Source organism: Rhinolophus sinicus, chromosome 15 (assembly GCF_057876585.1).
Source record: "Rhinolophus sinicus isolate RSI-liver-muscle chromosome 15, RSI-T2T, whole genome shotgun sequence".
NCBI lineage: Eukaryota > Metazoa > Chordata > Mammalia > Chiroptera > Rhinolophidae > Rhinolophus > Rhinolophus sinicus.
In genome coordinates, this window is record NC_142515.1 from 130,004,157 (window position 1) to 130,145,325 (window position 141,169).

Consider the following 141,169-nt stretch of genomic DNA (forward strand, 5'->3'; position numbering starts at 1 on the left):
TGCTGTCATGGAGGGCATCAGTTTTACGTTATCTCTTCCTCTTGGCATGTTCGTTCTGTTACACACACATGCACACCCCTGTTCTAATTTTCATAATTACTTAAACCTGAATCTAAACAACTCTTGAGATCAGTCACAAAAGAATTACCTGAACAGCGTCGGTTCCAGGAGCAGGTAGCCAGAGACCATGCATGCGCTTCACGGCTCAAGCTATGCTTTGGTGACTTATAACAAAAGAACACATCTGCAGGTGACACAGTTGATGGTGAGTGACGGGGGGCTTCAGAGAACAGGGAGATGATGTTTGCAGCAAACATCAGCTTTCTGTTATGACTCACTGGGTCCTCAGGGGTGAGAAAGGCACAAGGTCTGCTCCCTTAGCTTTAGGACCCTGGAAGCACTGTCCCCACAGGGCAACACGGAAGGGTCGGCTGGCTTAGCAGGAAGAGCTGAAAGCAGCCCGATCTTCTGAGTACATTCAGATGATCTCCGGTTACTATCATATACATATTTAGTTTGCCCTATTTTTCTCTGATGGCGCTTAGTTTAAAACCACCAATATTTGGTCCCTTTCCTATGTCAGGCACTGTGTGAGGCTCTTGGGTTACCATCCTGCCCAGTACGACAGAAATCTTGCATCTAGCGGAGAAACAGACACAGCTAGGTATGGCAATTTCGTACAGAGTGAGCTTCCATGCAGAGGCCCGTGTGCTCCCGAGGGCAGGTGCCACGCCAGTTTGAGGAGGGCTGGTTCCAGGAGGACTTTCTGGAGAATGTGAGATCCGAGTCCAACCCTGAAGGCAAAATAGACAGGGAAGGACCGATGGCTGGGGTATGTGCACGTGTTGGGTGCAGTGTGGGCTAGGGGCAGGCCAGCGGGGCCACCGTGTGTCCAGATGACCAGACGCAAGACATTACAGCACCGTCGGCACGAAAGGCCTATGTTTCGTCGTTGTTCTGGTCGGTCGGCTTCTCTCAGACAACAGAATGAGGAGGCGTGCTGAGGGATGAGGCTGGAGCTGCGAGCCCCTGTCTGAGCACGAAGCACTAAGGAGTTTTCATTTGGAGGCCAGAGTAGGAAGCTGAACCAGGGGTTAATATAATGGCATTTGTGCTTCGGGAAAAACCCGCTCTGGTTGCACCATGGAGACCAGGTTGGAAGGGGCTGGATTCAGATGGAGAGGTACTGGTCTTGTGCGCGCTGCCGAGGAGGGTCCTGGAGTGAGGGTCATGGTGGCTTGTGTGTCAGTGTACTCAGAGCTCTCCCCTGCATGTGCCCAGGGGCCTCATGTACCTGGCTGACTTCGGAATACTTTTTAGGGCTCTTGTCTCCAAATGAATCTGTGCACAGCCTTCTGACGATGTGCAGCCAAGGTCAGAAACAGAGAGAACTGTGTTTCTACCAGGAAACCACCCAGTACGTTTGTTCACACCCAGGACACTGTATCTTGTGCTGATTTCACAACAGGCGAGTGTTTGGGGTAAGTTAGTCAGGCTCTCCCAAATCCATACCATGGTTGGATGTTCATGATTTGGGACATGAGGCTAAACTAGATGAATGTGTTTCCAGGAGACAGGGCTAACTCTGACTCTGTCATGACAAGTGAATTGTGGACCTCTAACCTTTCAAAATGCCTTGCAATGAAGAGCTGTAATAAACTAGAAACATAGACATGGAGAGGTTTAGTTTTCTTAGCCAAACAATGAAAGCAGAGCCATCTTTCCTCCACTTGACTTTCTATTTAGACTGCAGCCCTTCACCTTCATCTTCTGGTGGGCCAAACAGACCCCCAGCTCACAGGAAAATCGAGTACCAGTGTCAGAATCAACTACCCCTTCCATCCCTTGGCCACTTACTGATATAATAGGGTCTATCTTTTGAAGTCACAGAGAATGGAGGCCAAAGCTTTCACTTCTGAAATGTCGAGGATAATTAAAATCAGAACACAATGACACCAAAGGAAACTCGTGACGTTCTGGATATCCTAGGAGAACTTCAGCTTATATCTCAGCTTTAAACGTTGATTTGTGCTGAAAATACAGAGCAGTGAAATTGTGATTTGGAAAGTCCAAATCAAATAACCTTTGAAGGGAAATGGTTTTTTAATAATTTTCATGCCATTTTGATTGGTTCCATTACATAGAGGCAGAATTAATGCTGCTTTGAACCACTGAAAGGAAAAGGTGACCTTGGAGAGAATATTTTTCACTGTTGAGTAAGAATAAAGTAAACCGAATGTGATTGTTGTTGAATTACTTTTAAGGGACAAAAGTTGCTATTGCAAAATACCTATTTCGAATCACTTTACAATTTACAAAGTCTGTTCATAAACATGAATTTCTTTTATCAGTACCTATTTGGTAAGTAGGTCACAGGTTGTTGCTGCAGTTCACATGAGGAAGCTGAGAATCTGTGATGTCAAGTTCACCTACAAAAGATCGCACAGCTAGTAAGAAGTGAAGCTTAGACTAAAAGCCAGGCTTCTGTCGTTTGGGCCAACAACCTGCTACAGCAACACCACATTGCCCTGGGACAGCGTTAGCCTTGCCCGCTGTTCCTGCACATGAGGTGGGGACACGCGTTTCTGGGGCCTCCACGGAGCTCCTTTTGAGGTGTGCAGGCTGAATTTTTTATTTGGTTGTTTGAAAATATAATTACATTTTCTTATATTAAAAAACACAACTCTAGAGTTCAATGTTCAGCTAGCTGCCAATGTAAAATGTGAGCATTGAATTCCACACATGGATATGAATTGTTCAACATTGTGAAATGTTACTCCCCAGTCAGGCTGAGAACATCAAGCTCATTTGTAAATACCTCCAGAAGCACAAACTAGAACACAAAGAGTTGAAAGAAAATGGACCCCGGGCACTGCTAAGCAACCATGTTAGTGTCTGACACGTGCCATGTGCAGTGTCTGACACGTGGTTGGGGCATAATACATTGTGATTATCAGTAGTATTAGTAGTAGTTACTGGAAGTTTTTGTAGTAGCGATACAGTTTATTTTTTTATGTTGTGGCTCGCTGGTTATTCCTTTACTCTCTTTCACAGAATTACTTGGGAGCTACTTTAAATAAAGAGAGCCTATTCAATTCGTCCTAGAGTTTGACCAAATTAAGCCTTATTAAAGTAGTCGTGACATCTGGAAATGTTATCTTTTAGTACTATGACAAAGACCACTACCAACAATGTAACGTATCGTGAAACTGCCGAAAGTATCACCTGACTTCTGCACATAAGAGCGCCTTGTAGCGTTAAGGAGGCACGATTGACAGATGCAGTGATGACTAAGAACGTTGGGTGATTTCCTGCTCTTCCCAGCTGCTTCAATTCCTCTTTCCTCCGCCCTAAATCCTTCTCCGTCCTCACTAGTGGGAGAGCCTTCTCTGGCAGAATTCCCTAAAATCTCCCAACACATTCTGGCCTGACAACAAAGAAAGGCCCACAGTCAGACAAAGAACCTAAATTGTTTCCCAGCTGAGTGTAGATTATTTGAGGCCTCTTTCTGTTTGCAGAAAATATTTCCAAACATCCATACAAATGGACAAGTCTCTGAAAAACGGGGCAATGAATGCCTAAGTTGGGGCAGATTTTGGCATCCCAGACATGGCTGATGAATATTATTGAGCATTTTTATTATCCGTGGCCAGATGCTGAGAGCTCTGATGTAAAAATAAAGTGAAGTTAAATAATGTTGGGACTGGACTGGCTTTCAGAATTCTTTGAGTATCTCCTTTTTCAGAAGATCGATGGCACAGAGAGGTAGTGACCTGGCCCATGCCACAGCCCTGGGCCTCGGCCAAGGCAAAGGTTGCAAAGACTTAGAGGAAGACTGGTGTGGTGGAAAATCGTGGGTCACGTGGTCGGGCCGACCCTAGCTCTGATTCCAGCTGGCCACCTCCAAGTCGACAGTGGAGAAGTGTCTTAATACAACTAAGCCCTTGTTACCATTTCCACATTTCTCCGAGTGAAGCATAATACATGTTTGTGGATTACATAAAGTACTGTATATGATGCCTAACACATAGCAGGTGCATTGTGAACGCAGATCAAGTTGGTCTTTCCCCAGGCAAGCATTCTCTGAACTATGTACACTTAGAGATGGTTTCACTAATGGCACTGAATAAGAGGGGATGCATAGTGATATTTAAAAGAACAACCTCTGACCTAGCAAGTCCTTACTTTCAAAGCAGCAGGTGGCAGTGACTCATTACTACAGCACCCAGAAGAACGGAGGGTGGGGACACAGAACACAGGTGAAAAACACACACATACATGTTCTACACACACATACCAAAGTTTCTGCATAGAGGGGTAACTAGATAAGAGAGTTCCATGCTAACCGATTCTGCTCCCTCTGACTCACACCAGCTAAGGCACTTCCTGTGTTCTCCTGAAATGAGTTCTCGCCCTGCGCCCCGGCCCCGCAGCCTGAGAACCTGGTTCTACTTCCGAAGTTGACTCATTGCCTTTATTGCAGAGGCTGTTTTTGCCAACAGGCTTCTCCATCCAATTTCAGAAAAGAAAGAGTCACAAAGGCAGGTTGCCCTATCTGAGCTGCATCTTTTTTTTTTTTTTAAGTCATATAATCAAAGAAAAGTATAAAATTCAAACGAAAAGAAAAATACCATATTTCAACATCACTCACAGATGAATTTAGCTGCAATTTCTGATGTGCACAAGGAAGGGGTGGTTCATCTGAGCTCATAAAGGGCCCACAAAGTGGTCAATTTCTTTGCTTTATTGAATCAGACTCCAAAGGGATGTGGGAGACGTGGATTAACAATGTGCAGATGTGAAATTCCTTCTGGTCATCAGTTAGAATGTACAACCCTTTATTAATTTGATGGATTAGAAATTACAAGGAAAGATAATTTTCTTAGTTAAAAATAATTAGTTTATAAATTCACGTGGATTTAGGCATAGGCACATTACCAATAAAACCCTGACATCACATGAAGTAAAAAGTGAATTGTGGTGGACGTATTCAGTCTCAGTATTTAAAACAGCACCATTGAAGAATTTCTGTGTTAAAATGGGACACGCAGCATGGATGTATGGAAGGGAAAGCCTTGAGACGTGCATGGCTGTACCAGACACCCCTTGTCCACTCCTCGAGCTAATGCTCTGAAGCCTGACGTCCAGAGCAAGCCTCAGCCATATTTGCACAGGCTCAACCTCCCAGTCTGGGTTTGAACCATGACATGTGCCTCACCATGTGGCATGGGGAGCCCCTGGGGACCCAGCTGCCATTCAGCGTGTGTATCCTGGAAGCGCTGGAGGGGTAACAGCCATGAAGCATGCCTGCCCAGTGAGGATGGGGCTGATGGAAATGGAAAGGCTTCCCCTTGACCCACAGTTCAGAAGTCTCCTCAGGAGGTTCTGCTAGTACAGGGAACATCCGCTGACTAGAGCAGCAACCAGCAAACACACCCTTGTGTTGACTTTCCCTCCCTCCCTGACCGACTTTCTGTACCAGCGATCTATGGCTGTGTAACAAATTACGTCAACCCTCAGTGGCCTAAAACAACAAATATTTATTCTCACAGTTTCTGTGGTCAGCAAATCCGAGGCAACTTCAGCTGGTGGTTCTGGGTGAGGGTCCCTCACGAAGAGGCAGCTCGAATGTGAGCCGGGGCTGCAGTCATCCGAAGGCTAGACTGTGGCTGGAGGACCCACCTGTACACTTGCTCATGTGCTTGTGACCAGGAAGACTCAGCCCTCATCACAGGGACTGCCGCTCCCCAGAGTGAGGGACCCAAGGGACAGCACAGGCAGCAAGCCACAGAGTTTTTTACGACCGAGTTGTGGAAGGGCAATGCCGTCACCACTGTATGCTCCCCGTGGCACCAACCAACCCTGGTGCCTGTGGAGCCTGCACAGGAGTGTGAGTACCAAGAGGTGGGGCCGCAGGGCCACCTGGGAGGCTGGCTACACACCTCCTCCACCCTCATTCGCTGTCTCTGGAGTCACTTCCAGTGGCCACTTAAACAAAAGCCTCTATCCATTGCAGGCTCTGCTCCTGGGCGGGAACTCTGCTAAGACAATGAATGATTTTCTCTACATCATTGATTTTTAATGAGGTGGATCTCTGCGAGCACGTATTGATACGGAAAAATTTGCAGAATAAGTGAAGTGCAAAAAGCAAAATGCAGAACCGTTCTGGGAGATGCATACAACTCAAAGAGTATATGTAAAGGAAGCTTAATGGTTAATAGTGGTTATTTGTGGTGGGGCGAGAAGGTAAGGAAAGGAAAGCTTATTGATTTGTCTTTTTATTAGTCTCAGTACTATTTGAATTTTGGAAATGCATTTATGTGTTTGTTTAAAAATAATGATGTTTTGGGGTGGTGAACTTGTGGGTGACTTTAAATTTTTCTATAATTTATTTGTTTATGTATTTATTGCCCCCGCCCCCCCATCCCCCTGTTTTTAAGCCGTTGTTTCTCAGTCTAGTTTTAGGGTGCAGCTCCCTGGCCCATGCTGCTATCATGAGCCTTGTGTGCCCCTCAGCTGAGGCAGTCAGTCGCCGGTCGTCGGTCGGCAGCTCACAGTAGCCCACACAGATCTCCCACAGGTCACGGCAGCCCAGCTCCAGGGACAGCCGTTCTTCACAGTCTTAGCTGTGGAGGGCGCAGCTCACTGGCCCATTTGAGAATCGAACCGGCAGCCTTTGGCAACGACCTGAGCCACCGGGCCGCCCTATAATTTTCTGTATTAAAAGTAGCAGTGATTTCAAAAACAGTAACTGTAACAGTAAGAGAAACGCTTTTCTGTCAGGAACTATAGAAAGTGTTCAAGAGAAGGCTCAGTTCACACAGTACAAGGGGCTCCGTGCTCAGTCTCTAGTCAGTGAGCTGCGGTGTTACCCAAATTATTTCACACAAAAAGAGAAGTAGAGAGGCTTCCACTTGGGTGACGAGTCCGCGCCCAAGGGCACAACACGCTTTCCTGCTGAGCGGGTGTCTAGTCTCTTAACATAATGAAACCGAGAATCCATGGAAGAGTCATCTGGAACCGTGCCCCAGAATCTAGCTCTTATCCTTTTACTTTTCAAACATTTCACATTAGAGCAAACTCTTTTAACAGTACCACACCAAGATAATGCAAATTCCTATACAAAGCAATTGAGAATTGCTTCCTATTATTTTCTCAAAGAACAGTTGTAAAAGTTCTTACCTTGGAAGTGACAGGACACAATGTCTGGCCAAGCAGGTGGTAAAGTGAAGGGTGGCTCCCTGCATCCTCAGTGTATTCCTGGGTCTGTCTCCCCCAGTTACAGCCACTGAAACCAGAGCCAAAGAAGATTCCTGGAATCCTGGGTCTCTTCTGGTAACCCCACCACCTGTAGTTAAACTGTTACAGATAGCTGCCACCAGGTGGTGCCACACTAACGTTGGGACCCCATGGTTTTGGATTTCCGCCTCCAGAACCCTCTTGCCCACTGCATGCAAGTCAGAGGTCTCACATGATGTGACTCCATATTGTCATCTTGACTCTTTAACCCCCTACCTACCTACTTATAGCAAGATTTTACGATCCTAAGTAAAAGATGGGTTTTATAGCCCAGGTGTTCCCTTAATAATGGTAACTTTTGTTAAGACCAGAAAATAATTTACATTAATATATTAAAGAATTTGAGTCATCCACTTCATTTGACTACAGTTGTAAGGAAAGGAGACAGACCCGAAAGCCGACAGTACTTTCCAAAAGCTTTTTTTTTCCTAAAGAAAGAGAAAAACCAAATTTCAGAAACATCTTTCCGAATTATAGGAACACTTCTCAGTAAGCAAGTTAATTTCTGACTCTTTTAATTGCCAGTCCAAGGGTCCGTGCCACGTTTTCCATGTTGTCAGTGGGGACAGCAACGTCTGTGGCTGTGGCATTGTGTCCTGTGGGTGCCCTGGGCCGTGACCACAGCACTATTTCCGCTCTGACACACAAGGACAGTAGCAAGACTCAGCAGATTAGCCAGTACTGGAGCCGGCTAATATTTGGATGCTAACTTCAGTCAGTAGTGTGGTGGGTGCCTATTATATGGAATCACTTTCCACTCTTCCAGTACAAATCTTAGTAAAATGATAAAGTTCAAAATACAATGCAAATACAGAAGAAAAAAAAAGTTGAAAGATTTTTTTTCATAAACTGCTTAACCTCCCCTACAAATTTGATCCTCTTAAAAAATCATGGGGTGGGGTGGGGGGGGGCTGAAGGAAATGAGTGAAAGTGGTCAAAAGGTACAAACTTCCAGTTATAAGATTAATTAGTTCTGGGGATGTCATGGGCAGCATGGTAGGTAGCATACGTAACAATACTGTGTTGTATATTTGAGGTCTTGAAAGTTCTCATCAAAAGAAACAACATCGTAACTATGTGAAGGCATGCGTCTTAACTAAACTTGTGGTTATCATTGCCCAGTATACACATATACCAAATCACTGTGTTAAATGCCTTAAATTGATATAATGTCATATGTCAATTACATCTCGATAACACTGGGAAAAAATCGTGAGTCCACCATATTCCCCTGAATGAAAAGCTATATCTACTCAGACATGTATCTTGCTTGGATTTTCACTTTTGCTTTCTTATGGCAACCTCAACTAGACAGTGTGTCCATTTAAGGAGGCCTGGGACGCAGTGAGTGGCCTGAATAAGGCTGCGTGCCAGCTGCAGGAAGACCAGTAACTACAAATTTAGACTGTATAGACATCCAATTCCTTCTGCTCATTTACTCTTACCTCCTTTGAATTAAATTGGACAGGGAGGTCAATGACCCAATTAATTATTTTCATAATCGCCATAAAATATAATAATAAAACTCCTCTCCACTACTTCAAGATTTTTGTTCTGGAAGTAAAAGTAGAAAGAAATTGCTTGTGAGTTCCTTACATTGCTCATGATTTAGAGTTGCTCTTCAGAGAAGCTTCGCAAAGATGCTTGTATCTTCAAGGAGGTGGTAGCCCATTGACTGTAGACACCAGTCTTAACTGACGGTTTTTTCTTAGACGTGGAGAGTGATTATTCACACCCTGGTTTTATCTAGAGAAATTTAGAAAACATGTTTTTTGCACATTGACTTCAGGACATCAATATAAAGGTAAACAAGCAACAAAGAAAACATTATTTTCTTAGCTGCATTTCAAAGAGTTCCCCTGGGGGGAGATTCAGTTTTGGACTTAGCACCTTGACACGTCTGTTTGGCGTTTCCAGGGCTGTAGGCTGGCCAGCACCGGAGATGGATAGAGAGGGATATCAGCAGAAGCTCTACTGTTCTGCTTAGAAGAGTCAGGGGAGAGATTTGAGACTTTATGCGGGGACAGTGGCTAGAGGGAGACCCAAAGGCTGGTAATTGAGAAGAGAGATTTGAGAAAAATTGAATGTGATTCTGGCATGAAATACCATGTGTTGTATAGTGTCAGTTCTCCTGTGATCTCGTCTACAAAATCATTAGCAAACTTACATTGCTCACTCGCTCTTTCTAGAGAAGAATTCCTGTGGGGACACTGACAAAGTACTGAGTCCAGCTTGGTGTGAGGTGACAACCTGTCCACAGAAGAGGTTACCTATGAGATCAGAAAGGATTCCAATGATATGATTTTCAACTTAGAACATCACTTTCTTATCTAAGACCCTGCGTCACTCATAATTTGTAGGCATAACACAGAATCTTAGTTTTCTTAAAAAATAAATCTGTATAGTATTTTAGAAACTGTATAGTATTTTAAAAACGGAGTGTGTCTCACCCTGGGCTTGTCAGGCGACAAGGACTTGAAGACAGGAACATATAAGCACGGTGTGGGGAGTGCCTTAAACCCCTGGGATTGTAAATGACATAAACCAGTGGTTTCTGTCTAGGTTCGTTTGGTTTGGATTTCTGCCACTTGCAATGAAAATTTTGCCTTTGATGCACACAGCAGTTCTAGTTACCATCATCATCATCAGGTCAGCCAGGGCAAGGAGGGTCACCGGGACAAGAGATCCAGAACAGATACAGTTGGCAGGACAGAGTCTGGTAGCTGGGCCTTTCCTGTTCTATCTGCCTGGGGCTGGTCAGCATCCAGGCTCTAGTCTCAGCACTCGTCTTGGCCCCACGGGAAGAAATCCAGGGGCGTCTCAATGAGACACACTTCCAGCTCACTTCAGCTGTGCCTTGTGGGACTGAGGAGCTGGCCAGCAGCGGTCTTGGATGTGGGGGAAAAGAGTGAGGATTGTGCATACAGTGCACAGTACACTGCCAAGGTCTCTCGTGGTCTAGAGACCTGGGCCTGGCCCCTGAACTAGCGCTGACCCCCTCCTTGGCCACGCTACAGCCAGTTTCCCACTGAGCCGCACATGCTTCTCGTTCACGACCCTGGCTGAGGCCACTCCTGCGTCCTTACCCTGCTAGCCCGATTATGATCATTCCTCCCGTGTCACACGTCCCCTGGGATGGCCTGAGTCTGTCCCCATTGGCTGAGCACGCCTCCCTCTCCAGCTTGTGTGTGGTTGTAGGTCTGGACGTCTGCCATCTGCAGCTTTGTCACACAGGCCCATCGGCCCTCTCGTTTTGTTCTGTTCTTCATGTTTCATCAGGGCCCCGACTTTGGCTGTTCGGGGCATTTGATCCCATTTGCTGCTGTGAACAGCACAGATGGAGGCGGTGGGTGGCAGCCACCGAGGGGAAAGCATGAGGGCGGAAAGAAGACACAGCTGGGAAGAGAGCGGGAAACCAGAACTAAAGGCGATTGATGATACTGATTTCCCTTTCTCTCCATTTAAAACAAAATCTCTGTTGTACTTTATTCTATGTCCCAATTTAGTGGAAGAGCTCTCGTCATGCTTCACTGGTGGTTCAGGATGAGCTGCAATACTGGTTTCTGCTTTTTGTCATCTGGGCTCTCAGGGTCTGAGTCCGAGGAGGTCACCTGAGCCACAGAAGGCCAGGCGAGGCTAAAACTTCCTTCGCCTCCCAGTCTCCTCTGTTTGCTGCCCAGATAGCCCTGTGCTCACCGGTCTTGCTCCAGATTTGACTGGAACCTCACCTTGTCAGTGGGGTCTTCTCTCCCTGCCCCATCCCACCCCATCCCTCTAGGTTTTATGCTTCTGCCAATCACTCATCACCATCTGACACAGGGTATGTCTGACTTGCCGGTGAGTGTTTCGTCTCTCTCTAGGTAACCTTATGCTTCACCAGGGTGTGGAATTTTGTTTCGTTTACTTCTGGACCCCACCTGGGGCTGTGCCTGACGCATAGTAGGTAATCAACAGATACTGACCTAAAGAATGAATGAATAACAAAAAGTAAATTGATATTTCTATTACCTAACTTTCCCCTTTCCCCCAAAAGAAAGAAATTTAGTTAATAGTGCTACTCTCTGTAGGCAGTTAAAGACAGTTTCCCCCACTCATTTGTATGCATCATGGTTTCATCTTACATGTTTCCAGACATTTAAGTATTAGAATAAGCAAAGGTGATAAAGAAAAAAAAAATCTGATGAAGGCTAAGGTTTCCAGAAAGCTAAATGTGAGCAAAAAATTTTAAAATACACAATGGTTATACAAGATTTTGGGAAAATCACATTTGGGGGATGTAAAAGTCAAAGCAAACATTAATTAAAAAAAAACACACAAATAGATATAAACATGTTTTTAAACACTGAAGCCAGATGACAAATTTTTATTCCTGTTACTGTCTGCTATGAAATCTTTAGATTATAGGTAATATAGTAATTTGAAGCAAGACAGGCTTTACTTTGGTCAAGAAATGCATTACGTTACCCACTTAATGCCAAGTGGAACTGTTCTGGGACAATTCCAGTGACATTCGGCAGCCTCTGACCCACCTTAACAGTGTGAGACACTCACCATTTTTCGGATAAAACATTCATGATACAGATAGACGCCAAGGCACTGAGCAAAGGGAAAATCAGCAACAAACGGGGAAATTCCATTAAAGGATCATTTTAATCAATGGAGGCATGAAACTTTGTTACATTAAAATTAGTTTAGGGATGTATTTCGTTAACAACTTACTATAAATGAATTAAATCAATTTGAGATTTTCCAATATGATTTTGTGAAATGTGTCCTAGAGACTTTCTTCTTTCACAAAAGTACTGTTTAAAATTACCCTGACAGGATTCGTTTTCGAAAATTTCAGGGTGATACTGAGACTCTCAGCAGTGGAGATGGTTGAATGGAGGTGTAGTTTTGCTAGTAACGAGGAGCAGCAGACGGCAGATAAACCTGAGGGGCACGTCCACAGAAACCTGCCTCCTTTCTGCTGCCACGTCTGTCGCTCAGTCTGGCTACCAGCCTGGAGACTCCTGAGAATTCAATCCCCAGATGCGTGAGGCAGAGTCCTTCTTCCCCAGTTGACTTCCTTTATCCCAACCTTGGCCGACGTTCCTACCACCTTCTCCTCCCCTATCTCGCCAGATCATATCCTTCCAGAAGGACTTGGAGTTAGACAGACACAAGCATTGTATGCACACACATGCACACACACATACACACAGGTGCATGTCACGTCCTATCTTATGCGTGTATATATGTACATTTTATACGACATTTATATATGTTGCTGCCAGGCACATCAGTAGCAATAAACTGGCTTATACACCCTGAGACCAACATTGTCAGAAGCTGAAAAATGAAATATCAAATCAACACATATTATAATTTTGTCAACTATACCTCAATAAAGCTGAAAAATAAACTAAAATACATATTTTTTTTCAGCTTGAAAAATCATTCATTCAAGTCAACACAGGATTTTAAATTATGTACAATTTGCTGGTGCCAAATCATTGAACCAATGTTACTATATGCTAGGACATAAAAATAAGTAATAGACTATCATTTACTTGAGAATATTTTTTGTTAATTTGTTTTTTTCTGGAGGGTTTAAATTTCCTTTCTCTTATTAATTTGTCTAATGTGATTTCCTCCCTTGATTTCCTTTGACTGCTTCCTATGCCTCCTGAAAACTGTAGAAATTGGTTTTACTCAAGCCACTTGTACGCATTCTAAGAATATTTAGCATATAGTTTGTGAAAACAGAGCCCCTCAGGGGGATGTTTCCATGAGGGTGTTTGTTTTCCAAGGGCCACATTCAGGGCGGGTTCTAAGCTCAGCACAGGCCGCTCGGCACTGCTTGTGTCGCTGGCACGATGCTGTGAGGACCAGATCCGGATGGACCGCCTTACCCTGCAAAGGGACTGTCCACACATATTCTCATCTCTAACTATCTTGCTCATTTTTCCTGTCAAGGTTTTATAAAATTGCCTGCATTTTAATTGCCCAAATTAAAGGGTTAGAAAAGCAGTCATATTAAAAAGTTTCCCACAAAATTATCATCTATTCTTAACTTTTCCATGCATGAGAATGGGAGTTTGGCAGCACTGTCTACGTCTACAAAGTTTTAGAACTGTCCTTGGTATATCACCTAGTTTATATGGAGCTGAAGGGGACTGTGTGTGTTCATGTCTGTCAGCTGAACGCCTTCTTTCTGTTACTTTGAAAATCTTTATAAACTCTTTTGAGTGTTTTGCACACAGTGGCCAGTTTTGAAAGACCTTTTCTTTTTAAATACTTTTTTTAGAGGGGGCATAAAGGAAATAGTGTCGAAATTCTCTAGGTCTCTGCAGAGGGTTGAATTTTGGGAGTTAAGTGATTACTTCATCCAGAAAATGCCGCTATGATGTGGATGAAATGAAATGAAAGCAATCTTGATACAGTAAAAAAAAAAAAAAAAGCCAGCCCCAAAGAAATCTTATAAATGCTTACTAGTTAAGTCAACTATGACTCATGACCCATGAGTATTCCTCCGCAGCTTTCAGTAACCATGAAGGTAGTTTTTATAAAAGTAGTTTTTACCCTACCCATAGTGATAGCTAGAAAAGATACACTCCTACACGGGGCAGTAGCGGGGGCAGCGAGGAGGAGGTTACGATCTGTGTGGGAAGCTGTAGGTTGTCGGGACACTACAGAGTCCAAAGTGGGCTCCTGCACATGTAGCTTCAGCAGTCACCAGTCACCAGCTACTTCTTAGTTGTTCAGTTGGTCTTTCTCTCTCTCTCTTCCCCGCACCCTGCCCCTCCCTCCCTCAAATCCAACACAGATGTTCAAAAAACAGCTTTCAGTTCTTATTAAATGACACTTGAGTTTGTATCAATTTGCATCAGCAAATGGAATAAATTATTAAGATCTTATTCTCACACATTTTATCATTCAAGCCATGTGTTTCTGTAAATACCTTATTGAGTTGTTCCATTGAAAAATAAAGATGCTGTGTCATTCAATATACTAAACTCAGCATTTCATTTGAAATTCTTCAAGGCCTTGGGTCATATTGTTCTTAGTTTTCCTCAAAGGAATAATTTCTATCTTTGCCTCATTCAATTTAAGATTGTGGCTGAAAATCACCTCAGTAGGGAATGCACCCCCCACAGAAGCACTCACCAAACAGGAATGGATACTTGAATTTCTTTCTTTCTCTTAAAACTGAATGAATTAGCTTTTAAATCTTTATTTAAAAATTTTAGTTAGTTTGGTATGCTATCGAACACCAAACAATCTCAAACTTCCATGTTACACACATTTTGTGTAACTATATTTGTATGGATATTTATGTCTTTATACACAGCAGCAGCACATCACATTTTCACAAGCTTTCTGTTACTTTTACAATCCTCCCACTACCTGAAAAGGTGTCTCATGGGAAGTGCTAATCTGAAATCCGGCAGATCTGTGGTTTCCCTAAAGACCTCTGAAATGAAGATGAAGCCGTGCCTTTCTGTCACCTGGGAGCCCCATTTGTTTCTCATTAATGCAGCCAGTTCCACTGAGTGCAATGCTTCCTTCCCCGTCTCAACTGCCTGTCACCACAAGGCGAGGAGGTACTTCCTCTTTATTCACAGTTTTGGTACAAGCATCTTTGGCCTAATTTCCACAAATGAGCGCCTCTCAAATTATCGCCTGTTATTTCTGACAGCCCAAGGGAAGCTTATCACAGTTCTTCCAGGATAAAGGCCTCAGGTTTCCAGCTTCTGACGGACTTGTCCTGCGGTCACTCAGCTGCTGTGGTTCACACGTCTGTGGTCCTCTGAGGACACCAGCCTTCCTGTGGGACTCGGCTGGTGCCCCCTCCTTTGGGACTGTCACTGTTCTCCTAATTGCCATCTCACAACTAAGACCAGGATGTAATTTTATCAAGAAATGTCCTGAAGAGTTGAAGGTAATAGACACCTAAGTCAGAAAGCAGCTTACAACTGCTACTCAGACCCAAAGATGGCCTTTTCTAACTCTGGGTCGCCTGCACTCAGTGACTCCCAGGATACTTCAGACTTCCACCCTCAGGGTCCAGGCTCCATTCTCTCTGCCCAAGAGGACTGACTGAATGCCTGCTATGTTCTAGCTACTTCATATGCACGCTCTTCAATCCCCACAGCAACACTGTAATAATGATAAGATAGTAATAACAAACACCATAGCAATCCTTTTTGCAGATGAGGAAAATAAGGCCCAAAGAAGCTGAAAGGTATCTCACTCAAGATCACAAAGCCAGGATTGGAAAACCAGACGTGTCTGACTCTCTCACTTCAGGAATCCAGAGGCGACTAAAACCCTGGTGGCGTTCAGAGCACTAACCTCAGACACACGATCCACTGCAAGTCTGACAGATTCTTGGGTGAAGAGGATGAGCGGCCTTTCCATGAGGAAGGAGCCAGGCAGGAAAAGCAGCACCACATCTTCTGGGGGGCTTGGGGGAACGGCTGCCTTAAACAGCACCTACTATGGGGGGCATCACTCTTCAGCAGTGTTCCGGTTTATGCACTCCAAGTCCAGGGGGCAACAGCTGACACAGCGGCCTCCCCTCATGGTGGAATCCCAACAGACCCTAATATGGCAACCCCAGCGTCATATGCAGGAGGGAGGAAAAGAGACAGTGCTTCTGTTGTCCTTTAGAAAGGGTCCTTCCTGTGCGAAAGAAAGTCTAGTCTTATAGGTAGGTATCAGTTAAGCCACAGTTCATTGGATAACTTGGACTCTGAAGGTGAATATATGTAGCATTATATATAAAAATAGCGCTGTAACTCCAACTTCATATATGCATACATGTAACACATGATGGTTGTATATACACATACAACAATATGCAGCTCTTCAACTACATACAGCATATAGCAGCCTTATGTAATTATTCAACTATATAAATAGCTGTATATGAAGTTAGAAGAGACAGTGTAATTCTGAACATATGCGGAGAGTGATCTGGACACCACAGAGCCTAACCAGAAGCTGGGGACGCCAAGCCCAAGGCCAGCCATATGGCGAGCTCCGTAAGAGGACAGAAGCCAGAGGTGAAGGAGGAACAGTGGTTCTCCACCTGGTGGGCCGTCAGCAGTCAAGCAAAACGTTCAGGGGCAAGTTCCTCACCAGTGAGACAAGCAAGATGCAAGTTCTCCTTCTTGAAGATGGCAATCTGTAGTCACTCCCACCTGACCTAACTGGACGCACTGCAGATGGTGTAATTCTGTGCAGTGGCATGTAGATTTTACAAGCAGTTGAAAAATGTGGCAATTTTAATGGTCTGTTACTTCATTTTATTTGCTCTCTCAAATTATTTGATGCAATGGCTTTATCTTCAAGTCACTGCACTTTTACCTTCAAGATTCTGCAAACGCTAACCAGAAATTCTAGTGACAGTGATTCCTGTAAGACTCGCTGATGTGTACGCTCAGCTGAAGTGAGCGGAGCAAGTGGAATGACGTGGGGAGATTTTACTGCAGAAATCTGTAGTCTCACAACATACTATCTTTAACATGATTTAATACAGGATTAAGCACACTTCTTTCCCAGCCAGGGTATAAACATGATTACTAAAGATGTACAGATGTTCCTAAATGACTTCATAATCCTAAATTCTCGAACCAGCAGCCAGACAATGCCTGTGACACATAGGACAATGCCTGTGACACACACCCAGCTGCCCCCGCATCACCAGCCAAGCGCTCTTCTGTCTAAAAAACAGTGTTCGTGTGATACCATAGACCCTGCTTCATCGAAAACAACCTTCCCCGGAAATTATGTTTTACCGACCTTTTTGGACTCTGACCCAGTACCATTCAGTGCTTTTGTTGGACTGGACGTCGTGCATAATCTCAAGTCATCCTCCATTGGTCCACCTTACTAACAAATGACAAATGGATGAAATGGTAGTCATTGAGGGAATTTCGCCAGGTTGCAGATTGACTGTGATTCTCAATCCGTTCCCCTCCCTTAAAAGAAAGAATTTCCAGTAAGTACACAATTATTTCATTGATCCTTTCCAAATCTTCTCAAGTCTGCTTTATTGTAACTGCCACAGCCATGTTGACTTTGATTCCTTTTCTTTGTGGCCAGCTCAGTTTTGCTGTCTGCCTGTAACTATCACAGCAAGGAGTAGGGAGAATTTCCAGTCCAGGCAGAGAGCTGTGGTCTCCAATGTGTCTGACTGTGAGGGTGAGGATCCAAAGAAAGGCCCTGGGAGCCGGACGGCGACCCTCTGGCCTTGGACCTTTTCCACCTTCTGCTGCTCAGACACAGCAAGCCCGAGCCTCACCTTCCTCCCCACCTGGGGTTCTCCTGACAGTGGGGCAGGGACATACTGTGCGCATCTATACAACCTTCCACTCGTACACACAGACCCTTTAGGAAGGAGAGAAACAAGTAAGAAATGTTAGTGTCTCACCTCAAGGGCTCTGGGTACAATCGTTTTTCTTACTCCTGACCTTCATGGCTGATTCCCAGATGTGATAACTGCCTCTGACCCAGCAACCTGTCTGAATACATTGGCCTGTTTACTCCATCCTCTTCCTGAATTTCTCCAGTAACCTACTATCTCGATTCATTGTTGTGACAGAGTTTTCTGTACTAACTGGCTAGTCAGAACTCCTGGCCTCCCATGATGCCCAGAGTTCACCCACACGCACCCTAGGTGTACCGCCAGCTGCAGCTAAACTTGTGCTGAGACATTTCCCAGGAAGCTTCGAGTGACTACTAGAACAACAGTTGCTTTCTGATTTCCACCTGCTTTGGAACTGCTTGCCACCTTGAGGAAGTTACATATATTTATAAAAAGTTGTCTTCTAATTGTAAACTTTGATTGTACAAAGCCTCACCTTGCTGTGTTTTTCTCCATCCAAGCTCCCAGTCTGGGTTCATTCTTCAGGGAAGACTTGGGCAGCATGTCCAGAGGAGAGCGTAGACAGGACTCCAGGGGAGGCGAGAATGGTTCTCACACTCCGGGGATCCTTTACTGCCTGGGTCATCCCCAGAAGGACTTGTTTAGGTTTTTCTTTGGAAGGTTTTTCAGAGGTCTCCTTGTAAAAAAAAAAAGCAAAACAAACAAACAAACAAACAAACAGAAAAACAACACAAAGCAATCTAAGTGACAAGCGAGTCCAGCTTTCCCAGAAGCACGGGCTGTGGTTCTTAGTTAGTGAGTGAGGAGGAGACAGCAGGCAACTGTTGGGCGCTCTGGATGAGCCTGAAGGGCAGGGACAGGTCCCCGAATCCCTCCCTCAGGGGGCACCGAAGCATGGCCTGGGGGACATGGGGTTGAGGAGCCTGGATGGGCAGAGTGTTTGGTAGAATTCTGAGCAGTGGCTTCAGAATGAAGCACCAAGACTCCAGAGCTGCTGGAAGGATTACAGAGCAAATGATCGGGGATTTATTTTCTCAGCAGTGGGGTTGTGGGCTGTGAATTGCTTACCCTTTAATGTTTTCCAAAAGACAAAACTAAAACTAGAATTAAATTTGTCGACAGAAGGTCATGGCCACCAATCCAATGCCAACAGGAGTCCCCCATCTGGGGTGTGGCAAAAGGAGAGACTGTTCTAATGAGTGATCTGCAAAGTAGGGAAGCACAGCCTCCAGAAGAAACGGAAAGTGTGCTCCCTGGAGACAAGAAGAGGCCCACTTACACAGAAAAAGTGGGCTGTAGGATTTGGGCTTATCTGTGTAGCAGTCAGTGACCACCGCCTGGGGCAGTCGGGGAAGAATGTGTTTCTGAGGCTCAAACACGGGTCTGAGCCTCCGCTGCGCTACCTGCAGGCTGAGGTGATGGCTTGGATGGGTGGCGACTTCAGGTCTTGGCAGGGTGACAGTGGACACTCACACCTGCTCTTGTTCAGGTCTCCCTCTTATTGGCTGATGCCTGTGTTGAACCAGTCGTCAAATATGTTGAATATCAGGTCTGCCTCTGCGAGCTTCATTTCCCGCATGGGTAACAGGGGGTTTAGTGATACCTCATTTGCTCGTTACTGTGAAGAACAAATGAGATAATACAGTGCTTCTCCAACTTTAATGCTCATTCATGAGTTTCCCTCTCATACCTAGAGATCTTGGTAAGATTCAGATTTTGATTCAGTAAGTCTGGGGTGGGGCCTGAGATTCTGTCTTTCTAACAAGCTTCCTGCTTGTCCAATGACCTCACTTTAAGTAGCGAGGAGATGATGTTTCTAAAGTATCTGGTACATCACAGATGATCAGAAATTACTGCGAGTCATTATTCCCAATCATCGTTATCTTAAAAGTCATGCATGTGAATTGTTTTCATTTATGGTTCATTATCATACAACACAACTACAATATGTTATTATATCATCCAAGCTAACTTTTATTATAAACTTGGCTTAATTTCAGCAATGGTCTCTGTCCATATGTGTTTATTCGTTATGTTACATGGCTCATTTATTCACAGTTTAAAACCAGAGGGAATGACCATGAAAGCCTCTTGAATTTATGATATTACTTTTTGTTCTCTCTCTCCATTTTAGTAGATAGAGACTATAACTTATTGGACTGCAAGAAGTAGTCTTAGTTTCACCCAATCAGAAACACTATTGCCAAGAGTAATACTTGCTAGCTTCATCCAGTAACAAAACACAGTACGCCTAATAATGATACTACTTATTATGTGTGTAGAGAAGAAAACAAGCGGAGGGACATATGCCGAATTTTCTGAAAATGGTGTTATCTTTGGAAATCACAGCCTAATGTCAGCAGTTGCTTCTCCATTTTCCCCTTTCCTCATAGGTTTAGACTCTTAAACTTTACATGATTCCTATGTTTGACATTTGCAGTTGAAGGGAAACTAACTATTATTTTGGGTCCTTGGCTACTCTTGATTTTCTGGGACCTTAATCTCTTTGTAAAATGGAGATAGTTTTCTGAAGTGAAGTACTTCTTACTGCCGAATGTTTTTCCAGAACAGGGAAGGACATGGTGAGAACAGTCTCTCCGAAGTCCTAGTGAGTCCTTGGCAGTGAATCAGGCATTCAAGGATATAACTGTTTAATTGTGCTGGATGTCCAACTCTTTGATACTTTGGTTTCAGAGCTGAACGAGGTAATACCCAGAGTAGACACACTGCAGAACAATGGGAGTCATACTTTTGAGATATTTTTTCTTAACTATACAAGGGTCCTTAAAAACCATAAAAACATCCAAAATGGAAATGTGCTATTTGGGGTGATACCCAATCCTAGAATCTTTGACCTCGACAGGAATTTTAGGCATGATCTGTCCCAATCTCATTTTTAGGTAAAGGGATGGAGACTCAGTGGTCAAATGAATCCGATTTGTAGTGAGGCTGTCGGAATGAACACCACTGGAGAGTCATGCATTGGTTTAAATTAAACTTCTATAAATGGATCTCAGCATTTTTCTCCTTGGTGTATAAAATAATTTCCAATGCAAGCTTTAAAACTACTTTGTGAGTTTCAAAGTGCTGGAGGTAAAGTTTTACATTTGTTATATAATCTTCGGAGTCCTTTGGGATGAAATAGTGAGGGCCCCTCCCAAACTTTAGCACGGTAAATGACTTTTTCTTAAAATATCCATAAAGCAAATCACTTTAGGAACTGGCTTTACGGTTTAAAAGTTCCTGTCTATTCCCGCGAGTCTATTCTTTGACCCCCCACAATCGTATAGATTTGGAGCTAAGATCTGAAGCTCACAGGAAGACAGTTGCCTGTAGTAAGGCTCAAAGAGGGTGGAAATCACAGCTTAAGATCAGAAGTTATTTTTCTGTCTTAGATTTTCAATTGAAAACAAGAATCTGCTAAAAAAAAAAAAAAAAAAAAAAAAAGAACAAACAAAAAAACATGTCCCTTCAAATGAGCTGCGGAGGGCTTCCTGAACTCAATTTTCTCATGGATGGAGAACGTGCGAATAACTCAGTGTTGCTCTTAGCGAATTTGCTCCAAAATGCCTGACTTCTAAGTTAATGCTCTCTGGGTGGTAATTCCTGTAAGAGTGAAATCATCAAAAGCAGACTTAATGTTGGAAACAGGTATGGCTCCTGAATTTGGATGAGAACATATATTCATGTGCTGAAAACAGGAAGGGACACAGTCGAGTTGAGGGTGCAAGTCAAAGGGGCTGAGTGTCAAAGCGCTCCCCCTGGGACATCTGTTCTCTGTCAACACCTGGGCTGCCTTTTGAAGGTCGCTACATCCTTGGGCCTGGCCTACAGCAATAACTGGACTTTGGTCCCAAAGAGCTGCATTTCTGATTTCTCTACATCCGTGATTCAGACCAATCCTTTCATCCTCTTTAGAAACGAGATGTGTGCTCCTTCTCTGTCTGAATTATTTGCCTGACATATCCTCTTTCTGGCAGAAATTTTCAAAAGTCTGGTCTAGTCCTTAGGAAAAAGCAGAACTGTGATATTTTAATGGTTTAAATCATATGCTGTTTAGCCCTTGGTAATCTATGCTAGAGTTAAAAAAAAAAAAAAATTAGGTGTGCTTATCACACGTGGCAATGAAGGAGAACTCAGCAAAAATGCATAGAACTATTTAATTCCTTAAAACAATAGTTCTATTAGGAAAAATGGACAATACAATCATAGCCATTATATCATGGGTATAACTATTCCCAGAGTTTGACGAATGGATATTCAATTTTGCAAAATGCTGACACATTGTCCATTCTCCATGTCGATGTTCATCCGGACACAATTTCATCAGACAGTGAAATCAGCTGTGCGCCTGGTTGGTAAGGGAGTTTGAATTTGAGAGGAAAAGCAAATGCCATTTTTCTATGAAGTAGAAAGCCCAAATTAACACGAAGGTTTGCTCCTGTAAACTGGGCTAGGAGACAGAAGAGCACAACTGGTAATGTTACCTTTCGCCTTTAATATCCATCCAGCTGAAGCTCCTGGCACAAACATCTCCGTCCCGTAAGTAATATCACAGGTGATATTCTGACATTGTAATGGAAATATACTCTCTGGTTTGAATGTCTCGTGGAAACAATAAGGAGTGGAGTTTGGCAGGAGACCACGGCCTCCCTCTCGGAGGACTCTGGAGGGCCACTGAATGTCCCTAACCCTCGGAAAGCTCTCACCAAACAGACAGAATCTAAGGTGAACAACTCCCGAGGAAGCTGTCCTTTACTGGGACAAACACTGCCAGGTTGGCTTTCCCACATTGCCTAGGAAACCTTCGGTGGTGAAGCCTCTGAAAGGAAGTCCCTCCGCTGTGGTATCGCCATTATCGTGTCGAGCTGACCCCCAGTCTTGCCCATGGTTTGGAATCTGGGGTGTTGACTGGCTGAGAAGGAAAAGAGCCTGAGCCTGTGGCAGGGACGGGAGGGCAGGCCTGGACCCGTGCCAGGAAGTGCGCCTGTAGAAGCACTTGTCTGTCTCCCCCAGGACGCCCTGATGCCTGCACTTGGGGGCAGCTGAGGTCCCTGGGAGCTCAGATCCCACGTCAGCTCATCTTAGAGATGGGTGGATTTGCCCTTTCCCAAGTCTAAAGCTTGGAAATTTCCTGACTATAGCCTCCTTAATACTGTCAATATTACTTCTGGATGTAAAGAAATATTGACTATGACCTTTTTCACACAGTCAACTCGCAAGGGCCTTGTCTTACTTCACCAGGCTCATTTTCTCCCCCTTTCCATTCAGACACTTGTACCCCCAAGCCATGTGAAATTAGTTTGGGATCAATCACGTTAGGCACTAGTCTTTCAGTTTTATTAAACTTTTTTCAACTCATTTCCTTATTTTTTCCCTGAAGGGAAATCACTAAACAAAATGCTCTTTGTGAACAGTAAAGATCATTTGGTGGGCAGATAGCCAGCTGCTTGCAGTTGGTCGTAAGAGGCTTAGACGTATATTAGAAGCAACACAGCGCTTTCCGGACCAGTGATGCCTTTATTTCATGATGCTCTTCTAGGGGTCCAGCTTCCCTTTTACCATTAGCATGGTGGGAGGTAGAGATAACAGCATCTGTCCTTGTGTTATACAGACTCTCCCTTCTCCACCATTGTCATGGGGTAAATGAAAATGATGTCTTATTCCATTTTCCATCGACGAGCATACCGTCTTACTGTCCACCCATAGCTTTCAATGGAGATCACCTTCCTGCTTAACCTTCAGTGGACTCTGAAACTAACATCTACGCTTTCTCACTCCGTTTAATTTATGTGATCACCAACTAAAGAGGCACAAGGCTTGAGACAAGATCGGTGCTTAGACACGTCCTGGGAACACTGCGAAATTTTAGTAGCAACAACTGCATCGTGTATTTGTGTAGCACTCTGTGATTTTAAAAGAAATTTCAGAAAAGGGAGACATTAGTTAGTTCTACAGAGTCCAGTCTGTGAGAATGGCTTAACTTTCCACCTCACTATTGTTGGCTGATAAATTTCTCCTTGCCCTTTTGCTATCACACTAATGTGGCATATTCTTGTAAAACACTAAGCCATTATTTTCCTCACATGGAAAGAACTAACAGAGTAAATGTCATTTTTGTGTGTGTGTGTGTGTGTGTGTGAATTCAAAAGACTTTTTAAAAAGACACATTCAAAAGACTTTAGGAGATCTTGAAACAATGGTATTTTCATATCAAATATGTTTACTTGGATTAATAACTCAGATTAAGGAGATTGTTTACTTCCTAGTTTCCATGTAGAATTTTTTTTTAGGTTGATTGCATGTACAAGCTATGTTGTTTTATGGATTCTTTTTTCTCCTGAAATATTTTTGACAATACAGAAAGGCGTAAAGAAAAGCATCACAAACACTCATGATTTCACCACCCAGGACTGGTATTTGTATCGTTTCGTCATGAAAAAGAGAATGTGGAGGAAGTTCGCTGTGCGATCCCGACTTCCCACAGCGTGGCTCCAACAGCGAAACTGTGGGAAAGGACTCGTTGTTAACTCACCGTGCTGCTCTGCTCTGCTGAAGTACTATGCCCGCTGTGGGGACAGCTGAAGTGGCCAAACTCTCACGCAGCCTGTTTTCTCCAGCCTGTTGCCAACATGCTCTGGGCTCTTTACTCAATCTCAACAGCCCACTTGAAAAATGAAGGCTCCAATATAAACGGAGGGTGTAAATAACCATTCATGGTTCCTGCTGGGGACGTCACCAGCAATGATTTCATTCCTGAACGGGTGCAAATTTCTTAATTCCTTTGGAGAGGTTTTCCACTGCTATAATTATACAGGCTATTTTCTAGCACAATGAGAAAAATATGCATTGATTCCTGTCCTATAATGCCAGTGAAGCAACCAAGACTATAAATATAATTTCCCCTCTAAGTAAGAAAACATGCACCAACTCCTTTTTCAAAGGTAATGGGTTTATTTCTAAATTACTTTAAAGGATGAGTGTTTAAATGTTAACCTGGTGCTAGTTCTCTCAGGGAAAAAAAATAGGAAGATGAACAGAGGAACATTCCTAGAAATGAGTGTGTGACCTCTGTGGTCCTTACAGTAAATTATACCAATTCTACATTGATCTTTTTGTGTTGTGCCCTATTAGGCTGATAGAACTTTTCCATTAAGTGGGCAGGTGGATTTCCTGTAGTGCCCCGATTGCCTGAGGAGGTACATTGTTTTCTCATGTTTCCATTACAACATAGAGCCCAAGAGGGAATCCTCTGTGGTCTTTTCACATAGGTTGTGAATCTTCAATCTGGAGGTTGTATTTGTATCTGAGAGGTGAATATTAATAGCCTGTTGGCACCAGAGTAGGGATTTCCCTGTGCATGGGTGGATTAACCTTTCAAAATATGTTTCTACTTAAACCACTGAGTTACTGTTTGATTCAAAGAGTCATAAAGACAACCTCTCCACGTCCCTCTTTGACCCGGCAGGACACTTGCCTAGGTCTGAGAGGGACTGCCAGTGTGTGGGGCCGGTAAGTAACACGACACGTCTGTGCCTTTGCTTTCATTTTGCTTACTTACCAGAGTTGGCTGTTACTCAGTTTCTCTTTAAAGAGCCTGAAGTTTTCATAGTAAAATGGCAAGTGTGATTGACAGTGAATTTGATAATATTAGCAATTAAGAAATGGTTTCACGTATTCCAGGTGGGCAGTGAACTAGAACTTATAAAATGTAACAATGTGTGATGTTCTCCTTTAAAGTTTTTATAGCTTCTGCCAGTTAGTTAGCTCCTTGGTGCACGACAGATAAGTGAGCTTTTGAAATGACATGTTTAACTGTATGAATGTTATCCTGCTGACTTCATTATTTCCAACTATTCTGTAAATAACAACTAAATGGAAGTAGTCATATGAATAATTTTACTATGCTCGCCCTCGTAGCTTATCACGGGCTTCAGCAATGTGGGTGAAACAGATAAGTGCAAGGATGAGGCGGTGTGTGTCACTGTAGGGGCATCTTCCTCTTGTGTTCATGGGAAAATGTAACCATGTTCATGGGAAGTAGAAAAAGCTAGAAAAGAATGTGTTTTTGAATATAAAATCACTGGACTGTTTTATTTAAATAGTCACATTTCCCACAACTTCCTTAGGTTGTGGAATGGTCCAAGGTAGGCCATTTTAAAAGCCAGCAGTGGACAAAGGTGGACTCGAAGCTTCTGAGCAGTTAGGATGTCTCCTTAATCTAGCAACATTCAGTTTCTAGCTGAGCCGTAAAATTCCTGCTGTGACATGCTAAGGACCTCCATTCTTAGTGGGAATCTCGGGCAATGCCCCTTTGCAGAAACCCAGAAAGCCATCTTTTAAGTGTCACAGCCTCCTCCGGGGCCTGGCCCCTCGGTGGGAGGCTGCACATGGCCATAAGTGAGTCTCTGTGGTATGGGTCTCGGTTAACAGAGTGTGTTCAGATATGCTCTCCTCAATTTTTTGAAGCTATTTTTTTTAACTCAGAATTGTAATATATTGTTAAAGTCTGAAAAGTAAGGGGAAACATGCCCCCTCATTTTCTCCTTTCCTTTTCTCTCTCCCAACCCCCCCCCCCGCTTGGAGGCCCCCCCACTTGCTTCTGCTCCCTCTCTTCACCTGTGTCTTCATCTTAATTAGTATGCTATCGGCTTCCAGTACAACGTTTCCCTTGAAATTTGCAGCCACTGTACTATTTCCCAATTTTAATGAGATCAATGAGGTATGACTGAGGAAGAAATAGTTTTTAACAGGTGTCAAAGGGACTGTGCACCAGGTAGAAGAGACGGCCATCAGCCTCAAATGCCAAACCAGTCAAGGTCAAGGTCCCTGCTCCCTGACCATCCTCCTCCACTGAGATTAGGCCTCTTTATTTGGGGGGTGGGGTGGGGGGTCGCACAAGGGCTGAGATGCTTACTAAGTTCTCTGTCAACTGAACACTTCCTGCTGAGGATAAAACCATAGGCCTCCTTTTAACTGTTATCTTTTAAAAAATGTTCTTTAATGCTTTATTCTTTAGCACATTAATGATCAATTTCTAAACTTCGCTCATTAAGATCAGATAATGAAGACCTCTCAGGCAAAGCTATTCCTCACAGTGGGTTTTCCATCTGTTGGGAGTTGTAACAGTTTGACTCTTTCAACTATTGTTTCCATGAAGGATGAAGGACTTAGAATAAAAGAAATGTACTTTCCACACATATGTCCTCAAGTCTTTAAGAAAGAGGCAAGAATAAAAAATGTCTCTTTACTGAAATTGTGCAGAGCATGAGTAAAAAATTAATTTTATTTGAAAACACTGCCAAGATTAAATGTCCCCATGGTTTTAAAATAAAAACAACATATGGGTGAAAATTATTCTAGTGGCTGCAAAGCACAGCCCCAACAAGCAGATCCCTTAATTGATCTAAGGATGTAAACAACCTTGGATGACAGAGAACTAGTCATAGGGGGGCAGTGAGTACACAGTTAATAGATTTTGATGGTAAGTAATCAGTTAATTATTCTATGCTTTTGCTAATCTGGCATGTATAAATTCTGCAAGAAGAAACATATTAAGGAGTGTAATTCAAAAAATGTATTGGAAGGTAAATTACCCATTTCAATTTTAAATTACATCTTAAATTACAAACATGGTGCAATGTTCCTTCTGATGTGAATAAATACTGCTAAACAGAATATGTTATGTCCATGTGACTCTAAGGCAGATGGTGTACTTATAAGGTACATCACCAGTGTATTTTTCAGTAGGTTGCCATATTCACTCTTTTCCTTCATTTTAGAGAATACATTATCATTTTCCACAAACTGTTTGCTAGGAGAAGCTGTTTAAAAGTTTCTGGGAAGATAAATTAAATTATGAATATTAAAATAAGCAAAGAAATTGTTCAGCTTAAACAAGAACAAATGCTTCTCTTTTTAATTTTCCTTAAAGGGGACCATAAAATATTGGAATCATTGCAAAACAATCAAATGTGCTTTATAATTGAAAAAAATGAGTAGGAAGTTTCTCGGCTTTGAAGGATTTAATGTAGACAAATTTAATCCTACCTAAATATGTGTCAAAAATAAGATGAATTTCTAATTAGAGATTGTTTTAGTGCTTATTTAAAAACAAGAAAATATATTAAAAACTGTAAACAATAACTTAAGGTAAGACTGAGGCAGAGACTATAAAATTAATCTGAGAGGATCTTGAATTTCACAAGTTAAAAGCAAAGGATGGATTTTGTATCTGAAATTTAGTGTCCAGGGGTCAAGTCTCGTCTCAAATTTTCATTATCAACAAAAAGCATTTATTAAAATCCCAGGGCTGAGCTCAGTCATTATTAACTATTATTATAATGAAACATCCTTCATTTGAGTCCTACTGAGAGAGTGTAGTTATATATGTGTGTGTGTGTGTGTGTGTGTGTGTGTGTGTGTATCTGGGAATAGCCACCTAATGTTAAAATTCCAAGGTAATTTCTATGTAGTAATTGCTTGATTTTAATAATAATTAGAATGCTGTTATTATATATATTATTTGCTATTTATTTCTTCTTCTTCTTCTTCTTCTTCTTCTTCTTCTTCTTCTTCTTCTTCTTCTTCTTCTTCTTCTTCTTCTTCTCATTATTACTTTGAAAGTATAGTCTCTGCTATGACTTCTATTGCTAGAATTTTGTTGTAAATCAGAATATACTCACCTGAAGCATAATCCCATAAAACAAGCAACACATCCTTATTCTCACATTTTCATGATTATCAGCCAAACAATCGACATCCACACTCAGATGCCATGACAATCATTTTCTCTATAGGCTTTCCAGTGAGTTTTGAATGGTAAAGATTTCAATTCCACCGTATTTATTTAGAGCCTGCTACTCACCAGGCAACTCTGGGCAAATCTCGTAGTGCACGTGAACTGGAAGGGCTTTCAAATGCAATCTCTTATTTCATCCTTATGTTGTTCCCTTTGAAGACAGAAAGTATTATTCTTATCACAGATGAGGAGATTGGGGTTCAGAGAGTTGAAATAATTTGCCAAAAGTCACAAGCTTGTTGAGAGTCAGGGACAGACTGGGGCCCACATCTTCGACTCTTAATCCATTTATCTTTTCAGTGCACACACGTTAAGAAAGGTGAATTTATAAATAGAGGAACCTCGAGACAGTTCTTCAGTAGAAATCCAAGGTCCAAGAATAGCTCCCAGAGGAGAGCTACAGAAAGACCCAGAGCAAGCCCATGCTTATCTGGATGCAGAACGAGCCACCATGCTGTGGTCAAGACCCCCTCTTCAGGGGAAGAACTGGCCACGGGTCCTACTTCACTGAGCCTGTAAGACACTCGTGTCACGAGCCATGCTGCGCTCTACGTACACCCTAGCATGACCAATTTCACAGCACCCACATGTTGGAAGGGCCCTTAGCCATTATATTGTCCAGTCTCCTCTCATTTCAGAGATGGGGGAAAACACCTTCTCCAGGGACTAGCAAGTTCAGTGACAGCCTTGGTAACAGAATCTTGGTCTGCTCACTCCTGGTTCAGGAACTTTTCTAACTTCAGTCTCCAGATGTCAGTTTTTCACGCAGAAATAGTGCAGGTGCCCTGATGTGGTTGAGCAATAGAGGACCTGTGGTGGCAGAGAATTTTACTTTATTGCTATAAAAGAAAAATACTTCTTAGAAGGAAATAGATGATAAAAGTCCCCTAATTTGACACCTTTCTCAGAAATATGAGATGGAAAAAGAAAAAAAAAGAAAAAGAAAAGAAAAACAGCAGTTCTTTTGGGTATTTCTTTCTTTTGGTTTAGCCAAACAATGTGTAGCCAAAAATCTCTTTCTTATTCTCAATTTCCCTCGAGCCATTACAGTAAATGAGAGTGGTATGTAATTTTCCTCTTCTCCGGTTTCTTCCACACTGTGGTTAAAGGGCCTAAGTACCTGTTAGATATAGGAATCTTATTTACTAGATGAAATAAAGGAATGAAAACCAGGAACATATGCTTCATTTTTAAAAACCACATCATATTCTTAAAAAACCTTAAGCATTCGCCAAATTCTGCATAGAAATTCTCTGAAATGATTTAATGGATTCTTAGATTTGTGCTTATAAATTTTGGTTGGTTTTACCATTACCTAATATACTTTATAGTCCCTGTTTCTAGGCTAAGTGAATTCCTTTTTTTCTTTTTAATTTTTTTTGGCGATACAATGACTTTAATAGGGAGCTCTGGGAGTAAAGCTTCTTGAACATGCAAACTGGTACGAAGAGTGACTTAGACCAAACTAAGGCGTTATTGGAAAACCATAGTTAAGATTGTGTATTGCAAGTGTCACAGATTCATGTGAAGTGACTGCTGGCCTAGCTACTACCCTTCAGCGTGCGTGAAGCGTCTGGCCCATTGCAGGCGCCACACGAGGTGACAGCAATCAGCTGTGAACTGAATAGACGTAAAATCACAAGCATACAGACCAGTGAGAAGAACAGCCTTAAGCAAATAGCAGCGCACACAGCAGATCAGTGAAATTGCAATGGTGATCCATGCTACAGAGCGGCGGTACAGACTGTTGTAGGAGTGTACATTACAGAAATTGGTACAATATGAGAAGTCAGGAAAGATTTATTTTGAGGGGAAGGACAAGCTAGGGAGAAGGAACAGCAGTTTCAAAGATCATAGCAGGAGGGAGACTAGCACCTTCAAGGCCGATGTGTGATAGAGAAGAGGCTGGAAGTCACTTCTGGCTCAGTGGGGGAAGAGGGGAGCATTTTGGGTTACCATTATGATTGGGGTTGATGATTTTAAGCATCTCTCAAAACCAGAAGTGTTCCCACATAACAAAGAACACCACTTCCTATATCCAAGAGTGACCCATTTGAGACTGGCGAGGGCGCTTGCTCTAGTGGTCCCGGTGAAAGGCACACTGTTGTCCCTGATTTAAACGCACTGGACAGAACTTATACAATGATTGGAGTTACTTCTTTCCAGCCAACATAATAGAATATTAAGCATAAAGAAAAGTTTGTTTGACCCTTTTGCTCCCCAATTTATTTTCCAGTTTTGTACAAGTCACTTCATTCTACTTTAAGGAGAGCCAAACATGGAGGGTAATAGCACTGTGTCACCTTTCTGCCTGAAGCATTAACCTGAGAGAGATACTGGTCACCGTCCCCCATGCTGACAGTCAATACCTGTCAGTGATAGTCACAGCATTTTAGAATTCAAAGGACGTTAGAGATAATCCAGGCAGGCCTTCATTCTTCAGAAGAGGACTCTAGCGAAAATAACTAATAATGCTTAAGATCACACAACTAGTTCATCAAGGAATTGGGACCAGAAGAATAAAATAAAAAAAATAAAAAATCTTCTGGTTTCTAATCTAGTGTAGTTTTTTCTTCCTGTTTCTTACTTACTAATAATAGCAAGGATCTCGAAACTGTCATGCACTATTATCTGCATATTAGCAACGTAAGTCATGCTTTGGAAGTTACAAAAGGCTATGACAAATAAACTCTTGATAGTTGCTGAAAGCAAACAGAACTCTTTTTTAAACACTGTAGTTTGTCCAGTTTACTTTTTTTAAATTGAATTTTAAAGACTTTAGGTGGGTCATCCATTCGCTTGTTCACCACAGGCCTTACCAACACCTAATGTCACCAATTTCTGTTCGCTTCTGACCCTGCAGGCACTTTCCTTCTTCTGATTAAAATACGGCTCTTTTTCCAACCTCCACTTAACCCGTGCAGCAGGGACTGATCCTGCTTGGTTGACCCACAACGTGCAGACTGGCACTCGGGACACTTGCAGCCCAGGAGAGTCCCTTATTCTGTCTCCAAAAGCTGAGTGACATGTTTCCCAAGAATCAGTCTTGTTTGTTCCCCCAAACTATTGATGACAATCTTATTTTTCTTTTTGGCCATTACATAATTTAAATAAAATTGATATAAGCTGATGTTACATAAGTACAGAAAAGGTAGAAGAATTGTAGTTTCTATGTAGCTAATTGGAATAACACAGGTGAGTTGCCAAATTTAAATTGTATGTGGGTGAGGCAAATATAAAAGACTGGAAAAATATCATGAAGCTCTAAAGGAATTCTGTCTTCAGACAGCTTTGTAAATGTCTTAAAATTCAAATTCTCTTGTAAAGAAACTAAAACTAGGATTCCCAGAAGCCTCATGGTGGGCCAGAAAACCCATGTGGGGCACCATCAGTAGATGCCCACTTGGAAAAGAGGGCTTGGCAACTGTGGTGTGCTTCTGTGTTTTCAGATGCAACAAATTAGCCTAAAATTCAGGTTTTATAATTCATGAATCTCAATTTTAACTAATTGTTTGATCAGCTGACTCCTTGCTCATCTCTTATGTGATGCACAAGAAAGCTCTTTATATGTTAGACACCATAATACCGTTTCTAAAAAATATCAGTGTACGTGCCATTATCCATGTAAGTATATATGAATATGTTTTTCAGCACATTATCTTATAAAAATGTTATGGTTACATACAGATGCATGTGACCGTACAGGATGACACTTTTCACAATGGTTTAGTACTTACCTAAGACATTTCATCCTCACTGTATCAAACATGGCTGACATTGGCTTTTGAATTCCCTACACGTAGATACTGACATGAAACAGAGTTTCTGGGTGAATGCTATGAGTTCTAAATTGTATGTCCCAGAGGGAAGAGCATTTTATATAAAAAGCACTTGTCAGCTTCAGGTATTTTGTCTTCAGTGAAGCTTTCATGCCTTCGATTGCACACGTATTTTGATATATTCCAACGCTGTGGCATAACCTTGACCAACATGACAAACTTACAAATGGCAGAAGAATTCTTTGGCAGTTTTGAACATGACACTCTCAAGATCTGTAAAACCTATTTTTTCAGAGTTGACTATGACTAGTAACACATCCTCGCCCTTGAGCTTGACTTTAGAAATCCAAGTGTATGAAAAGCTGTCACCACGAATGGTGGGAAGCTCATAAAACTTGGTTTACTTCCAAAAGTAAGTTTATCCTCTAAAGTTGAGTTATTTTGGAACTGTGGACTGTGTAAACTTCTGCTTAAATAATCAAACAGCTTATGATCTTCACTGATGTACTGAAATTCATCCAAAAATCCAGGACAGCTCTTGGTTAAGTTAAACATAAAGCAACAGCTGCTTCTTGAGCAGTAAGAAACTCCTTAAAAAGAGGAGAATGAGACAGGGAGAAGAAGAGGAAGAAAGTGACCAAATGATGGAAACAGAGAAATGTGTTGGCTTCCCGCTTAGAGGATGCTGTCAGCCAGTTAGGTACTCTAACTTCTGTAATCTTTGGTTCCCAGAAATTTTCTATGTGGTTTATACTAATCTTCCCCCAGGAAAATGAAAGTATGAAACAATTTTAAGTAAAAATTTACGCCCTCTCGATTTCAATTTTCTTACATACATAAAAAAGGCAAAAATAAACAATATCTGAGCATTGGTGTATGGGGGATTTGATATACGTATTACTTCTAAGACTCCTTTTGACTCGGAAATTCTGTGATTCTAAGATTTCAAGTAAAGAAACAGGTACATGCCTTCAAGCTGTTGGCCATGGGAAGTTCAATTATCCTCAGACTCTTAATTGTCAATACCATTTATTTTTCATTTTGACATCTTTTCTGTCTACAGTTAGGAATCATTCCTTCCTTCTACTCTTAGAATAGTAGGTCCTTCCTGTGAGCCAGGTACCATGCTGGGTCCCCGGGATGTGAACATAAAGAACTCCTGGATTTGGGCCTCTAAGTCATCCTGTTTTCTCAACAGGACGATGACTCTTTGAAGGCAGACACCTATTTCTTTACTTGGACTCTCAGAATCACAGGTTTAGAATCAAAAGGAGCCTTAGAAGAAATATCCCTATAAACCCCCCATACTCCAAGCTCTCCCAATGTGAGCTTCCCCCACCTACCATTACTCAAGACGGTGAAATGACCACAATTATTTACCTCCTTCCTCCTGAGACTCTGTTAAAAGACCCCATGAGCAAGTATAGTATACCAACTACGTGCCAGGCACTACTGTACATATTTAACATACGTGACATAGAACATATGTGCCTCATTACAGCCCTAAAGAGGCAGGTGATATTATCCCCTTCTTACCAAAGAGGGAACAGAAAAGTTCTCCTGATTTACCAAACTTGAACCTGATAAATTAGGTCTTTCCAAAATTTTTCGAAAGTATGTGCCATATATTCTAGAAGTAATTTTGGAAGATCTCAGTATTTAATTCACAGTATCTTTGTTGGAAGAGAGTAGTTGTATTATAGTCACACACGTATCAACGATGACAGTATGTAAATGTTGTGTGTCCCATTGACCACATACGTGAACATTTCTGGGTGAAATAATGGCTTCTCAGCTGACTCAGTAGGCTAGATGATAAATGCCACAAACACGACAGAGCTGTTGATTTTTACCCCAAATTAACAGAAATGGGAATATAGCAGGCAGACACTATAGTCAAGCAGTAAAAACTCAACTACTTATAAATTAAGTACTTCGGGATGAAACATCTAAGAAATTCACCTTGAATGGGCACGGGTGGGAAGGGTCAGGTACCCTGTCTTCCCTTTATCTTTCTACTGTTCAGTATTCAGATACAATATGCTTTAATGAAAGTCCACTGTGTCCTCTGTCCATCTTGGTTGGTTCCATTTAGGATCTGTTTTAAGTATTTGGGATCTGTTTCAAATTTTTAAAATGTTTAGCAAGATAAAAATGTTTGAATTGCGTTTTATAAGGAATTAGTGAACCACAGTCAAAGGTGACTGACTGCCACGTGCTGCTCAGACTGGGAGTTCCGGCTCCAGCATCGTCCGGTTTGTTGTAGTAGGTGCTTTGTCTATTTTCATGTCTCCACACTAGCCAATAAAAATTCAGGCAGTCCGTGCCTCCCATCCAGCCTGATTTTGTGCTTTTGCTCAGTGAAAAACCACGGGAGACAGAACTTCCGGAGAATTCCTTTTCTTACCGTTTAATGTCACCCTGACTTGTAATTAGTGAAGATAAAGTTAAGAGGCACCTAATGTGTCCTAAGTCTCCTGAGACTTCTGAAGTTGTTCATTTCTCTAATATTCTCTTTAAAAAGGAAGGAAGGAAGGAAAGAAGGAAGTCACTGACATTGAGAAAAGTCCTGTGTCCTCAGTTGGCTTGATTTTATTTGCTTCCACTTCAAAGACAAGCCTTTTGATAGCTGAGTGTCTTTTTCTGATCGTCTTTGTTACTGTTCTGTTGGAAAATATCTGTATTGGTAGAAACAGATAAACTATTGGAAATTATAATTATGCCTGGGATATTGAGTTTTCTGATTATCATTAGTTGATATTTTGACTTCCTGGATAGAATAATAACAAGTATAAAATTCCAGCCTGTGAAAGGACATTCAGAAAGGAAATGTAATGCTCAGTGAACTTTGGGGCAATACTTGTCTATTTGCAGTGTCTCAGAGGGATTATCTGTGAATCTTACAGTATAAAATTTTAAGACTGGAAATTTCTCTTTTCACATGCTATTTTGGGGGTTGTTTACCACCAGTGTTCAAATAATACAATGTCATTTCCCAAGAAATATATTTTTATGAGATTTCATTTACAATGTAATGATTTTATATATTACTTTAAAAATATTTGAATATTAAAATTAGAACTCACCTTGTTTCAAACTTGGAATTTACTCTGTATAATGTTCAGTTATGAAATAATAGTAGCAAACCATGGGCTGGGAGTTAAATGGCTTGACATCAAACCCTCCATTGGCCAATAATTGACCAAATGACTTGTCCTCTTTGGGCTTCTGTTTCCTCTCTGGTAAAATGATGGTGCCATAATTCTCAGAGTATTCTTTAAGGTTTCAAAATTCTGTGACTCTGTGACACTCCGGGACTCTATGTGTCCTTTCAGGTCTGCTGGGAAATCAGCATTCTTTAAAAAGTAATTTTAGGAACAATGAAACCATCAGAGATATTTTTTAAAAAGTCTACTATACATTTATTTGAGTTAGTTAATTGAATTTTAAACACCTCATCTTCTAAAAATTACAGTCTGGGCACTTATTGCAAGTCACTCTCTGTCATGTGGCACCTCACCCTGCCTGCCTCTTCGATGCATTTGCAGAACTGGGTAATACTTCCAGAGTGCCATGTGCAGAAACTCGGCTCTTCTGTAATTTTCCCGAGTAAAATGAGAGCTGTAGTAGATGGTGGTCCAGTTCCTACAACAGTCCTGAAAAGCGTTTGCTTTCATCTAGTAACTGGCTACCATGGTGGTAACAGATGACTTTTAAACAGCTGTCACAAGCGGAAAACAAAACAAAATGAAAAAGCCACCCTCCCACACTATATACAGAAATCTTGCCAATAGCTGAAGCAAATCCTTCTGGGAGCATTTTAACAAGCAAACTTTTTTTTATTTTTATTTTTTTTATTGTTGTTACAATTCAATAGAAACTCATAAAACTCAGACAAGCTAGCTTCATGTTTCCCACAGACCTGAAGTGCCTAAATTTTCTAATGGGATCATAGCAATTAGTGGTTTCCAGATACATTTAAAATGTGTTAAGTGCCTGTAGGAATTGGCTTTTAAAACATACACAGGTCCTCAAATGCTTCAATCTACTATAAGCCCCGTGAGGTACTATGATGTCTGTGTAATATCTGATCATAATTTGGTGCTTAAGTTGCAATTAATATTAAATAGAAAAAAATGGGAAATGAAAAAATTCTGTCCAACAGTTGTTTTTTGTTTTTGTTTTAAATGGTCACATTACATTCACTTGTTATCTTGGGAATCATGGAAATAATCACAAACTCCTATTGGACACAAAGTAGGAATGAAAGGTCCAGGTGTCCTGGAGAACTCATTCCTGGACTCTGGCTAATTGAATTGCAAACATGTCAGTCTGACAGCATTAACAGTTTATAACTTGTATGTTGGAATGTCCCCGTTTCTTTCCCTCGCTCCTGGACAATTTCTCCCTGTCACGAGACGCTTCCTAAATTGAAAGACTGAGTCTCTATGTTTACACCCAGGGTTTTACTTTTGATTGAAACTAGGCAGAAGGCAAGTTTATGGTCTATCTTTTCATAACCGGCAAGTGCTGAAGACAAGACATGAGGATAAAAACATGGCTTTTGACGAAAATGCATTGAACAGGTGGTTTTCTCTTCCAGTGACTGACATAGTTATCTTCCCTGGAGACACATCCAAGCCTCATGTCCTTTATATTTTTTTCTTTTAGATTCCACGTGAATGACTCATAAACAAACACGAAAACACGAAAAGAAACTGGTAATGTTCACCAACCAGCCTGAAGACTCTGAAAGGTAATAATGACGTTTTATTTAGAGGACGTAGGTCTCTAATAGTAATTCGAGTGCTTCTGCTTTCAGACAAAGACGATGAGTCTATTCAGAGTAGATGAGAACGTGTCTGATAGCACCATACAGAAAGATAAGACAAAGACACTGGCTAACAGTGTGATTGTTGGAACACATTTTCTTTCAGTGCTTTCATTGCTATTGCTAGTTGAACAGTTTTTCACTGCCATCCAAGGGGCAAGGATTATGGTGGGTTATGAAGGGTATTTGATTTTTAAGGTATTTGGTAAGTTTCCCTTGACAAATTTGGCCCTTAAGATAATTTATCTTGAATAGCACAAATTTTCTCCTAGGAAATAACTCTATTTCATTAATAAGGTGAAGAGGTAACTATATCTTCTCTCCTGACTTACTTACTCCTTAGCTCAGGTATAGGGTGAGAAATTCACTAAGTCCCTTATCAAAGAATCCCTTCCTTGGCCACTCTCCATATTCTTTCAGCTTTTTATGGCTTTTTCTCAATCCTCGCTCTATTCATTGACCCATATAGTTATTTCTTTGACTTCTTATTTCTCACCTGTTATGTGCAAGCTGCTTACAGAACATGAATCCAGTATGTCCTAGCTGCTTGCAGTTGAGAAGTGACACACACGCAGACACCTAAGTATAATATATGTTGAATGATTTGCCTCATCAAAGAGCTACTGAAGAAAGTGAAACTCTGAGCTATGAGCATAAAGACATACATGAAGAAGGAGTCATTTGATTTAATTTCTGGCAATAAAGCGGGGAGGACATGAAAAAAACAGAAGGAAAGAGAATTCTAGGCTGAAGGCAGAGGGTGTACAAAAACGTCAAGCTAGGAAAGGTGAGGACTTGTGCTGGGGCCAGTGAGAAGTCCAGTGTGGCCTCCACATCTGGCACGTAATATGAACACATCTCGAGTGAGAGACGAAGTAGCCGAGAACTTATTCGATAGGCCAATGTTCTCTGTCTAAGACAAAACTTTTTTTAGGCAAATGATAATTTAAAGAAAATAAGACTCAGGTTCTTAAGTCAGTGTTTCTCAAACTAGGGTTCTCCTAACCTGTGGGTCTGGAAATGTGTTCTCAGGGTTCTTGGTCTGTCAAAATCTTCATTAAAAGGGGCCTATGTGTACTTCCAAATATGAGAATCGTGACTGGGCACAGGGCAGCCACTGAGACCTGTGAACAAGGGACTGACAGTAGGCTAAGCCGGAAACAGTGTTTCCATGAGAAGGAGGAAGCCTAGAAGCTTGAATAAACATGGAGACGCTGATTTCTCCCAGGCCTCCCAACCAGCAACTGTCAGTATCTATAACATACATTTTAGTCTTTAGTTATATAAATTTAGCATTTTATTGTGCATTTATTTTTTTACAATTCTATAATTGTGCTGGTGTGTATAAGTCTTGTCTCTCTGATAAGATTTTATCTACTTCAAAGGAAAGAACTCAGCACACAACATATAACCCACTTTAACGGTAGGTTTACAATAAGAATTGGTGTATTCCATATACATTTTTATAACATGTAAGTAATATATAGATTGACATCACAGGAGTAGTCTGAAGATTAGCTGACTCTGTTGACAACCTCTAAGGTACTATGGATGTGACAGTAGAAGCCTAGAAGACAACATACGATGTTGAATAATTTCTAGGAAAGATGATACCTCATTCTCAGAGGTCCATATTGGGCAAATGTATGCAGTTTAAAAAGGAAACAATGAAAGAGGAGAAAGGAAGGAAAGAGAAGGGGGGAGGAAGGCAGGCAAACCCTTTGTTTCTGTGTTTTGAAGATACGTATATCCTTAGCTTTTTCTTAAGTATGGTCACTCTGCCAAGAGGTAGGGGTTCCCCTCACTCCCACCCCTTCCACACACACCATTTTTGTTCCATGCGGAGAACTATAAGGACTGTGGGCTCCCAAGTCCTCCGTTCTCTGGCCTTCCCTTCTCAGCAATGCATGTCCATGTTTAGATTCTCTCCTTTTACCAATGATGACAATTACACAGAATTTAGTGGTTAATTTATTTTTCCCATAGTACTAAAATTTTTGTATTTCTGAGAGAATGAAAGAAAGAAAGGTAGGTCATTTGACAGTAATTTAAAATGCTCAGGAGATGGTTTTCAGGACAACTTTTAAGGGGTATGTAACGTGGGGTCCAGAAAGATAGTGGATAGAGAGATACTGCAGTTCATGTCTTTGTCCCAAAGAAGTTGAGAAAGAAAGAAGAAGGAAGTGAGAGGCAATTGGGCAGGAACAAGAGAGTGAGTGTTGTCACCCCTCTTTCTCTCTTGACCGCGATCCCTTTTAATTTAGGTTCTGCAGAGATAAAAATCGATTGCCATCACTAGTAGATTTATATATTGGTATTATGGTTGTCATCCCAAGCTTCTTTTCAAAGTAAAAGAGTAAAGCAAACAACATTGATTCCAGTGGGGCATTATCAAAGTAAATATGGTATTTTTGTGGCTTTCATATTCCCCTTTAACAGGATCACACAGCATCTTGTTTTCAAAGCAGCCCCACTCCACATATCATGATGTGGGGTCCTCCTTGTCTAGAAGTACTCTTCTACTGCCAGCTCTCATTTTAATTTTTTTAAAGCACACGTCTCCCTGCCCTAACATTTTAAGACACATAAGTATTTTTCAGAAATGAATTATATATTCAGAAAGTTATAATGATAAGCTAGCAAGAAAAACGATGGTGATTTATTATAGCCTCAAGTAGAGGGAATCTCAGAAGCATCAAATGAATGTTAAATTCTCATGCAGTGCCCCTTTTACCTGGCATCGAACTCATGCACGTTAACATTCATTCAACCTGGGTACTGAACACGGTCGCTACAATCTTCATTATTCATTGTCTTCTGGGAACAGTGTACTGGTTGCAATGCACGTAAGGCGCTCCTGTGTCTTTCCCCATATTCAAAGCATTCAAATGTGTTTATGTAAAACATTGGTGTACTTTAAGAAAATTAAACAATAGTTTTTTTGGTTTGTTTTTTATCCCCATGTGAATACCACACTCTCCTCCAGATGCAGTATTTGGCAGCCAAACAGCTGCTGGCTATTAAATGTCCCATAAAGCTCCTTTTTTTTCTTTTCTTTTCCTTTTTCTTTTTGCTCATAAAGGGATGAGAAGTATAGGGATGTTTATGGGGTGACAGGCAGATGTTTTCGTTGAAGGAGAGTATGTATGTGGTAAGCAAAAGCTAAAATCATCTCTTTTGTGATATCATCAGCATTTGTACAATTTTTTTGCCTGCATTATTCTTAACCTCCTTCTTACCTGACCCTAAACGAAACTATTCTGGAAAGCCAGGAGAAAATCCATTTACGTAGTTGATGTCCACACTGCAGAGCAGTTAATGGTACCATCTACTGCCTCAGACAGATTATTTTCTGTCCATTCATATCGTTTTGTTGGGTAGAAGAGAAATTGATTTTTAAGTACTAAATAAGGGTTTTTTAATGACTCACAGAACATCATAAATCATAATGTTTTTCTCATAAGTTTTACTAACTCTTAGTCATGCTTTAAATAGTTTCAATATTAAAGGTCACAAAACAAATTTGTCAGTTTTTCAGAAATTACAGTTCTTCAAACTAATAAACATCAAAATCGTGTTGGGTTTGTGAACAATAGTCTAATTAAGTCTCTTTTCTTTCAAAGTAAGAAAGTAGCATCTCAACCATGTGTCTATGTGTAATATATTAAATAAAATTAACTTTTAGTGGATGGATAAATTCATAGAGATTTAGGACAAGGGGCTCTTTGCAGCCAGACTCTCTAAAGCGCATTTCAGAAAATGTGCTCTTCCATGCATGCCATGCCCCTGGGAAGAACACAGACTTTCCATCTGCCGAGGCCTAGCTCATATATAATGCCCGAGAAAGTATCTGTAGTACACCTTTTTCCTGTCTGTTTTCCAGGCTTTATGCTTACTTTAACCCTTTATTCGATTCAATGCATCACTTATAAAGCTCCTACTATGTGCTAGAAAGTATTTGGGGAGATACTGTTGGAAAGAATACCAAATTAGAATTCTCCAAACAATCTCCTCATCCCTTTTCTGGGAAGGGCTGGTACTGCCTCTCTCAGCATGAAATCTGTGTATCTGCAGATGGGATCTGACAGCTTTAACGTGAACTGGGGAGCGTGGGCTTGCTTGGAGGCCTACAGGAGGCCCCAGGCAGACTAGACATCCTGTGGCCAGCTGAGTGACTTGCTGTTTTTGCAGAAGTCTTCAGATCAAACTAAAGGCATCTCCTCCAACATGGTAATTAAATACCACGCTGAGCCTTCTGAAGCAGTGCATTCATTTTCCGTGGCTTGAACTCGACACGGTTCAAAGCCAATTAACATGATGGAAGATGTTGCATTAGCAAAATTCGGTTTTCACGGCAATTTAGAAATAACAAATTTGTGACTCTTCATGCTGCTCTGACAGGAAGTCATATAAATACACTAAGTGAGGAAATTATGGGGTAAAAAATGAAGGGACTCAAGTTTGGAAACTTCAATTTGTTTTGGTTTGGCTCTTTCTCTTTTATGCCTTCATATAAACTGAAAAATTTAATTTTGTGCCCTCAGTGAATTGGTTTTCTCATCTCTGATAAATTTCTGCTTTGAACACTATGTATGTCTATGTGCAAATACAGGTTTACTTTAGAGAGCAGGCAGGTTATGTTCAGCATTTGTTTGAAATACATTTTTATTCCTCACTTTCAGTCATTTTAGTATTTGCTAATTTTTATGTTGACACAGCACTCTAGCCGCTACTTTATATTTTGAATATACTGCTCTGTTAGATAGAATTATAATTACTTACCTCACACATGATCTCGCTTTCTGAAGCAACTGGACTGGGGAACCACTTCTCTCTCACGTCCAGGGAATGGTTCTACGCCAGAGACAGCTGCTCTCCAAACGCAGTTCCTTTCGTCGCACTAACCATGGAGGTTCCATTATTCTCTTTATATTCCCAGATTGGTGTTTTCAATTGTTGAAGAAACTACCAGCACATTAAAAAGTAAAATAAAATTTGAGATTCAATGCATTTGGGTGGGTGATTTGCCTTTTTCAAAATTTTTGTTTTACTCTGCACTACATTACACTTGACTTTAGAACACAAACACGAAGGGAAGTGTAAATTAATAGCAGCAAAACTCAGATACCCTGGACTGTCATTATTATGAATACTGACTGTGACGCTTGGGGCGCTGTCATCCACAATCAGACTTACATTTGTTTACTATTTTACACAGCTTGGAAAGTCTTTTTCACATTTGCATCTAAATTTAGAGTAGGTTCCAAGCTACACAGAAAAGTAAACTTCTGTATGTGGTTCTTGGTTATTTCCAATTGCTTCTGTGTCTTATCTGCTGAATGGTTAGGTGCTCTTTATAGCAAAAAGCTGATCACAGAGAGTAGCACGTGGTAAGTGCTCTGAAAATGTTTGCCGAGTGAGTGGTAAGTGGAGACTAATTTTGCCTGTAAGGCTGCTCTGTTCCTATGCAGAGCACAACACTTTCTGCTCAATACACATTAGCTGCCACCATGCCATCTTCCTATCCTTCTTGTCTTTCTTTCTCTTTCTTTTGGAAAGTAGTTTTTCTTTTCTAATTATAACATTAAAACATGAGTTATAAATCAGTTCTTTCTGTGTGTGGCAACTATAAGAGGTGCTAAATTTATGCAAAGGCTTTACTGTTTGCAAAATACAGCCAAAAAGAAAGGAAACTCACATTTAATCCCACCATCCCAAATAACTACTGATAGACTTCAAATCTCTCTCTACCTCTTTATCTTTTTCTGTAAATATAGGACCTTAACGTGAAGGTTGTTTTTGAAACGTTTTTGTAGGTGAGTTATAAATATTTTTCCAAGTAAATATTTATCTCTCTCATACTCAGTTATACAGTTGTATCAATATTTATTTAACTGATTCCCTGTTTGAGACATTTAGGTTGAATTCACTCTTTTACTATTAGGAACAATGCTACAACAAGCAAACTTGTATTTAAACCTTTGTGCATATTCACTTTTGTTTTTTTAGGATAAATTCCTAAAAGTGCAATTGCTGAGTGAAAGCATAGAAAACTGAAGGCTTTGGATAGGTACTTCACAGTACTCTCACACAAAGTAAGACCAGTTTGCTCATCTGTGTGTGTGTGTGTGTGTGTGTGTGTGTGTGTGTGTGTGTGTGATGCTCTCAGCCTCTGGTAATTGGCTAGATCCATCATTGCATTATTATTATAATAAAATAGCAGCATTCTACCATTTCTTCTTTATTACGTGGAATACTTCTATAAAAAGAAATTACCTCCCAAACTAGATGGCGATCCTGAGATGCAGACTGCACAGGAAAGGCAGTATAAATACTCGCTTCTTGCATGTACCCATTTCTGAAATAATGAGGACTTTTCTTTCTGGGGAGACTTCATTAATGTTCATCTTCACTAGACCCCCTCGCTTCTGTTCTCTTTTCAACCTCGTCATCACTAGACCTGCTCTGCCATGCTTTCCAAAGCTGGCTCTGCTGGCTTGGGATCGAAATGTGTAGTAGTATTACTATCTGTCTCTTATTGCTATGGACTGAATTACGTCCCCCCAAACTCTTATGTTGAAGCCCTAAACCAGGGTGACATTTGGAGATGGGCCTTAAGGAGAGAATTAGGATTAAATGAGGTCCTCAGAGTAGGGGGTGATACTATAGGACTAGTGTCCCTTTAAGAAGAGACACCAGAGAATTGGTTCCCTTCCCGCACATGCCAAACAGAAGAGGTAACATGAGTACATAGCAAGATGTCACAATCTGAAAGCCAAGAAAGAGGCCTCAGAATGAAACTGACTTTGCCAGCACCTTGATCTTGGACTTCCAGCCTCCATAACTGTGAGAACTACATTTCTGTGTTTAAGCCCCCAGTCTGTGGCATTTTGTTACGGCAGCCTGAGCAGGCTAAGACACTTGTTTATGCTATGTGTGTCATTTACGAATTCTATTTGCTCTTCCTGTTGATCTGTTAGGATTTTGGAGAATGTACGGAGGAACTTGGATCAGGCAGCTGCTAATATCTAACAGCATCTCGAAGCCCAGGCAATAGATTGGAAAGTGTCCCCTTCATAAAAGTACCACGAGTGCTTTTATTATCAAAGATGTGATTGCCAAACCTGGTTCAATTTAAGGCTATTAGAAATGTTCCAGAGCAAAGGATTTATTTCATCCTATATAGTGGCATTTTTCCTTTCTTTATTATAGTGTGTATTTATTAGAGGACAGTGGAGCCCCTTCTCATCAGTAACTGACACCTGCCCTTCGGAGCAAACCTGATAGCAGGAGTCCTTATTTATTGACAAGAGCAGCCACCAGCTCAGTGACACTCTTAAAACAACAGTATTGTGGTTGAGTGTGGTTTCTTGAGTCAGATTGCCTGAATTCAAATCATACATTTTAGGTAAATTACTTAATCTCTCCAAAACCTCCATTTTCTCATCTTCCTGATGGGGTTACAAATAATTGTAAGTATTAAATAACATAACATATAGAAGAGTTCCTGAAACATACGTAGTAAGCATTCAATCATTATACAGATGTGTTCAAAACAACCAACTTAGATTATGGTATAAAAAATGGTTTGCCTTAAAAATATTTCAAATTTCAATCATTTTCTCTTAGAAGCAGTCATCTAAAATTTGGTATGATTATATACATTACTTGAAAATGTGCCGCTAACTTCTTTCTTACAATAAGAGAAAGGGACATCTAGGACAGCTCTGAGCCCATAGTAAACTTCCATAAGTACTTGTTGAGTGAGTGAATAAAAATCACGTAATAAAATGATGTCACTGATTTTATTTCACCTCACCTGGGAGCAGACATAGAGGCTCTTGATTCTTCTGCAATTATTTTATCAAGCTTCAGAGCAGCAAATAAGCCCAGCAGGCCCTAAAATGGCATCATTTTTAACTCTAGTTTCTATCCATTAGCGTAGGGAAACATTGATTTCATTATTCGTAGTTTCATTTAAAGTCAGAGCACCTACCAACAACTCTGAGTGAGGACGTACTGTACGCGTGAGACTTGCCGTAACTCTACTGCTCTGCAGTTACAAGGCTAGTCTGCAGCCTTGCTGTCTCCGCGGGACTCACTCTTCTTTTTATGTATAATGCTGCTTGGGTTCATACAAGCATCACGTCTATCCATTGTGACATCTTCTTGCTGACAAAAAATGAGTGGTTTTTCCCCACACCCATTCTCCAACACAAAATGGGTGTCCAGCAATTCAATCCAGTTCCGACACTAGCTACCCTGAGGTAGCACAGATCCCACAGGTGAAGGCGCCAGGACCGCAAGACGGCCCCCATTTTGAATCCCAGTCACAAGTCTCAGGGGCCACCTATACTTCTGACTGACCCGTTATAAATTTGAGGGGTCTCGTAAACGCTCCTCAGGTTCAATAATTCACTAGAACGACTCACAAAACCCCAGAAAACATTTTACTCACATGGATAAGTTTATTATAAGGGATACAACTCAGGAACAGCCACATGGAAGCGATGTAGAGAGCAAGGTGGGGGGTGGCAGGGAGCTGGTGCCCAGCTTCCTGGCCCTCTCTGGGCACACTAGCCTGAAGCAATCTAGGGGACCCACCCTGGGTCACCTCATTAGCACAAACTTAGGTATGGTCAGAAAGAGCTCCTTCTGAATAACAGTTCCTACCACTCAGGAAATTCCAAGGGTTTCAGGAGCTCTGCCAAGAACAAGGGATCAAGACAAAGAGTATGTTTTTATTATACCACACCCAGTTTTTGCCCCACTAGTCCACACTGCCCTGCTCCTCTGGCTGGCCAGCTATGCCCCAAATATGCAGGTTTGTTGTTGTTTGCATTCACTAATACCTGAGCTCAGTGTCAGAGCAGTTAAATAGGACGTGTCAAAATCACCAGACACGAAATAGTGTAGAGTGAGATTTAAAGAAATATCGCACCTACATAGAATCAGTTGCTTAATTCACTGACATTGAACTATTATAAATCACGTAGTGGTGCATCCTGTTTCTCCCAAGTTTGCGTAGATTTAACTTCAATGGAATTTTCTTTGATTTTCCTGAGACTTGTTAATTTCTCTTTGTGATTTAGAAGTTCCTGCTTTACAACTGTCAAAGCTTAATGTCTGTGTTATATTCTGAGTTAAAATATATCACTGATCGTTGTTTTTTACTCATCTAGAGGCTGTTTTCCTAAACAAGTCTCTGAACATTCAGCATCCCTTCATTTGTTCTCTTCAATTGTTAGTAGTTAGCTGCACCAACAAAAGAACAACAAAAGACAGAACAAAACAAAAACCCCAGGCCACACTCAGGGTAGGTTCACTAATGCGACCCTAGGTGACTGTTCTTTTCCAGTGAGATTTTCCTCTACCTGACCACATCTTTTTGCTTGGGGCTCTTTGCCCTTTTGGATTCAATACTTAAATTTATTTCTACCTTGAGTCAAAATGTCAAAGGCAACCCCCATAAATATAACATTAGACAGCTGCATACCCTCCAGGGCTTAGTACAAGAGAAAGCCCAAGATATAGCCACATCTAATATTTCAAGATTGTTAAATACATTTGTATTTAAAAAGTCAGAACCTTAACTAATGTGTCTATGATAAAATGTCTCTGACAATCATGAATAATTTGTAGATTATTTTTAAGAACTGAGTTGATCACCATTATATTCAAGTTCCCTGTGAATCAGGCAATAACCACAGCTCCCTTACTGTGTTGAGGACTAACTGAGGCAACACGAGTGGTGCTTAGCAAAAAGCTTAGTTGGATCAAGTCTTATGTATCACCTGCCTACCCCACATGTCTACAGGATGTCTTTATGCGGATGTCTAAAAGACATCCCAAATAGGAGCTCAAAAACCACTTGTCGCTCCTCTAATTCCCCCAGTTAGCTCTTCCCTTGGATTTCCCTGTCTCAATAAAGGGCAACTCCATTTTCTTCCAGCTGCTTAGCCTAAAGGAACTTGGAGGCATCCTTGAACTAACTCTTTCTCTCTCTCTTGCCCTCTCTACTGGCTAAATTCAAATCATACGTTTTCTCTCCCTCTCCGCCACTACCTACAGCTCTCTCCAAACCTCTAGCCTCTCTACCTGGATTACTGCCATAGCTTTCTGAGTAGTCCTGGTGCCTTCACTCTTGCCTCCCTACAAGATACTCTAAACCCAGCAACCAAAGTGATCGTGCCAAAATACAAGTCACATCACATTACTCCTCTGCTCAACACCCTCATTGCCTCAAGAGTGAAAGCCAAGATTTTCTTAATGCGCACAAGCCCCCCTTGAGCTGGCTCCCTTTTACTGCTAGTATTACTGGCCACAACTCGCCTTCAAGCTCCCTCTCCCCAGTCACAGCTTCCTCCTTGCTGTTGAACACACTGTAGAGTGTGGGCACTGGCGACCTTGACAGGGAACTGTTTCCCCAGGAAGCCGCCCGGCTCACTCCTGCTCCTCACTCCTAGACCTGTCCAATGTCACCTTCTCAACCTTTGATCACCCTCTAGTGAAACACGGCAACCCCCATCTCCCGAGGCCAACACCCCACAGCCCCGATCCCACTTAACCCTGCTTTGTAATTTTGCTAGAGAGCTTATCGTTGTTAAAATGCTAACTAGACAAAGAAAAGAACTGCTGCAAATGGGAACGGGAAAAGACATCCATAAGTAAAAGTCAGTCGAGAACCAGAACTAATAGTTATAGAAGAGAACGAGCAAATGAATAACAAACGTTGAAATGTGATCAATGTCACTGATAATTAGGAAAATAGAAAGTAAAACAACAATGGAATACTCATTGTCAGCTAAGATATGAATACATCTAGAGCTGACTTTGGTTGTAGGAAAATAAGAATTTTTACACAAAGCTGATAGAAATGAAATTCGCTATACAAATTTGGAAAGTAATCTAGAAGCATAATTAAAAGTTTATATGCTTGTATCCTTTGACCTGACAATCTAACTTTGGTAAATCTATTCTATGTAAATAAAGCACCAGTATGTGAAAAAATATCTAGACAAATATTTCTATTATAGCGTTGATTATAACGACATTAAAAAGAAAAAATAATTTTAAAAACTGATATTCCATCATAGGGAAATAATTAAATAAATTTGGTCTATTCATAATTTTCAAATATTATTTGGTCATTAAAAATCATTGGTGAGAGCTTTATGTATGAACCTGGAAGAAGGTTTAGAGAAATGAAAAATAAACAATTAGCAGATTAATATATAATGTGACTATATTTTTATTTCAGAAAAAGAAAAGAAGGAAATAAATATCATATATACTTACTTTTTTTGAGCATAGATAAAAATATGGAATACTGGTGTTAATACTAATTATCATAGTCAGGTGGAACTGAGGGAAGAGTATTAACTTTTGCTTTTTATCTTTGTTGTTTGCTTGTAAAAATGGGCATACTTTTATAGCGTAAAAATATAAAGAAAAAATATATAGGCTATTATTTGAAAATACATAGCCCAGTGCTTTGATAAATACATAAGTTTATGTATCACGTCAGAGGACCTTGATTTTTATCTCAATTCTCAAAAAAAAAAAAAAAAAAAAGGTGACATTTAAAATGAATTATATGGCTTTAACATTGAGTTGACCTAGGGTAGTTCCTTTCATTTACACATGAGGAAGATGAGATCCTCATGCACATAGCAGGGTCTTGGTATATGGCCACCTGAATAAATGAATGGATGCTTAACTATGAGGCAAGGAATCAGCTAAGTACTTGCTCAAATCACAGCCAGTTCGAGGCAGAGGCACATCTAGAATCCAGATCTTCAGATTCCAGGTCCAGGGTTCTTTCCATGAGGACACAGGGTTGGGAGAGCAGAGCGGAGACAGATGTGTGTATCGCCTGAAGCAATGACAGGTTCATCTGGAAAACTCTTGTAAAAGCGTTCCCGCTCTAAATTTACTTAAGGCAAAAATCATGACCTCACAGTAGGAACCATAATGTTTCCTTTCCTCTTAGAAAGCTTATTATTTTTAGTTCTGGAGGTTTTGAAGCATACACAGTAATGCTTAGGAACTAATTTTAAGCACATGAGACAAAAAACAATGCGTACTAACCAGATGTCCTGCTCTGGAGCCTGTTGTCAGAAGCAGGCCTGTGACCACACACCATTTTGCATGGGGCGGCCTTGTGGTTTCTGTGGCAAGTCTTCTTATGGTCCTTTCAAGCACTAAAGAAAGCATCAGTATGGCTACCCAGTTGTCCCCTTTTGTGGAACATTTGATGAGCATGTTTTCTGGACTTTCCTCACACCCCAAAACTTCCTCTCTTGCCCCCTACTCATCCAAGCTTGTCAGAAGCATCCACTGACGTGGCTTAGAGTCCATTCACAAATTAACCAGTTATTGCAGCCACGAAATTTCCCCCTTGACCTTCAACTCCTACACTCTCCCCTACATACATTTCCACTTTTACTAATAGTCCGTCTCTTACCAAAAAATGACCTTTACTTTCACTCTCACCTAGCAGATCCAAAGAGCCAGTTTCACTTTGGGACGCTTCCCTCCTGGTTTAGTTCCACCTAAGATACGTTATTTTCCAGCACAGTTTTGGTTTTGTTTTCTTAATAGAGCCTGAGCAGAGGACTCGAAATGGCCAGTTGGGCTGGGGTTCCAGAAATCTGCTGGATGAAAAGCACCAAATAGCTCTCTGAGGGAATAAAAACCAAAACAAACAAAACGTGTTGAGGAAAGGGCAGCCAACAGCCTCCTTGCTGGCAGGCATTCCCTATCACTCAATCAATCGCGCAGTAAGTGTCAGCCACATTCTCTTTGCAGGAGACTGTGCTGTCATAGGGAAAGAATGTTTTCTAATCAGCAGTTCCTTGGTGGTTACGAAGCGCGTGGGGAGCTGCGAGCGCGCTGGTCAGGGCATGACGGGCATAGGGGTCTCTGCATGCAGAGACTGCCAGCGGCCTGCCAGCTGCTCAGACTCTGTGTAAAGATGAAAAACGTTGCCAGAGAGTGTGGAAAACCCCTGAGCCTGACAAGTTCTAACGAGGTACAGTTTTGAGAAATTGGGTCTAAATAAAGACTACTATGAAGTTTTTGAGAAAGCTTGGACTTGTGTAAAGAGTCCTCTTCTTACTTGCAGATTATGCCGAGGGCATTTGCAGTTTTTATAGTGTCTTCTTGGTGAAAACCCTCTGGGTTTCAGCGGTCCTGATAAACCCATTGTGTAGCGTTCTCAGGTCTGGTTGCTGTTACCTCTTGGGGTGAGAACAAAGCAAGAGGAAGTTCCTTTAGCGTGTGTGTGCCCGTTGGGGGCAGCAAAGTGGCTGCGATGTCTCAACCTACTCATAGAAGCAGTGCCAAGCGCCACCCCAGTGTTGCCAGGTAAGGGTTCTGCCATAACGGTGGTTTTTGAGGGGACACCTGGGTACCGCTGGCCCCTGGAGTGCCTTTGTGTGCCTGAGAAACAGGAGCAGCCCACAAGACAGCTGCTGGCTTAGAGGGGAGAATGGGTGACACCCAGCCTTCCCTTGTCTCCTCAGTGAGGTGCTTCACACAGCAACTCAGGCAGCTCCCCTGACAAGTGACCTGCTCTGATGCCACCTCGGAAAGATTAAGCTTCTTTCGTTTCTTATCTTACCTGAGGGTGTCGGAGGGACACTTCTGCTGTGGACATTGTAGTTTGGGTTGACGTGACCTGTTTGCTCTCCTCCGAGACATTCTTTTCCAGCCACCCAGTCTGCTCCCGCTGAGTGCCGGGGAATTTGGGAGATAAAAATCAGGTCAGGTATAAATTTTATCTCACATCTCTCAGCTTGTTACGGGTTGAAATCTTTAATCACTGGTTCCCAGTTGCCTTGCTTTTCTATTCCACTGACCCCAATTCACGGCCAGGACGTGTGGGGTCCTCGTCTTCTCTGCCTATTTCCCTCTGCCAGGTAGGGGTATTTCTAAGCTTAGAGCCCCCTGCCCCAGTTCTTTTACTTCTAAATGAAAAGTGCTGTCAATTTCACAGCGAGCCTTACTGATGTATCTATAAGCTCAATAGCCTATCGAGAGTACAAATATTTTACTAAACTTTTCTTAGCTTGTGCATTCACCTCCTACTGGTGCTCCCAGGCTGTGCCGCTCCCCATTTCCATGAGCACTTCTAGGTTTCCTTTCCTCTAGATCTTCGTTTTCTGACTTTGTTTCTTTGGTTCGAACTAGCCCTCTCCTCTTATCCTTGCATAATGCTTCCAGGTGGGCCCGCCAGAATGTTGCATCTGCATTCTCTCAAGTCTTTTTGTTTGTTTGGTTCTAAAGTTGATAAACTTCTTAATTTATTTTACAACTTTGTATCTCTAGCTGTCACAGAGGCTCTACATGCTTTATGAAGGATCTCTTTAAGAGTTTCACATATTAAGATAATGTCCTTCGTAGTATTCTTCCCAATTCTTCATTTTTATTTAAAAAACTGAAAATACCTCAGAGCTATGCGTGTATTTAATGACGTAAAACGTTAGGGTCACATTGCAGACCAGAGTCACTTTTCAGAGGAGTTGTTCTCATAACATATCCATGATTTTGTGAACACTCTCTTTGAACCTACTTATATTTTCCAGTTATACTACATTTTTAGTTACCTGAAGGCAATTAATGGTCTTGATCAGCATAGCTGGCCCTTGTAGGTCTTCTGAGACGTGATTAGTAGTTGACTTGACAGCAAATTCGGTGTAAGTTTGTTCAGAGGCAGGATAATATTATAGTTGTCATTGTTTTCAAGAAGTCCTAGAATGTCAGCTGCACGGGAGCAGAGCTTTCTTTTTTTCCTGCCTTGTTCATTCACTTAATGTGCCCACCACCAAGAAGAGTGTCTGAAACTACCAGATGTTTAATATCTATTTGTTGAATGGTAAAATGTAGTCATTTTTTGTTTTGCTTTTTTACCTCCATAGCGCTGGGAGAATGAATTCCTAAGCAAACACTGCAGTGTCTGGTAAACTTCTTTGTAGCTGAAAGTTGAGGCCATAGTATCAGATGTGTATGTTTTGGGTTATGTTTTCTCTGAATACAATTATTCACCATGAAGGTCATGTACTACTTTTCAGCCTATTCCCATAAGTTTGTGTATCTTCCCTATGTTTCATTTCTTTTGATTTAGCATTTTGGTTTGAAAGGCTTTAAAAATGTCATTGTTTACATTCTCTATCCTGCAATTTATAAAAAAACAAAAAAACAAAATGAGATATTTCCCAGCCCAGGTCTCTGAGACAAACCAAGTATTTATACTCACCCAGAAATATGTCTATTATCCATACCTTTCAGTTCTTTCCTGGAATCTATTTTTAAAAGCGTGACACAACATTTTTATATGTACTCAGTTTTAAAAATTGCCTTTGCCAATAATCTTAGTGAAGTTTTCACATGCATCTTTTTCAGCCAAGCAAGATTTGTCCTTATAGAAACTTTTCTTTCCATAGTTTACTTTCATATTAGTGAATCTATATCATGAAATGCCACTGCTCACTGATAAGCCTTTTGACTTTCTTATATGGCTCTTCTTATTAATTAAAATAATGTTAGCAATCCTCTTTCTCTTTCATGGTAGTTAACTTTATTTTGAGGAAGATTCCTAAATTTTCTCTCAAATTCCTTCAGAATTCTTGGGTGAGTCCCAATTTTTTGTTTGGTTCTCTTCACAGCTAGACTTAGAATCAATCCTATGTGTACTTGAGCTTGGCCTTAGGTGTTAAGGAATACTCCAAATCTTCAACAATAAGTGGAAAATCAAGTGTCCTAACAGTGAACACCTCTGCTTGTCCTTTGTGAGTCCAACTTGTACGTTCCCCAAGAGCCTCACTGCCTTCTAGCTGGTTTTTGCCTGTCTTTGGTGCACTTAAATGTTCTATTTTATTAAAGTTCATTAAGCATTAAGCTGCATACTTGGAGACAAGTCTGTTTGTGTTTGTTCTTGAGTGCTTTCAGTTGAATTCCTATTCTACCCATGGCTCTCTTTACTAAAGGAAAGGCCGTTAATACTATGACAATACTTTCATCTGAAAAAGTAAAACTTTATATTTATATTTTACTAAAGATACCCCTAATCCCAATTAACAAAAATACATATGTGCATATAAAGAAAATAGAGTATATCCACTATGACTGTATTCTAAATAGTCTACATTGAAGTTGTATTATAAAAATTATTATACAAGTCTTTGTTACAAAAGACTAAAATACTTGTTGTCCCTATTAATTGATTCAGTATTTGCTGAGACTTGACTTTGCCAGGTATTCATATTTATAGTTGATATGAATGTATATATTTTCAAGCAATTATTCATTTTTTTCATCGTCAAAACTAAATACTTTCCCCTGGGTATTTTATAATTTCATTTTTCTACAAATAAGTCTGACCGATTCTTTGGTTTTGCAAACCTCAATGGAATTCTGAATTTGTGTTAAGTTCTCCATTACAATCACCTACACATAGTTACTCCTTGTACTATTTCCTGAGTTTTAGGTCTTCAAGACCAAATCGTGTATATGGCTCTTACTTTGCGTACTGTTTTTTTTTTTTTTTTAAACCATCCTTGTTATGGAATAAATAATTATTTATTAAATCTACCTCTACTAGTATCACTAGTTGACCTGTTCTAATCATTTACCTTTGGCAATCGATACAAATGCTACTGGGGAGAGCTGCCAGGTGTGTCATCTCTGAGCCTCCGTCTTCTCACTCTGCCAGGGCAGGCGGTTCCCACCTCAGGAAGGCCTTCTATGGACTGACAGGCACAGCACAGACAGCAGCTGGTGCAGTGCCCAGGTCAGTCAGTGAGTTCTGCCATCTCTGGGAATAGCCTGGCCCAGTGGACGTGTGTTTGTACCCATTTCAACAAGCGACAGATGAGTGTAGGTGAATGTCATTTCTTTAGTAGAATGCCACTGGTTCCCATCCAACCTGTCAGCACTTATGAAAACACTGTCACCTCACCCACCAGCCAGTCCCTGTTTTTGCTCGGAATGCTACCCCCCTTCATTGGACGTCATTTGTTCCCCACCTGATCTCTGGAATGCCAGTTCTCTGTGACATTTGCTTCTGGTGCCAGGTATCTGACTTACCAGCTTTAGGAATTCCTCTTCTAATCTTGCATAGTTGCGTTTATACAAATTCTAAAGTTGTTTTTATGTTAATTCTGCAAAGATAGATGAAGAACAAAAAACAATTTTATACCAAGTAACATTCACTTTTCTGGTTTTCACATGACCCTGGATAATTCCCATCTGAATTAAATGGTTTAGCATTTTAAAACAAACAAAAAGCAGCCAGTAATTTTTTCCATTTCACTTAGGAATAAATGATCCATTCTCCATAGTCAGAAATAAATAGACAAGGTCCATAGTTTTCTTGTATAGCTTTTGTCAAATAAATAATACTGTGATAAAAGTCCACTTTAAATATCAGCAGTGTTCTCTGATGTCAAAGGTCGTATAATTGCGTAAAAAAGTAACTAATTAAGGAGAAAATATCCCCTTTTATGCACATTTCTTTCTTTTGGAATCTCACCCTAAATCATGAGGATACAGGCTTGTTTGGTTCTGAAGGTTAGTGGGCATTCCACCAAAAAGTTTTAAAGAATTATTTATTGAATTAATTGATAAAAAGTCTTTCTGGGTTTTAGTTTCTTTCTACTGTGCATGGCTTTGGGTGCTAACCCATGTTTCCAAAGGCAGGCTCCCACAATCTGAAGATTTCATCTGAGTTTGTATGTTTATTCTACATCCATGGGTGGGTGGGTGGGAGTGAGGGTAGGGGGTGGGGGAGAGTAAAATGCCAGCCACTATAGAGCAAAAGTTTTCTCTAGGTTTTGGGGTTTTGTTTGTTTATTCTATGTTTTCATTTTTTTCCTATTTGGGCTTTGAATGTCATGTGGAAATAGCTCATTTTATTTTCTGGAATCCTTGGGCTAGAACAGAGAACATCAGAGTAAATTGATTCACACAAATGCTCTTCTTCCACATTCTTTTAGAAAAGCAAAACAATACACTAAATTATCTTTTCTTTGTTTTGATTCACCCTAATTTCACAAATCTCAAAGAAGATTTATTGGTTTCCATTTATTAGTTTCTGCTACATAATGGAATGTTAATTTCATTTTTTATAAAATGATTGCTACGTTGAGCATAAGATAATTTAAATGTCAAATCAAATTTTATTTTTAAGGTTTAGTATTTAAGTACATTTTAAGTTTTAAAATAATTCCAAACTTACCAAAAATTTCTAAGAAGTGTACAAAGATCTTTTTTTTCCCCAGAGCCATTCAGAAGTAAGTTACCATTGAATGATTTAATGTGCTTTTCCTACAACCAAGAACATTCTGCCAAGTAACCATAAGATAACCATCAATCAGGGAGGAAAAACTTTTCCTCTAACCTTAGGTTCAGGGTCAGGGGCTTGCTAATCTAGTGACAAAGACTGACTCACAGGAAAAAGGGAACACACATTTATTAACATGTTTATTTGCAGGGCTGTTCACAGGAAAGAAATGAAACTCAAAGAAGCAGACTTGGGAGCTCATATAACCTTCTTAACAAAAGAAAGCGGGTTTGGGCTCCGAGGGACAATGAACCGTAGGGAAGTGACTAGGAGATGCATGGAGGAACTGATGGAAGATGAGAGACTTTAGAAAGCGTCACTCATGCAGATTCATCTTGGTGCTAGGGTCGCTCTTCTCATCCTGGGACAGGAGAGGGGCAGTATCCATGCCACTTCCTCAAAGGACAGTTTATGTCATGCCATAGGGTGATCAGGGGATGCATTTGTTGAGTCTTACTTGCCTTCAGCTCAAAATAATCCTTATGTCAAAGTCCCCTGGTAGAGGGTGGCATATCCTGACCCCTTCACATCAAAATCACAAAATGAACACTGATGCAAGATACCATCTAACCTCAAACCCATTCAGTTTTTTCCCAATTATCCTGTTTGTGGCGTTCGTAGGGAAAAAAGGTCCATTTCAGAATAATAAATTGACTTTCGTTTTCATGGTGTTTGGGCTCTTTCAAGCTTGTACAGCTCCCCAGTCTTTGCTTGACCTTCATGACCTGATACTTTAGAAAATTATAGGCCTGATGTTCAGTAGAATGTCTCTCAATTTGCTTTTGTTAATATTTCCTCATAATTGGATTCAGATTATGCATTTTTTGGCAGGAATATCACAGATGTAAAGCTATGTTTTTTTAATGCATCCTATCAGATGGTCAATTTGGATTTTTCTCATTACAGATTATTTTATCATTTGATTATTGTCTGCCAAGATAATCCAATATAAAGTTGTTTTTAATATTTCCTTTACTATTCACTAAGTATTGGGGGAGGGAGATCCCATGAAATTGTGTAAATACCTTCTCCTCATCATACTTTCAGCCAGTAGTTTTAGCACCCATTGATATTTCTTATTTGAATTATTACTATGATGGCTGCCAAGTAGTGATTTCTTAATACCATAATTTTTTCTCCATTTATTAGTAGGCATTCCAATATAAAGAAAGGATGTTTCCTGTCCCCATTGGTATTTATTTAAAATTTTTATAAGCATAGTTTAACAAATTCCTATTTCATTTAACAAGTTATAATGCATTCTTATTATTTATCTTGATTTAATTTGTCCCATTTTTAACAAATTCTTTGAGTACTTCCTAATTTCTGGCACAAAAAGAAATTCTAAGCTCATCAATTTCACATTCATACGAACACCGCAAAAAAAAAAAAAAAAAGAATGAATATGGACTACTGAAATCTTTAACAAAATCAACTTGCCACCTCCAATAGGAAGAAAACTATTTAGTGTAAATATGTTACATTAATATTAAACAATGAGTACAACATAAAAAAAGATTAAAAAGAAATGTAATGTTTATCAAAAGTTTTAAAATAAGTAACACAAAATAACTTAACTACAATTACTACACATGTGTACACCACACAATTGTCCCCTTTCTCCCCTGAACTCAAAATTCAAAATGAAAACCTTTGCAATGATCAGAAACCAGTGTTCACCGGAACTGAATGCAGAGTGCCCTCTAGAGGCATCATTCAATAATGCAACATTTCCACCTGTAAATGAACCTGTTGAAGTCTCTGTAGAAGGTTTTCAGAAGCCTTCGCCTTAAATACATAGGAGTACTCTACACATTATAATAACTGATCATGATTTGATTCAGCATGTTAACCTCTGACAAAGCTAATGCAAGGGATCTGGCAAAAGGTGACACGCACTTTATCAGCTGGGAGAAAGAACTGGGAATATGCCATCAGAAGATTTAAAAAGACATTAAGTTGCCATATGTTAGTTTGTGACTTTTGGTGAAGCTGTTTTGAAATCTCTCAAAAAACTCACGCAGAGGGCATATCTTCACCGTTCATTCCATTATTTCCTCAACACCCATAGACGAATTAGGTGTAGATTGAGACTGGCAAGCATGTCACTTGTCAGTCTTCTCTTGGCTCTGTACCTTTGTACGTGCTGCTGGGGACCCAACCCTGCAAACCTGCTGGTAGATTAAATCAAGACTTATCAAAGCTAGAAATGAAACTCCAAAACATATGTGAAAAACTCACATTTAAACTGATAGTTTAGGTAAACAGTATTTAATGATCAATTGAACACAAAGGTAAACTATTTCTACTATTATAAAAATATTATACAGCTCCCAAGTATATGGTATCTAAATTACTTAATACCTCACACAGTTATTAAAAGCCTGTCTTCCTCCTCATTTTTGCTATAATTTAAAAGCATTTCAATAAAATTATTTTATCAATTCTGTTCCTTAAAAAAAAGTCCTTTCAAATATATGTCCCAAAGAAATTTAGCTTCAACAATATTGATTTAAGAGAATAGTGTTAAGATGATATTGTTTTATTTGTGGTAATTTTTACCTAAATTCATAGTCAATAAATATCACTGTGATACTAGGGAAAATATTATAATTACTAGACATGACTCAAAATTTGGTCTTCCAATCTTCCTAGATGATGTCACAACTCGGTATTGTGTAGAGATTTGAGAGATACAGTTTGATAAATTTAAAAAAAAATACTATAGTTGACACAAGAATATGGATCTATCAGATGAGTATATCAGACCTAACTTATTCCCTTGCTTTTTTGATATAGACATAACTGTAAAATATATTATTAATGTTCCTGTTGAAATGCTTATTGCCAAGAACATTATAAGGGAGAAAATTTCTTTTCTCTAGCAGTATGCTCATGGCTCATTGTGCCTGCACACACAAAATTGCGATCCTTTCTTTTTGGGGAATAAATCCTTTTTAGTGACAGGAAAAGCAATTATTTTCCCTACTCATCTTAGGTCTTGGCTGGGGCTCTGTAACCAAAGACAGTTTCATAAGAGAAAAGCATATAAATTTAAGTTTTCTGTGACACGGGAATCTTCCTATGGAAATGAAGACCCCCCTAAAAAAACAAACAACCAAAAAAAAACCTCAGTGCTCTTATACTAGGTTGAACAAAGAGAAGCTTTTGTGGAAAAGTAAAACATATATGGGTGACGCTAAAGGAAGATAAGAATTATTGTAACCAGGTCTATTTGCGCAGAATTCTCGCGTGCTTGATGACTAGAATGTTCCTTTGCTCCTGGTACAGGAGACGCATCTTTCACACTGACGTTTTATCTCCCATTGGCAGGAAGAAAAGATCAGAACACTCCTCCTTCATCTGCTCTTTTCCAAGTGCTATTAGCTCAGGATAATCCGTATGTTGGAGTGGCACGATTGGGGCTGGCATATTTTGCCACCCTTCAACAGTAGCAATAAAATATATGATTTTCTGTGCATGTTTAGCTAGTTTAATTCTGTTCTCCATATGTTCATCACTAAATCAATGAGTTGATTTGCACTGCAGAGAAATGGTGCAAAAGTATTAACTGGCTGATACAGATGTTAGAGTCAGTGGTGAGGTTTCCCCGACTTGAAAAAGCGATGACTTGTTTCTAATTCTAGCTCTGAAGTGTTTCCTATCACCGCCATCTGTAAGATTATTGACTTTTTTATAGTCTTCGAGAGAGAATGAAATTTTAAATAAACAACATTGATGATATATTAAAACAATAATAACAACAAAAACACCCTACTGGCCCATGAAACTATCAAGCTGTGCTGTTTGTGTATCCCTGCCAAGCGTGCACTTGGTGTCATTTGAATGGCAGGGAGAGGAGCAATGTTTGCGTGATTTCTTCACTTTCCTCCCTTTTCCATACAAGAGTCCCCGCTCCCCAGTGTAAAGAAACACCTCTTCACCCACCTTGATCTTGAGGCTCAGCCCAGCCATGAGGTCTAAAAGGATGTCATTTTTCTCTTATTAAAAACTCAGAGAGCTTGTTAGGAGAGAATAGTGCTTAATTCTTGCCTTTGGATAAGGTTTTAGCCTTATTATGTTTCCTTCCGGGTATCAACCTGACTGTGGGTGTAATTCCAGGAGATTGACTGCAAAGGACTTCTCAATTCCCACAGGCCTCCACCCCCTGCTTCCTGTGCAGCTCAATGGCTGGTCGCAGAGGGGTGTGTCCTGTTCCAGTTCTCATCACCCGTCAGCCTTTGTCAGCTCCTTTTCCCAGAGGCAGCTGCATTGAGCAGAGGACGATGAAACCCCGTGGGTCCCCTGGACAGCTGCGTCTGCAGAGGCGCAGCAGCCCACGCGTAGCTTCTTAGGAGCGTCTCCTGCTTCAGGGCACGGCTGTCCTTGCTGACCTCAGATCTAGTCGTTCTCAACTACTTGTTCCCTTGGCAGATGTTTCAAATAACCCTGAGGCTCTGGAGATACAAGAATAAGCATCCTGCCCCTGTCTCCAGGGCTTTGTAATCTAATAGAGGACACATGTGCATGAACACGCCATCACAATAAAGTGGGACAAGCTTCGTCATGGGGGAACGCAGGTTGCTATGGAAACGCATAGTTGGAGCATCCCATGCAATAGGGTTCAGTGTCCCTCCCACAGTTAAGGTGAGAACTATAGAATGGTTAACATTTAGCCAGGCAAAACGCATGTCTTGGAATATCTTCTGTCAAAACTGTGTATTTGCAGATACAATACCTGTCTGGGTCTGTCGCTGTGCCCTTGGGATGGGCGGGTTGTACCCGTGCAGCGCGTTCCAGGAGGAGGCCAAAGCTGTCCCAGTGGACAGCTGTAGAAGTGCTTTCTAGAACTTCGCTCACCATCCACGGCCTGAACAGCACCTACAGCTGCTCCCGTTCTCTGTTCTCTGCTCCAGCCGGCTCCAGCCCATGTTCCTCCCGGGGGAGCCACAGAGGTTTGGCTGGGGCACTGTCAACAGCTCAGCGACCTGGCACATCACAACAGCAGAGAGGAAATAAACGGGGATCCAGCCGAGAATGCAGATCGAGGGAAACAGAGTCCATGTTTATAAGAAATGTCCCCATCCTCCCAGTTTTCGTTTCAGACAGGCAAAGACCGCTTTAGACACTTACCTAAATTATTAAACCACATAGTCTTGGGTGAAACTCTAGAAATATTTATTGTTGCTAAAGGCTAGCACTACATTAACAATTCTCTGAGCGAACCTTTTCTCTCCTACTACCTTCTGAAACCACAAACTTCCTCTTTACTAAAATAATCAAGACCCCAGGACTTGTTCATCTAAAAGACACACAGAGTGCTTCCTTTCCTGAGTAATTTGTTCCTCCCCCGAGTAGCCAGGAGCATACTCAGGGCACTAATCCTAACAGCCAAAGGAAAACCTAAACATTGCTGCCTGGTGGTGGTGTTTCAGGCAACACTTCTCATTCTGAGTCACCAAAGGCTGCAATTTCTGGTCTTTGAACATCTGGAAGCATTGCCATTCTGGAAGAACCGGCTATCGATTTTTCCTTGACTTATACTTGAAAATGTGCTTTGTTCCCTAGCATCTCCCCTGAAGAGGCTTGGCTTATAACGTACAATCAAAGCCTCAAATGTGACATTGGCAGCAGCAGGCTGGGAGGAAACATGGACACTTGAGGTGGGCAAGTGTCTGCAGAAAGCACATGAAAGACCCCAATACTTGCCCGGGCTTTGCTCTCTCATGTAATCCCTCCAGGCCTCATTTCTCTGTCTTCTAAATACAGGACACAAACAAAATCATCTTCAGTTATTTCCAAGATTGTGGTTATCTGTTTGTCTATTGAGTGTGATTATTTCTTCAGGAAATTATACTTCTTGTCAGTAGTAATGAGCTAACCATCGCATGTAACCATCCAAAATGAGTTTGGTGGATTTGGGGTGTATGCTCACAACCAAATCCAGTCACTACCAACAACGGGAAATTCAAGGGTCTTAAAGTATAGACCTCCAGCAGGGTTAACACGCGATGCACGAAAAGTTAAAAACATAACTATCAAACAAATATAAAACGCACATATGTCCACGGTTTTAATTCAACTCATTAATTAATGAGGTATCCAGAAAGATAAGAAGTCTCATTCAAAGAGCATTTGAAGAGTTGGGTATTTGCAGGCAATTTAAGAAAGAAATGTTAGAATAAGATGGTTAGAGTAGATACAAAACTGGTTAATGCCCTTACAAGGCAGTAAACAATAACCTGGGAGATGATCTATTTTTCTCTTGTTTTGTTTTTTGTTTTTTTACCAGACAGAAGTCTACAAATTAACAATGTCTAAGCTCTAATCAAATAATAACATTTACATAACTAAATAATCCTTGGATGAGCCTACCAAACAATGACATTCAAAGACAAGCTGTATTCTGTGCGTTACTGGGTAATTGTTTAGAAGACGCTGTACTGGAGCCCCCTGCGTGTGTAATAAAAGTCTGAGGGCCCCGGATAATCCTGCAGCCTGGTCACCTCTTCCCGTTCTCTCTGGTTCCTGCCTGGGGTACTGGGCCGATCATGACTTCCCAATGGTATTTTAAGGGGAAACAGCTCACACATCATACATAACTTTGGGGAAATATTAAAAAAAAAATGTTTCAGTGTCACATTGGCTGAACCTACTATCCTATTGATAAAATCTAATTCGTACTAACAGCATTTCTACTTATTTTCCATGTGGATTTGTTCTTGTGAGTGAAGGGTAGGAAGGATGGATGGTAACCAGGAGATTGATATCCACGTAAGTTAAACTAAGCGATGGATCAGCCAAGAGTCCAATAGGAATTTACTGGACTTCACTGAATTCTCTCAACCTCATCGCGAATCACCCTTAGCCTAATAATATTGCCTCTAAATTCTCTGTTCACTTGCAATTTAGTAAGGAGGCCACCAAAAATTAAGATTTTAGTAATAGTGTTTGATTCAAAGAGTCATTTCTGGATTTTCATAGTTCCTCCATGGTAAAAAAAAAATAAAGTATATATTTAGACAAAAAAGCCACAGTGAGATGTGATTTTAAAGTGGTCACTCATGACAATAACCTAAGTTGGGTCAATGAGTTTTAGCTTTTGGGGGGAAGTCAAGAATTTGATAAAAACTATAGACCCTTTCTTGAGAAAGAGTCAAGGAGCATATAACACATATGTTACTTTGTATTTAATTTGATTTGGAATGATTCATGGACCCCTGAATCCCATCCATGGATCTTTGTCAAGAACTCACAACCTAGAAAAAAGAAGGAGCCTCATAAAAGACAGGTGTGGGTGAAACATCTGATCCTCATAGCCTGTCTCCCCAGCCTGACCTAACCTCTGACGGGAAGGGAAGTCATCTACATTTCAATTGTGGGCAATAGTAAGTTGTTTTCTTTGGAATTAAAGCAGAAATGTCCCTCAAAATAGAAAATCTAAACCCAATTATTTGTGAACTACACAGCCCTCGATGGTCCTGCTGTATCGACCACTCCTAAAATCACCAACAGCCCAGTGGTAAAAAGTCATGGGCTTCAGAGTACATCCTTACTCTGCCCCTCATAAGCCAAATGACCTGAAGAAAAGGGACTTCACCTCACTGAGGCTCAATTTTCTTATCTGAAAAATAAGGTTGATTAAGGGGCAGGCCCAGAGCATAGGTCGCTGGAGCCATAACCCTCGCCTAGTAGCTGCGTAGACTCAGGGACTGGGTCCCAAGGTGGGGGTAATATGTACCCAGGAAAACTAAGGCAAGATTATTTAGAATTTGTTCTACTCATGTTGACAAGTTTGCTTGAGTGGTTTTCTTTTTATGTACTCTACACCAAAACTTGGGTCATAAAGTTATACATATTAGGAATATAACTATGCTATATGCAATTTTTTAGTGTTTTAAAAAAGAAGCAGAGTTTACCAACTTTAATTCTGCCACACAATGTCAGAATTTTGAGGCCTCCAAAAATTAAGATTTTAGTAATAGTGTAGGAAACAAATAAACCTTGATAAACACCATTTTCTTCTGTAAAATAAATCTAAGACCAATTGACACTAATGAAATGTAATGAATTTCACTAATTAGAAACAATATGTAAAACTATTTTCAGCTACTAAATTCTTACATTGAAGGATAATCTCAAAGATTTACTAAGATATTATAAACCCAAGTGAGTGACAAGGCTGGCTTTTGCCCTAGGTGTGACTAAACTTTTTGATTATCTTTTGAACCAAATTGAAATGTTTTTGTGCTTTTTGAGTTGTTTTGTTTTGTTTTGGTTTCAGCAACACACTAAATTTTGGGGGCCTACTTTCCAAACTCACTTGTTAGAATGTGTGGTAACTATGCCAGGTTCTCAGGATAGTAACGGTGGCCCCAATGTTGAGAACCTACAACATTTCTGGCCCTGAACTAACCATCGTACCTATGTGATCACTAGTCCTACTCACAGCCCCACAATGGAACATTATTTTCTTCTTGTTATAAACCAGGCCGATAGGGTTCATAGAAGTTAAGGGACTTACCCTCAGTCCTGTTGTTGTGTTCAACTCGAAAGCGTCGTGTAACTTAATGAGGCGGTGAATTTCCTAAGCCCGAGTTTGCTCATCTGTAAGATGCAGGGAATACTGATGCTTCAGTAGATGGTTGTGCCCGCTGAGTGAGAAAATGTGTGAAACACCGGCTCCCTGTAAGTGCTCAGTCCTGGTCATTGTTATAGACTGTGAGAATCCCTAAACTTGCCTGCATCTTACTCTATCACTTTGTATAAATGTGCAGGTAAGTGAAAACTAAGCTCCAGTATTCTTTCAAGTGCTCTTAGGACCTGGACTAAATGAATCCAAAATGAGAGGAGAGATGGCGGATGCTAGAGCTTACCAACCATACACAAATAACACTTCCACGCAATTCACAAGCTCATTGTCCTCTTGAAGAATTCCTCATTACCTTTGTAAAATGTGACTTTCCCATGTCCCCCTGGGCAGATGTGAAAGCATGGAGCTGGACAATCAAATCCTGGATCTGATTGAGAGGAGTGCTTCTCCTGATCCCAGAGGGGTCTCCGCAAGGGCCATGCTGAGTCACAGAAGTTCACATTCTCTACAGGTAAGAAAACACCTTCTTTCTAGTTTGTCTCAAAGCACCCTTCAGCAGTGTGTTCACCGAGGAGAACTGATGGGGACAGTCCCCCAATCACTTACAGTAATGTTCTTCCTTGATGCTGAGACGATAAAGCTAACCAGCGTAAAGTTCTCTTACACAGTCACTTCCTGTTACTAAAGAAACCCTTGGCAGAAGCACTTTGCAGTTTACAGGGTGACACCAGGCAATTGTCACTACAGGAAAGTGAGGAGGCGCTCATGCAATTAGAATGTTTAATACAGTCACTACTCCTTTTTCGGGAGGAAGTAACCCAATTTATGGAAACCTACTTACACTGGGTTACTAAAATCAGCACAGCTCGTGTCCATTTTAAAAAGAACAAACAAGGTTTTCCTGATTCAAAGTGTTGTTTGAATTTCCTCTTGTTTCAAGATATTTGTCTGAGGTGCTTTATGTAAGCAAATTACATTTAAGGGTAAGCTCAAGGTAGGGATTTTGTGGATGACTTTAGAGAAATGCATCATAAATGACATAACTGACAACATAAAGTCTTAAGCTCTGTAGCCCTCCCAAGTGAAAACTGTCTATAATGATTTCAAAAAAAATTAATGTAAGTACACTTGAGAGCATATCTGACATTTAAAAAATCTGCATAACTTACACTTCTACTTTGGTTCATTATAATTCGTGCTCATTGTGGAAAAGTTAGCACAGAAAACTATAAAAATCATGTAGAGACAGATTTACTGTGGAGCGAATGAACAAGGATTTACTATTGTACCTAATTTGCATTCACAATTCTATATCTTTTTCTATAAAAGGAGGCCCTGGAATTGTATAAGCCTCAGGCCTCACTAAATGTAGATGTGCCTCTGAAATCTCTGAAATCTCCACCACTCCTAAAGAGCCTCCTAGCATTTCAAGTCTGTGTTTCTCTCTCTCTCTCTCTCTCTCTCTCTCTCTCTCTCTCTCTCTCTCTCTCTCTTTCCCTCTCTCTCTCTCTCTCACACGCACACACACACACACACCCTGTTTGTTAAACTTATCCCTTTTCACTTAATATGTTGTGTCTACCCCTGTACCTCTTCTTTCATTAATTTTTAAAATTTTTCTTTTGGCAAGTTCCTAATACTTTCAATTCTTCACAAGCTAATATTCAAAGAGTTTCTGCCATAGACTTTGCTGAATAATAAATAAATGCCTTACATTTAGCCCTGGTAACAATAAAAGGGAAAAGGCTTTCCAAATCTGAACCTTTTCCCTCCAGTAATTTCAAAGAGAAACTTAAGGAACTAGTGCCTTCCACATGTATTGTTCTACTGAAATTAGACCTCTAGGTTATACTCATTAAACTGTCTCCGTATTTCCAAATGTCTTCCGTCTTTGATTACTGCATGGGACAGAAAGCCGCATGGAATCATTAAATACCATTAGACCTATGTGTGTAGTCTCTTCACACTGGCAACCTGAGTGCAATCACTGGCGAGGGGCCTGCCCACAGACCCACACGTGAGGACGATACCTCCCAGCGGGCTCAGTGCCAGGCGGGAGCATCCTGCCCAGCGGCTTGGCCGTCTCCACAGGGTCCTAGGATGGACACCGTCAAAGGCACTGCCGCTTGTCAGATCCACTTACAGAGGCCTAGGCAGATGGAGACTGTTTCAGAAATGTACAAAAATTCTCCTTTTGATTCAGTGCAAATGCAGAGCCATCCAGGCATATGAAATGTGACTTCCCAAATGTGCTTCAAATTCTCCAGTGGCCACTGGGGCTTCTCCTTTCTTGGGCCACTATAACTTTCACTCGTGTTGGGTGCAGGGCCTTCCACCGGCAAGTCCCACGGAGCCCCTGGTTAGCAAAGTCCTCATGGGCACACAGCTAACTGTGAAGTCAAGGACGGGGGCCTCGTCAAGCTGGCTAGTGATGGCTGCAGGAAGAGGCTACAACTTGTCCAATTCATGGAACTCAACATTTTCTTTTCTCTGGTGGGAGCCAGCAGCATCTCAGGATTTCTCCTTTCTCAAGGCTTGTAAACCAGAAACAAAATTTGAGTCCCGGGCTTTACTCTTCAGTGTGCTTTCCATGCCCCACAAGCTTTTTTATAGGTGCTGTTAAATGTACACTATAGTTTGAAGACAATCCAGATAAGCGTCTTCACTAAAATACACACCACCACACTCACCTCAGGGACAGAGCTCCGATTTAACATCGTGGGGCTCTCCCCCCCTTCTTCCTCATTTATTGGCCAGTATTTCCTTGTTACGAGGATCCCCCAAGGGACTCTGCCTGGTAGTCACAGCTGTGCGGCCTACTGTGTTCCCCTTTGACTACCAATAACCCCAGTTCCTAAAAAAGGCAGATACCTCCAGGTAGAAGGGAAGCCTCGCTGTGGGCTGGATTCCTGGTCTGTCTCATTCATTTAATGAACAGATAGTACTGTGTGTATTCTGTACGCATTCGTTTTTTCCAATTTAGAAACACTTCTCCCGGAAAAAGTCATCTTCCTTTTCAGAGTTAGAAACATCTCTCTGCTAATGGCTGGGCCACAGAGGGCTTCTCTCTCCCCTTCCTTCCTTCTCGTCACACGCCCACTCCCAACCTTCGTACACATCCCTTTAACTCCAGTTACGACTTCCTTCTGTCATGGAAATGGGCGCTTTTCTCTAGACCTCGTCTAATCCCAGAAAGAAACTTAACTGTGAGAATTCCAGTCCCCTCCAGCGCCCTGATCCAGAGTCTCTGGTCTGCTCTTGCTCATGGCTGACATCCCTGCCAATTCTGTGTTCTGTCTGGGCTCCTTCTTACGTGGTGAAGACCTCGTCAGCATCCGCTTTGCCATCCTCTCGGTCATTAGTTCCCTCTGTTTGGGGGATTTAATCGAAACCTGTATCTCTCTTTAGGATACTGTTCCCCGGATCACTTCCTTGATGAAATTTGCTCATTTTCCTATACTCCACACATCCAGGCAAAGGACAGCAGGATCCTCGCTGATGTTTTTTTTTTATTTTCCTTATGAAGTGCAAGGAAAAGACATCTACAGAGAGTGAGAGGCTGCAAGACGAGGTCCAGTGTTTACTGAAATTAGGGAAGATACAAAGTGGCCATTGGGAAACAGAGACACTGAAGAGGTGTAGCACTGAAGTGAGCTGAGTGGGGTGAGGGCCGAGCTGGGTGGGAAAGCCTCCACGCCGTAAGGCCATCACTACACAGGGTTTGGGCTCGGCTCCTGTGTCCTCAATATCTCATCACCTCTCCCCAGCTCACCATATGCTCAACTCTCCTCGACTTTTCCACATGTGTAAGGCCCCATATTATTTTACGGGTAATGTTCTGACTCACTCTTACTCATCATAGCCAAGGTTATTGATCACGGTGTCCAAGACTTTCCAGCCCCTTATTCTACCATTGACAAGCTCTATTTTGATAAATCCAATGGTCATTTTCATCAGATCTTTCACGTGTCCTGTCACTTGCATTTGACACTATGTACTTATTCAAATGCCTGACTCCCCTGGCATCTGTACTATTAACCCCTCGACGCCTCCCTTCTCTCTTGGATATTTCCTTGTCATGTAGCCGGCCTGTGCTATATCAGTGTTACCCAGGGATCTGTACATAGCCCTTGGCTCATTAAACACACAATGTATGCTGATGACTCCAGACACATATACTTCCTTCTACGTGCACATGAATTTCATTCAGCACTTTCTAAAGTGAATTCATTATCTTTCCTGCTAAATCAGCTTGTTTTCCCTCTCTACCCCTCCTACATTGGTGAATGAATTATTACCCCCCGTCATCCAAATGCGGGCATAATCCTGGATTCTTCCAGGGCCACATGCTGCACAAATAACTCCAGGGGACGCCATTCATAGAATGGCACTACCTCTCCTTCCCCCTGGACTCTCAGGCTAGTGCCTGTTCTACCTTCATACTGTCTTTGGACTTCACTCCTTTCCCTTCATCCTTACTACTATGCCATGGTTCAGATTTTCATCATCTCTTGCCTAGACTAGCCCCAAGACAGGCCTAACTGGCTGCCCTTCCTCAGATTTGCTTCACACTAACTCACAATTACCAACATGGATCTTGCTAATGTGCAAGTGCCTAAACATTAAAAGTGGGTTCCTTTTACCTACAGCGTAAAGTCCAGATACCTTGTTTTGATCTATAAAGTGCTCCATGATCTAGCCCCTACTTACGTTTAAAACAAAACATTAGAAAGAAGATCTAATAATTGTTGGGTACCTACCATAACAGGTATGGGGGTAAATATTTTATGTTTCGTTGAAATCGACAACTCTTAAATATGGCTCTCTTTATCCTCATTTTTCAGGTGAGGAAAACAAGGTTCATAGAGATTGGAAAATATTGCCTAAATTCACAAAGTTGTAAAGTTCTAGTGTCAGGAGAGGAAGTGAAGCTTTGTGTGAAATCTGCCACTTCGCACAATGCACCTTATGTCCTAGCCACTCATAATCCTTTCAAAGACCACGCAGTTGCGTGTGCTGTGACTTTTCACCACATGCTGTTCAGTCTTGATGGAAACCCTCGCCTCGCTTGGACCATGTGGTGACTGGGCCAGAGGTCACCTGGTATCAGGAATGACACTGTTGTCCGAGCAACCCCTCCTTTCTGGGCTTGAAGCATCAGCCTTGGATCAAGCCATTGCGCCTTTACCTGTCTCCTAGAGTAAGGTCTCCCAGGAACAGCCCCTGGGTGTCTCTCTTCATCCTAACAGACTTCTGGCACACCCTCCTCAACCGTCATCTGAAAGAAACTTCAAATACCGGTATTTGATTCCTTACGTAAATATAGCAATATAGCGTCGTTTCCAGCTGGAATCGCTGCTGAATTACTGTTGACACAGTGGCACTCTGCAGAAGGAAATCCTGCATTCAGAACAAAACAAAAACTCTACATTCTCACTAAGATACTGACAGAACCGGAAACACTGCAAGAAAATTTCTTTTTGAGGAGACAAGGGTGAGCCAATGTCAGGGATGGTAGAGGTCATCTTCTGTTTCCCACTGAGTGAAGTGAATAGTAAGGTGACTCCCTTTCCAGAAACAGGAAATGAATGTCTTTATGACTTTGTGACATGGGAAGAGTGTTGCTGAATAAAAGAACTATGAGTTAATGAACGGGCCTGAGACATATGTCAAGTTCCCATCTTGCTCAACCATCTTTGCCGAGAATAAGTAAAGAGGGAGAATTACTACAAGAGAAAATGAACAGACTGACTCATTGCTTTGAGGAAATAGAAAACATTATTGATGAACATGGAGAATCTACCAGTCTATTGCAATATTTAGGGAGCATTGAAGTAGAAAGTTGGAGAACAAAGGGCAGGGAAAGTCTTGTAGGAAAAGGAAAAATAGCTTAAGTGAGAATAGTATAAAGATTCCACACTGAGTGTTAAATGGAAGTTACACTAAACCAAGCCATGGTCCTAATAGGTACTGTGAGAAAATTAATATGTTAACATTAATTTATGACCCCATAATTGTATGTCTTCAAATACAAAAGAAAGTGATAGGAGGCTTGAAATGTATTTCGGAGACAAACAAGTCCATTTCCAGTAACGCCTGGAAACAAGGATGTAGATTGGGAGAGGGAACAAAGTGCCCAAACTGTAAGAAGGTCTCCGCTAATTAAACTGGTAGGAACTCTGTCTTGTCTTTGGATTCCACTTTGCTTTTCTGATTTTAAGAGACAGCGCCAGAACTAGGCTTTTAATAACGTTGGTGCAAATTGAGGGAGGATTTTCCAGTGACTGGGGACACATTCTAGAGCTGGACACTCTTCTCAAGGGAAAAAGCCTTGGGAAAATGCTTTGGAAGTTTCAGAGAATAATGTGAACTTATGACATGGTGAAAGATTATGAGGGAAAAACTTCTTGCAAACTACAGTAAGTTGACACACGTTTTCTGTAACCACATTGTTGAAAAAAAAAAAAGGTCCAGTTTCCATTTTCTTATTTCCCTTTTTATGAAAGTTAAACTCGCTATTCTTTATCAAAATGAAATTATGATCAAAATCTTGTTTTCTCGTCTGTAAAATGGGTTTTGACAAGAATGTAAAGTGAGTGAAAATAGGAAAGCACTCTGTAAGTATGAAAAGCTAAACAAATACATTATTATTATTATTATTATTATTATTATTATTATTACTATTGTAGGATTAGCTGAGCCTCAAAATTTTCTTAGTTTTTTTCATACAATGACTGGCCTCCTCTTTGAATCCCATTATCTAATTTCAATGGTGGTAGCTGTGGAATGTTTTGATCCTTTTTTGTTGTTAGAAAAAAAAAGTGCTGTTGTTATGTGAGAATCGTTTTCCTTTTCACTGGGAATGTTTGAATAGTTGGCTAGAAAAACTGCCTGCCTGTTCCCTGGAAAGGAGAAGGCTGGTCTCAGCTCAGCTGCTGCGACTCGTGATATCTGAAACGCAGTGGCAGCGTGAGTGGTCATTTCTTTGAGCTATGTTTCCTTCTCTTAACTATGAGTTCAGCTGTTAGTTTTCAGTTTTCTAGTTCTAAATGTATATTCACACAGCAAAACTAAGTGGATAAGTGCACGAAGAGGCCAGGTTGTATTTCCCAAAATATCCCCATAGAGTTCGGTTAATCCCATGGCTAATGTGTGACACATTCCTCCTTCCAATCATTATGAAGCTGTTGAAGGCTTCCACTACGCGTGGCTATCAGGAGTATGTCCACGGGAGGCGACCTTGCTGTGTATGCCCACCTTGAACCCTAGTTGATAGTAAAGCATATCAGCAGGCACCACAGGAGATGAGACACAGTCTGTAAGCTAAAATCGGACTCTAAGACACAAGAATTAAAACTCTGAAAACAGAAAGGAGACAAAAGCTCTTCCTAACTTTGGAGAGGCATCCTTTTGTTGGACAGAAGTTTCTACAGGACTGGATAAGTGAGGCAATAAACAGGCTCCCTCTTGGTAGATAAATAGGACACACTTTTGAGCAGGACTTCCTTTCTTACTCAGAAGTTGTCTGTTGCACCCCTGGATTTGCCCCAGGTTCCACCCGAGATGAAAGATGCAGGTTGTTCTTTGGAAGATGTAAGCAGTAGGTGGCAGACGGTTCCTCCACCTCAGTGAAGGTCAGAATCCTGGCAGCTCCAGGTCAGGTCACTTGGATGGCCAGGGGAGCAGCACAACACCACTGAGGGTGGAGGAGGGAGCCACCAAGCCTGGAAGTGAAGAGTGACATCCGGGTGGAAATTATAATAGATTTATAATTTTTAACTGATTTGAAGAACACAAGGCACCCTGGAGCCTGCCAAGAGAAGAAAGCGAAGAAAGAGAATTCGGGAGTCTCAGGGTTTCTACTCAACAGGCTCTTGCAGCAAAAGTACTATCCTTACTGTTAGAATTATGACTCTGCTTTAGGTTGTCTTCTCCAAGACTTGTATGACTTCAGCAAGTAAATTTGGGGAAAAAAAACCCAAAAAACTTTAGGTATGTCTTCCTTGTTATGCAAAAAGAAGAATAACGTAGGCTCTGTGTTAAGAAATGTGTAAACTCGTGACCATATTAAGGAAGCAAGATGTTTGGCTTGGGAGATGCAGTGAATAGCACATTCGTAAGAAATATTTAGCAAGTGTGTTCTTAGGTTCTTGATCTGCTTAGCTTTGTGGCAGGACTTGGGCCTCTCATAGCGACTTCCAAATCCAAGCTGGATTTTGAAATCTAATAATTTTACAAGTCTTTGTCAAGCAAGCCTTCTCATTTCTAGTTTGGTTAGAAACAATTTCTCTAGTGGGTGTGGGAAGAGTGTTAGCAAAATGGGCACTGTCAGTTCTCACAGGAGGATGCTCATGTTATCCCGGCATCTACCTTCTAGATGCAATGTCGTGCCGGACTCTTTTCACCTTATTTTGTATTTGTGGGGAGAGTGAGGCTTGACCTACAAAGTATGTAAATATGTTTTCCTATGGGATTCTGGGATAAGCAGAGAAAACGTGAGATCGATTATTTTCTTTTTTTCTCCAGCAAGGAAGATTTAATTTTTAGAGTATTTTTTTTTTAATCACTAAAGATCAGTTAGCAATGTTGGCAATTTTTCAGGCTAGCATATTGAGAAATTTTCTCTTGAGCCAGGCTCATTTTTAGACAACACACGGTATTTGTATCATTTGTGTTTCCACTGCGTCGTCTCCACAGGCTCCCACTGTTTCTAAACCATCTTCATCTGCATCTGCTCTTTCTTCATTATTATACATAATTACAGTTTTTGGTTGTTTAAAAGTAGTATCTAAATCTAAGGACACGATGTTGAAATGTACCGTCTCAGGAAGAAAGCAGTGTCTCTCACCTGAGGTGCCCAAACTACTCACTTAACGGTTATGAAATGCAGAAAGGACTTTATCATCAGTGGGGAGGTCCCTCTACTCTTCAGATTCGATATTCAAAAAACAGAAACTACATGAAAGACATGTCTGTTTGCTCATTTTTTATACCCCAGTACCTAGCACAGTACCCAGTCCACAGTCCCTAATTGATATTTACTGTAAGAAGCGCCCATGAATGAAGGTGAGGGCAACACGCACGCAAAGTACAAGAGAAAAACCAGGGAACTGTGCTGATATTGAGTGATCAGTGATTGGTGTCCTCACAGGAAAGAAGACAAAGTTTAAATCAACACAGAGGATTACACTTTTTCGAGGCTACGCTTCTCTTTTCTGACCACTAGTCACTGGCAGTAGAATTTAGTGTCTAGGTAAGCAGTGGTGGCAGTTGGTTAAGAGTTTGTCTCAAAAGGCCCTCAGCCATACCAAGCGAGTCACATCCAGTCCTTAAGAAAGCTCAGTGTGCTTGAACCTTGCCTGAGTTATATTCCTCAATGGCTCAGGCTGCTGTGTCAGACAAGTACATGATGTTTGTCCAATGATTTTCAGCTACGTTATTTATATCTCGCCACATAGGTAGAAGGTTCTTTGGGGTCAATAAGCCAGGGGGACTGAGTTCTGGAGCGGGTTCAGTCACCCACTTGTCACTCAATGTCTGTGAACTTCAGCTTCATCCTGTTGGCACCAAAGCTCCTTCCCCTGACGCCCTCACAGGGCGGTCCAGCTGAAGCAGAGCGAATGTGCCAACCACAGAACTCGCGCACAAAACTGTCATTTTCTTTGGTTTTTAAGATGAGTTTAAATCTAGGACCCCAGTCCTGCCTTTTAGAAGATAATTTACTTCAGCTGAGTGTAGGGACTCTCAGCCACTCTATGTTTTCTCAGGCAATTTGTATTGTCAGTGCAGCCTATGCAGGCGCGCTCTCCTCTCCTCCTCACCTACGGTCTGTGAAGCAGGTTTTGTGGAGAAAGCCAGGTAGGGTAGGGAGGTCCGATGTGGCAAATCAAAACACAGGATGCTCCGTTAAATATAAATTTCAGACGAACAACAAAATATTGCATGGGACACACTTAAAAAATTCACTGTGTATCTAAAATTCAAATGTATTCGGACAGCCTGTGTTTTTCTGGTATCTTTAGGGTGAAGGTGTCTGGGCTCCAATCATCTTCATCTTACCCTGCCTTTAGCACCGACGTAATCTGCTGCTTCTGTCTTTCGCTGGCCTGCATCATCCCTGGCAGTCACTGAAGCTTCCAGTTCATTCATCTTGTCTCCTTTCCTCAGGTCCACGTGGCACACACTGCATCCTGCTCATTTGGACAGTGATGCCTCCTTAAATCCATGAAACCTTACCTAACCATTTGCGCATCCTCCTCAGGAGCATAGGAAATTCCTGGCTCTGCTTCCACACCTCTCTGGGCTTGGGCTGTCTGTCAGGGCCTCTCTGCCTAGACATGCCACAAAGTTTCCACTTTGTGCCAGGGAGATGCAGAGAGATTCTCTTAGGACTTGCCCCTTCTCCAGTTTAACCCAGGGGTAAGGCTGCAGCTCTCTCTGCTCTCTGATGGCCAATCTGCCGTTCGATAGATGAGGGGTTAGTCTCTGGACACAGTGGAGGAGGGCTCCGTTTCCTCAGGAGGACTCACCACAATCAGGTACTTGCTCCCTGATTTTTTTCTCACTTTCCCTCTGACCATGAAACCTTTATCTACGTTTTGGTGGGGAGGGCAGGGTGGTGAAGACGTAAGGAATAGGTCATATTGTCTCTTTATCTGCCCTCTTTTCCATCAGTTGTTTATGGCCTATGATTTTATGCCTTGAATCTGATATTTTTCTCAAACATTTTCAAACAGACAGCAAAATTGAAAGGATTTTATGATGTATAATCCATACACCCACCACCTAGATTTTGCGTTTAACATTTTACTCTACTTGTTTACCACATACATATCCATCTACCCACCTTCTTTCATCTGTCAATCCATGTTACTTTTTGAGGCATTTCAAAATAAATTGCACAGAAAGAATTACTTTTTTAAAAATATTCAAATATATTATTTTCAGAAACACTAGCTCTTGCAATTCAAAGCTTTTGTTTTCAAGATGATCTCTAGAGTTTGGAAGGTCTATTTTGAAATTCAAATGCTGAACAGCGGCTGTTTTTCCCTTTGCACTCTGACACATTTAGTCAGCCTTGAGGCAAAAATATCTCTTATTGAGCAAGGAAAGGATTAGTTACATGAAACAAACAGCAGTGTGTGTTGGGACTTTTAGAGTTAAAACTTCCAGATGTTAACTTATTTCTTAAGATGCAGAAAAGCACTGTACAAATTTAGGCAGTGTTATTGAAGACCACATTTATGCCTTTGAGAAATTCCCCCACAACATGTATAATCATTTATATTGGTTATTTATTGCATATTAACCAAGATTAGGAGAAAAAAATTTAAAGGGGATTTATATAGAGGCAACATAACAGTGATCACACCACCAAAATAGGACAGGGTAAAATATTTACCTATAAAATAAATAAAAAGAAACAACACGGAAACAGAACAGCTTTTAAAAATTGGATTGAAACTCCTACTTGATCCTTTCTGATTGGGTGACAACACAGAAGTTGGTGTACCGCTCTGGTCACTGTCCTGGGGGTTGTGTTCTGAGAAGCGCGGTGTCCCGTGATTTCCTACTGAACAGTCATACGTGAAGAGATTCATCCCATAAAACCGTGTTCTATCACTGCTCTGTACTCTGAGGGCACTGTGCTGAGTTCCAAGGCTCTGGCCTCTCAGGACAGAAAGGGGTGTGAACTGTATGGCTGTTTTACTGTATGTGCCGGAGTTCTTGCTTCAAAAGCCACCCTGGGATGACAGAGGAGGAAGTGACTGACTGCCCTGGAGAAGCAGGGGAGCCTGCAAAGAGGAGCTGCACGTCAAGCTGGGGTAGACTGTTCACGGCTTTGTGCAGGGCTGAGGAGTCTTTCGATATGGAAGGTTCATCGAGTTTTCAGTTTCATAAAGAATATAGAGTAGTCAGCAAAAGCCAGTTTGCCCTCTAATGTACGATATACACAACAAACTAAAAGCGTACAGTGGTGGAAGGAAAGAGACTGCAGAAAACATTGCTCTATGGCCCTGGAGGATGGCTGAGTTCCACCCCAGGGGACAAGCACATATGCCCAGGAAGCTATGGAATTTGGGATACGCCTCTCACCTGACTCTCCTAGTCCAGGCCCAGCTTTGGGGTATGAAAAAGAGGTGATTTTATAGTTTGGAGGTCAGGAAGTTAACATTTCTGATCTTTAGCTCTTTTATAACCTCTTGAGAGGGTATCCGACTCAGCAACATTACAGATTTTGTTTGGGGTGGGGAGGGGCTTTGTGTGTGTCTGAGCACTGTCTGTACTTGCACAGAAATCATTGGCACTATTGTAGGTTCAAGAAACATGGAATGAACAAAACAGACAAAAATTGCTGTCATGGACCTGACATTCTAATGGTGGGAATGAACAAGGAAGAAAAGTAAATTTTATATATATGTATCTATGCATACAGATACATATATATACACACATATATGTATATATATGTATCTCTATGCATATATATACATATATATCTATATACATATATATGTATATATCTATCTATCTATAGAGAGAGAGCGCTATGGGCAATATAGCAGAAGAGGTGGAGAAAAAATGCTGGGATGGAGAGCAATGTCTAAAGGGAAGGCCGCGTAAGGTCTCAATAAAGAGAAGACATTTCAGCCATCACCCACTGAAGGTGAGGGCATCGGGGGCAGGAGTGGAAAGCAGAAAGAACAGGGAGTGTGCAGCACAGGGTCAGGACTGTGAGGAGCCAGGAATGGGACAATGCTGAGAAAGAAGTGGAGAAGCCTGGGCTGGTGTGTGTAGGGCCTTGTGGGTCACGGAGAGGACTTCTGCTTTCACTCTGAGTGGGGTGGGAAGCCACTGAAAGGTTCTGAGCAGGGGAGTGACATGAGATGACATATTTGATAGACTCACAGTGGCTGCAGTATTGATCCTAGATGGGGGAGGAGCAAGAGGGGAAGCAAGGATGCTTTTAGGTTCTTGCAATCACCCAGTTAAGACATGCTGGCAGCTGGGTCAGTCCAGAGATGCTAAGCACCGTGCCCAAGGTCACCTAGTGAATAAGGGACGGAACTAGGATTTGACACAGAGACTGATATCAGCCATTACTGCGATGCTCTCTTAAGAATTTCCATGTGAATACAAGCAGGAAGCAAACAGTAGAGTTCCCATTTTGAAAAAGTTACAAAAAGGCATGTGGATTTCACGTTGCTCCTCTCTCATTAAACTGGAAGGTCTCTGGGCTCTGTGCAATGTGCTGCTCTACTGTCTGGATATATTTTCAAAGAGCCTAGAAAATGTTCAGATACATTGGGTGTAGACTGAGAAAGAAAACGTGCAGCCAACGATGGCTCCAAGGTTTTTAGTCTGCAGCATGAAAGTCTTCATGGACTGACGGGCAGGACCCAGTCTGTGGGGAAGATCAGGAAGGAGGTTTTATGCCAGTGGAGAAGGAGGTGCCTATGAAGCCTCCAAATGGTGATGATGAGGAGGCAGTCCATGGAGGAGTCTGGAGTTCAGAGGCGTGGTCCGTTCTGGATGCCCCAGGCGAACTGATTGCCACAAGTTGTTAAATATTCAGAGGACATCTATTAAGTCATATTGCAATTGTCCATCTCATCCATTGAGTACATAATGCACATATCCAGGTCTGTTTGGACTAAAAAGCCACTTTGATCAGATGCCTTTGCTCAAGGGTCTTCAGTAGCTCCCCCATCCTACTCAATAAAGTCAAACTTTCTTAAATTTAAAGCTTCCACAGTTTGACCCAAATCAGCTTTACATGGATGATGTGAGCCCTACTCTAGTTATATTGGGCTTGCTAGATCCTTCCTGCTTGGGCTTGTCCATGTCTGTTCCATGAACGTTGCTCTCCTTCAGAAATGTGTCTCATCTTTCACTCTCTCTCAAAATCCCGTCCGCCCTTCAAGACCCAGCAGAAACTTCAACTCCTGCCATAATGATTAAAGCTGAGAATGACCTCACCCTCCTCTGAATTCTCACAGGCAGGCACACACACACATGCACACATCCATGTGCGTGTGTGCGTGTGTATAAATTTCATTGGAAGCAGATTTTCATTTGGAGCACACTCAGTGCCAGATGCATAGTAAATGATGCATACATGATTAATGCCTCCTTCCTTTCCCTATTTGTTGCATAAATAATTGACCGATGGCCCTATCTTCACAGTCACATTATTATTAATATCTAAGCTCTTATATGTAGTATCACAGATGGCAATCCTGTTGGAAAAAGAAGAGGGCACTATTCCTTTTCCCATCTTACAAACGTGGAACTGGCCCCTCAGGGGCCTTAAGCATCGTGCCCAAAGTTATGAGTAGTGAATGCTCAAGCTGAGGTGTGAGGCCAGGTAACCTGACTCCAGAGTCAGATCTTTTTGTCGTCACTGGATGCTGTCTCCTACCTAAATAGTGCATTCACTTAGACATTCATGCAGAGAGAGTCAGGAAGCAAAGGAGGTTTGTCAACTCCCATTCTAAAAGGAAGTTAAAGGAAAGGCCATGCTTATTTTACCTGCCAAAGAACGCCTCCAAGCATGTACAGCAACGTGATGATGACTCTTGGACTGATGTTGAGAAAATTGTCATCAACTTGAATGATAGTTACAGACCAAGAACTGGTAGTTCCTTGGTCCTTTCCTTCACCATATTTCTCTTTGTTAGTTATTTTCATTTATATAATATTGTAGTCACTTGAGAAATGAAGACTCTTCAAATCACCTTGGAAACATGGAATGACATGTCTGTTTTCTGAAAGTTACTCTGTTAAGACTTCTCATGAAACAAAGCTCGACTAGAAGTCAGATTCAGAGTATACAGCCCACAAGAGAGGGGTGGAGATGAGAGAGGGCATATGTCACAGAAAATATCCAGTTTATTCCCAGGACTGGCCTGGTGCAAGTTCCTTTTGTCTCAAACCAAACTTGGGGCTCTCCAGAAGTTATTGTTTACTCATAAATCACCACGTGGCTCTGGAGCTCACAGAAAATCTGTTTGTTGTTAAACTGTACAGAGACGAGGCAAAGGAATTGTAATGAAAAAGGCAAAGGTATAGGATTTCTGTTCAATAGAAGCAACCACTGTGCAACAGAGAGTGTGAGGGTGCACGGGACACCTGGACAGAAGACACCCAAAGTCAACGGTGCCAAGGGCAGTGCTTCCTGGCCAGAAAATATGCTACCACTTTCCCAGGTCAATGTTATCACATCCACTGGCGTTCTATTATCAAACACACAGATGAGGCTGAAGGGAACCTTGGAAACTTGAACTGTATATAACAGGTGTGTGTGTTTGTGTGTGTCTGTTCGAAGAAAAATAGTTTTACATCTTTGTCTTTTTTTCTTTTCTGACGAGCAGTTTTCATGTTAATGAAGTGTCAGTTTCCAGAAAAATCTCAGCTTATGTCCCCTAAAATCAGATGATATGTGAGTCATAACTTTGAATTTTAGATCTCTGAACAATTTGATTCTCACTTGTATTTTTGGATATTGCTTTAAGGAAATGTCACACAATTTCACTCAACTGTCCACCCCCCCACCCCCGCCCCAAACAGACCAAGAAACCAGCAGAAAGTAAGTACATGAGCACATACAGCAAAAAGTCTATAAATTTGATCAGTAGATATTCATCCATTATTCATTCAGCAAAATGTGCTGAAGGCCTGCTCTAAGCCCCAGAACTGTGGATACAGAGCTGAGCACACAAACACGTAAATAACCTGTTCTAAATGCTTATTTAGAATAAGAGGTAAAGCGCTCTGCTTGGCTGGTTAGAGGAGATCAGACAAGGTCAGGGTGCAAGGTAGACATTAGCAAGGTTTCCAGGTCACCAGGTTGGAGGGGGCCCCAAAGAGGGGAATGTTCTGGATGGAGACAGCAGCATGAATTATAGCACATGACTCATTTCAGGAAAAAGAAGGAATTCGGTATGGCTGGAGCACAGGCAGAGTGAGTGGTGGAAGATGTGAAGGAGAAACGGGAGGGCCAAAGCTTGCATACCCATTCATTCCCTTTTAAAGAGTTTACATTTCAGAAGTTTTAAGATTTACCCTACATACGAAGAAATCTCCTGGGGAGGTCTAAACAAAAATGTAAATTATGTGATTGACTGTAAATTCTTTCTTCTTTCCTTTCAGCAACATAGTTTCCGTTTTGTATTCTTGCCTTTTCTTTTCCTCTCTTTCTCCAAGTCTAGAATGAGGTCTGCTCATCACTGCCCACCTGCACCGCTCCCAGCATTCAACTTTCCAGGCTGTTTGTACTACCTAGCACTCCATATCTCAATGCCCTGTACAATAGTAAGTCAACTAATTAGAGCTAAAGTGTTAGTGCAGTAAAATATTTTATTTCCAATGACCTATGGAAAAGACAGTCTGAAACTTGAGCTTAAGTTTAAACTTTGTGCCATATAGAAGAGTGGCTTTGCAAACAATACCCATTGTCTTTATAATGACCTATTTTCTTTTTAGTTCCATAAATTCGGTAGCACTTATGGAATTACATATGACTCATTAAGTTCCACACAGCTTAACTCACATTTATGAGACACTGCCAGAAAATCTTGCCTTTAGGGAAGCAAGTAACAGAGTTGTCAAATACTCAACAGTTACCAAATTGCTCTGGGAAATACAATGAAATTATGGCAGTTGGGCTACTGAAGGAACAGTTGGTTGCCTCGGCTTTCTGCGGTGACTTCCTCCTCCACTGGAAGAAACTGCCAGTAAAGGAAGAATGACAATTTACATACCATAGTAAGGCTGATCTGCCTGTCTTCTTAGTCACAGCCTGACTACTTGAGACATCCTGGGAAATCCCTAGTTGGAAGAGAAGAAAAGTCAAAATCACGGTTGCTGTGCTTATAACCTTATTCTGTGTGCTTGACATGCAGAGTCACTTCTGTTCATGTTTCGTGAAAAACTATTGCTGTTATTTTCTATCCTGAGCTAACTGTTTTTGTGGTCACTTTAACATTTTGTATAGTTGGTGTCACTTTAAAAGACATCTTAAAAAATTTTTTCTTTCTTTTTTTTCATTCTGCTTTCCAAGACTCCAGGAAAAACAGCTTCCACGGCACATTTTGTACAGGGCACCACTAGAATGAGTGCTGCAGAAAGTTCTACGGAGCACATGGAGGTAAGAACACACTTTTAGGGGGTAAATTGGCCATAACTGCCATAGACATAATTTCTAATGGCTAATTATGCAATGATTAATGGTTAAGAGGAGAAATGGCTGCTTCGCTTTCTTGAGCTAAGATCTGCTCTGTATTTTTAAACAATGTTATTCAATAAACAATACTGGGTGACCGTATTATTTTCTTGGACACCGCTGAGCTGCATTTCTTCTTTTATAATGTGAAAGATTAATTCCTGTCCTTTCAGCTTCCCAATTCTATGTGTTTCATATTTTGCTCTTGATTTAGAGGAATTTGATTCAATATAAAATTTAAAAGGAGTATTATATTGGTGTGGTTAGAAATAAAATGTATTATAGCAATAGGGTATATCCATAGTAAAATATTTATATATACACTATTTGGAATTAATACCATGGTCTTTGGTTAGTGGTTACTGCAGCAGATAATGAATGAATGAATGAATGAATGAATGTGCTTTCTTGAACTTTTTTCAGAGATAATCAAGATATTAATAGGAAACTAAGAGAGACTCTTTTGTTCATGTAGGTATTTAATTTATCAGTGTCAGAATTTGACTATCTTCATAGTTGGTCTGGATGCTATGGTAAATGAGAGAAAAATGCCCAGATACTCTGAACACAGGTTACATTTTATAGAAGATAACTGTTCCATAGATGGGCCCGTAGTAAGACCAATGACTAAAAATCTGTATATTTCTTGTAATATCAGATGCCTTCATTAGCAACTAGAAAGCAAAGCAAATACAAATGAAAAGTTCTCCCCCAAATTTTGTGTGTAATTGATTTTGTTTCATTTTAATACATACCTGAGACAGAGGAACCATGGTCAAATATTGAATAATCTCCAGAGAAACCGAAACCCCTCATGTTCTCTCTCTCTCTCTCTCTCTCTCTCTCTCTCTCTCTCTCTCTCTCTCTCTCTCTCTCTCTCAGATTTAGTATCTAGCTTTTCAGTAACTCTCATCTATAAAATAAAAATTAAGGATCAACATGTTTTGTAATTTTTTTTCCAGAGAAAATTATATATGACAAAAAAGGATTCACATTGTTTAATTATCCTGATCTGGACTCTCACAGAAGGCAGGGTCATACAAATGTTTGCAGGTCACAGATTTTTTTTGTCTGTATCACAGATAGAGAAAAGACTCTTTAAGGACCCTAAATCCATGTGCCCAAGCATGGTGTGGAACGAGAGAACCTTGAACTTTAGTATGAATCATGATTACCTGTGGAATTATTTAAAATAGAGGTGGGATAAATAGGTGGAGCATAGAGGGATTTTAGGGCAGTGAAACAATTCTGTGTAAGACCATAATGATGGCTATTTGTCGTTACACATTTGTCCAAACCCACAGAATGTAAAACACCAAGAGGGAACCCTAATGTAAACTATGCATTTGGGTGATAATGATGTGTCATTGTAGGTTCATTTATTGCAACAAAGGTGCCGCTCTGGTGGGGGACGCTAATAATGGGAGGGTATGCGTGCGTGAGGGCAGCAGGGATGTGGGAAGTCCCTGCACCTTCCACTCAGTGTTGTTATAAACCCAAAACTGCTCTAAAAATAAAGTCTACTAAAAAGAAAATCAAGGAGCTATGGCTCCCTTTTCAGAAATTCTGATTCCGTACTCAGGATGCCCTATGTTTGGCAAGCTCCCCAATGACTTTGATGTGCTTTTGTGTGAGAACCACTGTTCTAGAATTGAGTCTCCCTGCACCTCTGCTTTGCTAAGCGCAGGACACTGTAAGGAGGGTTGACTCACTGCATTTTCCACATCACAGATGCCTAATAGTTAGTCCGTTCTGATCCAGAATGAGTCCAGTCTCTAGGAAGTCTGCCTGAAAAAGGAAAAGTCCAATCACAGGACCCAATATACTTGTCACCTGGATTTTGATGTTACTTCTGGCACTCAGCCAAAAACAGCTCGTGGTGAGAAGCAAGAATAATCACTCTGAATTTGTTGACCCAGGGGAAAATGTCAGTTTTAAAAGGTGGTCTTAATTGTACATGGGTCTGAATGGGAAGAGCTAAAAAAAATTCAGAACAGCATCTATAGAGATGTAAAATATCATCAACCCCTAAAACGTTGAGTGAAACAGAGGTAAGTAGAAAAAAGATAGAAAAACAGTTCTATCAATCATTTCTAATGAAAAAAATCCTTGAAATCCCATGATGAGCCAAAGAGCACTTCCTATAAACATTTCTGGCAAAGGCCAACACATTTTGAATATGTTTCTTAATTGTGTGTGCGTGTCTAAGCAGTTTTGTGGTCCACAACAACTATTGAGCCTGAAACTGAAGAGCAAAGTGAGGCTCTACCTTCATTACCTGATTCGTTGTATTGCTATATGACTCCCAGGTGAGGTGGTAACCAGGCTAGGGAGTTAAAGTAGAGAAAACGGTACTTAAATGGGCTTTGTTGGTGGTCCATGTGGACAGATGGCAGGCCGTTTCCAGAGCTTTTGTGCTTTCTTTAAAAATAAAAAAATGAATAATTGAAAAGAAAGGTGGTTAACTTTCTCACTGTGCCAATGATTTGTTATTAATCTAAATTTCTGACCTAGTGCCTTTATTCAAAGGGCTGGTTTAAATACACAATACCAAACAATTTATGCCCACCTGTATAACATAACTGTATGATGGTCACTAGGTAGCTGATTTATTATGGTTTTAGAATCAATTTTCTGCCTTTTAACTGTATGGGTTGCTCTTTTGTTTTTGCTGGTTCTTTCACTTCCCTGACTTTTGCCAGGGCCACTCATCAGATCATAGACACATGTAAAAAAATGATTTTTTAGAAATGTTTAATATATATAATATATATTATATATAATATATATAATATATGTATATATGTATATAATATATATGTACGCATGTGTGTGTATGTGTGTGTATATATATATACATATACATATATATATATATACACACACACCTAACATTCAACCATGAAACTTACCAGATTTCTATATACATTACACCCCCTGGATTTTCATTTTTTTGGCAAAGAAATGAAATCCAAATTCATAAATTCCTAATTTCTTGCTTACTACATAGATACATTTATAACTTATTAGAGAATTATTTTGGTAATTAATTTATATAAAGGGGCCTAAAATATAATATAAAGCTTCTTCATCAACAGGTCTCTATGAAGAACTCTGGTGTGAGGATTGTTACTGCTAAAATAAGATATTTTATAAATCACAACAAGAGAATTGGCCAAATGCATGGAGTTTGTGAAGGACAGTATTTTTCCTGTTTATTTTATTGACATTTTGCTTCATTCTTCTTCTTGTTTTTTTCAGAGTGCTAAATCATCAAAAGGAAAGAACTCAACAAATTCTCTTGAACAAAGGATAAGATACTTGGAAAAACAGAGAAAGGAGGTAATTTTGAAATATTAGTTGAAGCAACATGTGCCATGAATTAAGGCTGAGAATCCAACAGAGAGTGTGTATCATCTACTGCCTTTGATTTTTGTCGTTAGGCCACAGTTGTCATCTCTAGGATACCGCACTGTGTCATTTGAGAGCAAATACGGTTTCTTATTCACCTACTTGTCTCTTACTCAGTGTCTCAGTGTTTGTGCAAATGAATGCAAAATGATAAAGTCATAAATCCGATAATGATTCCCTTAACTTTCTCCAAACTTAGATGTTTGCTCCACGTGAATAGGTGAGCTTATCACCTGTGCCCTGTTTGCCTTGTAACTTGACACACCTTGAAACTCAAACTGTCAGAGGCTTTAAGTACAGTTGACTTAGGTGCTGTGACTTAATGAGTTGGGCATCGGACCCATAGGGGTTAAGATTACCATAAAAATAAAATGTTTGTTTCTAAGATGTCATTGGGAATATGATAGATATTATTTTGAGTTCTGTTTTTCTGAGGTTACTGAATGTTAAAACCTCTTTATTCTTCTTGACAGAGGAAAAGGTGAAAAGTGTAACAAGTTCAGCACTGTGCATGTTGTCATTTTGTAATCCCTTCTCTAAGACATTCTATTATTACATCCTGCTTGCAGGGTACTACATAAAACACTGTGTCCTTCTGGAAAATGACTGAACTCTAGCAGAGTTATGTTACTGTAGTATAGAAATGTTAATCCCTAGAATGCCAGCAGAGCAGGCATCTTTCTATAATGCTATTATATAGCGTATTACTAAATACCCATATTTATTTCCAGCATAAGAATTACCTACTAACTGCCACTCTGGATGAGATACTTTGTTTTGTAATTAGGAGAAAGTCTTGCTACTTCTTAGTCATTGTGGGTATCTTCTCAGTGTCTGTCCCATATTGATAAGTGTTGGAATTTCTCTTAAAGTAGAAAGTTGCAGACTTACCTTACAAGAAAACTCAAACACAGGTCATTGTGGTTTTTCCTTCCTTCTGTTTAGCACGCAAATTTAAAACTTTCAAAGTGTTGCAGTTTAAATTGTTTCTAAATACTGTCTTATGACAAAATTATTATTCCATGAAAATCTATACTCTCAAAAAGGTGATATTATCCATTTGTTAAGGATATATTATAAATCATGTGTAGATTTTAAAAAGCACATGGAAAGCAAATGATAATTAGTGGGGTTTGGAATTTGTTAATATAGATTTTGTTTTTAAAAAGCTGGAAGAAATATGTCATTATAATAATGTAAGCACATAGAAAAATATGGAAAGGCTGAAAAAGACCTTTCATTTATTAATCTTACAGAAAACCATCAATTCTTACAAATTTTTACCAGATTCTGGTTGGGTTAAACAAAGAAGGTGAAAAATTCAAGTAACTAAGAAAAGTTAAAAGTTGCTGATGAACTGTCCAGCTGACTAGTCAAAATACACCAAAGACTTAATAGTTTTTCATAGGTGAACCATGTATGAAAAAGTGAAAATGTGTTCAATTACATCCTCCCAGCCCTACCAGAACTTGGGGGAAAGAATGTTGTCTTTATTCAGGGCTTCCAAAATCTTAGTAACCTCAAAAAGTGATTCTGCCAAATAGGCAGAAATCCTTTGTTGATTTACCAACTTTTAATAATTTCAGCTCCTGGAAGTTAACCAGCAATGGGACCAGCAATTTAGAAGTATGAAAACGTTCTATGAAAGAAAGGTAAGCACCTGTCTGTTTGGTTTTTGCTTTAAATCAATCTTTTGGGGAGCCAAGTATGTGAAGCTTCTCATTGATTCTGGAGGAGACCTGTGGATAGCCAACTGTTGACAAGTGATGGCAGGTGTAGGGTGGGGCAGGTGTGGGTACTGAGTGCATTACTGGCCTCTTGGCACTGAAGATTAATGGCCAGTATCAGTGAATTGTCTTGAGCATGGCAAAAGAAGTGTGCTAAACATCACCTCTAGAGCTGCCACTAAAGTTCTTTATCACAGCTCAGAGGACGCTGGTCTAGGCTGTGTGACTGGCAGCCATAAACACACAAGATTACAGGCGAGGTTTAAAAGAGACGGTTTCAAGATAATACTGCTTCGTGCAAGGTTAGCTCTCTGATTCCTTAATTAGATAGCATAAGCTATTTTCCACAGATAAAGAAACAGTCAGTGGCAATAGTGAAAGCGTGAGGGAAAGTGGGGCATCCCCTCTTCTCTCTAAAGCATGTTCTCTCTCAGGCAGCTTTTGCTTTGGTGAGAAAGACATTTTTTTTGGAGACAATATCTTTTACTAGGTAAAAGTTGATTTAGAATTCAAAATCATTCCACATTCAAAAAGAGAGAAAGGAGAAAGTAAATTCCCCTACATGATTCAGAACTAAGAAACTTGACCACAAGTGAGAAATGCAGTGGTGCTGCTCTTTCCTTCCCCGTTTTGATACCCAGATGCATTAAATGTAGACAAAGCAGGGTAATGTTCCCACTACACCAGGCCATGGTCTGGGGCCAGCGAGTCAGGGGCAGCTGTGGGGTCTCCAAATTTATAAAACAAGATCCCAGAGAAAAGGTTTACTCTGCATTTTTCCTGAATGGCTTGCAGCTGCGTGAAACCCTGTGGTTGACAAACAGGAATAATGCCTGTTTGTGAGGAATCACCATCCCTAAGGCTTCTCTGGCTAGACCACTGTCACTGATGACTAATGTGGCCTTAGCAGCAGGACAGGCTGCAGGTTAGACAAGTTTATGCCATGTCTGCTTTTCTCTGGTGTGGGCCCCTCACCGTCCTTTACAGACCAGGCAATGTCACCTTGAGAGTTGAGAGTAGGGTGACAGCGAAGGTGTCCCTGTCTAAGGTCTAACTCTTTATTCCCGGAAGATGGTCTGGGTTTGGAGAAAGGAGGGAGGGGCTGGCAGCATGGGTGTTTGCTTGGCCTCAAGCATGCTCCTTTTTAAATGTCCTGACCTTTGTTAGGGCGGTGGGGAGTAGAGCCTGTCACCAGTCGCCCAGGAGAGGGGTTTTGCTGGCCCCTGGGGCAGGTTGGGAGTAGACCCAGGGGTGTTGGCTCCAGAAAAGGGGTCTGCAACTGTCTGTGCCAACTTCTTCAGGTCACAGAGCTGAAAATGCAACTGGACACCACAGAAAGATCCCTCAGCACCCTGGAGAAGGAGCAGCCACCGAGCCAGAGGGCCAGCGACAGGCCGCGTGAAGTCGTCCAGGAGCCGCAGAAGCGAGAGGAGGTGGGTGAAGGCCAGAGTGACCCCTGCCCTACGTGCGAGCTGAGGACACATGGGCAGTGACCCATGTGCGAGGGCTATGAAAGTCCCCAAAGCCACAATCAAGGGCCACTTTTCAGGACTCAGAAAGAAGGGGAAGCCCACACTTCCTCCTCTGTGAATTGCCAGCGAGAGACTGAGCCAGGGATTTTGTGATGTCTTTCCAGGGCATTTCAGCCTTGGAGAAAATGCATTGTTTTTCCTTTTTATTTATTTATTTTTTTTACTCATTTATTGTTTCTATTACTAGTAATACTGCTAATAATCTAATGTTATTGATACAGCTGCTTTTCGGCTTACAGAGAGCTTTAAAAATAGGTTATTTTTGTAATCAGAAAAGTAGAACATTTTAAAAAGTATCTGACCCTCATTACTTCCTTGAACATTCCCAGCCCATCTGTGAGGAAGATATGATTTCTGCCGTTTTAAAGATGAGGACGCTGAAATGTAAAGCAGTTAGGTGACTTGCCAAGGCTGGGAACTTGTAAGTCAGAAAGCAGAATCTGAAGCGGGTCTCCGTATTGTAAGTCTCCCCTCATCCCGCTGAGAAGGCAGAGATAGCCAGCGTCTCCTAAAACAGACTCCTGCTTTCATTGCAGCTATTGTACTTCATGGATATTGTAGGGGGAAAATGGGGGGAAACTTTAGGCTCTAAAGGGCTCTCAGTTTTTTAGGTAGGTTAAGAAAAAACAAGAAGTGTAAAATAAACCTTGTCCGGTGAAGTCTTGTGACTGATATTCTGAGGCATTAGCTCTGTTCAAACACATGCCTGGATCTTACAGCAGTGTCTCAAATCAGTGCAAAATCCATCCAGGTTTTCCTACCTAGTTAAGGATCTATCTTTGTTGCAGGGACTCAGAGGAAAACAAGGCTTAATCTCTCCCTTCGGCCATGAGGCAGCGCTTTCCTTTTCCATTTACACCCTGACCAGGAATCATGGCCATTTGTCCTCACGCAGTTGGGACCAGTTTTCTAATTGAAATGATTTTCTCTTAGATTATGCCAAAATAGAACGTGATTGGTTCATTTTCTAAGTGTACAAGCCCATTCTACGTAAATAAAAGCAAATAGAAGTGTTTTCACTTTTAAAGAAAATGACTCACCTAAAGTAGATTTCTTAAATCTAATCATTGTACTGGGAAATACCACGTACTAAAATAATATACTTCCACATATGCATATTAGCTATTTTCTCATCATGATTCACCTAAATTCTGGAATATTCATTTTACTAGGTTAAAATCTCTGTCTCATTGAGAATCCAATTCACTCCACACAAAGTTTACTATCCGGAATATAAAATAAAGAGATAGGAAACAGATGTTGTCAGAATCCAGAGCCTGTTGGTGCCTAAGTGACTCAAGTTGCCTCAGTGATTTAAAGCCCTGGACTCCTTGAAACATGGAGTTGCGACCTGACCCTTGGAGGCACGATGGCAGCTGGGCTTGCTCCTCCCTCCCTGTTAAAAGTAGTAGTTCCAACATTCCAGTGCCTGGGTCCTTACCTGTCTGTCGTGAGGGGCCTGTTTGCTGATGTTTACCCTCTGCTCCCTGTCTCAAATCCAGAATGATGTAGGATTGGGCTCGGAGATAGTCAGTATTTTTGTTGCAGTGAGACTTTTTTCTTTTTAGGACTTTCGATTACTTTTACTGAGTCACTCACCCATCACCTTGTAACAGTACACAGGAACTAGCTTATTCTGCAGACCCATCTGACCCTTGAAAGCGAGGACTGGGGATTCTGGTATCTTTTTTTGCGGTCACCGAACTTAGAAGCATTAAGGATGAAAGAAAGATTTCTTCTATGTTAACCCTGCCCTCCCCCAGAGACTGTTGCTTAGATGCAGCGTTCAGTGAAAATCCAGCAGTCCCCTCTTTACCGTTTTTCAGAATACGCCTACAGCACCTCATCTGAATTGCACTGATATTGATTTTGTTTTCTTGCCCTTTACTTCAGAAGGAAAAGGAGAGCCTAAGTGAAGAATTACATGAGTTGAAGAAAGAGAATAAGCTTCTAAAGGAAAAGAATGCTCTCGCGAACAGGAAGAAGGAACACTATGAATGTGAAATAAAACGCCTCAATAAGGTATCAGGCCAAGCCAAGCGGGGAAGTCAAAGGGCAGGTCTCTGCATAAAGGACATTCCTGACTGAGTGTCTCAGCGGAGCCCACGCTGGCTGCCAGACGCTCCCAGTCTTGGTTTGTACACAGCATCTGTATAATCCTACAAATGCCTCCTATCCACACTGCTCAGCCACACTTGGCTAAGGTGGCTGTTAGGAATTCATGTCCCTGCAAAGAAACACCATGAAAAAGAAACGAGGAGGAATTAAAGGAGAGTAAGAACAGGTTTCGATTCGAAGAAGCACATAAAGCCAGCGGGAGTTTGTGAACAATAGCATATTTCTTGGTCAACCACACGAGTTTCCTGAGGAAACAGGCTGCTCTTTAAAACCATCACTGGGTAACACAGACTAGCTGGGATGTGCACACGTGTGTGTGTCTGCGGGGTCTGTGTGTGTTTTCTGCAGTAACAGCTAACTTTTTGAGGGGAAAGGATTAGGGAAAGCATTCAATCCGTTGTTGTTGACTTTTCCAAGAGTCATGTCATAAGTGGACCATAAGAATCCTTGACGTACATGGTTAACTCTGTGTTTTGCTCATGTCCATGTGCAGCCTTCATTTTTGTGTATCTGTGTTTAGTCAACAGAAAGTTTTAAAAAGTTAAGACAAATACTAATTTTATAAGTCCTGTGATTATAATCATGAAATTTCAATGAGAAAAATTAGAGTAAAATTCAAATCTTTATTGAAATTATATACTCCACTTGTAGTAATTCCTGTTTTAAGTTCTTTTTGTTTTTTGGAATTTACTGCTATCTCACATCTGTTTAATGTCTCATATATATTATCTGATTTGTTTCTGGTCTCCCAGTCTTGACTGTAAGCTCCATGTGGGTAGGATTTCTGCAGGGCCTACTTCTCCAGTGTCCAGGGCCCTCAACACTTCTACAGACCCACGAATGTGTTTAATTTCTCTTAAAATCAGAAGAAAAAGTGAACTTGTAGGTTGAAAAAATGTTTTCATATTAATATTACTATACTCATCTTTCTAAGAATGCAGTTATAAAATATGATTTTAATATATGTGTATATGGAGGAAGGAACTCAAAAAGACAATGTGTAATGTGGCCCTGAGTTTTTCTGTTTCATTCAGTGCTGTATCCTGAATGCCTAGAACAGGGCTCTGCTCACAGCATGTCCTTAAATATTTGTTGAATGGATGAATGAAGGAATGAATTTAATTAGCTAGTACATAAGATGTTTAACAGCCAATTCTGGACCTATGAGAGCATGAGATTCATGGGTTAACAGGCATGACACATTACTTATGAGTAGTGAGGAAAAAATAAAAGAGTGCTTTGAGCCGGAATATTTCATCCCACACATCTATACCCTAAACTGTCACCTAAAAAACACATACAATAATGAGTTATAAGTTTTTTTTCTCATTTAGCACATGTATTAGTGGCTAACGGAATGTAAGAAACTGTTATTCTAGTTTACTAATTCACACAGTAGATTTTTCTTTTATTTTTTTACCACTGGAATCAATAGAAGTTATTCAAAACATTGATGTGGGGAGCGGATGGTGCACACCATCCTTCACAGCATGGAAGCCAGGGCCTACTCTGCTTGCACAAACCCGTGCCTGCTGACCCACTCACTCAGCAGAAATTTGTAGCCTGTCAGCTTAGTAATTAACATATGGTTTTCAGAAGTTCACACAACTGTGTGTCCTCAATTCAACTTATTTGCTTTGAAGGAAATACCCAAGGGCATTGTTTTTGTCACGTTCTTGAAGAGAAGCCAGATGTTTAACCAAAGTGAGAGAAATTACCACCTGCGGCTAGTTAGCCAGTGCCACCCATGGGCAAACTTGATTTGTCTGAAGTCTGACCACTGTCAAAGGGGAGGACCCGTGTACTATATCTGTGCTGATAGTAATAACTGTTCTAGAACAGGTTACAGGTGTTTGTTCATGAAGTTGGAAAACCCCAAGATAGAATCAATGTCTATTAGATTCACCTTTCAGCTGTGACTCATTTGCAAAATTTCTAGAAGCCTGGATACCAGGAAAGGTAGACCAGGAAATTCAAATATAACAAGACCCACAAAAATAGTCTATTCATAGGTGTAGGATATGGAACTAGCATATGTGATTGTCTTGTCTCATTTGGCTCACTCCATCCTCGATTCTCTACTACTACTAACACATTTTTTTAAAATTATAACTATTATGATGCTTCCTAGACATATTCCTTAGCAACAAATTTTGACAAAAACATAAATTAGTAAACAACTTTTGTTGTTTCTTTAAATTCTTCCTAGAGGAAGAAAAGAATTCTGTTTCTCTTACAACTTCCTGAAAAGGGGTATTTACATCAGGCTAGACAGTATTTGTAGACTCTAAGACATTCCATTAGGAAATTTCTAGTCTGTCTACACATATTCAAGACTGTAGATTTGATTTTCTTTTCCTATCTTTACAACCACATATAGTATAATGCAGGGAAGTTAAGTTACTAATCGTATCGTCAAAAGAACATTGAAGCTACTAAAGAAATAAAGAGGAAGTGAATTCTTCTTGGACTTCTGAACGTGAAACTTTGTATTTGTATAAAGGATTCAGATGAAAATAAGCAGTAGTCACGTTGTATGAGGGCTCAGAGACCACCCCAGGATGAGGTATGTTCTGTCACAATTTGTGGCAGCCATTATATTGAACTCATCGTGAACCAAAGATCTTCAGAAAAGAGGTGATGTCATTTTTAGGATCTGACAAAATATAGTTTACATAAGAGCATCACGGGCTAATGAGTGAGGATGACAATGTTGTCGGCAAATCTAAGTGTCTCTTATTTCCTTCACCTCCTCACCCCATGGTGAAAACACCAAGTTGTACTGAACGTCAGGAAAGCAGAGTACTCTTGTCCACTCTGTATGAGGTAATGAGTGTTGTATTGGAGAATCGCATGATTTTGGCTAGGCCAGGGCATGGTATGCTGAGAAGGACAGGGCAGGAGAGCAGTACCAAGGATCTAATGATAGTGAGTCTGCTTGGGTTCCCATTTCTGTGGGTTTCCCTCTTTCCCATTGCGGGTATGGATATATAGCAGAATATTACTCAAAATGTCATCAGGGACCAGCAGCGGAAGCTTTTAAGGAATGCAGATTCTCAGACGTTACCCCCAGATCTACCGGTCCAGGCTCTTGGTGGCAATGCCCAGAGACAGGCTTATCTCCTACCTCTCCAGGTGATTCTGATGCTCCCTAAATTTTGAGCTTTACTGATAGAGTATGTATTTGACGGAAGCAGAGAATCTAGAGAAAAGGTATAGATATGTTTTCCTGTCATGGTTGGTTAGGTGGAGGGGCGCCCCACATCAAAGCCCTCCTGAATAACAATGAGAGTTGAATAACATAAGCATCATTGTAGAGAAAAGACAGATTCTGGAAAAAACATAATACACGCTAGAACATCAGAAAGAAGAAAGTCATTCAGTCATGAAAGTAGCATTGAAAAGGAAATTCTACCTTGTCGGTGCATTTCAGATGATTGTGATAATTATGGAGAAATTCACATGATGTAACTCTTAGATCAACAGTGTCCTTATCTTATAACATAGGCTCTTCAGGATGCCATGAAAATCGAGTGTTCTTCATTTCCTGAGGACTGTTTGGGGAAGTCCAAAAAGGAGTGGAGCCACGAGGAGATGAGAACAGAAATGGAAGTTCTCAAACAGCAGGTGAGAAGTTGAAGGGGGTGTGATCACGTGCTGGTGGATACTCCTATTGTTGAAAATCTTGCTTTTCGACACGCATCAAAGGGTTTTATATTTCCTTTGATTAGAATCATCTCATTTTAAAGCACGATGAAAGAGCATAGATCAGCTAGTCCAACTCACACTTGATGAAAGAGGTAACTGAGTTTCAGATGGGTCCAATGGTTTGCCCAAGGTCACACAGGTAAAAGAAGGGCATACTAATGACCCTTTCGGTGATATTCTATTAGCCCTGGGTCTAGGGAGTTTCTAGTAGACATGATTTATTTTGCAAATATTATTAACTCAATCTCTGGACCTTCTCAGAAAACGGTAGCAGTGGGGCTGTTCTTCTGTAGCTTCTGGTCCTCCAACCTTTGAACAACGAGGGCAGTTTTAAAGGAACACTCTGTACTGATCATAAGCACTGAAGAGCCAGCTCTGCTCACCCACCCCACCTATGAATGGCGCCACCTAACAAGTTACTATGCACAACACCCCCCTCATCCAACCTCATGACCTGTTGCCAAGTGAACAGCAAGAGGAAAGGATGACCTCTCAGTTTCTGTGCGTAGTAGCAGCATAGGGCTGTAGGGACGTAGCACTGCCTACACAACCCGAGTCTACATTTAGTCAGCCAGCTAGAGCTGGCCCGGCTAAGGGGCCACCCATGCCCATCTCCTTTCCTGTCAGAGGTTAAACCAACAATGTAGGTGACAGGCTGCAACAGGTCATGGTGATAGGGACAAATACAGGATACGTATGGGATGTCCAACCCCAAAGCACACACACAGTGTCAGTAATACATTAGCCGTGGGGGAGAGGATGTCACAGAACAAAGGCCTGGAAAATATTATTTTTCTGATATCTCTGGGCATGATTTATTGGCTGTTTTGCTCTGAGAAAGTGCCAATTACAAGGATTCTTGGTACGAAACATGGAAGAATTGAGCAAAACGTATTGTTGTGGCTTATTGTTATTACTTCACAGGAAGTAGCCTATCTGTAAACACAAAATATCCACAGCGCTTCATGGCAAAGTTGGATTTTCTTCTCTATGATCCTCATTTGAATAACCTGCCTCATTACATCCAGGATCAAATACATAGCTTAAAAATAACCCCATGCAGAAAGTGAGGGTAGAGTTCAGTGCAGCAGTTCTGTCAAATCCTCAGCCCCTAAAGCACCACTGGCACGAGGCAGGATTCCTCTGGAGAAAGTGTTACTTGTGCTCAGACAGTTGAATCATCTGTAATGCTCCTAGATAATGTACACCACACATGAGAGAGTAACCATTACACACGGTGTTTACAGGGATGGTGTAGCTCACACATGACACACACACTGACAGGTATTCGTTTTGTCATAATTCCCAACAACAAACCAGAATCCATGCTCTTAGTTACTGTGTGGCTCTTTAGCTAACTTCCTGCATACACATTTTAACCACGCACATTTTTCACTGGGCACTCACAATCATTACATCCCAAGGGCCACGTGAAACACTGAAGGATTTAAACTCACAAAGAAGCTGAGCCACAATCATAGTCAGCTGACTAAGTGATGACCTCACTGTCAGCGCTGTGTGTGATAGTGTCCCGCTCTCATCAGACGCGCTTCTCCCATTTCAAATGTCTCTGATAATTGTTCACAGAGCATTAGTTTAACTGTGTCTGGAATTGAACCTCAGCTCTCAACCAAAAAAAAAAAAAAAAAAAAAAAAAAGTCCGTTTGGCTGGGTGTAGTTTCCTTACAACTTTGGTGAATAAAGCCTTAAAAATTAAACATGTATATCTGCATCTAGATCTATACGAAATGTTTAATTTCTTCCTGTCTTGCCCATTATGTTTTGTTGTATTATTGTTGACTTAAAATTGATAAATCTCTAGTTAAAATGTGTTGCACTGTTGGTGAGGAAGGTGTCATGTACATTAGTGTCAACAGACAAAAATCCAGCTACTAGATTCCAATGTAAGTTGTCATTTAAATCATGGTCTCGGAAGAATTCCTTTCCTTCAGTTATTTTCATAGTTCCACATACTAGTCTCCAAGACGTTAGTCAACACCATACTAATTAAAAACAACAATAATTAAATGTTTTTCTTTCTGCGTGATTACTTTTCTTAAATATTTGGACTATCTGTGGGGAGGTGTTCCACTAAATATTACCATTTCTTTTTTATGATATACGCCCTCCAAATTCCTGGGAAAACACCTGTGAAAACCTTTTAACGATTATGTTCTGCTTTTCCACATATGTGAGCCTTTCATTTCTATATTGTGTTCAGCTTATAATAATTTATGTTTGAAAACGCTGGCATGTCAGTATGGAGTGGCTTCACTTCACAGCTATTGTCAGTAACTTTTAGAACTCCAAGCAGTCTTGTACATCAAAGCCTTTTGTTGGGGATGGATGACTTGCTCCAAAATAGTGACATGTTTTAACACTGGGGGCGGGGGAGGCGGGGTCATCACAATAATGGAACACGAAGCAGAATAATGGGTGAGGGGAATTTTTTTCTATAAATATCTATGTTGTTACTTTGCTTCTGAATTCCTAATACATGCTGATGGAGGAATAAGTTGAGAACTGTCATTCTAAACAAAAGATACAACTGTAGTCCTATGTATTAGGATGAAGAAATATGAAAAGAGGATAGAAAAAGCCTCCGATGGAACAGCCCAAATAACACCTGCATCATTTAAATGGCTTAAGATAAAAGGAAGGTAACAGTAACAGCAAGTTATCATTTTCTAGGTGCAAATATATGAAGAAGACTTCCAAAGGGAACGATCAGACCGAGAAAGACTTAATCAAGAGAAAGAGGAGCTACAGCAAATTAACCAAACTTCTCAATCCCAGTTGAACAAACTGAAGTCTAAGGTATAAGTCAAAACAAAATAATCTTTGCCACCACAGGTGTATTTTATTTTCTTATTTAAGAAAAAAGTCTTTCTGGCTTCTGTTAATTGACTTTGGATTTTTTTTGAGAGGTTAGCACCTGGGATGAAATCACTCTTAAACAATCTTGCAAGGAGTTGAAAATGACTGGAGATTTCTTTTAACTTAAGTATATTAAGGAGTTACCTAAGAAATTGGATTCCAAAGTCTTTTATGAAGTCTAATTCTTTTGATCTTTTTCTCATAATATTTATCTTGGTAGACTAGGAGTTGAACTACCTAATACTCCAATTCAAGTCCAAAACTCTCCAGTATAGTGAAGTGGTTTCTAAATTCTTGTCGTTTTCTTTGAAGGGCTATGTTGCAATGTTCTTATCTTCCAAAAACATATATAGTTCTAAGTGTCATTTATATATCTAATAAAACGAAGAATTTTATTCAGTGCATTCCCAGATTAAATGTAAGTGGCGTACTCCCAAGGAAGGCAGATAATATTAGCAAGCTTACTGGAATCGAATATATTAAATGTAAGCACACTAAAATCAAGTGCAATAGACTATTTTAAAAGTAGACTCAGGAAATTGCCATGATGGGTACATATTGATGTTAATGAGGAAAATGTAGCTCACAGCATTTTGGCTTAAGAAAAGAAAAGAAACTACAAAATTTTTGATTTATAAAATCACGGAGTGCCTTTCAATAAATGGGAAATTGCGGTGGCACATGCTGTGACATTTGTGGAATGTGACATTGTGAAAGCCTTTGAATATATGGCTGACCAATTCCAGTTACAATGAATAAGCCATGGAAACTGTTTCTATATCCACATCGATGTCCATGTCTGTATTATATCTGTACATCGAAGTATATCACCTAAAACTGAGAATTGTAATGGCCCCAAGCAAATCGGAAGAACAATTTAAAACTCTCCAACTCTCCAAACTCCATTTGGGAAATTCAAGCTAGAACCGTGTATGTCTGGAAAATCCTAACCTTCACTGTTTCCTTGGTCTCACGCGTACCGATGCTTCAGCTCTGGTCTTCTGGGTCAAGAGCAGCCTTAGAACTAACCGTGGAACTTTTTTTTGATAACCGAATGCCTTTGTTTTGTCCTTAGATAAAAACTTGCCAAATGGAGAAGGAAAAACTAGAACAGCAATTGAAACAGGTACGTTGATCCTTCCCTAAATTCACCAAGCCTTCTTGTCAGGGTTGAAACAGCAACGTGAAGTTTCACTCACACATTTACTCCCAGGACAGGAGTTCCTCAGGGTCCCTGTTAAAGGCATGTGCTGCTCTGCTACAGATGGCCTAGCACGGCCATGCTTTTCATTATCGACTAAACGTCAGTGGATAGATGGTGCTTACCAGCCGCCAAGGACTCTGAGCCTCACACACGTGAAAAACATGTGCTCTGCAGAACATGCATTAGGACAGCATTAGTGTGTGTTCACACTGGGATTTCTTCATAGGCCCACAAACACCTGGGACATACATGTCCTTGGTATTTATCATTGCTTACACAATTTACAGTGGAAAACTACACCAGTGAGAAAATAGCGTATCTTCTTGGGCACTGATGCATTCTACCCCATCTGTTCCCTAAGCTTAAGGAATGACTATCATTTCCTCTCTGGACTTTAGCTGTGCCATAAGGGTCTCTGGCTGCAATGTAAGAAAACTTATTTTATGGCTCAATAGCTGGTTCTTCTTAAGCGAGGATCCTCTCTGTGAAGATAACTCAGAAACATAAAGTTAACTCTATATACCTTTCAAGTCTAATTTCTTCAAAATGGAAAAATCATTACGGCATCGCCTTAAGTAGAATTTGGCCTGTGAGCTCGTCTGTATCAGTCGACAATTCACTCTTCTGAGTTAGGATTCTCCCAGATTTTTAAGCTAACTCTTGAGATTTAAGCAAAACCTGCGGTTGTCTAAAGCAAGTATCTGTGACTCCCCATTTGCACCCGCTCCCAGTGAACGACCTTGCTCTCCTCAGATGGATCGTTCAACCTGTAACTGTGGTTCGAGTCCCCACCTGCGGGATCCATGCGGACCCACTGGCCCTCGGGCTGCACAGGAGCTACAGAAGCACCTGGTAAGTAAGCACTCTCGCTTCACCAAAGAAGTGCTTGCTTAGTACTCTGTTTAGGTCAGATCACGTCTGTCTCTGGAATATCGGTGCATAATATTGTCCACAGAAACAGCCTCTATTTTATCTCAGCCCCTAATTTGCAGTGAGAGTGGTCTACACACATACTGATTCACAGGACACATAGACATGAGCAAGTTAACTGAAAGGTATCCAATTGAGCTGTAATTCCTTGAACAAACATGCATTTTATATGGGTCATTGTTAATGACACACCTGGCTCTACCAAAAGGACAGTTGTATGTGTAAAGCAAAGCAAAGTGAATATAGCAAAAAACAGTCTGGGTGATTCCTCTTTCAGTTGTAAACTTATATTGAATTACTATGGATATCGCTACATCTGTGCAAAATAGTTTTTGACATTTTCCAATTGAAAGGATATTCTTAAAGGACCCAAGAAAAAGTGACCCACTTTAGTTGCTCTCCGTGGCTGTGTCGACCCAGGCAAAATGAAATGAACAGTGAAGCAATTATTTATGAGTGGAATTGGTTTGGACAGTGAACCTGAACAAGGAAGACCCCAAGCGCCCCTCCTTTCCTTTTCAGTAGCGATATTCGGCCCCCTCCCCACCCAGTCTGGATGTTTGTTTCTACCTCCGATTCTGCCTACATGGACAGAATCCCTACACAAATACAAAAAATTATGCATTTTCCTGTGTTTTGGATTTTCTCAGAAAACTCCCCTCCTCCATTTTTATTAACTGTGTTTCTAATTATGCAAAGAGTCTGAGATTTTAACTGGATTTTCCTAAGAGCGCCCACAGAGAACGTGGGTCCCCTGAAACTTCCCATACTTTTACAGTTGAAGCCTTTTTCCCAAGGGAGGAGACAATGACTCTTTGGGTGCTGTAAGGATGTCAGAATTTAATGAGCATCTCTTATTTGACCCTGGTGTGTGACACAGTACACTGCTGAGAATTTGGCTTTTTGTTTTTGCCAGTTGCTGTTTCTGTATGCTCTCCTTCTCCCATTTCTTTTTTCCCCTTTACCTGTTTGCTTACTGTCCAGTCTTTACAGAAACATTTCTGAGAATCACCAAATGCGGATTGATATTCCTTAAAACTTTTTTTTTTACAGAGTGTAGAATTAAATTAATATAGTGGGAAATATAAAGAGATAGAAATTTACTTAGTAGTTCCTACACATGGAAGAATTGGAGAAATATTCTTGTTACAGTAACTATAAAATCAATGAGTCATTCAATTTTATCTAGAAGTATAAATCACTATTTTCTTTAAATGTAAAAAAGGTAGAAATTCACCTACTATGAAAGCTCACCAAACTTTCCCTAACAATTACAAGAGGTAGGGCCGTCCAGATTATGTAAAATTATCCACAAATACAGGTCTGTATTTGAAAAAAGTTTCCCAGCCATGTATCATGTCCTACACTTCCAAGCAGTATCCAATTAAACAAAATCTCAGTATAACAGCAGAATTTACAAAGTCCCAGAATTAATTTAAAAGAGTGTTTCATGCTTACGTCTAAGTTTGAATTAAAGCACATGCAATAGTGTTTGTAAAATTACAGTATATTCACCTTGTTTTGGCAACTCTCCTGGAATATAACACTGAAGCTCACGTCACTTACCCTACATGTTATTTGAGACATCTAAAAATAAATGAGGAGATAAAAAAAACAGAGATGATTTCATTTCCTGTTGCAGCTCTTTAGTGCCCCAAAAGGAGCCAAGAGCCTAGGTGCTTGTGGGGGGCGGGGGTTAAAGTGGGATCAGGCTATACTAAAAGCAGCATTTTTTAGTATCTTGTCAGGTAATTGAACTTTTAGGCTACCTTCACTGGTTTGGCAGCCATGCAAATGCTCCCTATTGGCTCATAGTTAGAGAAATTTTCCCAGTTATTTTCAGGAGGTAGTTGAATAAGAGAATGGAAGGTCTGTATTCTCTGTGACTTGGGGAGAAGTAGGAGGCAGAGGTAAGCTTTTGGAACAAGAAGACAGAGCAACCTCATGGGCAGGTAAAGCTGAGATTGTTCTGTTCCAAGTGGTTAAGTACAAAAATACTGGCCTTGGAACTATATCTTGAAATTCAGGTCTATAGCTTCTGATTTGTTCAATGGAATTTGTTTGACATGTTGCCTGAAGTTCTTAGCTGATGTAAACCTAGGAGAAAATCCCAAGAGAAAAACCCAAGTCTACCCACTCGTCTCCTGGCCTCTCTAGTCTAACCTATCTGAGCACATCAGAGGTTGGATTCTGCAGAAACAGCACACAGGGAAAGAACAGCCCTGCCCTACCAGCTCTGTAAGCGAAGTCCCCACTCCGAGGCTTAGAGTTCTTCCTCAAACCAACAGAAACCATTACACTGGTCATTTTTTTCCTGGTCTTCCCGTTGCCTCCTGTGTGAGGGTTTTAAACAGGGTCTGTTGATAGTAAATGGCTTTGTTTTATTTATGGACTATAGTAAGTTTTACAAACGTGTTTATACTTCTGCAGATATACAAAACACATCTGTTTCGAAAAAAAGAAAATATGCCACAACCCCAAAGTGGTAGAAATTCTGGCCGAGCAGAGTGGATTTAGGAGGCGGGTGGGGAGGTGGTCACAGAGCCACGCAGGCTGACCAGCAGCTTGGCCCAGAAAGGGCTCTGTGTTGCTTGCGTGATGAAAGCAACATAGTATAATTCTACTTTGAACGTGCCACTCTATTTTGTTTGAAGCTCATATTGCTGTAATCATGCTTTATTGTTCCACACAGCCAGACTATCAGTGGTATGCTCCTGACCAGTTTCCGCCAGATGTGCAGCACAAGGAGAACGGTAAGACCACAGCTGTATGGTGCGTTCTTTCATGTTTACATTTTCATGGGAGCTTGTGGGGATGTTTACTCAGCGTACGTTCATTCGTATTCGGGGACGGCCTGCTACAAAGTTGTGTTGCATACACAGCTCTAATTTGACGCACCTGGGGTTACATTGAAGTCCTTAAGAAAAAGAAAATGCTGGAATGCAGAAGTGCATGGGTCTCAGCTCTGGCTCCAGCTCCCTTTCCAGCCTCAGCATCAGTATTCCATCTGGGGTTGGAAACGAAAACTTGAAGCAGAGCCGTATTACAACAACAAGGCTCTGTGTTTCTGCCATAAAGGCCAGATGCACACCACTCTTCCAGGTTGAGTTTGCTGGACAGATGTTTTAAATGTCACTGGCAGACAGACAGAGGAAACCGAAGGCTCAGAACTTGTTCCCTAATGACTAAATGTCAGACTCCAAGTTTAGGCCAGGGTTGCCTACAACACCCACCTCCAAGCATGCTGGAAAAACTAAAAAGTCACCTATAAAGTGCTCACAACTAACAGTCCTCTTTTATCTTTGTTTTTCTTTTTTTTTCTGCTTTACCATTCTCCTCCTTCCTTCCAGAATCTGCTATCCTTTCTACGGTCTCATGAGGCCACCCAGGGGTGGGTGTGTCTACTGGGCTGTAACCATAATACCACTTCTCCTGTCCTCACATATAATCAAGTCTGCAATGCCTGGTACGTGTTTAAAAGCTCATACGACACACAACCCGTGACTCTCACTTGTTAATTTCCAGAGATTTGAATCTATCTAGGAAAGCTGAAGAGGAGCCATATTCCAACTTCAGGCTGTATTTGAAATCTGATCTTACTTAGTTTGGATCTGAGATCACAGAACTCTAGTTTTCAGTATGAGGAGTCCATTATGGAGTAGAAGTAGGGAGCCAGGGATACTACATGCAGTTTGTCAGGTTGTGAACCTCACAAGTCCAAGGGCTTTTCATGGTGGTCTGTGTAATAGGGCCTCTTAAACTTGTGCAGTACACAACCTGGACAGCTGTACACAAGAGTGGCAAAGGTCATAGCTTACAGTAGCATTATAGAGAAGAAAGATAAAAACTGAGAACACTATAATAAAGTGTCTAGGTATTTATCAGAAAAATGTGGGATTTTCTTTTTTCTTTTCTTTCTACTACAAATTTAAACATTGGTTTTAATGAAGTTGTAAGGTTCCAGCTGTAACAGAGAACTTTTATTAGAAAGGCATACTATTAACCAAAATGATTGTTGCATCAAGTCTGTGTTTTTGAAATCCATTGTTGTATAATAGCTGAGTTGCCACCCAGTTGTAATTTTCCTTTTTATCTTGGTGTGGAATTAATATTAAAGGTATTTTCTCTTAGAATTGGAGTTTAATCAGTGGAAAATACAATTACTCAGAAAAGAATTCAGTAATATCATAGGCTATCTATATATCACCCTTGGGTTCTTCCTGGACCTATGTTACAGAAGCTAGTCATTATATAAAATAGAAATGAATTGAGATGACCATCAGAAACTAAATAAAATATGCAAAAATAGAATTGTATAGTTAGTGTATGAGACCTACTGATTTTTGTATATTTTGGAAGAAATATAATGAGCTTTGTATATAAACATGCTGTGCGACAGTGTCTCCAGATGCAAAATTAAAATAAAAAAACTAAACCTCTATTATGTACTAAGTATTTTTAAAATGTGTTTTTAATCTTTATAACAATGCTATAAAGTAGATTTTATTATTGTACCATTTTACAAATGAGGAAACTGAGGCTTATAGAATTGAACTAGCGTGCCACAGTTGGTAAGAATTAGGTCTGGGATTAAATTCCAAGTGCATAGGACTCCAAAACCTGTGCTTTGAAGACCCTTGAAAACCTACCCCTCTTACTATGTTAACATTTTCTAAAACAATAGACATAAAAATGAGAATGGGGGCTTTAACTTGGATAATTATGTGACCAGTGCCTAACCCCCAATAATCTCTTCTTCCTATGAATGCATAGCATATACAATCTGTGCTACGCATTTGACATTGAGAATATCACAGGTGAAAGACCCAGCCCTATGTAAGCTGACGTGCATGGTAACATGTTAGGAACTAATCTGTCCCTGGGCAGCCCTGGTCTGAACTGACCTGGTGGATATATTTGAAACCTGTCCTTTTCCTCCCAACACAGCTCTGCAGCTGACTGTGACATGTCCGCAGCAGGACGGGGGCTGACTATGGCTAGGGGACACCACAGAAAGAAATTCCTTATTCAAAAATCTACTTGTTTGGGATTCCTATTGCTCCTCTTCTAGGTTCCAAAGCTGATGCTATTTCAAAGCTCAAGCCAGGTCATGAGAATTGGCAGAAGCTCTGAAATCACTCTTGTCACAAACATTTCATGTGCCATTTTTAATTTCAGTAGTGATTCTTGATTTTTGTTTTCTGTGTTTATTTGGTGCATTTAATTGGAAAGCTTCTTTCAATTTGTAGATGCAACCCAATTGCTCAGATTCTTAAAAATAATTTTGTGGCATTGATTGTTAAGCAAATATGGGTCCAGAAATCTTTTATTATTCAAGTATTTTTGTTATGATAGTATTCATTGTTTTATTATATGACTAATATATTTACCCCCCACTACTCAAGAATATACTACTAGTCAAGATATCCTGTATTTTGGGCTATAAATACCGTGTTTCCCCAAAAATAAGACCTAGCCAGACCATCAGTTCTAATGCATCTTTTGGAGCAAAAATTAGTATAAGACCTGGTATAATATAATATAATTAATATAATATTATATTATACCTGGTATGATATTATATTATCCCGGTCTTATATTAAAATGAGATCAGGTCTTATGTTAATTTTTGCTCCAAAAGACGCACTAGAGCTGATGATCCGACTAGGTCTTATTTTTGGGGAAACACGGTACCAAAATTCAAGCAATAGAAGTAAAAAAAAATGATTGTAAAAATTAGATTCTGTCTCTGATAACCTACAAACATAAATTATTTTTTAAAACTTCTGTAAGTTTTATTCATATAAGTACTTAAAATACTTTACTTATATTTAAATGAAAATTATCCTTTCAGAAACGTGAATATTTAAATCAATATTAATTAGTATGTGTGCTTTATACGTTGTCCTAGTTCTCAGTTTTTATTAATTTCCTATGACTGCTGGCAAATTTGCTTGTCTGACCCCAATATATGTAGCACATTGTCTTTTTATCCTAGTATCTTCCCCTTCTAATTATTACTTCTATGGCCATTTAACCTTAAATAGTGGCTCTGTACTAGACATTAAGTGTGTGTAAAGCAGTAGTCTTGTGACTTTTAAAGATAGAGTGGGTAAAAGGTGATGACATTTCTATGGTCACCAGACCCTCCTGTAACAGTCCTGGGGCCTGGGGCAAGCATACGTGGAGAGCTGCATACCACGTGTAAATATTTACACGTTATGAATTGAGCTTAGAAACTGTTATAGTCTGTCCTCCTATTGATGAACGTAGCTGGAAGGCCAGAATGAAATTTAGAATGCTGAGAGTCCAGCCAGTTCTGTGCCAGGACACAGTGGGGCAGGAAGACCGGACCTGTGGCCTGTCTCCCCTTATGCTGTGAGGGGTCTGACTGTGAACTTGAGGGCAGCCCAGCTAGCACAGCCCAACTGCATCCATATACCCATCACCACTCCACAGACAGCGCCCTGTTGCCTGCAGTCAGGCCTGGGGAAGAGGATGGCATGAGGCAGAAGCAGGCCCAAGGTCACTTAAACAGAGAATTTGGGGTCTGCCTGTGGGTACCACGATCTTATTCTAGAGGAAGGCAGGATCACTCTGTGAGGGGGGTATTGCCAGAGGAGAGCCAGAGCAGGGTCCTCTAAAGAGTGGGGAGCCAGAGAAGGGCTCTCCAACCAGGGCCTCGGTCAGGAGGTACTGAGTACCATATCGAACCGTCTTCAGGTCAACTCATTTCCAGCTTCGCTCTCACTTACTGTCTGGGGTTATTTTAGATTATCTTTGTGACACATTGAGAATCAACTCTTCTTTCAAAAACTAAAGATTTCAATAAAGGTTTCAGGGCATTTGAGACTTATTTGACTTTCTGCATAGCATGACATGACGGTATTTTCATACATTGCAGCCCACAGATGTTAATGGGTTACAGTTTCTGTTTAGAAACATGTGATTTTACACAGAACATTTTAATCTCATTTCATCTGTATCAGAATGGAATGCAAAATGACTTCCATGTTTCTAGAACAATTACGGCATAGTAGAGTTACGGTAACCTTGAAAACATGTTTGTTTCTTCCTTTGTGAAATGTCAAAAAGGTATGTTTTCTGACTATACTGATTGCCAGTCACTCTGTGCCATCCAAATTTTTCATATGGTGCAGAGCTGAACTTCATCTAATGAGCTGGAACTCAATCCTTACATATTTGGAAGGCATGACATGCAGGCATGTGAGACTGTGTTGTAAACAAACATAATTATTTCTTTACATTATAAAAGATCAAAGCCCAACTATTATAATTGGCCTTTGCTAAAGTCTAATAATAACTAATGAACTGAATACTGACTGAATTCATTTCTTAGGGCTGCCACACAAAGAACCAGAAAGTAGGGTCTTCAAACAGCAGAGACTGCTTCTCCCACTCCTCTAGAGGCTGAAAATCCAGCATCAAGGTGCTGACAGGGCCACGCTTTCTCCTGAGCCTGTTCAGGAGGCCCTTTCCTTGCCTCTTCTAGCCTCTAGTAGCCCCAGGTGTTTCTCGGCTTGTGACAGCATAACTCGCATCTCTGCCTCCATCTTCCCTCTGTGTCTGTGTCCAAACTGTCTTGTCTTTATAAGGACACCAATTATATTGGATTAGGCTAATCTAGTATAACCTCATATTAACCTGATCATGTCTGAAAAGTCCCTATTTCAAAATAAGGTCACATTCAGTACCAGGGGTTAGGACTGAAGCATATCTTGTGGGGGGACACAGCTCAACCCATAACACCAACTATATGAGTTATGAAACTACTTTAGGTGCTTTATATGGGTTATCTTACTGAAAACCTTATAGCAACTCTATGAAATGAGTATTGCTATTGCCCTGTGTCGTGTGGGGCAGCCTGCGGGACCTCTGGTCCCGCTCCCCACATAAGAACGCAGGACATGATGAGGCCAAAAACGAACACCCACGGAGCCATAGGTAGGGGAGTCACACCACTATCTTCTCGCTGGTGGCTGGGCTAGAGACACAGGAGGCAGGAGCCACACTATCTGCAACCTGCTGTCCACTTCTCTGCAATCCGCAACCTGCACTCCGCCCTTGCCAGTCCCCATTTTCTGCTAGCGTAGCCACGGCAGTTATATTATTGGCCAGTGGCTCACTGGTTACAGCTGACGGCCAACTAGCCACAGCTGATGGCCATCCAATCACAGTTGATGGCCATTTACTACCCGAGTGAGCACCTTTCCACTTGAGGGCGAGAGCCTGGAAACTGCACTCCTGGCTCTGTCCCCATACCTGTTTTATAAATGTGGAAACAGGAACAGGGAACTGATGTAACTGGTCTACACGTCTAGTTTTTGGCTGGGACATAGAGAAGCTGGGACATAGGCAGTCTGACTCCAAATCCACACTGTGACCACTATGTAATATGGACTATCATTGGTCCCAGCTATACATTAAGTAAAATATAACAGGATCATAATTTGCATGTATTTTATTCAAATAAGTTCTAATGATCCTGTCCTGGAAGCCAGAATCTTTATTTTTCACTTTGTCTATAACTAGCATTATATCTAAATAATACATATAATTTTCATTGTTCAAATGGCTGGATTAGTTGGATTTTCATTTTTAGTTCCTGGCAGTATGAAGCAATAAAAGGAACCAGTATAAGTAGTAAAAGCTACTTAAGAGACGTAAGAAGCAGAAACACTTAGAGACCATACTTAGTGTAATTCAACAGAGATGGATAAAATATTAAGGATATTTTTCTTTCATAAAATATATTGCTTTGTTAATTTTCATACCAGTGTTTAATATAGAAGATTGAACAAAAATTTAGAGACAGATAGATTTATGCCTATTTCTAGATTTTTAGAAAAAAATGGCAAGAGAAATGCCTCCTCACCTTGTAATGCTATGAAGGTCAGCTTATCAGTAAACTCAGTGATTTGCTGAAGGAACATTAAAGTATGAAAGTGTATTTTAAATGTCCATGAATATATTAAAATGTAGGTGATAAATATAGTCCTATTCAAACATAGATTTTATAAGCAAATACTAAACATTATACTAAAGCAAATGCTAACTATTGTAATTAACAACTATTATATGGAGATACATGTATGAATACTACGTGGGACTAGCCTAGATTAGTTTCATGAACGAAATGCATAAAATAAGCCTAGACAAGTCACAGTTCTACCAGGTAAATAAAATAGCAGTAATCCTCTTAAATGGAAGATAAAAACATATAGGGAAGGAAAGCATGTACATATCATGTGTCGTATCCCAACTGGGAAGAACGCTTACTCGCCTAGATTTCCTTCCTGTTCATGTCTGAGTGTCCACATTCTAAGGGGTTAGTGGGCACATGTAGAAGGCAAGGTCACCGATGCTGTTACCACTGTGCTGATGGCTGCCCCCACTGTCTTAGTACCAACTCAACTTCAGGTTCTGCTGACTCTTGATGTATAGTCAAGGCACGGCTTCTGCCACCAAGATCTCTGGGTCCTTATCCAGATCACTTCTGCACCGTGTTACTCTCGTGACCACAAAGAATAGAGCAGAAGCGACACTGTGAAAGAATAGTCAGGCGCCCAGTGAGTGCAGGGATTCTTCACTCTCCAGGAAGGCAAAGCTGACACTTCCTTGCATGTGAGGCCCCACGATTCTCTGTTGTTTCTCTTGCCCTGCCATTGTGACTGTGGAGCCACGGTTCACGACAGAAGAGTCCCTGAGCCACCTGCGCTGGATGGGGACGCTCTGCCTTCCCTTCAAGTGACTGAGGACCCGCCTCTGCTTTTGTTCCGCTCTCCACCCTGCCATGCACTATCTCAGGGCCCAGTCTCTCCCCTTCTAAGACCCAGGGCTGGTGACATCTGCCTCTCCACCTACTTCGTAAGAGTGCTGTCGGAATAACAAAGGATTTCATTTTTCTTAACGTTTTCAGATACCTAGGAGTAAGTGTCATTAATGGATAAGATCTAAGCGCAGATTGGTTAGATTAATGGATCATGCTTCTGGGTCCACACTTATGTTCTGAGCATATGACAAAACTTTTTTAATGTCACAGCCAGTTCTCAGAAACATTTTAAGCCTGGGAAAGTAACTTACTATCTTCCTGTTACCAAAATATTTGTTCACCATGTCTCTGAAATACCAAATTCAGGCAGCAAGGATAAAACATGTAACATTCTAAATTGTTATCAGGAATAAGGAAAACACCTTATTTCTTGGCATTTATATGATTTTTTTTCTTTGAGTTTGCCTTCCTGTCGGACCTACTCATGGCATCTTATCCTGGTCCCTACTAGAATATGCCAATTTTTTACCTTGGTCTTCACGATACACGGATGCACCATAAACACTGACATCTTTGCTGTGGCTCGGACAATCACACACCCAGATGAGAACTAGGCCACAACTGACCTCACAACACGGCAAGCCTATGTCAATGCTTAAAACAATAACCCTCCACAGCCTGAGGCTCGGAGTCTCAGTGGACACGTGTGGGGAGCTCAGGGATAAAATATTTCTGTTTTTACCAGCCTAGAAGTTTATGATAACCCTAAGCCAGAAGAAAAGTGCATTTCTGATTTTTAATCTGAAACATTTTCTTGCTGTTTTTCATAGGTTTCTCCTCAGAAAAGAAAGTCAATCAGTAGCGTGCGGGCGAAGGGAGAGCCAGGCTGGTCCCTCGTGTTTCTTTTCACTGTATCTTGTGTCTGCCTCTACTGCACGTTATCTGCACCACCCTTCGTGCAGTGTTTCCTTTGAGCATCGATGGAGAAAAAGGCTTGTGGCGGCTGAGATCCTGATCCAGTCTGCGGGGCCAGGGCCACCCAAGCAGACGCATCAGCTAGTGTCATTGCAACAAGGTTTGGCAGATGGATTACGTCCCACTCCCTGAAACCCCTCAGCGTATTGCTGTTGGATTTACAGGGACGACTTTGTGATTTCAGCAACGTCCCTCTGGGCGTAGTAATGTTGCCTGCTGACTGAAACATACATTCCCTGGGGGGAAAGTATCCGCACTTGTAACTTTTTAACCTCGCTCCCATATTTTCATAGGGGCTTCTTAGTTCTTTAGCCAGTGTAACTAGATACTCTATGCGTCAGTGTTGGCTTCAGTGAGCCTATAAATAGGATTGAAGAGGTGTGTGCACTTCCTTAAACGAAAAGAGTGGTTCAATCCGAATAAAATGATAAACTTGACACTATTCCTTAAACAGATCATTCCTTTAAGATGATGAGAAACTGTGAGCCTACTTCATTTTTAGGTGGACTAGATTGTGAAAGATGAACTAACGTGATGATGGTGACGACTTAGCCGCGTTTGTAGGTACTTACAGAAGTGCAATAGTTCAGTGAAATCTGTTTTTCCTCCCTATGGATGTGAGTAGTAATTAATGAAAAACATAACTGTGACTTCTCAAACCAATGAAAATGGAAAACAAATGCATCCAATTTTATTGCAATTAAATTGCATGGTGGCATGACAGATGTCTAATGATGAAGTAGATTTAAAAATATTAAGTTCATCCATTTAATGAGGATTCTGCTAGGACCACCTGGAGACGCTACGTGTGAGGAGAGTGAGACCCACCGATATTGGTACTTCGAGAAGCACCAAGAGAAAACCAGGAGCAGCAGCTGAAGATTGTCATATAAAACAATGCAGACATACCATTGAGACTATCTAGCCACAACGTCCAGAAGTTACACTGTTTAATTCCAGCTCAACCTTTTTTTTTTTCCAGTTTCTGGAAATACTTGAAACTTTGTATAGAGGAAAGGTAAAAGAGCCTCAGAAAGTTAAATACTTTCAGCGTCAGTCTTTAGTTACTCAGACACAATCCTTGAGGAAGCATTGTCCTTCTCTTAGATTAATTGCTACTACTCATTAAAGAGACAACTCATTCTTGGGCAATAGTTCAGTATATGTGAATCAGAAATAAGAGAATTAACAAGTCAGTTGCACTGAAACATTTTGGCACTTTTTAAAATTGTCCATTTTCTCAGAGCAGTGAAGAAGTCACTATAATATCAGCTTCTAGTGGTGGATTAAGTTTGCCCACGAGAAGGCACCCTGATAAGCTCACTGTAGCTCAATTCCACAGCAGTAAAACGTGAAGTAACCATCCTATTACTATCACTGAAGTCATCCTATTGCTAATTAGCAAGTTGTCAAACATTGACAAGATTGTACAAATGCTCATAGAATGGGACAACCTCCAATTCAGTGAGACCTGGTTTATTTGAACTTCAAGTGGCTGACTGCAAATGTGAGAAGAGGGCCCCTGGCTCAGAGCACATCTGCCCTTCCGAGAAGACAAATTTCCACAACCCTGGCCTGAGCGCCCCTTCTGTGTCTCTCTCCCCACACCATTGGGTTGGGGACTTCTCTGTCCCAGCTCATTACAAGGGTCATACCCCTCAGTGGAGGCACTTGCTTCATTATCACACACTATTTATGGAAATTTCACTTTATGCCAACCAACGTCAGAAGGAAGGGCACAATCGATAAGGCTCATGACATACTGTTTTGGTAACTGAACCCAAACCTTAGAGCTGCCTGATGTGCCTAACTTATCACTGAGAATCAGTTTGCTGGGAAAACCCATCTTACTGATTTTCCTGAGTCTGCTACTGACTGGCAGGCGGGTGGGTGCAGAGATGGTTGGCGATTCCATTTGCACATCTGTGGGGGGACCTCATGGCCTCCCTTCTCCCTCATCTGCAGCCGCAGGATGGTGACCCGCCGTGAGTGGACCCCCCCCCCCCCCACACACACACACAGCGGGCAAGAACTAGCTCATCCCGACGCCTCTGCAGGAAGGAGAGCTGCTTATGCGGCAGCGGAAGAAAAAGGCTCTGGAGAGATTTGTTCCTTTCTTGGTTTCCAAGCATCCATTCCATCTTCTTTTTCGAATACTATCTCAATATCCTTTAAAAAAGTTATCTCTTTCCCCACTGGACCCAGTTTCATCTAAAGTGCCCTGTCTCCTAGGCACGGGACAGCCATGTGATCCAAACCAGGCCAACTGGAAAGTCCTGTGCTGGCATTTGAGCTTCAAGCCAGCAGAGAGCCTTGGGGAGGCAGAGGCTGCTGCCTGGGCCCGTAGGACTGACCAGGCTCCACACCGTCCCTGGCGTCCACGTCAGTAAACTCAAGTCTCTCTCAGCCCTTCCCTCAATCAGGGTTAGTTTCTCCAGTTTGAAACAGAAGAATCTTAATCAATCACAAATGTGGGGGTTAAATCTCAGAGAGTTTATGGGAAGGGTATTGTGAAGAGTATATATATGTGTATGTGTATTATGTGTGCATATATACATATGTATTTATATATGTATATGTGTATATATACACATGCATATACATTTTTTTCTTTATGATCTTTAAAAATAGAAACTCAGATATGATGTAATAAGATAAGTTAAACAATTCGAATGTTATGTTTGCCAGTATTACTAAATTTTACCTTGGATCATTGTGCAAATATATTGTAACATATTTTAAAGTGGAAAACGCCATAATAAGAAATAAAATACAATTCTTCATTTGAATTTTCTCCTAAATCTGATGAAGCCCCTTAAGAAGATACTTTAATGAAGCAACGTTGGGAAAAGTTCCAGTGAAATAAAACCACCAGAGCCCATGTCTAATTTCCTTATTTCTTTTTCCGAAGTGCTTAATTGCACATAACTGATCATTCCCATTTTAACAGACTGTTAATACATAAATCATAGGAAATAGAAGTCCTTTGTGTAAGAACTATATCAAATGGGTTCTACTTTTAAAAACAGTGGGATGATGGTGCTTCTTTCCAGCAAAGTTAAACTGTAACTTTTTAAACTTCAGGTTATTCTGTAGCAAAATGTTAATTCAAATACAGAGTAGCTCCTGGATAAGAAGTTAAGGTAACATTCCTAACAGCGTCACAATTTTCTGTGAATCAGAACATTTTTGGATAACTGGTCAGTACTTCACATATCCTCTCATCTTGACGAGCAATCTATTTTGGATGTTATTGTTTGTTAGTGTCATTTATTAGAAATTCCTTTTGTTTGTATAAAAGTGTATCGTGTGTGCAGTCGTGGGAAATAAAAAGGAAATAGAGGCACTTCCTCTTCTTCCCATTGTCTAAGGACAATTATCCCAGCAGCTGTGGGCGGGTGCATTCAAGCCAGAGGAGATGGCAACGCCTCTTAATTTCCAACGTCATCCTTCATCTTTCAATGTCTCTAGAAGTATTGTCTTCCTTACCATGTTGCCCCGAAAATAAGACCAGGTCTTATATTAAATTTTGCTCTAAAAGACACATTAGAGCTTATGTTCAGGGGATGTCATCCTGAAAAATCATGCTAGGGCTTATTTTCTGGTTAGGTCTGATTTGGGGGGAAAACACAATGTATAAATCACGTGAGGCAATCAGTCAACATTTGGCAATTTACACTGAGCAAATTTAATATTACAATACTCAACTGTTCTAGCAAAATTGTGTAAGTTTTTTTCCAATGATCAGCAAAATCTAGAACAATTTTTCCCAAAAGGAAAACTACGCTTTATTTTTTATATTGTTCTTTGTTTGATAAGGTTTTAACAATACGACAGAAATTCATCTTTCTCATAAAACATTAAAGGTGAACATTAGCTCATAGATTATTAAGAAAACTTACAAAGTTAAAATTATTATTATTATTATTTTTTTAACTATAAGGAAGTAGTGGGTTCATAGGAAATTAGGTCTCATTTAAACAGGATTTTTCTCCCATTACATTTGCATTTGCTCAATTTTGCCAATGTTTGGCTCTTGTGTTTTTTTTTTTTTGTTTGTTTGTTTGTTTGTTTGTTTGTTTTTTGCCTCTGAACACTGATATGTGAGGATGTATGATTTGCAGACAGAGTCACTTTGCAAACAGGAAAGGGCCTATCCGAGACGGCCAGGCTGGAAGAACAAAAGCAATGACTCTGGGTATTTTCATGGCATTCTTGAGTTGCTGAATTAACAAACCCTGGAGCCTGAAACACTAATTGTGGGTTTCCCTGTTGGTCAAGCCACTTTGAGTGATAGCCAAAGTCATGCCTCTTCAGCAATATGGCAGAGGGTAATCTGCACATGTTTGAGTCAGGTTTGGTTATCTGCTATAGTAATGCATCCTGACATGTTTTCAGTTCTTATTTTCCCCAACCTCAGTCTGTGGTTTCATTTTGAGCAATCATTTGGGATTCTGAAAGGGTCTGTCTATTGTTAGCTACGTCTAAGTCCCTCTGCTTTCTGAAAAAACAAAGTAGAACAAAAAAGCACATATCAGGAAAAAATCTGGAGAGCTAACTAGCTACAAGTCAAGAGATAAATAGACTCATCTATGGTCTCATATCAAAGCTATTCTTTGAACTTAAGAACATGGCCTAAAAATGAGTATCTTCATCATATAGATTAGATGTATTTCAGAATGTTGACTGTGTTATAAAACTAATGCTGGTGATTTATTTGTTGTCAGTCATGATAAAAAAAAAAAATGTTACTAACAAAAACTCCCGCCAGTAGAATTGAGTTTAAAAACTCCCAGCAATAAGACACTGGTCATCAGGTACAAAACGTGCACTGTTGAACCACTGGACGTAGTTTGCAGTCAGCTGAGACCCTGCAGAAATTTCCCACATGGAAAATTTTTATTCCAGCATTGCTACCAATTTTCAGTGACTCCAAGGGTATGGGATTGCTCACAATCCCAAAATTCTTTGCTCACCCGTGCGTGATTACCCAGATTTAGCATTTCTCCTACTTCTGACTGTGTGTATATTACACAAACAAGGATCCTGTGAAGAATTCAGATGGAAAGGATGTAGAATAAGTGTCTGGAACTCGGTCTTCCCTGGACTTGTCTCTGAGCCTAGACCCCAACCTAGGACAGCATTTTCTCATCTTTCATACAAGAAGATGAGGTACACCCAGTGTTTCTGGAAGTTTCCCACCGAGGAACCTCTATTGGCAAGACAATAATGAATGTGTTTGGAACAGGGACACCTTTTGAAGATTTCCATGATAAAAAAATGCTGGCCAAATTTTTAGACATGTGTTTTCATATACAAGTAGTGAATAAAATTGAGATGTCAGAAAGATGTGTTATGCATGTTATGTGGCTACTTAGAGCCCAGACATACTATATTTTTCCAGGAATGAGCCTTCTGTAGATTGAAAACTTGGCAGAACAGGGTCTTCCTATTCTAAAATCTTAAGAATTTGTTTCTAATATTAGGCTGCAATATCATATATCGTCAGTAGGTGCCACCACTTCACAAAATTTACTACACTGAAAATTCCTTAGTTCAACATTCATTAACTAATCAGTACATTTTAAAGTTAGTGTCATAAATGTAGAAGATGCATTAAAAAGTAGAATTATTTAAAATAGGGATATTTTGCACTAGGAATTGAAAAAGTTAAATTCTGTAGATGAGTGCTGTAGAAAAGTCTTAAAATTTAGTGCAACTTTTAGAGGGTAATGCACGTATCCTCTGGAGAGATGTTCATTATTTTCCTGGAGTCTGTGATACCACACTTGCTATTATGATAAATTATGACTTATTAAACAGTGGGTACAGTGTCCCAGAGAGCAGTTTGCAGGCTCTCGCCCTCACGTGGAAAGGTGCTTGGCTCGGGTAGTAGACGGCCATCAGCTGTGACTAGTTGGCCATCAGCTGTAACCTGTGAGCCGTTAGCCAATATAACTGCCGTGGCTGTGCTGGGGGGGTGGTTGGTTGGCAGAGAAACAGACGGCGGATTGCGGCTCCTGCTTCCTGTGTCTGGGACCAGCCTCCAGCGAGAATATGGCGGTATGACTCCCCTACCCATGGTTCTGTGGGTGTTCCTTTTTGGCCTCACCATATCCTGCGTTCTTGTGTGGGGAGCGGGAGCTGAGACCCTGCATGACATAAACCTTGCAAAACTTTAAAATGAAAAGATATCATTGTTCCCACATATTTTAAAATAATTTTCTCTTCTTAAAGAAAAACAAAAGGCAATTATAGTACAAAACACATGGGGTCTGGAGACAGACCTAAATTTGAACTCCTCTCTTCCTCTACTTGGATGATCTTAAGCAATTTACTTGACCTTCATCTGTTTGTTCATTTGTTTGTTGAACCAGTGAGTCTGTATATCTTAATTGCAAGGCTTACACTTCTGACAGAGTTTTTGGAAGATTAATGATGTATGTAAATCACCTGGCACATGGCAGGTATTCAAACAACAGTAGCTATTAGCAAAAGCTCGGAAACTACATTATCACCCTGGCATAAATATGGTAGTATGGTACATTATTATTAATAGTTGATACTAAAGTTAATTTTAATTATTCTAATGCACTATGAATCTAACATTTAAGAGGTAAATATATTTCGATACCATATCAAATTCCATGTAACTTTTCTATTCTCTAGTTGGAAATGGAAAATGTACTTAGTTGAGGTAATCTGGGGGCAAAACTTGAGGGCAGAAAAGATGGCTAATTGCGAATGCCTGGAGCTATGGGTCTCAAGCAAGGGGCCTCCACAGCTCCGTGCATGCACTCCTGCACCCAGGACCCCACTCCCACCCCCACCAGGCCATCCAGCAGCATTGGGGTGAACGTTTGGGGGCTGAAGGAAGAAAAAGAGCATCCCCCCCCCCAAACCCCACCCCTGACCTGGTGGGGATCAGCTCAGCCTAGAGTTCCTCACAGTTTTCCCAGGCCTGGAGAAACTAGGAAACACAAAGACCTGCAGAGGCGACGGCCTCCTGTGAGTCTCCCTCAGAAACTACTCAGCAGGCCTAGGCCTGTCCAAGGGGAAGGTGGGGAACCTGCCCCCTGCTACGGAGGGTATCATACCCAACATGCTACAAGTCACAGCCGCGTCAGCAGGGCAAGTCCTGACAAGTGGCTGATGATGCAGAGTGTGGCACCAGCGTGAAGGAACGAACACCGCTAGGCACCTTGGTCTGCTCAGGCCGCCTAGCAAAGACCCACAGACTGGGGGCTTCCACCACGGAAATGACTGTCTCCCGGTTCCAGAGGCTGCGCAGGCCGGGATCAAGGTGTGGGCAGGGTTTTCTCTGCCGGGCTGTGAGGGAGCATTTGCTACGTGCCCACCCCTAGCTTCTGAGGCTCGGGGGTCCATGCTGGTGGTCGCTGGCTGGTGGACACCTCACCCTCTCGGCCTTCATGTTCCCATGGCGTTCTGCCTGGGTGCATGTCTGTGTTCGAATTTCTCCTTTTTGTAAGGATACCAATCCCACTGGATAAGCTCACTCCAGTAGGAGCTCATCCTAACTTAACTAATTTTATCTGCAATGATCCCATTTCCTAATTAAGTCATATTGTAGGTATTGGGGTTGGGACTTCGACAAGTGAATTTTGGGGGATACACAATTCAATCTCTAACAGTGTCCCTTTCTGACTTAAAGATACCCTGGTGCTATGGCCTGACAGTGTATTGACCCCCAGGATTTTGTGTTAACCTAACGCAAAAGGTGACAGTATTATGAGGTGGGGCGTTCGGAAGGGGATTGGTATGAGGGGGGTGCCCTGTGAATGGCTGAAGTCCTTATAAAAGTGGCCCAGGGAGCTGGCTGGCCCTGACACCACATGAGGACACTAAAAGCAGGCCGAAGTCCTAGCACCCAGAAGGCTCTCGCCAGACGCCCGCCATGCTGGCCTCCAGACCTTTGTGAATGAAAACTCTGCTGTTTATAAGCTACCCACTCGGTGGTATTTTATTCTAACCATCCAAATGGACTGAGACACCCAGTGAACAAACACCACAAGGAACGAGCTTGGGAGCGGGCCTCCACCTGGGACGTTTCTCCTTCATCAGATGTCCTGCCAGCGGGAGAGGTCAACAGACAGTGTCTGGAGAAGGTTAGGGGCAGAGTGTGCTCTGAAGGTGATGACGCAGGGGCCCACAGTCCAGCCCATATTGGACAGCTGACCAAAACCATCTTGAGAAAATTTATTGAGGACCACCTGCCAAGATAATTTGATCCTCACATTTTGAATTTTGGGAGCTCCGTTTCTAAAGAATCCATCCCAAAAGTCTTTTTAGAAGTTCTTCAAAATGGCTTCAACAACGTACATTTACGATCTCCACGCTTTAACTGAGATTTTGAAATAGGAAAACAAAAGCCATATGCATGCCTATACAGAACTTTTGGTTACACTATGTTTAGTAAACCAACGTTTTCTTCAATCCTTTATTTTCAGTCATTCCAGAATCTTCCAACAAGGAATACCTTGCTTATTTTTAGCTCATTATTACCTCCCCATCCCCTGGCTAGTTCTGTCGTCGTTGTTGTCGATGGTGGTGGTGGTGGTTTTCCTTTGCAGATGCTTAGATCTGCCTAGAGCAAGATTAATAATGATCGTGGGTCTTGTGGGCAGTCTACCTGGGCAGTAACACCGTCGTGACGGCCACAACTCAGTATGTTCCTTTCACAAAGCAGAATCATACATAAAATCCCTAAGACTGATTCCCCCCAAATTGAGAATTTGTTTAACAATTTAAATCCACACTGTCGACAATAAGTTTTTCATGAAATACATCTGAAATGAAAGCAGAGGGGAAACACGCTGGACAAGTCAGCACGATACTACCCAATGAGACCAAGACCAAGACCACCAGGACCTTATACTGAACTGGCATCAGATCACTGACCTCTGGCACTGATTCAAGATGAGGAGGAAAGCTACTTTACAGATGCCAAACAGATGGCGAGAATTCTTGTTTGGCAAACTGAAGAGCCAGTGTAGTGCAGATAATAGATATTTTGAAAAGTCAGCTGTCTTGCTTTGATGCAATAAGCAAATTTCTAGGGAATCCCTTCAAAGCAACAAGAATCATGAAGCTACACAGGGGGACTCGCAAATCTCTATCCCTGTCTGTGTCATTTCCAACCTCGAGGACCCTCGTCCTGCAGCTTTTGTTCCAGGTCCTATCCCATAGGTTGCACAGCACTTTTGAAAACAGTATTTGGACTAAAGGGGAGAAGCAAATGATGCCTGATTTCATCAGACTTTTCCAATAAACATAGTCCCAGAGTAAAGGACTCAGTTACTGGGAGCACACTTTCTGAAGGCCAAGCATAGGGAACAAAGCTCCATGGAGGACCAGGCCATCCCTCATGCTATGGAAGCTCAAATCCCCACAAGTGCTGGGAATATGAGGGTGCTGAGCACAGCGTAAATGCTGAAAGCAGCATGAATTGCTTGGCTGAAGTGGGCTCCACTGAGCCTTTCCCAGTCGGCCCATCTGTGGTTTACGGTTCCCTAGCCCTGCCCCATATGCAGAGCCCAGAACGGCAGCCATAAAATACTTGCATCATGGGAAGAGGCTTTGTGTGTACGGTTAAATGACACATGGCACTGGTTTAGCTTTTTGCATTGCTATGGGCACATTCAAGGCACTCACACCCTCAAGCATAGCATGTAACTAGAAGGCGGACACACACGTTTCTTCCAGGATGACAGAGCATCACTAAAGGGCGCTGCAGAGGCTGTGGCATTGATCTCAGCCAGTCTTTATTTCACCATCTGGCTCCCATCCTAGGGCCCCCTCAAAAGGGACATCCCTAACTAACCCAACAGGGCCTTCTCTGCCATACATCAGGCCATGCAGAAACAACAAAGCTAGTCAGTCAATTGTGCCGATCTCCTGTGTAAGCCCCATCCCAGGCTTGTTAGCAGAAGCCTCTCCTTTGCCCGGCCAGGCTGGCCTCCCCTTCGCAGTCAGGACTCTTCCTTTAAGTCCCTTTTAATGAGAGGAACTGAGAGAGACTCAATAGTCCCTTCTTCTTCAAGGCGCTGAGCTCCCACCATGGCTGCTTACCACAGCGTCCCTAATCAGACGGGTAATGTTTCCTCGGATGCTTATTCAGTGCAGACACGTTCTCACTTTCAGAACCAACAGAGCTATTTTTCAGAATCACAGCATTATGTTAAACGTATCACACTTGAAAGAGGACTCCATCACCTACTGTTTCCCCAAATTAGCCTGTGGAGTGAAGGTTACATATTAATAGACCAATTAATTATATCAGCAATATGCTCATACACTAATGAAAAGCTTCATCACTTGTGGACAAATACTGGAAACCCCTCCACCAATTTGAGCTGATTTCCTAGTACTTCTGAACCACATATCCCTTCATTGGCTGAAACCGGTTTACTAAAGAGATGGGTTCAGCAGTCGAAGAAAGAAGGACAGTGTGCAAAAGCCACTTCTGTTTCCAATTATTTCAGTGATTTATTTGGAGCCAAATAAGCCACTTGATCTAGGAGTGCTTCAGTCCCGCGTGGGTGAGCTGAGCTGGCTGAGTCTCAGTGGTGGCTCTTCTGATTTAAGAGCACTGGGTCCCCAGCGGACGTCACTGGGAAGGTTATTCCATGCTATTGTTTGTGCTTTTTCCAACTGACAGCGTCCCTTACATGCAGAGTGGCTCTTTCAAAGGTACATGGAACATAAATTTTGCTCTGATTTGGGACTGGAGCAAATATATGCCCTCAAAATTTACCTCTAGGGAATCTTGTTGTCATTTAAGAGAAAATTCAAAACAAATTTGTGTTTTTCACACCCTCCACCTCACTGACATGACCCAGTCAGCCTGGCCTAACATTACAAGCAGCTCTGTCCCACTGAGGCAAGATTTGTGAAAAGGTTCTATGTCGCATCTGCTGTTTTGGGTATGAAATCTTTGGTAAGCAGGTGGCAAACTGGCAAAATCTCTTAGCAGCAGAGTCAGAGTACACACATTCGCTCAGGTGTCATCTTAGCTCAGTGGTTTTACCATAGTGCTTTGGGAACTGTCCATAAGCTGTGACTTTTGCCGTTTAAACACAGATTTCCTCACTGTAAGAAATGACATAGTTAATATTTACTAGTGGGGGTTCTCAGAGTGTGGTCCCAGAGCAGCTGCATGAGTGTCACCTGGGAAGGGTAAGAAACGCAGCTTCTCAGGTCCCACCCTGTAAGTGGCATGAGAAGGTCCAGGGTAAGGCTTGCAGTCTGTTCTGGCAAGCCCTCCCACAGCCTGGGTGCACGCTCAGCACACAGCACATTTCCCTGCACGCTAATGGTGTAACATAGAAAAGACTCTTGGGCTGCTGGGCGTTTTCATGAAGCCCTGTGGAGAAGGCCTTACATCACCTTTTTTGAGTCTTTGGCCTTTACTATTAAAATATTGAAATTTCAATGTTTTCTTGTCTGACCAAATCCATTTTAACACATTAATCACATTCTCTGAAACTGAAAGGCCTGTTGCAAAGAAGGCGTGAACAATTCCAACACCAGGACGTGTACAGCGAGCATGTAACACAAAGTAACCCACGGGCTGTGCGCTTCTCTTAAACGTTTTAAAAATAAGAATCGTCAGCCACAGGATTTTCCCTTTCTTCATTACTGGAGCTGAACTGCTTGATCAGAATGTTCTTATTTTGCCTGAGAACCTTCTAGCCTTCTCCTCATAGGCTTCCTTCTCAAGCAAAGTTTCTTTTAATTCTGTCAGGTCAATATAAACACAGCCTCTCTCATCTTCCTTTCTGTTGCTGTTTAGTGATCTGACTTGCCAGTAATTTCCTTTCGCCTTTTCACATTCGTCCCCGAGTTCATATCCCGAGTGCTCTGCCCCTGGTCATCTCCACCAGGCTTTTTGGGCCAGTGTCGTCTTCTCTATTGACTTACTATCTTCCACCAAATCCACTATTTTATTTGTTTTCTTCGTTTGGTCCTCGAGTCCCTTATGTTTGCCTTTGTCTGGCATCTATTTACTGCCTGACAGCACCACCTGGGAGGTAAGCTGAGGAGCTGTCCACAGGGACAGGGTGAGATGAAGACAGTCGCCAGTGGAGGAACATTGTGATACAGGAGCTCCCTGTGCAGGAGGAGGGAGGCTGCTGGGTGTAGACCGCACACCGCCAGGCTGGCCAGTGTGGAGCCTTCCCAGCACCATCACTCGTGTGTTCTGGGTTTTCGGAGCCACCTCCAGCTCTATCTCACAGGCCCTGCTTTGGGTCTCCTGCAGCCTCTGGAATACTCCATGTGTCTGTGCAACTTTCAAAAAAGTCATCCCTCTGGACAGACCAACAATAAAAAGACACAGCCACAGGGCAGACATTTTACAAAGGGGCCCCGCCCTGCTGGGTGGACAATACACAGACCAGCCCTGATAGGGGCTAAATTTCAAGACCCACAGCCGGTGCTGGTACCTTTGCTTCCTATGAAAACTGTCTAGCCCAGTCCATGGCACCCCGGTCTGCCCCCTATTTCTTACTGCTCTGTCTAAAGAAAAGTACAGTTCTTGGACCAGTAGCACCATCACCTAGAAACACGTTAGAAACAAATTCTGGAAACTTACCGTAGACCTGCTTCAGCAAGCAGCAAGCTGTGTTTAAACAAGTCCCCCAGATAATTCTCATTCACACTAAAGTTTCCAAACACTAGAATGCCTGACACAGGATACGTACTCAATAAATGTTTGTTAGTTGAATGTATCAATGAATTTCTCCATGAAAACTAAGCTCAAGCACCCTCCTCTGGAGAACAGCGTGCCAGGTTCCACCTCATCTGGCCAGGCCCGGCCCTTGGGATACACGGTTCTTTGTATAAAATTCCAATCCATTTAAAAAGCCAAGCTCTAGAAAATCTTTCCTTATTGTGCCTGAAATAATGTGTCATTTCCTCTTGATCGATTGTTTGCTTGCAACAATCGATAGGTTAATAATAGGTTAATAATAAAATGTTTACTAAAATATTTAGGTCACTTGTGATTGGTCAAGGGCAGCGTTTGTTTCCATTTCTAGGTCTACATGGAAACATGCTATTATTCTTGTTATTTTATTCTAATGCTATTCCATTTAAAAAAAAAACAAAAAACAACTTTAACATTTGTAATCAAGAATTTGTTTCGTAGTAAAATGTCCACTAGATGGAACTATTGTCTCAAAAGAACGAGGGTGACGCCTTAGAAAAGCCCCATTTCTAAAGCTTTTCCCCTGAAAGTTACACCATTAAAAACTGATAGATAACGTCTTTTCTTTCCTTTTTTTTAAACTAACTCTTTTCTTTTTATATAGATTACATTAGCATTTAAAATGCATGCCATTTGACAGCTTATATTCTGAAAACCTTTGCATCTCTAAGACTTTAGTTAAGATGGCTCAATGCTGAGTTCTCTTTTTACAACTTTCGTTTTCCTACATACTTCATAGTTTTAATGACAAGCAATGAAAACATCTGAGTTACAAAACATGCCTTAAAATCCACAATTCATAGAGGTTAAATAGATACCCTAAAGCTAGAGTGCTAAACAAAAAGATAAAACTTCAATTGTGGAAACACAAAGATTCAATGTGAACGTCTGTTAGTCGTGTCTGTCAAGTTCTCAAAGAAACAGTATCTTTGTGTATTCACACATTGTTGCCCAATATACACAACTGTATTTACAAGGCGCAGTTTACTATTTGCTCATGCAAAGAGCATAGTAAAGTTGCAAATTCCATTCCATGCCTGTTGATGCTACTGACATGATATGAAAATTATCTTTATTAACTGAAATTCGTCATGGTTTGCTGTTAGTGTAGTACACTTAAGGCAACTCCTAAAGCAATTTTTGTTCCTATAATGTTTATGACTAATATTTTTAAACTATTTACTTAATGTCTTATGACACGTTATGTTTTATAATTAAACCGGCGTTGGGAGTAATTATTAACTTATTATCTTTAGGAAGCACAATTCTGAGGAAGCAAAGTTACGATGTACCACAGCTTGGAGGCTTCGAACCTCCAACTTAACGACAAGCTTCCTCCATATGTCATCCCACAAGGGTATCCTTTCAACAACTGATAAAGAGAATCAATTAGCCCCTCGGCAAACTCTTTGGGGTAACATATATTGGAAATAACAAAGAATACATATTTCATAAAGCAAGTCTGAGTCACCATGATGTCATTGAAAATATTGCGGTCTTTTTTCCTCTATAAAAGCTGAAGGGAATTTTTTAAAAAATAAATTGAAATAGTTATAATACTTTCTTGCAGTTTTTTTCAAAGCCCTCACAATTGAACACTATTTTTTAAAACTTTGAGAGTAAATGTTCTTCTTTACATAATTTACTTAACAGTAAAATTGAGCAAAAATCTAAGTTTCTCAAAACCTCAGATAGTAATTTTATATTCTTCCTTTAAATCACTTGTGAAAATGAAGTCTCAAACATTAGGTTTTGATTTGATGTTATAGTATATGTGCAAATACAAAAGCAGTTCACACCCTGCAAATTTTACCTATAAAATCTTTGTACTTTGAAACATCTAGAAGCTCCTTTTCCAGTCCTAAAGCTAGACTAGATTAGTCTACTACGGGATTGTGGGCTAGTTTGTTACAGAAATGACTGCACAGTGGTGATGTTTGGCATCAAGAGGAGCTGAACTGAGCTTATTTCTGTAGTAAATGTGGAGCCGTGTAAGCCCGACTCGTGTGGGAATGAATGTGTGTTCCTTTGTCCGTCCATCCAATTACCCCTTTATTTTTCATCAATATTTATCCAATTCCTAATATGTTTTTTTCAGCATTCAATGTTTTCCATGTCTTTATTTTTAGTATGCTGTCCCACCTTTCTAACTTGATTCCTAAATGTTCTACTTTTTAAACATTAAAAAAAAATTTTTTTTTCTGTAAGTTTCCACTACCTACTGAAAACAAGCCCTGCTGCAAACTCTGGTCTGAAATGTGTGGCATTCCTCAATACAGCTCCAACTTACATTTTGAGACTTATCACCTATTATTCTACATATCTTAGATTTCGTTCAAATCCCATCTACTCACCATTCCCTAAATACCCGCTTCACTGTATTGATGTTTTCCCTTTGCTTAAACTATTCTCTTGCTGTCTAATGGTCCACACCTCCCAGTTCCTCACATACTTCAAAACGTATCTCAGCTTGTACCTCCTGCATAAAATTCTCCTCCATCCCAAATCAGAAACAACCTTTCTCGGAGCAATGTTTCATTGCCTCGCATTTCTAAGTCTCTCCTGCCACAATCACCTTCCACTTACCAACAGAACCATTTGCATATGTTGTATCTCTCTCTTCCACACTGAGAGAGGACTGGGATCCTGCATACTCACCTTTTCATCCTCATCACACTGTCTCCCATTACCGACCTGTGACCACCTGGACCATCACCACTCCTTCCTCCTGTGACAGGGACTGATGGCCTCTTTCCGGTCAAGGCCACAGCTTCGCACTGTATCGCACCCCCTCCTATAGATCTCCTGCCACTGGCTTTTCTCCTCTCCTTTTTTATTGGCTCTTCCCATTAGCATAAAAAGATGCTTAAGTCTCTCCTAAAGCTTATTTTCAACCTGATACATTCTAGCTCTCTTCTCCCCTAAATAGCCCAGCTTTGCGAAAGGGTTTCCTACGTACCACTGTCATCATGTCCACGGCTCCCACTCACTTCTGAACCCTATGTGCTCTGGTTTCCATCCTCATCACTCAAGGGAAACTGTTCACACTGGGACACCAATGACCCTCTTGTCACAGAGCCAATGGGGACTATTGGCCTCTGACCATCACCTAACACTACTGACCATTCTTTCCTCTTTCAAGGTTCTCTTCCCTTGAACTTCTGTGACTCTTTCTGTTCTTGGATTTTCCTGTGTCTCAACCCATCTCTCGAAATGTGGGCTTCATTCAGTGTCCTTCCTGTTCTTGGCCTTCTTTTAAGTCTATACACTTTTCCTGAATGGCCATCGAATCCACAGCTTCCGATGCCATTAGGCTGGTGACTCCTAGCTGTCTGTCTCCAGCCTGGACTTCTCTGCTGAGCTTTATACAAAACACAGCCGGCTAGGCTTTCCTGTGTCAAGGGTCCACGTGCACTCAGAGGACAAACACATCACCTTGTCTACCTTCACTCAAACCTGTTGCCTATGTTTTGTTCCTCATCACACTTATAGTACCATTCGTCAAGTTCTCAAGTCAGAAACCAGAGTTTCTTCCTCAAACTGCCCCAATTTCTTATTCCATGTGTTCTGCCCAACACTGAGTCCTGCTAATTCTGCCAACTACAATGAATATGGCCCCTCTTCTCGAAGCTCTCTCCTGACCACTGCAGTTTCTCACCTGGGTTTCCACCATGGCCTCCTCACTTGTCCCTCTGCCCACAGTCTTGGTTTCTGGCAGTTCACACTGCAGGCTGAGGGAACTTGACAAATACAAATCTGATCATCCCCCTGGTTAAACACGTCGATTGCTCTAATGACTTGTAGGACCCAGTCCAACTTCCTTCAGCTAGTTTACAGTAGTGGGCGTAATCTGATTGCTGCTCATTCTCTGGCCTCATCTATGTTCTTAACCTTCAAACTTGACATTTCAGTTCTTCTAATGTCTTTCAGTTCCCTCAACGAGCCAGGCTCTCACCTTTAGCTCGTTACACGTGCTGTTTCCTATGTCTAACCACCTTTATCCTCACCTCTCAACCTCTCTGCAAGGTTAACTCCTTCTCATCTACCAAGCCTCTCAGCTTACATATACCCCTTCCTGCAGAAAATCTGCACTAACCTTTGCACCTCGGTCAAGTACGTGTCCTAGGTCCCTTCAGGGGCATCTTACACTTTATAGACCGTACTTCGTTGGTCTGGCTCGTTTGTACACCTGTGTGCTCGTGAATTGGTGTACAGGGCTGTGTTTATTTTGTGCACAGCCATAACTACAGATCACCCTGGCCGTGATCTATATGTGTTTAGAGATCACAGGTGCTCAATAATGTATATAGTATGTGATGAATTTTGAAAAGTCATCAAATATACCATACTGGGGACAAAAGCCATCTGTGATTGGTTAGTTTTGTTTTGTTTGCAGTGTGACTATATAACAATGATTTCATCTAAGCAAGTCAATTACATGGAGATACACATAAGCTATATCAGGAATAGCAGGGCAATTCCATCAAATTGTGTTTTCACATATACATACCGTAGGTGGGCAAGTCTACACCGACTGCCGCATCATGGGCCATCCTGTGGTAATCAACACGGACCTTTAAGAGGATAAGGATAAAGGAGTTGCCCAGGGGAAAGTCTGTATATTCCAGTCCAGGGGTTTAAACTCAGCCTGTGTATGTACTTGCACACTGTAACATTTCTATCGAAGAAGTACTTTATCATAGATTATACTGAACTACAGGGGAAATCACTTTATTTTGTGCTGGACAATTCTAGTCATTCAAAACTAAAGTAAATCCTGCTAAATTTATAGATGCACATCAAATATAACATTTTTAACTGTCCAAATGGCTAGCTGCATAAATAAATAAATAGCAGTGTGCTTTTATCCTAGAAAGTGTTTGGTATCTAATTGGCAATTAGCTGGGCAAGGCGGGTCATCTTTTTCAATTCTCTCATCACATAGGTGAGGATAAAGGTGTCCTGCGAGGTGGAGCTTCACGGCCCAGGTCACCCCAGCATGTAGAGATGAATCTGTCCCGTTGTTAGCAGGATCACAGTAGAACCCACTTGTCACACCTACCTGCGCAGTGCTCTCCTGTCATGTCACACTGTGCTGTCGCTGGCCACCCGCGTGTCCCTTTATTCGTGTTGTCAAACGCCCTCACCCTGACTCATAATTTCTAAGTCTTGCAACATCGAGAACATATTTTAATGATGTACGTTATCTAGCTAGGATTGTAAAACATTTTTTTTAATGACATCTTGTCTGGAACCACAATATTAAAAAACAATCAAATCAACGGATGCGTTTTTCAGGCAATTTAAATCTACATTGTTCATGAAACATGTGGCCCTTTCAAGGTCCAAAAAATCTAGGGAGCAGAGTCAGAAAACTGCTTCAGGCTGAGAAAGGTGGATGGTTTGCAGCGGGAGCTCTGGATCTTGCCATTCCCCTTGGATTTGGAGAGAACTGGCTGACACGGCAAAGCATTAATTTGGCATTCTTATGTCGTAATGGTGTTTTTGTTTGTTTGGTTGGTTGGTTGGTTTTTTTTACCACAACCAAGCACTAAAAAATTACTACAGTAAGATAATAACGTAACTCACAGCTCAGCCAGGACAACATGACAGAAAATTGGGGGAGAGAGGCTCTCCTGCTTTCTTTCCTTCTCTGTCACCTTACGTGCGTTCATTCAAAATTTTTTTAATTTTAAATTTTTTTTTTTTTGCACTATTTTCCACTTTGGGGCTTTGGTAACCAGCACCCTGGCTCATGTTCCTGCAACTTAGAGACCTGACCCAGGAAGCCAACACACACATTTTTGTTATTGATGTAGTTTATGCTCCAGACACTGGCCAGTCATTAAAACCTTCACACATTCCATCTGTAGTGCTTTGCTTTCCTCCCATTGATGATTCCCAGTCTACTGCATATTTCAAGTTCCTAGTAATTCTTCAATGCCTAGTCCACATCTTAGCTCTCATGAAGCCATGCCTAGCTCATCTAAAGAAAGCTGAGATTGCTTCCCTCTTTAAACACAGCATTTTGCTCAGACTTAAGTTCACCCGTTTTACAGTTTTCACAGTATTTGTCTTCTCTCTGTCCCACCATTCAATCCTCTCCACGCCCCACAATGCATACTTCTATTTTTCACAGTTGCTCTATTATTTACCCACGTATCCACTGTCGTGAATAGCCCAGTGCCTTGAAAAAAGAATGGGCTTTGGGAAAGACAAATCGTAGCCTTTTAATTTTTTTTAACCTAATATGTTGGGTATGTAACCTTTCTGCATATCAATTTCAACATCTGCAAAATGGGGAAAATACCTGCTTGTAATACTTTGGTTAAGATGGCAAATGACGTATATAAGGTCCCAAGCTCTGGACTAGGGGAGGGGAGGTATCAGTACTTAACACCTTGTGTGTTTAATTCATGTAGCATGGAGCTTTGGTCTGCACATTACTGCGGCAGCAGGAGCCATCTTTCCACCAGGTGTAGACACTTACAGGTGTAGGTCCATGGCCCAAAGCTTGGTCTGTAAACATTGTCTTATAAAAGTAGATTTTTCTTTCTACCCACTCTGTTCTGTTGTCCTGAGCACACATCAGGCAGTATGATAAGATGGAAAGAACAATGTGGAACAAGAAAACCTTGCTTTCACCCTGAGCTTTCATTGACTGGTGCTACTGAGGAGGGCAGACATTTGCACCCTCAGCTACTGCACGATAAAACCGGAAGACTCCTGCCACCTCGGCCTCTCAGAGAGAATTATGGGAGCTGTGAGAGGCATTTGGAAGCCATAAAGGGCAATACAAATATGAATTAAACAGGTAGTTGTGTCATTGTTATTTTGGATAGGTAATATAAAAACTTTGTACAAAATTCCAAAAATACAAATGAGTGTACAGTGTACAGTGGGGTCCTTTTTCCACTCCTGTCCCCCAGCCACTCAGATTCCCCACTAGGGGCAACACGTGTCATCATTTTGGGGTTTATCCTTCCATAGATATTTAGATATTTAGATGCAACCTATTACGTAACTTGCTATAAAACTCTCCAACAGCCCTCACACACCTCCTGCAGCCCGAGGTTCAACTTAATGCCTTGAAAGCCAATGACACCCAGGGCTGACACCTACAGTTGGCCTACTTGCACTGTTAACTGTATTTACTATTAAGAGACCCTCAGTTACTGACACAGATTGTCATGAGTCTGAAAAAGCCATCATTCTCGGCACACAAGCCACCCGGGAGCATAGGGCCCAGGGAAGGCCAAAGTTGCGGCATCTTCTGTTCAGAAGTGTAATAAATAAATGGTCCCTGTTCTCACACATTCCAACCAAAGCTGCACTCGTTGAAAATCAGTGGTTTTGCCTTTCCTTTCTACATGTCCTTGCTCCGTTTAGATGCATCTAAAATGATTTGGATTCTCCCTTATATTTGCTTGAAACAAGTACACTTGAAATGATCTTCATCTCTGGCTGCCTTATATGTGTGATATTTACATCCTATCCTATTCCCCAGATTACTGTGCAGATTAACTAAAATAAAGTGTCAATATTACAAAGCTCTGCCAAATCTTTAGGTGAAAAGTCTATATTATACGAAGTATGTGCTTTTAATATTAGAGTCTGTCTAATGGAGCCAATGTAACATTTTTAATGTCTTTTCAAACAGGAAACAACATGTATCAGTCAGAGTCTATCAGAAGGAAGAAACTCTATCTGCTCTTTAAACAGAGAGTTTGCTGTAACCAGGTGTGGAAGAACTGAAAGGGCAGACTGAGGGCAAAGGCGGAACACCAGGTAGGTCTGAGAGGCGCACTGAGGGAGCAGTGAGCTCCCGGCACAGAGAAGAGGCGGCCTGACTAAGAGGAGGAGCCTCCTTAGCCGCCAGGAGGCGCTGGGCGCGGCCGAGGCTCCAATGTCTGAGGCTCAGACACAGGCAGGCCGCTGGCGAAGCAGAAATGTGTTTTGTGGGGTCCCACCCTCAACACCACAAAGCCGAGAACTAGAAAACAGAGGGAAAAGAGCGTAACACCAGGCAGAAAATGTTATATACATAATGTATATCTAAAACATATGTATATAATACATTCAAAGGGGAACCTCGTACATGTTTAGACTTCGAGAAAAGAATCATTTCCAAATCTTAACAATGGAGTGAAAAAAAACGAAATGTCCCTCATCATTTTAGGAAGACCTATGGACTTTCCACTGCTTTTTAAACATTGGTCGACAGAATTTATACGTTACTTTCTTCTATACTTTTGTGATAATATGATATAGAAGCGTTCAACAAAACACTATATTACTTACGAATTAAATGGAATATAAATCCTTTCTCCATCTTCACTCTGAAGTAGAACTATTCTTCTACCTTAAATGAATTATTTTCTCTTGAGATGCTTGAATTAGGTGTTTCACCCACTGAGATATACTATATAAAAACAAGACATTTTGTATTTACTTTAGGTTAAAATAATTTAAGCTGGCCTTTCATTGGCTTCTTCCCATTCATATTATAAAAATGATTTTTCTAGTTCGCTTGAACAAAGACAGTGCAAGAAACCCACAATAGACCTGGAGGTGTTTATGGGCGTGTGTGTCCTTGTGTCAAGTAGGAGCGATGAGAAGTGGCTTCCCAAAATAAAAGCAAGAGTTAGAATAAAATTGTCTATTCCCCTTCTACCTGACCTCATTCTGTAAAACTTTGACCCAAACATATTGTATCTTGAAAAGAACATGAAAATGACATTTCAAATTAATATCACCTCTTTCGAATTATCTCGATGACTCTGTTGAATTTTCAGCCTATTATTATATGAGCTGAGGTGGATTAAAAATGGCCACACATCCTTTCCAGTTCATCTCACTCAGAAGTGGAGCCCACTCCGCACCTCTTGAATCTGGGCAGGTTTTGTGAGTTGCTTTGATCAATAGAATGAGGCAGAAGAGACAGTGTGCGACCCCCATGCCAGGCCTCAAGGGGCCATTTCCTCCCCTCTGTCCTCTCCTCCCTTGGGGTTCACTGCCCATTACTCTCCTGTATTTCCTGCCTCCTTAGGATCTTTCAGGAGCTTCCCACCACCTTGGATCAGACAAGCCCCTCCTCTATCCTCACAGTCTGGGACTATCTCACTTCCCATGCATGCAAAGTAGCATTGACATGAGACATGGAACCACCATTATCTCAGGTGGTTCCATAGCAAATATTTTACTTATTTTAATGTGTGTGAGAAAAAAACAAAACAAAAACATAACCAGCACATGAAACAGATATTACTGTTTAGGTTGTTAATTTCCTTTTTAAATAAGCTATTTTAAAACAGAAGGTCTACAGTTTAAACAAATCAAGTAAGTAATCGTAGAGGCTGTGTTTAAATTGGAAAATTTCGGGGAAATTCTGCTTTAAGGCATTTTGGCTCAAATCCTACATGGTGCCAATATACAATCCAATTTACTTTCCCTCCTTGTGCCAAGAGGTCCCCTCTAACATCAAGATCCTTCCTGGTTCAGCTTTCTATCTTCTTTCCTTTCACTCAAATTGCCCGTGAAAATCAAGCAACTCTTTGAAGCTTTCCTCACTGGTAGCAAGATGGAAATTCTTGACAACTGCTACTCTGCCCACGTCACTGTCACTGTCACTACTCCATTTTGTTTTCTCACTACACAAATTTTGGCTTTATGATGTTACCTCGAGATTCAGTGCCAAGACAACACTTTTCCCTGGAACTTCTCAACTTTCTATTTTCCTGCCTCTTCACCTCTCAAATCCTCCGCCTCCGTGCCCTTTGCTAGCTACACCCTTAATCCTGATCATTTTACTGCCTGTATTTATGTTCTCATCACTCTATTGTAAGTTCTTAACCATGAGTCCCTCCTTCTTTTCACTCTTCTCTCCTAGCGCCCACTGCCTTTATTCTTCGTTTTATTGTTTTTTCCCTTACATGTGTCCTGCTTTACTTGCCTAGAAACACAAAGGAAGAGCAGGTACGAGGCCTGTAAGTGTGTTTGCTCATGTAAAGATGAAGTCAAACATTTTTGCACTTTTGAAGTTCTTTCTGCACTTGGATCCTGCTTGACTTGTATCACTTATTCCCTTAAGAACATTCTCATTCAAGATAAGTTACAAAAATTCTGGTCCAGACTTGATTGGATAAAGATTATCTTTAGTTCTTGAATGAGACTCTATGTTTAACACAAATTACATATTCCTCATAGGTCAGTGTGCAAGTTCCTACATAGATAAGGTCTTTGAAAAGTTCTTTCAAAATCAGAATGGTTATTCTATGCTTTGACAGATGCACAAATGAGTTCTTTGGAGTTTAGTGTTTCAAATGACCTCTGAGTTTCCAACCTATTTGAATTTTCATGTTATTCTCTTCTAATTGCAGGAAAATGTGCAACTCCTACATTTGCACTTTGTTCACAACAGGAATTGTCTTTGATTTTGACTGAGTAGGTTAAGGTTTGGGAATTGGAAATAATAGAATACCACTATGATTATCACCTTAATAGAAATACCTGGGAAGACAAAAGAGAAAACTTGAATGTTCTGTATTGGTTACATTTTACAGAGAGAAAATGTCATAGAAGGATTAATCTGAAGGAATGGAGAGGATTTAAACTAGATAATCTTAGCTCAGGTTAGCAAACATCCAATTTTTCCTTTATAACACCATGATTTTCAGAGTCACATTAGATTCTATTGGAATGGTAGCTTTTGTCCCAAAATAATTTCAGTGATTCAATTAAAATTTATAATCCATTAAAAAAATGGATTTACTCCTTTTAAATGATCCAAAATAATGGAATTTTTTTCTTCAACAGAGCAGAATAGGAGTTGAGAAGTTATGCTCAGAAAATGAGAACCTCTGTTTCTCATTACCTTATACATTCAGATTTTGAATTTATAGGGTAGTGATTCATATTTGATCTAGTTTTAAAATAGAATCTGATTTGGCACAATGAAGTAAATATTAATACATTTATTTCTTAGATATGGTATTTAAAAGTAGAAATGTGACAAAATCCAGTGTTAACTAGTCCAATCCCATAAGGAATCTAATATATTTGAGGTCTGATAACACAACTGAGAAGCTTAACAGGATTTTAAAATAATGCTATTCTATTCAAGAAAAGTTTTATTTTCTCAAAGGGAAATTTTTTATATGCCAAACTAGTAGGAAATAGTTAAAAATGGATGTTTACATGACCGGACTTGGCTTATTCTTGAATTCCTTAGTTCATTCCCCACATCTGTGAGAAACTACCACGGAGCCACTCCAGGAGGTGAGGAGAGAGTGTCATAGCGAAAAGCACTGTCTGGGTTCACATTTCTTCTTGGCAAGAAACACAACAACTTCCAACAGCCTCTGTAGCATCATCTCTAAAATGAAATCATACCTATACCTACTGACGATGGCTCTTGTGGGGACTAGTGAGCAGTAACAGTAGCAGGCACATAGAAATCACTCAATTAATAACAATTAATAACAGGGATTAAACAGTGGAAAGGTTAATATGCAGCGATGTCTTTTTTTTCTTTTTTTTTTTTAAGTAATTGAGCTCCAGGGTTAATAAATTCCTTGTAATGGAAACTGGTTGAATCAAAGATCTACATAATCATGTAATCACATGTCTACTTTTCCTGAGCGGCACATGTTGAGATTTTTAAAATTGTGTTAGCCCTCCTAGCCACACTATTTTCCATAGATAAGCTGATTTGTTACGTATCTTTAAGGAAAGACCCATACTGTGTCAATAAGGTGGCGTTAAATGGTTTTCAAGTAAAGGACGCAGGCAGCTAAGTCAGTCTGGACTACTCTACCTCCCTCTGGTTCAATCTTCCAGACTTGGGACCAGAGAGATTTGCGGCTACAGTGGATGAATTAGTACACTTTTGTGAAAGCAGTACGTGTGGTTACATTTGTTCTTACAGAGTGCCCACAAGAAGCCTTCAAATTAAGTTCTGTGGTAAAATGCTCTTTTAAAACTTGCCCATTAATATGACAGCACCAAAAAGAGATAAATGAATCCAAGAAAATACTTGACAGAGAGGTTCCAAGTCATATATCAAGACAGCCCTGGGAGCTGCTTAAGAGCACACAAAATGGGCTCAGACCCCAGCCTGGGGCCACTTGTGTCCCTAAACCTCAGTTTCCTCATCTGTGAAGTGTGGGAAATTACGTTCTTTCCTACTAGATGTAAGGAATAAACTAGATAAAATTTGTAAAGAGAAGAGTAATAGATATGTAGTACATTTTGTCAAACATATAATTACTCATTTTGGTCATCCTCATAAGCAGGTTGTGAATGATTCCTTTCATTTTATTTTTTCACTTACAAATGGCTTTCCGGTTGGTAGGGGCAAATGTTTTGTGCATTTTAAGGCAAACTGAATTTAGGGAATAAGAACCTGCAATTGTTAAGTACTTATTTATGTGTCAAGCACTTTATATATTCAAACAGTTTAATTCTGACAATAACCCTACGGGGAAAATTTTCTTATGCCCATTTTACAGATGAGAAAACAGAGCCTCAGAAGAAATGAATAACTTTCCAAATTCACACAGTCCTCAAATTAGGTGGCAATGTAGGAAACAGTGTACATGACCTCTGACTCAGAGGCCTGTGTTCTTTCTACTCGATCTAATGCCATTCAGCTTCACAACATTCAACCAATAGCCAGGCTCCGTGTCTGTGTGGCCTAAAGGAACACTGGCACTTGGGCCAAATGGCCCGAATGAAAGAATTCTTTTTCAGCTGCACCTAAACAAGCCATGGGAGTAGAAAATAAAGCCATTCTCAAATGATCCAAAATTATAGGAACATATTAATCACACGATCCCAGACTCCTATATCTAAGAATACATCGCAGCCGTTCCTTTCAGCCCTGTTTTTCTCCTCTCTTTCTCTTTGTGTGCACGGAGCGTCAGTGCCCTCACAGCACTGCTGCGAGCTTTGCTTTGTGCTGCCTGCCACTGCACATAACTGATGGGGTACAGGGGACTGAGAGGCTGATGGGTAGTCAACGGGCCTGGACCAAAGAATTGCAGTCAATACCACAGGTTGAGACTCAAAGTCATAAGTGGATGCATTCCTTCTTCTAGAACACAAGAGGCTCTCAGAAAATGTTTTCTGGACGTATTGAAAAATATGTTAGTTTTTCCAACAGTTAACTGAGAAAGTTTAACATATCAATTAGTAAAAACGTTCACAGGAAATGCAGTGAATGAGCAGATATATACTTTGAAGTGAAACAAATAGGGGATTTTATGTGAGAGGAACCCATTTATTATAACCAAAAGAATGCCTCTTTTACAAACCAGGAATGTTCTTCTTCAGTGTGGCAAACAGTGCTTGCTTTAATGTTTTATTTATTTAGGTTTTATTCATTGCGGAGAAGAATGAAGCCCAAACCTCTTCTTCTAACATGGTCACTTCAATCTGCCCAACCTATGTACCCAATTTCTTTTTCTACGTCAATTCCATTAGCAAAACCCATCCCAGCAGAACTATTCTAGCCTCTGCCTCTTGGCACCTGGTATTTCCTTCCTCTCAACCCTTCCCAGTGACATTTCTGTGCCTTTGATATTATCACTCTCTTCTCCATCAATTCAAACCTTGCTCAATGGTGAAAAAGTTCTATAATTTTTACTACTCCCTTGGACATTATCACTTGATGTCTGATGCGTGACCAATATTTGAAAGCCAGCTCACTTGTCACTATTGTGCCATCCGCTCTCTGAGGGCAGGGGCTACACCTGTCTTTTTAATAATACAGCCTCAGTCTCTGGGAGGTAACAGGCACTCAATAGATATGTACTGAATGTCTAAAGGAAGGAAAGAAAATATGTCTGAACTCATCTTTCAGACTTTTCCTGGGCAAACACTATGCTTTAGACTTTTTTGTATGTCTTTAGCACTGAGCTCCGTGCCTTGAACAAAGCAAGAATGCATTTTTTTTTCAGTGTACTAAATTAACTTCAGTGTACTAAATTAACTTTTGGGAAGCCATGCAAAATTGTTTGAGGTTTTTAATAAAATTTTAAATTTTTTTTCAATCCAATAATATTCTTGTAAGATAATGGTCATTCTGATTTAAGCATATTTAAATGCAGTATAATGATTTTTAAAAATCCCACTCTACTTCTCAAACAAACAGAAACTCAAGGACAGTATGTTGGCTTTATCTACACCTTTCAAAGTAAGGCAGATTTCTATAGTAATGGTCTTGGTAGCATTCCCTGACTATGTCACCGTCTATGCTGTTCCTTCTTCCTTCAAATGCGCATTGACTCCATACCCCCATCCTTGAACCCCAGATAACTGACCCATCCTTTGAGTCTCTATGTAGATGACACTTTCTCCATGAATCTTCCTTGAGGCCCTGCTCCCAGCCTTATCAGGGACTTGCGCAGCACTGCGTTATTCCCTTATTAAATCACCTGGTAACTACCTAATTCTCCACTAGAACACGGATTCCTGAGAGCAAGGGCCACATTCATTCTTTTATTCCCAGCAGCTACCGTAGTGCCTGGCGTAATGCTGGTGCTCAACACATATTTATTAAGTGAATAAATGCTTACTTCCATCAGGAAGTAAGAAAGGTGACTAAGGCTTATTGTTAACCTTGGTCCAGTACGTAAGAATCATCACATTAGAGGTAATCATTGATTTCGATGGGCACTTAGAGAACTACTTCAAGATTGTAGAACAACTTCTGCCATGGAGAGGATGGGGTAGGGAAGGGACTGAAACTGAGCTAACAGACAAAAGAATGCAGGTGCTGATGCAGCACTATGCCCAGGGCTGTGGTTCTATTTTATACAAGCTTCGGGATCTGTATGATGGTTTCCACCAGTTCTTTTGTTCCAGTCCCCATCGTAGAGACTGCAATACTGTAAAGTATATGTACAGAAGTGTCTATTTACATTTGTGCAAGATGAGGAATATACTGTACAAATACAACTGAGGTGGCGGCCAATCCACAGGCAGAACACTCAGCCTTTGATGATCTTTCAGTCTGTTCTCATGATTGGGCCTATTCCATATGACAGTGGTTACCGGGGACCCTTTACAATCTTAAAATCCTCAATGAGCCCAAGAGCTTTGTTTATGTGGGTTATGTCTATCAGTATCATTATATTAGGAATTAAACCAGAAATTTTAAAAATATTTTAAAAATTAAAACAAAATCATTTAAAAATAACTATAGCATATCTACTACCTGCTGACATAATTGTTCTAAAAATAACTATATTTTCCGAAGAAAACAATTTAGTGAGGAAAGTGGCATTGTTTTACCTTTTGGCAAGTCTCTTCAGTGTCTGGCTCAGTAGAAGACAGCTGGACTCTCATATCACTTCCGTTTTCAATCTGTTTCAATGCTTTTTATTTGAAATAAATGAGGAATGTCTGGTTTCACACAGATACATAGTTGGAAAATGAAGCAAGATTTTAATAACTTTCTCAAATAATTCTGGATATTCTTCTTCGATGCTACACCCAAATGCAACAAGTGCTAGTTTCTTAAACCTTATCATTGCAATGTGGAATAGGAAACCATATCAGTTAACTTTCATGCTGTTATATTAAATCCATTGGTCTCTCTTGCCCTTTGAATGGATCTTTAACTCAGGCTTGGTTTTCTAACACCCTGCAGTATTGGTGATTTGGAAAATACTGGTTCACTGTTATGCAGATCTTCCAAATGTCAATACATTTCATCATACAATACCAAAAAACCACATTAATTAAAAAGATCACCTTCTTATTAGAAAAGATTTTAAGAATGGGGAAGCTGTCAAGCTCAAGGCAGCAGATACAAGTTTTCTAACGTATTTTTTACTTGAAACCTCAAATTTGTCATTGAAAATAAATACTGCTAGTTGTTTACCTTGAAGTGATGGGCTTACTTAATTTGTTGTGAAAAACAGTCTGTCAAATAACCAAGTGTGAATAACCAAAGTTTGTCTCAGTTATTCTTTCAAGTCAAACTATGTTCATGAAAAAAAGCAGCTAGTTTAGCTAACTACTCAATTCCACGAGTGTTTAAATTCAGGACTTTGGTTCACAGCACAGTGCGTGGCTCCCATTTCACCACACAGAATACTAAAAGTACAGAGTCAAGGGCTGAAATTTCACAAAATGAATAAGTTTTACTGCTTCATCAAAGATGACCTTCAGTGACACTGACATTTGTGACAGTGGAGATTACAGTAACTATCAGTACAGTTTGGTGCCACTGTCTTGATTGGTAGGAAAGCTCTAGCAGGTTTACCCACCTGCTTTTGTACTATTAGTGCAAATGTCAACACAGTAAAGAAAGCAAATGACCACTTTAGAATTAATAGGATGCTAGCTTGGGCCTTGCAGACCCCCCTGAAAGGATCTTCTGAACTCCCCAGGGGTCTAGGACCACACTTTGCAGACTGCTGCATTAAGACCCGAGCTTGAACTAGGACTTCTCTTAAATAGACTTAAATTACACTCTTAATTTCATAATAGTTTTTTACTTTTCTTTTTTCCCAGTTGACTAAATACGTATGCATTTAGCAGTTTAAAAGTCAATTCAGATATAGTTAAATCTCTGCCAAACACGTGAATATGGTATACTGCCTAATTCTCACAAAACATCTGTAAGTCAGCTATAACTTGTTTCATTTTTATATTTGAAAAAAGAAAACAGTGAAGCTCAGTGAGGTTAACCTATTTATCTCACAGCAAATAATTATTAGTCTAGAATTAAATGCAAGTCTGTCTGACTAAATAATGCACGTTCTATCCAATATGGCACAATGCCCAAGTCTCCCAAAACACACTGAAGATATTTATATATTTGATTTTACCAATTGGCATTTTTTTGTGTGTGTGTGAAGACAGGTATATTGATATATGCAAATCTTGATGTTCAAAATGAGGCTATTTTTAGGAACTTCCATAAAATATCCTTCACAGTGTTCTTACAGAACTTTCCCCATAGATTTAGTCTGTCATTAATTGACTGAAATAACAAGTCCCTTTAAAGTCTTTGGGGCTCTATTTCTTCCTACTTGCAATGTTAAAGGACTGTCTCAGCCCCCCGTTTATTGGAACTCCCCACCAACCCCTTGAAATTCATGGTGTACATGCTGTTGTCCCCACTGTTCTGAGGGGGAAGAACCCTCCGAGAACCTCACAGCCTTTGCCTCCCTACTCTAGCTTTCTTTAGCATCATGCAATTAAAATGGGAAAAACAGAAGTACACTACTACAAAAATGCTTTCCTTGTTAACTGTCTTTCCTTCCCTGCAGGGCCAAACTGCTAGATGAACGAGCTTCTGTTCTCTGTCCCCAGGGTGCCACCTTCTCTACCTGCTATTATCTGGGTCCTTCACACACAGAGACCAGAAACTGCAATTGCTTATGTCAGATCACTGAGACATATTGTAGAGTAGCAGTGGCTTTTCAGTCAGGCAGTCTGATCACTCTGCCACATTCTACACTGGTCACCAGTCCCTTCCTCCCTTGGGTTCATCAACCTTGCTCTTTCCTTAGTCCCCTCCTTGCTCTCTGGTCTCCAGCTCTTTCTTTCACAGGCTTCTCTTCCCCCACCCACTTCAGCACGTTGGTGTTCTGCCATGTTCCATTCCAAGTCTTCTCTTCTTGGCTCTCCTCCTCTCCAGGGCTTCAAGGAATACCTGACTCCTGATGATTTCTGATGGATCTTCTCTCCCAGGAACTCTCCTTCTAGTTGCTTATGTGGTGCTCCAGATGTCCCATGTGCACCCCAAACTCAACAGGTTTCAATCAGACCTCCTTACATTCCTCCTAAAACAGCTCCCTTCTATGTTGTTTCTCTTGGCAAATGGAACCATCACCTTCTTGCTCCGGCCAGAAACCTGGGAGTCAGTCCAGACAGCTCCTCCCGTCCATTACCCTCCATTTCCAATCAATCACCAGATCCTGTCTATTGCATTTCCTCAATATTCTACAGCTGTCCCAACCTCCCAACTGGCACTTCAGCTACCTTAGTTTAGCCGTAATTTTTTCCTCTGGAAGTTACCCTCTCCCTGCTGCCTCTTCCCTATTTGTCTTCCACAATGACACTTGTAGACATCACTTTCTAAAACTTGTATGGGATGACATTTAAAAACCTTAAAATCTGCCCTTGTTTAAAATTCTTAAGTTTCCCAACCATGTACCACCTTCAGGAAAGTTCTGGCTCTTTGGGCCCATGGAGCCTGGTGTGGCCTGGCCTTGCTTACTTCAGCTGCAGTCCAGCCACACTCAACTTCACCCAGTTCCCAGGACACGGATGTGCACCTTGACACTTTCCTAACCTTTTCACTTGCTTCTCTGTGTTTGCAGAACGCCCTTCCCATCCCATCCTTATTTGCCTGGCCTTCTGTCTCTCATCCCTCAGAACTCTACACGGGTCAGCTGTTTCCTTTCCCACGCTCCTACAGAACAGGTAAAAATATTTACTACAGCATCAATCAACTTTTCATTTATGCCTCTGTCTCCCCACCAGGCTGTGAGTGCCTTAAAGGCAAGCGTTATGTCTTACCTTGAAATCCTAGCACCAAGTACACAGGTATACAGCAGGCACTTAATGAATGCTTAAATGACTTGCTCTGGGTGGTATCTAATAAGTGCAGGAGACAACTCTCCAAATCTGCTGGGCAGAGATCCAGAGATCCCTTTTTCCCACCTCATTGTTTCATCTACAAAAAGTAAGTTTGCACAGTGATCTCAACGTCCCTTTTAAAATTTAAGAATTCTGAGGCTTTTACAAAACGATTTTGTGGAGTATAACCGGTTCCATAAATCCACCTACTGCCATATTCTCATCTAGGAGCCACAAAAGCTTCAGGAGCTGCATTAACTAGATGGACCTCTGTGACCAGGTATTTAAAAAGACCGCAGTTCCAATATTTATTACTTTGCTAAGG

The 141,169-nt window shown here is 40.9% G+C and overlaps 1 protein-coding gene and 1 long non-coding RNA gene across 8 annotated transcripts; one reads left to right on the top strand and one right to left on the bottom strand.

The window, feature by feature from the left end:
- Positions 1-26,638: 26,638 nt before the first annotated feature.
- On the bottom strand, positions 26,639-50,828 carry LOC141572765 (uncharacterized). Of its 2 annotated transcripts, none has more exons than XR_012498247.2 (3): positions 50,710-50,828; positions 41,868-42,050; positions 26,639-29,285 (listed from the first exon to the last, which is right to left on the bottom strand). It is a non-coding gene; the product is annotated as an uncharacterized LOC141572765 (long non-coding RNA). The 2 variants fall into 2 exon arrangements; XR_012498248.2 differs by lacking the exon at positions 26,639-29,285 and adding an exon at positions 36,871-37,003.
- TNIP3 (TNFAIP3 interacting protein 3) lies at positions 36,921-109,962 on the top strand. Of its 6 annotated transcripts, XM_019741377.3 has the most exons (14): positions 49,930-50,118; positions 50,300-50,453; positions 64,412-64,532; positions 81,084-81,170; positions 84,507-84,587; positions 86,243-86,308; positions 87,685-87,816; positions 89,809-89,937; positions 93,541-93,660; positions 96,433-96,558; positions 97,694-97,744; positions 98,576-98,674; positions 101,445-101,505; positions 109,376-109,962. In XM_019741377.3, exons 2-14 carry the CDS (start codon positions 50,401-50,403, stop codon positions 109,405-109,407), a joined length of 1,158 nt encoding a protein of 385 aa, XP_019596936.3. In that variant the 5' UTR covers positions 49,930-50,118; positions 50,300-50,400; the 3' UTR covers positions 109,408-109,962. The 6 variants fall into 6 exon arrangements, with proteins under 6 accessions (XP_088648750.1, XP_019596936.3, XP_019596937.3 ...); XM_088792624.1 differs by lacking the exons at positions 49,930-50,118; positions 50,300-50,453 and adding an exon at positions 36,921-37,010; XM_019741378.3 differs by lacking the exon at positions 50,300-50,453.
- The last annotated feature ends 31,207 nt before the right edge of the window (positions 109,963-141,169 follow it).

Coding starts and splice junctions, on each gene's coding strand:
- TNIP3 (XM_088792624.1), top strand. CDS start 36,937: ATGACTCATAAACAAACACGAAAACACGAAAAGAAACTGGTAATGTTC. Junction 93,661..96,432: donor TGGAAGTTCTCAAACAGCAG/GTGAGAAGTTGA, acceptor ATCATTTTCTAG/GTGCAAATATATGAAGAAGA. Junction 97,745..98,575: donor TAGAACAGCAATTGAAACAG/GTACGTTGATCC, acceptor TGCTCTCCTCAG/ATGGATCGTTCAACCTGTAA.